We start from the raw sequence: 144179 nt of genomic DNA, 5'->3' as shown, positions 1-144179 counted from the left end.
GTTGAATTTATGAGTGTAAAGATGTTCATAGTGCTTCCCTTATTATCCTTTTATTGGTTATAGGCTCTGTATTTATATCCCATTTCATTCCTGATATTGATTACTTGTGTCTTCACTCTGTTAATTTTATTTTTAATCTGTCTTGCTACAGGTTTATCAATTCTATTAATTTTTTTCAAACAGCTTTTGCTGTTTCATTGATTTTCTCTACTGGTTTCCTGGTTTATTTGTTTTTCTGCTTTTATATTTATTATTTCCTTCCTACTGCTTACTTGACATTTATTTTGCTCTTCTTTTTCTATTTTCTTCAGGTAGGTACTTAAATTATTGATTTAAAACTGTTTCTCTTTTCTTAGGAAAGCATTTACATACAGTAAGCTATAAATTTTCCTCTCAGAATTGCCTTAGCTATATCCCACATATGTTAATATCTTATATTTCATTTCATTTTGTCTTTTATATTTATTTATTTGGACTTATCTTTTTTTTTTCAATATATGAAATTTATTGTGAAATTGGTTTCCATACAACACCCAGTGCTCATCCCAAAAGGTGCCCTCCTCAATACCCATCACCCACCCTCCCCTCCCTCCCACCCCCCATCAACCCTCAGTTTGTTCTCAGTTTTTAATAGTCTCTTATGCTTTGGCTCTCTCCCACTCTAACCTCTTTTTTGGACTTATCTTTTGACTCATGTTTTATTTTTTTATTTATTTTTTTTTCAACGTTTTTTATTTATTTTTGGGACAGAGAGAGACAGAGCATGAACGGGGGAGGGGCAGAGAGAGAGGGAGACACAGAATCGGAAACAGGCTCCAGGCTCTGAGCCATCAGCCCAGAGCCTGACGCGGGGCTCGAACTCACGGACTGCGAGATCGCGACCTGGCTGAAGTCGGACGCTCAACCGACTGCTCCACCCAGGCGCCCCGACTCATGTTTTATTTAGAAGAGTGGTTTTAATTTCCAAGTGTCTAAAATTTTTTCTGTGGTCTTTGTATTATTGATTTCTAGTGTGATTCCATTATGGTCAGAAAAAAAAAATTATGATTCCAACTCTTAAATTTTTGGAGATTGTTTTATAACCCAGGATATAATCTATCTTGATAAATAATCCATGGGTGCTCAAGGAAATGTTTATTTTGCTGTTGGGTGGAAAGTTCTATGCATATCTATTAGGTCTTGGCTTAATATTGTTCAAGTCTTCTATTTCCCCAAGTTTTCTGGTTCTGTCCTCTGCCATTCCCACTCCGCTACTGAGCCCATGCAGAGTTTTCTATTTTAGTTATTTTTATTGAGTCCTATAATTTCCATTTGATTCTTTTTTCTGTAACTTCTTTCTTCTTACTGATATTTTCTATTCTTTCATTTCCAGGGAAACCATGCTTGTTTGTTGAAGTATTTCACGATGGCTACCCTGAAATCCATGTCAGATGGACCCGACCTGATCCATCTCAGTGCTACCATCTGGTCATTATTTATTCTCATTCCTGTTGTGATTTTCTTGTTTTTTGGTATGATTTTCAATTGTGATCTGGGCATTTTTGAAGTTATAGTATGAGATTCTGGATCTTATTTAATCTTCCCTTTGTTAGGCAGACACTCTCCCTGTTGAAATATAGCCTAAGAGCCAGTGGTTGTGTATGCTCGGCTTCCCCCTGGGCTTGCTGACAGCACTTTTGGAAAAGCAGGACAGTGACTCACACTGCACCTTTGCAGGTGAGTAGGGTGGCAGTTTAATTCCCCCCTCAACCCCCACTAACACTTTCCTGGGACAATGGGGTGCTCCCAGTGCAGACTCCTTGCTTCCATGTGGGGATGTAAGATCAGCTCCCTGCTGGGCACCACAGCCACCAGAAAGGGGGAGAAGTGCTGACTCACGTGCTTTACTGCTGCAGGATGCCATCAGAAGGATCGCTGAGCCTGCTGACACCTGGGAAGAGCTGAGCACAGACGCGCCCCGTTGTTACCGTCTTGTTCCACTTTTTTGACACCAAGTGAGAGCAAAGGCTTGTCTTGCTCCCACTGCCTCATTAATTTTTGTAGGGAAGGAAAAAGCTCCTCTACTGTCTTAGGTTCAGTGACTGGGGTCCAAGAATCAAACTAATAAAAGACAAATTAATAAGAGAAAAAATGCAGTTTATTTATGTGTGTAGTGTGCATTCATGCAGGAGAACTAAGTGATGACTAATTCAAATAGGTAGTTAGAATTTGGGACTTATATACCATCTAAAAGGAGTAATAAATTTGTGAAGAAGTTCTAAGACAAAGGAAAAGGAATTTGAACTTCTAAAGGCAGTATTTTATAGAAAGGTGAGCATATGGGGAAAACTAATAGAAAATAAGTGTTATTTTATTAAGGTTTGTTTGTTCAGACCCAACCTGGAGTCAATGACAATTCTGAAGTAGGAAATCTGAAAAAACAAAGCAAACAAACAAACAAAATGAAAGAAATACACTCAAATACAGGGAACAATCTGGTGGCTTTGAGAGAGAAAGGGAGTTGTGGATGGGGCAAAGTAGTTGAGGAGGATTAAGAGGTACAAACTTCCGGTTATAAAATAAATAAATCACAGGGATGAAAAGTATGGCATAGAAAATATAGTCAGTATTACAGTAACGATGTTGTATGGTGACAGATCACAACTACACTTATCATGGTGAGGACTGCATCATGTATAAACTTGTCACATCACTATGTTGTATGCCTGAAACTAATATAACATTGTATGTCAACTATACTTCAATTAAAAAAAAAAGAACAAAGTGAAGAGACTACCAAATTTCAAGATGTATATAAAACCACAGTAAAGACTGTGTAGCACTGGCATGGGGTGAGGATATAAACCAATAGAACAGATTTTTTTTAATCCCAGAAAAAGACTCACACTTACATAGTCACTTTACTTATGGCACAGGCAGCTACCATTCAGTGGGGGAAAGAATGGTCTTTTCAATATATGATACTGGAACAATTTGATACTCATATGGGAAAAAATAAACTTCAACTCTTTTCCCTACAAAAAGGAATTTGTGAAAGATAATAGACCTAAATGTGAAAGGTAAAACACTAAGGATTCTAAAGAAAAATATAGGAGAATATCTTCACAAACTTAGGGTAGGCAAAGATTTCTTGAACAGAGCACGTTAAAAAATGAAAGTTAAAATTGATTAAAATTAAGAGCTTCTGTTCACTAGAAGACATCGTTAAAACAGTAGGAATATGAACCACGGATGAGAAGATATTTGCATTACATAAATTCAGCATAAGACTTGTATCCAGAATATGGAAAGAACTCTTACAAATGAACAGGGTTTTTTTAAGTTTATTTTTTTATTTTGAGAGAAAGTGAGGAAGAATGTGCACACTCACACGCATGAGCAAGGGAGGAGCAGAGAGCAAGAATCCCAAGCAGGCTCTGCACTGACGGGGGCTCAGACTCCAGAACAGTGAGATCATGACCTGACCTGAAATCAAGCATCGGACGCTTAACCACTAAGCCACCCAGGTGCCCCAAATGCATTATTTTTTAAGACAGTCAGCCTCATAGAAACATAAGTGAAAGACTTGTACTTTCTAAAAAAATATATCTGAATGACCAATAGGTATATGAAAAGGTGTCAACATCTTTACTCCTCAGAAGAACTATCACAAGATACACTATATTGCTAGAAAAGCTAAAATTCAATATACTGGCAAGGAGATGTGTTACTGAAACTCCCATACATTGCTGGTGGCAATACAATTAGACAACCACATATATGCTATCACTTGGCAATTCCACTCTTGAGTGTGTTCACTAATAAGAATATAATAGAATTTTTAATGGCATTTTATTTTTCGTTGTTAATGAATAACTTTTGAGTCTACTAGAAGAGTGTAATAGTTATAGCAGATAAAAAACTGTACATTATAGGATAAAAATATTAGGTTATACAAAGTTAACCTGTACAGTTGTCATTCTGTACAGAAGTTTGTATATATGATAGCTCTTAGAAGTTAAGTTTTAATTTTTTGGTCCTTCCATTTATTGTAGTAGGCACTTACAAATGATTCTCAACATATGTTCTTAATTTTTAACTGCTGGAAGTGTAGAAAAACACAAATTAAGTTTATTGATTGTTTTTTTCTAAGCTCCAAAGTCCTGAAAATGTTAATGGACAATGATTTAAAAAGATAGTAATAGAATCTTCTTTGTGGCTTTACGTACAAATGGAAGCCAACTCAATTATCCACCAGCAGTAGACTGGATATATAATTTATAGTGTGTTCATACAATGAAATACTTCTTGGCAATGAACAAAAATAAACTACAGCCACACACAAGGGAATTATTCACATATAATGATGAGTGAAAGCAAACACAAAAGAGTATATAAAGTATAATCCCATTTATATGAAATTCAAGAAGAGGCAAAGTAATCCTTTTACATATATCAAAGGCATTTGGGAGATAATTAGGGAAATATAAATAAGTACTGGATATCTGGCAGCATTAGATATTTATTTTTTCTCAAGAATGACGAAGGTATTGTTGCCTTTCATCTGAAATAATTTCAAGTGTCATGATATTTGCAACCTGCTCTTAAATAGCTCTTGTGAGTGTGTGTGTGAGTGTGCGCAAAGCGAATACTCGGGTCATCTATTATTTTCACTATCAGAAAAAAATAAAGCTATTTCATTTTGCAAAAAAAAAAAAGGGAAAGAACTACAATTTTCTCATAAAAATACAATATAAACACTTCATTTTAGAATAAATTTTTAATCAGGGCATAAAGGGAAAGATTGATATATTTGACTGTATTAGAGTTAAGAACTTCTTTCATCAAAAGACATTGCAAAGAAAGAGAAAGGATGAAAGAAAGCCACAAAATGGGAGAAGATATCCAAGAGTGCTTGTTTTGTAATAACTCATTTGCCTGCATATTTATATTTTTATGTACTTCTACATATGGTATTTGTATTCCACAAAAGCAAATAAGGTAAGAAAAGAAATTGGGCTGTAGAGGACCAGGTGGGTTTGACTCCTCAGTAGTGGCCCTAAGGGGGTTTTTATCATGATTGTTAAATGGGTCATTTAGCTGCAAGGAGGGGTAGCATTGTGGTCTGTGGAGGCGTTGAAAATAAACAAATAAATAATAAAACAAACAAGCAATCTTCTCCAAAGTGCTGGGGAAGAAAGAGCCCGAGGCTCCAGGCTCAGAAGAGGTGGGAGCCAAGCCTGGGGAGCCCCACCTGGAAAATTTGACACATCATGAAGCCAATTAATTTTCCCTGATTGGCATGAAAATTAATTTGCCTAGAATTATTCACGCTAGAGGGTTCTAATTATTCATCTCCATCAAGATGCAAATTGAGTTTTGTGCAAAAAGAGAACAAGAGGGAGGCCAGAGGGAAATGGTGGGGTGTGGTGGGCAGGCCTCCGTTGAGGGAAAAGCTGGGACCTGGTGGTGCTGGAGCCATAGGACTTCTGAGCTACAGCTTTGGTAGGGGAGACTCAGGGCCAGCTAGCTTGCATTCTACCAGAAATCTTCTCCCCTGGGAGGAGAAACAGACCCAAACCGCACATTGTACGCCAGCCCTATTACATCATGCTCCTTATGCTGGGAACAGAGAGATGCCTGGTGCTGGGGAGACCCTAGAGATGCTCCCTCAGATGGTGCTGGTGCTGGAGACAGTTACATAACAAAATAAAAGGGATGTGCTTTCTATGCACCGTGGCCTGATATGGTACCCAATAAGTGTTTGATTACTCACTGCTACATTATTAATCTTTTGGCAGACCGCTAAAAAAAGTCATGCTTTGTGTGAATAATAAAATGTATTAAATTATGCAAGAAATATTTGTTACACAGCTACTCCAGGCCAGCCTGTGTTAGGTGCCAGGGATGCAGAGGGGGGAAGTCAGCATCTACACCCTCAGGGAACCCACTGTCTCGTACTGAGACCTCAAAGGACATGTCAAGTGCCTGGGGATGCCCTTAGGGAGGAAAGGTGTGCAAGACCTCTTCTGGTGAAAAACAAAGCACTGTTGAGGAAAAATGAAGAAGGCCTACATTTATGGAAATTCAAAGGACCCAGATTAACCAGGGCATCCTTTAAAAGAAAATAATAAATAAAAGTTTACAACCGAACATGACTCAGACAAAGAAATGAGATGTTGCCATTTGTAGCAACATGGATGGGTCTAGAGGGTATTATGCTAAGTGAAATAAGTCAGAGGAAGACAAACACCATATAATTTCACTTACGGGTGGAATTTAAAAAACAAATGAACAAAGCAAAAAGAGACAAACAAAAAACAGACTCTTAAATACAGAGAACAAACTGGTGGTTGCCAGAGGACAGGTGGGTGGGGGGATGGATAAATAGGTAAAGGGGATTAAAGGGATTAAGAGTACACAATGGGGCGCCTGGGTGGCGCAGTCGGTTAAGCGTCCGACTTCAGCCAGGTCACGATCTCGCGGTCCGTGAGTTCGAGCCCTGCGTCAGGCTCTGGGCTGATGGCTCAGAGCCTGGAGCCTGTTTCCGATTCTGTGTCTCCCTCTCTCTCTGCCCCTCCCCCGTTCATGCTCTGTCTCTCTCTGTCCCAAAAATAAATAAACGTTGAAAAAAAAAAAATTAAAAAAAAAAAGAGTACACTTAATTTGGTGAGCTCTGAGAAATGTATAGAACTGTGGATTCATTAAATTTTACACCTGAAACTAATATAACACCATATGTTAATTACACTTCAATTAAAAAAAAAAAAGAATTTAAAAAGTGGGTCAACTTCCTCTACTGGTTATCAAAACATTATATGATGGTGTATTAGTCAGATTTCTTAAGACAGAATCAACAGGATGTGTACTTGTACAGACTTGTTTTAAGGAATTGCCCCACATGATTATGAATTTGGTAAGTCCTCAATCTACAGGGTAAACTGGCAGACTGGAGACCCAAAGAAGAGTTGCAGTTTGAATCCAAAGATGGTTTGTTGTCATGATGTATGAAAGTGTTGAATCACTATATTGTACACCTGAAACTAATATAACACTGTATTTTAATTATACTGGAGCTAAAGTTTTTTTAAAAAGTCTGACGGCAGAATTCCTTCTTGCTTAGAGAAGGCCAGTCTTTGTTCTATTAAAACCTTAACTTATTGGATAAGATTCACCCACATTATGGAGGGCAATCTGCTTTATTCAAAGTCCCTCAATTTAAATGTCAATCTCATCCCAAAAGCATCTTCATAGAAACACCCAGAATAATGTTTGAGCAAATATTTGGGCACCATGACTCAGCCAAGTTAAATCAGCCATCACATGGGAATTAAGAAAGCATAGTATGGCACAAGGACAGACTAATAGGCCAATGGAAAATATTAGAAATTCCAAGAAAAAATCCATAAATATATAAACACTTGATTTATCACAAATGTGATACTGCAGAGCATTAAAGACAGGTTGGCTTTGCATCAAATGGTGCTAGGACAATTGGAAATCCATATGAAAAAAATAAACTTGGATCTTTACATAGCCCACTCCCAAAAATCAGGTAGATCATAGATATAAAGTGAAAAGTGAAACAATATATATTTGAGAAGAAAATCCAGGACAATATCTTCCATGACTTCAAGGCAGAGAAAGACATCTTAAATAGGACACAGTAAGCCTTAGACAGTAGAAAGATTCATAAGTTTACATTAAAATTAAAAACATTCTTTTATAAAAAGACAGTATAATAGTGTCAAAAGCAAGCCACTGAGTGAAAGTGATGAATGACAAAAAGCCTGTTACTTAGCAAATGTAAAGAATTACCCCAAACCATATGGTATTGGTCTTTCTCTAACTGGCTTATTTCATTTAGCATTACGCTCCCTAGATCTACCCATGTCTTTGCAAAAACCAAGAAAGAGACCCTTAACCATAGAGAACAAATTGATGGTTACCAGAGGGGAGGGGAGAAGGAAATGGGTGAGGGATATTGTGGCTGCTGACTGCCAGAGCCTGGCAAAGCTCTTATTTTCTCCCTTGGTGCAATTACACAGGTGTTTGCCACAGTTAACTAAGCTGTTATGTTTGTGTTTTACAGACTTTTCTGTGTTTATTATTATTAAACAATATAAAATGTAAACACATTTAAACTTTTATATTGTGCCATAAAAAACAAAACACTCACTGGATGGGTTCAACAGCATATCATACACAACTGGAAAATTGATACACTAGAAGAAAAATTTGAAAAATAAATAAATAAATAAATAAATAAATTAGAACACAATTCTGAAAGCCCAAGTCAAGGTCAATCAGAGAACAGAGGTTAAGATTGATATTAGTGTGGAAGGGACTGGCTTACACGTAATCGCGTTTCCAGAGTGAGACAATAGAGAAAAAGTTTAAGAAAGGATATTCAAAAAGATAATGGCATAGAGTTTTTTTCCAGAATTGATGAAAGGCACACATCCTCAGATTCAGCAGTCAAATAAATCCCAAACAAAATAAATGTAACAAAATCCAAACCCAGGCATTTCATAGTAAAAGTGCAGGTAGCTGGAGACAAAGAAGACCTTAAAACGAATGAAGAAGAAAAGAGAGATTGGTTACAAAGGAACAACAGATCAACAATGAACTTCAAACAAAGGCAATCAGAAAGACTGGAATAACATTCTTCTTAGGTTCAGAACAAAATAGCTGTTGACATGGACTTGTATACTCAGCGCACTCATTTCCCAGGGCTGCTAGACAAATTAGTACAAACTGGGTTGTTGAATATAACAGAAACCCATTCTTCTCACAGTTCTGGAAGTCGAAAGTCAAGGTGTCAACAGGGCCATGTTCCCTCTAAGGCTCTAGGGAGGAATCCTTCTTTGCCTTGTCCTAGCTTCTAGCAGTTGCCAGCAGCCCTTGGCATTCCTTAGCGGAGCCTACTTGAGATTATCTCTCTCTCCCTCTCCCTCTGGCCTTCCCCCACTCACGTTCTCTCTCTAAAATAAATAAACTTTAAAAAAAAAAAAAAGGAATGAAGTACTGACACATGCTACAACATGGATAAACTTTGTAAACATTATGTTAAGTGAAACAAACCAGTCACAAAGATCGCACATGTGATTCTATTTACATGAAATGTCCCTAATAGGCAGTGAATTATTGCCAGGAACTAGGAGAACGGAAAACAAGGAGTGACAGCTAATGGGTATGGGGTTTCTTTGGGAGTTGATAGAAACATTGTAAAATTCGATTGCATTGATGGTTGCACAACTATAAATACATAAAGGCCGAGGAAATAGACATTTTAAATGAGCGAACTTTACAGAATGCAAATTTCATCCCGATACAGCTGTTTTTTAAAGGGCAAGAGAGATCAAGATACTACCAAGTAATGGCAGCTAGCAGCTAGAGCTTCAGCCATCACATATGTGTTCCCAAAAGCAACACAGAGCAAAGGGAAGAAAACAAGCATGGCCACACTTGTAGAGATTTCCTGAGAGGACCGCAAAATGTTCTTGTACGTCTCATCATCCAGAACTTTCCCCACACTTATAGAGAGATTTCCTGAGAGGACCACAAAACATCCTTGTACGTCTCATCATCCAGAACTTTCCCCACACTTATAGAGAGATTTCTTGAAAGGACCACAAAACGTCCTTGTATGTCTCATCATCCAGAACTTTCCCCATACTTATAGAAAGATTTCTTGAAAGGACCACAAAACATCCTCGTATGTCTCATCATCCAGAACTTTCCCAAGATGTCACACAGTGAGCAAGGAAAATTGAGAAATTTAGTTTATAACTGGGCACCTTACACCCCAAACTCCTCTGTTACAAAAGAGAAAGGGTAGAATGGATGTCAGGGAAGATGAACCGCAGCGCGTTCACATCCTCTTACCTTTGAAGCCACCCAACAGACAGCTCTCAGAGGGAGCTGCCTCTAATCTGCTTTGACTGAGTGCTCAGAATCTGAGCTGTGGGAGAAAGTCTGGGGCCCACGGTCCACGGTCTGCTAAGGCTGCCACTCACAGCCATGTCTGTTTGAAGCTCTCAACCTTGCAACGCTCCAACTCGCAAGACACTTAGCCAATTTACCCTTCAGGCTGCAAGCAGAGAACATTCTCTCAGTACAACACAGTCCCTCACATCTGCTTGCAGCCTGGCTCCCTCCAGTCTGTTTATCCTTTTTCCAGTCATTACTGAAAGCCTCATACGCCAACATTTCATAGGCGGTGCATGCGGCCTGCATGTGAAGGCTGTAACAGACAGTCTGCTCCCATGCTCCCACTGCTGCGGAAAGGGCAGTCCGCTCTCCCGCCCGCCACGTCTGTGCGCCCAGTGACAGAAGACAGACCTCCTCCACTCTTCGATTCTGTTTCTTACAGCCTTCACAGTCAGTGAAGAATAGATTTGGAAGGTCATTTCAAAATATTTCGCCCTAGGAGATAACAACTTTACTTAACAACATAGCTAAATCATACAAAGCAAAAGTTGGCAGAATTACGATAACAAAATGAAGAGTCACAGTCCTAATGGGAGGCTACCTACCTTGGGTAAGTCAAGCTAATGCGGAGAGAGAAAGGAAGGATATAGAATCATTAACAATATAATAATGATTTTGATTTAGTGAATATAGTCATATAAATCCTGTTACTCAAAAATTACAGAATACATATTCTTTTCAAAACCTGATCATTGAAGAGACCGAAAAAAAAAAAAAATAGAAAAATCCCTGACAAGAACGACTAAGGGAGAAAAAGAGCAAGTGCAGAATAAACAATACTGGGTTGGAAAGGGGGAAGGGACCTAATTACAAGTATGACAAAAACAATCTTTAAATCCTAAGAGATTACATGCAATTTTATATCAAAAATTTGAAATTTAGGTGTAGGGGGCAGTTCTCCAGAATAATATAAATCACCAAGCGTGGCTCAAGAAGAAAATTAAAACCTTGAACGTGGGAATAATGAAGATCTATTTTCTTAACAAGTTTGATGATTATAATACAATATTGTTGTCTATGTTCACTATACTATGCATTAGATCTCTCTCAGACTTAGCTCACTTAGTAGACTGTCCTCAAGGTTCATCCATGTTGCAAATGGTGGGACTTCCTTTTTCCTTGTGGTGTAGTAATATTCCAGTGTGTGTGTGTACCATATCTTCCTTATCTATTCATTCACAGCCACTAGGTTGTTTCCATATCTTGGCTATGGTGATTAATGCTGCAACGAATGTGGGTGTGCACTTATCTCTTTGATATCCTATTTTTGTGTCCTTTGGGTATATACCCAGAAGTATATTCATGCCCTTCACATATTCATGCTCTCTCTCTCAAAAAATAAATAAAGCATTTTTTAATAGACATTGAATTTGTATTTAAAATTTAATTCACAAACTAAACTAAGTCCAGAAAGTTTTTACTAGTGAGTTCTGTCCAATTCATTTTACAGACTAGTAAAATCTTCAATACAAGACAGGAAAATAACAGTATAAGGAAGGAAAATTATAGCCAATCTTACCTTTGAATATACAGAGAAAAATACAAAAAAAAAAAAACCGGATCCAGGAATAAATATTATATATATTCAAATTCAGACACACACGTGTGTGCACATACATGATAAAGGAGAAAAGCAGCAAAATAATATCAGTAAGTACAGAAGAATCATTTTATAAAATTTGACACTCTTGTGATTTAAGAAAAAAATGTGTAGGAAACTAGAAATAAAAACAAACTTCTTTGACGTGAAAAAGTGCGTTTCAAAAACCTACTGCAGCGAATGTTGTCAATAGTGCAGCAGGGGGGTCATCCCTTTGGAAACCTAGAACAAGACCAGGGTGGCTGGCTATCCTATCTGTGGGCTCAATGCCACCATCGCTTCCATTTACCCTCATCCTGGAGTTCCTGACTATCGAAATAACATAAGAAGGATAAATGTAAGGATTACAAAGGAAGTTTTTAAAAAATCACCATTTGCCAATGATGATTTGCAAACGTCTCCGAGATCGACAGAAAGAATATGTAACAAATGACAGCACTCAGCAGGTTGCCAGAGCAACCCTCCCCAACAGCATCGATGCATTACAACACCAAATCCTTAAAAGGACAGATTTCACCTTAGCAACACAGCAGTCAGGTACCTGGGAGTTCATCTAACAAAACATGTGCAAGGCCTTTACCGGTAAGAATTTCAAAAACTTTATTAAAAGGAAAAGATTTAAATGAATGGAGAGAGAAAGGACATTCATGTATGGCAAGACTCAAAATCAAAAAGATGGTAAATCTCTAAATTAGTCTATCACTTCCCTGCAGTCCCAGCTAAAATTCCAAATGATTATAGATGTGCAGTGTAATGTCATTTATTTAATTATCCTGTCCCTTCACGTTTCTTTTCCATTTTGCAAGTTGCGGGCCCCTGTCCTCTCTTTCCCTCCTCTGTGCTAAACAAAGAGTTCTAGTGCTTAGCCTTAGAATGATGGCATTTTATAAAATGCTGATAAAAAAAAATCTCAATGAGATAAGAAGCGAATTTTGCCTCTTTCCCAACAGGTGTAGAAAAGTGTCATTAAATACCCTTACTTTTTCTTCTTTTTCGCATAGTATAACTGGACTTCAGAAATTATCACTATAATCTATGAAACTAACTGTGCCTCCCAAATATGTGATTATGATCCCTTGTCTTTTTTAATAATTTATTTTCCCTGGTAATAATATTTAAATATTCAAAATCTTTATTTCTAAAAGATAAATATTTGGGTTTTTTTTAATTAAGGCAGAAAATGACCATTTCTACTTTCTCCTTCTTTTGCTTACATAATTTTTTTTAAATAAAATCTTTAAGTCCACAGAATTTCTTATCTATACATAAAAAATGTGAAAGTTTTGCCTCATTTAAACTAGTAGAGTGAGTCATGGAATCTGACACAAAAAGCCCTAAAATTCACACGGAAAAGTAAGGGAACAACATAGCCAAAACAAGTGTAAATAAGAAGAAAGGAGTGGTCTCTGCCTATCACCCATGAAGGCTTCCTAAGCCACACAAATTATGACGACAGGGTATTTGGATGGTATGACAGGCTAGAAACAGAGCAGGCTGTATCTGCCCAGATGCTTCCATACCTGAGAACACACCCTGAATTGATGCCTTCCTTTCCCTACCTCTCCATCTCCCTATTCTGCTTCAAGGTACAATCTCACCTCACTTATTAAATACTTACATGTTTATATAGGGTTTTTTTTATATCTTTCCGTTGGGTATAAGAATTACCAGAAATAAAGATTATTCATAATAATAAAAGAGACAACTTATCAAGAAAGCATAATAATCATAAACTTGTCTACACTTAGTAACAGAGCATCAAAATACAGGATGCAAAAATGGACAGAATAAATGGAGAAATAGACGAATCTACAATGGTAGTTGTAGATCTTAACACTTCTCACAATTGATAAAACTATTAGACAAAATAGCAAAAAAAGCATGTAGAGATTTAAACAGTACTTCAACAATGTAACCCAGAGTTTCTCAACCTCAGCACTATTAACATTGTGGACCAGGTAATTCTTTGTTGTGGGGGCTGTCCTGTACATGGTAGGACGTTTAGTAACATTCCTGGCTTCTACCCACTAAATACCAGCAGGACTCTTTCTCAGTTATGACACCAAAAATGTCTCCTGACATCACCAAATGTCCCCTGCTGAGAATGACTTTCTTACCTAGTTGGCATTTATAGAACACTACAACCAACACACTACATTGTCAAGTATACTTGGAACTTCTGCCAGAATAGACCATATGTCCCAAGAGATTTCAAAAAGATCGAAATCATACAAAGAATGTATGCTGACAGAAATTCTGTTCCTCTTTTCCAAGATTGTTTTGGCTATTCGTGGTACCTTGAGGTTCCATTTGAATTTTATTTTTTTTTTATTTTTTTTAATCAATAAAATATTTTCTGGAAAATCTCTAATTAAATAAGCCAATTAATAATAAAAATATGAAATATCAATATTTATGGAACACAGCTTATGACCTTATCCTAGAAAAGAAAAAATACTTAAAATCAATGAGCTAAGATTCCACTCTTAAAACTAAAAAGGAAGTATAAATTAAACTCAAGTGGACACAACAAAATAACAAATGTAAACATAAAACCAATAGGAACAGAAAAATGAACAACCAAAAGAGAAAATAAATACAACTATAAGTTGATTCTTTGAAAAGATTAAGAAAATCAGTAAGCCCTTGGCTAGGCTAATCAAGATGAAGAAAGGAAAGAAAACACAATATATGGACATCAGTAATAGAAGAGTAGATACCACTACTGATGCTACAGACACAGAAAGGATAGTAAAGAAATACTATAGTGGCACCTGGATGACTCAGGTTAAGTGTCCAACTATTGGTTTCAGCTCAGGTCACGATCTCACAGTTTGTGAGTCCAAGCTCTGCGTCAGGCTCTGCACTGACATCATGGAGTCTGCTTGGGATTCTCTGTCTCCCCCTCTTTCTCTCTCTGCCCCTCCCCTGCTCACTCTCTATCTCTCTCAAAAAATAAATAAATAAACTCTAACAAAATATTTTTTAAAAAGAAATACTAAAAAAACCTCCATGACAATAAATTTGACAACTTAGATTAAGTGTTGAATTCCTAGAAAGATACAAACCGTCATAACCAACTAAGAAAGAAAAAAAAAAAGAAAATCTGAATAGATTTATTTCTGTTTTTAACAATGTTTTGTCATTAAAAACCTTTCCAAAAAGAAAACTCCAGACCTAGATGGCTTCCCTGGTGAATTCTATCAAATCTTACAAAAGCTATTTCAGAAAAGAGAAGAAATACTTTCCAACCCATTTCACAAAGTCAGCATAATTCACAGACATATTTTAACAACCACAAACAAGTACAGTTTAGCACAGGAATACAAATTTGGGTTAGCATTAAAAAATAAATCACTTGGGGCGCCTGGGTGGCGCAGTCGGTTAAGCGTCCGACTTCAGCTCAGGTCACGATCTCACGGTTGGTGAGTTCGAGCCCCGCGTCGGGCTCTGGGCTGATGGCTCAGGGCCTGGAGCCTGCTTCCGATTCTGTGTCTCCTTCTCTCTCTGCCCCTCCCCCCTTCATGCTCTGTCTCTCGCTGTCTCAAAAATAAATAAAAACGTTAAAAAAAAAAAATTTTTTTTTAAATAAATAAATAAATAAATCACCATAGGGGTGCGTGGGTGGCTCAGTCGGTTAAGTTTCCAACTTCAGCTCAGGTCATGATCTCATGGTTTGTGAGTTTGAGCCCCGCATTGGGCTCTGTGCTGGCAGCTTGGAGACTGGAGTCTGCTTCAGATTCTGTCTCCCTCTCTCTCTGCCCCTCCCACGCTCATGCTCTGTCTCTCTCTCTCAATAATAAATAAACGTTAAAAATTTTTTTTAAAAATAAATCACCATATTAACACAACAAAGGAGGAAAAAACTGTCAAAAATCATTTGATCATATGCAAGGATTTATTTCTGGGCTCTCTATTCTATTCCATTGGTCTGTATATATCTGTCTTTTATGTCAGTACTGCACAGTTTTGATTATTGTAGTTTTGTAATAGGTTTTGAAATCAAAAAGTGTGAGTATTCCAAATTTGTTCCTCTTTTTCAAGATTGTTTTCGCTATTCATGGTATCTTGAGATGCCACTTGAATTTTTTTTTTAATTTTTTAGAAAGAGAGCCCATGAGCTGGGGAGAGGGGCAGAGGAGAGAGAGAGAGAGAGAGAGAGAGAGAGAGAGAGAGAGAATCTTAAGTGGACTCCATGCTCAGCATGGAACCAGTGTAGGGCTTGACCCCACAACCCTGAGATCATGACCTGAGCCAAAATCAAAGAGTCAGATGCTCACATGACTGAACCACCCAGATGCCCCCCATTTGAATTCTAAGATGCATTTTTTTATTTCCGCCAAAAACATCATTGAGAATTTAATAGAGATTACATTGAGTCTATATATCACTTTGGAAAGTATTGACACCTTAGCAATATTAAGTCTTCCAATCCATGAACATATGATGTTTTTCCATTTATTCAAGCCTTCTTTAATTTCTGTCAGCAATATTTTGTGATGTATATTGTACAAGTTTTTCACTTCCTTGAGTATTTTATTATTTGTGATGCTATTGTAAATGGAACTGACTTAATTTTCTTTTAAAATTGTTCATGTCAGTGTATAACAATGCCACTGATTTTTGCATGTTCATTTTGTACCTCTTACTTTGTTGGATTTGTGTGTTTGTTCTAATAGTTTTTTATAAGGTCTTTGGAGTTTTCCACTACCTAATTACATACTCTGGAGACAGAAATAATTTTATTTCTTCCTTTCCATGTGGATGTCCTTTAGTTCTTCTTCTTGCCTAATTTCTCTGGCTAGAACTTTCAGTACTATGTTGAATAAAAGTGGTAATAGTGGACTTCCTTGTCTTGACTCCTGATCTTAGAGGAAAAGCTTTCTGTCTTTCGCCATTGAATATGATGTTAGCAAAGGGGTTTTCATATATGGATTTTATTATGTTCAGATAGTTTCTTTCTATTCCTGGTTTTTTGAGTGTTTTATCATGAAAGAATGTTGGATTTTGTCAAGTGCTTTTTCTGATTCAATTGAGGTGGTCATGTGTTTCTCTTTGCTTCATTCTGTTAATGTGGCATATTATATTGATCAAGCTAATCCGCTAAAGCATACTTGCATAAATCCCATTTAATCATGGTGTGTATTCCTTTCAATATGCAACTAAATTCAATTTGCTAGTATTTTGTTGAGGATTTTTGCATCAGTGCTCATAGGGATATTGGTCTGTAGTTTTCTTTCTCGTGGTGTCTTTGTCAACTTTGTCATCAGCAAAATTCTGGCCTAGAATAAGTTAGGAAGTGTTTTCTCCTTTACAATTTGTTGAGAAATTGGAGAAGTGTTGCTACTATTTATTCTTTAAATGTTTGGTAGAATTTGCCAATAAAGCCATCAGATCCAAGACTTTTCTTTGCTAGGAGGCTTTTGATTACTAATATAATGTTCTTATGAGTTATAGGTTTATTCAGATATTCTGTTTCTTCATGATTCCATCTAGGTAGGTTCTGTGTTTCTAGGAATCTGTCCATTTCATCTAGGTGATCCAATATTTTGGCTTACCATTGTTCATAACACACTCTCACAATCCTTTTTATATCTATAGAATTGGCAATAGTAGTCCCATTTTCATTTCTGAGTTTAGTAATTTGAGTCCTCTATCTTTTTTCTTATTTAATAAGCTTATAAGCTTATTTTCAAAGTGTCAGTTTGCTTAAATTCAGCTCCGACAGTAGGGGAGCGAATGTATCACATAATTCCCCTCTTAATGTCCCAGTGCCCCCACACACCATGTATGGACATTGAAAAAAAGGAATGAGGCTCAGAAAAGAATAAGGTTCTGAATAAGTTTCTGAAAACCAGTTTTTCTTAGAGACTCATTCAGAAAATCCACACCAAGCTCTGGACCTAGACTGTTCTCAGCCTTATCATCTTCTTTCTAGCTCTTTGAAAAGTTGCTCACAATTCTGAGCCAGTTTCCCATGGGTAGGGAAAAGCAAGCACCACCAATTCAGCACAGACTGGACAGCTGACTTGAGAAGAAAGTAACTTGCCTCCACACCCCTGGGGCTCCTTCTTGCCTCGGCATGGCCAGGGTCCTTTTCTACCTGGTGCAGCCTCACACTGTAGTCTTCCCTTCTCTCCTCCAAGCATAAGTTTCTGTGTCCCAGGCTGGGGTACTGCTTCAGGGACTGACTAATCCAATGAAGTTATCCAGGCTAAGACTCTAATGAGCCATAACAGCTTAATGGACTCTGTCTTCCATAAAACACTTGAATTTTAATTCAGTCTGAGTGCATTAAACCAAAGGAGGAAATAATCGAGTTTCATGTGCCATGGCAGGTCAGAGGAAGGAGAGGCTTGGGATGTAGGAAACACCTTCTTAGTAATGGCCATGATATTGAGCAACAGCTAAGAAACTGGGAGCATTGGAAAATCTAGGGGACATCAGTGGCCAGCAAGGGGCAGGGCTGGAAAGTGGGAAGGCAGAGGGATGATGAAAGCAAACTTTGGGAGCAATCCAGACAAATCACAAAATATTTCCAAAACTGCTTCATCTATCTTTTCAGAAGAGCGTCTCCAAAGATTTCGGAAGAGGGTCTCAACACATATCATGCTGGGTACATTGCCCCCACCTGAGAGTCACTGAAATCAGTTCTGACTTATAGGATGACCAACCTTCCTGGTCTGCTTAGGACCTTTGTAATTTTAGCACTGAAAGTCTCATTTCCCAGAAAACCACTCAGTTCCAGGCAAATGGGGATGGGTGGTCACCCTAGATTTGAGAGATACCTTTAGAATGCCCATCAAGACACTCCTGTTTTCCAGAGGTCCACCTGTCTTCCTTGCCCCTTCCCATCCTCATAGGTGGCACCCCAGCACAGGCTTTTGCACAACCGATTGGACCAATTATACCAAATATACAGGCCAACATAAGTTGGGCCAGTCAAAGTCTGGTTCCCAGAAACTCTCACTGGAATTCAGAGAGAGCAACAATGGCAAGAAGTGGAAGAAGATTCATTAACACTACTCAAATACTTGCCATGTGCCAGGTTCTAAGTGTTCTGAATGGAGTAACTTGTTTACTCCTCACACTGACCCTGTGAGTGAATGCTACCATCTTCATCATTTTGTCAGAGAAGTGACATAACATGCTCAAGTGGTACAGCTAGTAAATGGTAGCCCTGAGTTTGAAATCCAAGTAAAGTGGTTCCAGAATTCTCTAACTCAAATATTTTATTTAGTACACAGCCTCACCTCTCTACTCGGTTTCCACAAGGAGCATTCCTAGGAGAAGAGTCAAATTTGGGCTCAGCAGCCATGTTTTTCTATGTCTGGAGGAGTAGAGAAGGCCGGGGTGGGGGGGGGGCACGAGGTGGGGGTAGAGGGAGGAAAGCCATGTGCTGCTCCAGGGTTGGCAGTGGGGCCCTGGTGCCTGACTACATCCAGACTCAGTTCCAGGTGTACTGAGGCTTGGGTACACTTCCTGCCCCATAGCTCTGTGGAGCATCCCTGAACCCTTACATTTGTGGGGAAGTTGGTTGGACTTGGTTTCTGGTTCTAAAAAACAACAGCCCCAATCCAATGAGACTAGGAGTTGGTGAGGCATGGTAATTAAGAGCAGGCTAAAAAAAAAAAACACTGTCTGTGCTCACATCCCAGCTTCCTACTGCCTAGCTGAATGTCCCTGGACAAGTATTGTGACTGCTTGAAACTTCACTTTACCCCTCTGTAAAGAGAAGCCCAATTCCACCCTCACACTGGTCCTTAAGAAGACTGAATGAGGGGCGCCTGGGTGGCGCAGTCGGTTAAGCGTCCGACTTCAGCCAGGTCACGATCCATGAGTTCAGCCAGGTCGCGGTCCATGAGTTCGAGCCCCGCGTCGGGCTCTGGGCTGATGGCTCAGAGCCTGGAGCCTGTTTCCGATTCTGTGTCTCCCTCTCTCTCTGCCCCTCCCCCGTTCATGCTCTGTCTCTCTCTGTCCCAAAAATAAATAAACGTTGAAAAAAAAAAAATTTAAAAAAAAAAAAAAAGAGAAAAAAAAAAAAAGAAGACTGAATGAGATAAAGTCTGCAGAAGAGATATTCGCCTCTTTATGAGCCCACTCCTTTCTCCCCTCAGGAGTGGGGAGTTGTCCCTCTCTATCCTGCATGGGGGACAGCGGGGAGAGCCCAAGCTTTTCCATGCAGCACTCTCTGAATAAGGGATTCATGTGGGGTTGGTCATCATCTCTGCCAGACATCTCTTAGGAAAGCAATTGCCCAGGGGCAGCACAGGACCAGAGTTCTCTAATTTGAAGCCTGCAGGACTGGAAAAGATGAATTCTTTGTCTCAGGTGGAAATGGAGAAAGGCTTATTCACACGAGACAAAGGAGAAAGGCTTATTCTCAGGAGACAAAGCTGGGGCAAAGACCATCCTGTGTCCTGCCCCTTGGTGCACCCCCAATGAGCATTTCCAGCCAGATCACAGGAACTTTCACTGGAAAGTTGTCTCTGGGATGCAGCAGTGGGGTACAGGACACACACACACACACACACACACACACACACACACACACACAAAACCTAGAGACCACGACCAAGGTACAAGCCTTTAAAGTTAGATCCAACTTGGTTCTCAAAGTATGTCCCTGGACCATCAGCATCAGCAGCTCTAAGAAATTCTCAGGTTCCTACTCCAGACCTACTGGATCTGAAACCTGTGTTCTAATAAGCCCTCCAGACAACTGTGATACAGGCTCAAGTCTAAAAAGCTCTGGTCCAAGGACAATGGCTTGTCATGAGGAGGCAGAAACTGCCAGACTCAAAGATTATAACCAGACAAGATCTCTGACTGTGAGAACAGCCCAAAGCAAATAGATGAGAGACTGCACCTGGCTGACCACAACCTGTGACCACTTATGCCCCATGTAATCTCCAAGCCAGCAGGAAGTGGGCAGCATTGCAGCCTGCTGATGGAGTCCCACAGAGCCTGGACCCCAGACTTCACAGAAGTTAGTGGCCACAGAGACCCTCAGGGGGCACTGAACAGGAGCCTTACCATCCCTCTCCAGTCCTGTGTGCACTGTGGACCCGTGACAGCTGTGAGCACATTCCTATGCTCCCTTCACCAACAGGTGGTTTTTGTTCTTAACAGACATCCTGTCCTTACTCTGCCATTGCACACCAGGTGTTCCAGGGCTGGAAGACATAGTGGCTGCACCAGAAGGCATTCCATTTAAACCCAGTGGATGAGTGTCCAGATACTTAAGTTTTGGCACAGGGTGCCGGAGGTGACATCTCAGCCTTGACTCCCTTTGGGGAGTCTCCCCTGGGTATGAATGTATTTGAAGGCAAAGGTGTGAGGGGTGTTGGTAGCAGGGAAACAGATCCCGGTGGACACTAACAGTTCCCTCCTCTGTATCCATCTTACCCTTCTTGACTGACTTTCATTCAGATATCCACCATCCAACCCCCACGATTCAAGGGAAGCTGACCTGCTCCTTGGTTCCAGGAGTGGAGCCTCAGGTGGTGTAAAGGTACCCCAACCACCCTCTTCAATAACTGGCTCAGGAATATGGTCCTAACCAAATATAGCCTCCACACCACAAGGCATAGACGTATGGCCCAACTGTAAGAGGCTACTAGAGCTTTCTGGGCTAGTTTTCTTATTCTTAAGAAAGAGCCACCATAATTCTTTCTCTCTTACACCAAAAATTTCTCTCTTCTGGATTAATCCCATCAGCTAAGAATCTCTCATCCCAGCTCTCTCTTTTCCCCTCCCTCTTACACCCATTCATTAGGGTTTCTGAGCCCACCACCCCACTCACGCTGCCTTTGTCAATGTCACAACACCTGATATGCTAAATCTGACCTCCATCCTCCTCCTCCCTGTCTGCTGGGCAGCACCAGACACGTCAGGTAATTCCTCCTTTGTATTTTCTCTTCACTGGCTTCCAGAACATCCCTCTTCCTTCTAAAAACTTCTCAATGAAGCCTAATTACCCTGCAGAGTCCCACACCCTGTCATCCCTTTCTCTTGTCTTCTTCTTATCACTTTCTGACACCCACATAATAGATTGACTTACCCCAGTTACTGCCATCTGCCCCACCCCCGCCAGCTAGAATAAGAGCTTCATGGGCAAGCTTTCCTTACCTGTTTTGTTCACTGATTTAACTCCAACACCTAGAATAGTATAGTTCATGCAGTAGGTACCCAATAAATATCTGTTGGAGGAAGGAAGGAAAGAAGGAAGGAAGGAAGGAAGGAAGGAAGGAAGGAAGGAAGGAAGGAAGGAAAATGGTCTCTCTTCCTCTAGACACTGTGAGCATAGACACAAAGGCTGAAATGTGCTCCCAGCCTGAGGGCGGTCCCCACACGAAGAAGTCAGAGCTGAGAGAATAGCACAGGATGGATGTGGGGCTGAGGATCTGAGCCTATGCCTGAGCCAATCAGCCCCCCATGCTAGGTAAGCTTCTTGACCAGACATTTTTGCTACTAGCAGCAAAACACCTTCCTCCACAGAGGGTTTAAGCAGTTGTTCATGAAGACCTCAAGAAGTCACTCCACACCAGTAGAATATTAAAGCTGGGATGGACAGCTTCTCCAGGGTTGGGGGATGGGCTCAGGGTTGGTGGGGCTCGGATTTGCCCACCACATCAGCCTGTGGATCCCCAAACTTTGTTACCCTTTCAGCTGATTCCTCCTCTGGGCCACACTGCAAGCCCCGTGTGGGATTTATTCTAATATCATCCCATGTAAACAGTGGCCTGTCTAGCATTCATCGCAGTTAACAACTAGGCAGGCAGCTGAAAGTAAACCCATGCTTGCAGTTCAGAAGTACCAGCTGTCAGAGGACTCAGCTCCCTCATGAGAAAGGGCACAGGCGGGCAGGCACTTGGGGACTAACTGGCATGTTTGCGGGACGCTATGAAAACATTAGGGTCTTTGTGAAAGCCCTCATTAGAGCCTCTCTCCTCTTCGTCCCACGTTCTGAGCAGTGCTTTCAGCATGCCTGTCTACCTTCAGCCTCTACAGTGCCTCTGCTCTGCCCTGATAGGCCTCCTGGGCTTCCTCCAGTTCTCTGGCTCTCTCCTGACCGTGCACCCTGCCACAAGGCGGGTCTTCCCACACTCACACAGGGACTGGGGAGGCAGCTCACATAGCAGTTAAGGCACAGCTCTGTGCCCAGAGATCTGACCCCCCGTTTGGGCTCCTTCATCTCCTCCTGGATGACCTGAGGTGAACCCAAGCATTTCTCTGAGCTTCAGTTTCTCCCCTGGGAAATGGGCATAAACCAAGACTTTTGTCTGCAATCTATAAGCCCCTTATCTGAGCAGGGCAGCCCCCAGGAATGGTTGGACTGTTCCGCTGTCCTGCTCTGCAGCTTTCTGTGGCCTTCTACAGCTCATGCTTCTGGTCTAAGCCCCTCCACCACCTTCAGGCCACCACTGACCTGGTCCTCCCTGGCACCCATGTGATTCTTTACTTACCCCAGGCTGGCCCTCTTCCAGAATGCTCATCCCCTACTCTCTTCCTATCCAAACACCAACCACCTTTCCCCTTCCAGGGTTCTCCTCATGTTCTGCTTCCTCCAGGAAGCCCTCTCTGATAACCAGCTCAGCCTGAGCTCTTCTTTCTCTTGGCCCCTGTAAGGCTTGGGTCTATCTCCTCATATTTTGAACACTGTGTATGACAGAGTAACCCTCCACTTATGCTCCTTAGACTGTTGACCAGTCTCATGCCTGTAGCTTGCAGAAGTTTGCCAGGAAGACCAATCAGTGATGTGACCAGAATATAGACTGCATAACCATGTGGCCTTAGGGAAGCTACTCAATGTCTCTCTGAGTCTCAGATTGGTTGTCAAGCGAAACAGAAAAAAAAAAAAAAAAAAAAAAACCAGTGCTTATGTGCAATGGAATATTACTCTCCCATGAAAAAGAATGAGATTGCGCCACTTGCAACAATGTGGATGGACCTACAGGTTATTATGCTAAGTGAAATAAGTCAGACAAAGACAAATACCATATGATTCCACTTTTATGTAGAATCTAAAAAACAAAACAAACAAAAGGCAGAAATAGACCCATAAATAGAACAAACTGATGGTTGCCAGAGGGGAAAGAGGTAGGGAGATGGACAAAATGGGTGAGGGGGAGTGGAAGGCACAGGCTTCCAGTTATGGAATGAATGTCACAGGAATAAAAGGCACAGCATTGGGAATACAGTCAATGTATTGTAATAGTGTTGTATGGTGACAGGTGATAGCTACACTTGTAGGGAGCACAGCATGACATATAGACTTGTCCAATCACTATATTGCACACCTGAAATGGATAAACATTGTGTGCCAACTATAATTTAATTTTAAAAAAAATATGTTTACAGGGACACTATGAGGATTAAATGAGAGAACATATATAAGGCACCTATCAGTTTCTGGAACCTAAAAGGCACTTAAAAGATGGAAACCAACATTGTTGTCACCATTGAAAAGGGCTTCTCTCCTCTCTGTTGCAAAACTCTACATCCAAGTGTTTCCTCCAGTCTGTATTAACCAACTATTTAGATAAATTATAAAGTATTCCAGTGTCTACAAAACTGCCTCTCTTTCTGAAAACGCTAACTATGCAGGGATGTCAAAGAGAGGATATAAGTGCTCCCACTGTCTTCATCCACCGTGACACTCTCCTCTACTGAACCTGAATCTAACCTCAGAATCTTTCTTAACACAATTCTCAGAGCAGTCACCACCAACAAATCAGAATTGGCATATGTTGAATAATAAAGAATTTGACTGGTCTTTGTCTTTGGTTCTTGGGAGGTAACCTCTAAATCCTTGGGATTTCCTGAGCACTAGTTGTATCTTGACTATTCGTGGTAGGCCCTGATAGTTTATGCTGACAAGTTAACTCCTGGTGGCCACAAGATAGTTTTGGGATGGGGGCTAGCCACCCCGAAAGACCAATCATGATCAGAGAGATGGATGCTTTGAGTCACATGATATCATGTCTTTGAAGGTATGGTACTAAGTGAAATAAGTCAGAAAGAAAGACAAAAACTATGATTTCACTCATATGTGGACTCTAACGACACAAATGAACAAACTAAACAATATGAAAACAAACTCATAGATACAGAGAACAGATGGACAGTTACCAGAAGGGAATAGATTGGAGATGAGCAGAATGAGTGAAGGGGGTGATGAAAATGAGTGAAGTATGGTGACAGACGGTAACTGGACTTTTGGTGGCAATCACTTAGTAATGTATACAGATGGATGTCAAATTATGTCGTATACTTGAAACATATAATTTTTATACCAGTTTTACTTCAATTAAAAGAGAAAAGAAAAAGTGAGCAGGAGCCACTCTGTGTCTGTCCACCTTTGCAAAAAATCCATTATTAATGCCCCTGGGGACCCCAACCAGTGGGGGACAGAAGTAGCAAATGTCCTTTGCAGCTCCTGATCTTCCAGTGGATAATCCTTAGAAGGGACCCAATTACATCCAATGGCAACCTCCAGATCCTACCTGATATTAGTTTTGTCTCTTTCCCTGTCTCACTCTGCCCTATCCCCTCTCTCCTGATTCCCTTTGGGACCTATTCCCAAATAAACATCCTGTACCTGCGTACCTCCTCAGAGTCTGTTTCCAGTGGAACAGGAGCTACAGCTGAAGGCTGGGCTCTGCAGTGTTGTGCTCTGTAGTATGGCTGGGGAGGTCCAGAGTTCTCTGCCGGCCTCCAGGTATGAGAGTCTGGAGGGAAAGACAATGGTGGGGTGGCCTTCCCAGGGACAACAAAGGAACTCTGAGGACCTGTGGGGACAGAGTCTTTGAGTGGGTCACAAGCACAGGGAAAGCTGCCTCAGTCCCTCCCAGCACAAAGCCAGGGCCAGACAAGAGGACCCCATAGAAGCAGACCCCACTTAGACTCAGGGCAGGCTGCTCTGTCCTGAGCCCATTGGACACCACTCCCGACTGTACCGACCTACTGACCTGGGGACCTTTGTCAACCCATCTGCAGGCAGTCTCCAACCCATGTCAGGGCCGTTTTCCTGTGTGTGCAGATCACACTCTGTCCAAAAGTGGTTTCCAAGGTGTGAGGGGTGGGTACCCGCCCTGCTTAACATCAGCACAGTGATAGGGGGCTCTCCCGAGCCCTCCACCTGAGGACTTCCTGTCGTAATTCACAGACCCACCCTGCACATGCCAGCAAAGGCTCTGACTATTTATCCGAGAGGGCTCCAGAGGGAAAGACCCCCAGAAGAGGCCTCCGGGAGCAAGCACGCCACCATAGACTTCATTCTCTGTGCCCTCTCCAGGGTTCGCTGCCAGTCTCAGACAGGAAGAAAATCCCAGCAGAGATTTTAGTGGTTGAGGGAGAATGTGGGAGAGGACAGCTCTTTAGCCTCCCAAAAGAGGGCTGTGGAGTGGATGCTTCCCCAGACCCTACCTCCCCAGCTACCTTGTGGGCTCCTGATAGACCAGAGGGTCCTGTCCTCTGGATGCAGGGCCCCCAGGGGGCTTGGCACAGAGCAGGTGCTCCCAAAACGATGACAGCCAGACACCTCGAGACATTCACTCTCCACTGTCACGAAGTGAAAGCCAAGTTTGTCCACACATGGTCTGCACCTCTCAGCCCTGAGCAAGTGCCGAGCACCACGCACCCCCCAACACACACACGGGGAGGATGCCCACCTTCAGCTCCCCTTCTCACCGCCCATCTTTAAAGGCCAGGCTTCTCTTGCCTCCACCACCCCAGCAGCCCTTGTGTCTTGACCTTGTTCTCCCTCTGCCCTTGTAGCGTGAAATGCATGGTTTATTCTGGGATCCAGCTCTTTTACCGAAACACATCCAATAGTAATGGGATGGGAGTCTTCATGGAATTTCAGCTCTAGCTCCTCCCTGTGGCAGATTTAATGCAAAAAAGAAAGAAAAAAAACACAAAAATCATGATAGACAAAATACCAAAATTTTCATTAGAAACAACAGATCAATAATACTGATTTTTTTTTTTTTTTTGCCTTAGAGGCCAATATGATTCGGCCCCAATCCTGTCTTTATTTAAAATTTATTGTTTAAAATTATTTAAAATGATATTTTGCTCATGATGGAAATTTTGCCCCTGTTTTCTTTTTTTAAATATTGCATTAAAATATTCTGTATCTTGATTCCTCGGGGGTTTTTTGGGGGCGCCCTTCTAAATTTTGCAGCCAAGGCAATGCCCTCACTCCCCTCACCCGAGTGCCAGATAAGCATTTCCTGCTGAGTTGTATTGTGCAAATCAACCGGAACCCAAAGAAATTAAGTCAGCCTTGGGAGAGCAGACAGGAAGGGAGAGAAAGGGAGAAAAGAGACAATGACTTAAAAGCTGAGAGAGAGAAGTAGAAAACACAAAGGATTAAAGATAAGAGAAAGGACCAGTCCAAGCCAGTGACTGTGGGATTTATGCAAATGACCCCACCCACTGGTGCAGGCTTCCTCCCAGCTCGAAGCTTTTCCCTTCAAAGAGCTAGTATTTGTAATCGGCCAGACACAGTAGCAGGACTAACGTGTGTAATTTAGTGGCTTCCTAAAACAAATCTAATTTCATTTTGAACTCTCTAAGGAGTGGATATAATTTCTAGAGGGAGCTAATACACGTATTAATTTACAAACCCACGTCTCCCTCCAGCCCCCACATGGCACAGCCCTGCCCACCTTGGCTCTTCCCTGCTGGGTTATCTGTAAGAGCAAAAGCCACAGTGTAGAGGAAGATGTCCCCCTACACGCAGAGAGGCCAGGCATCCCAGCTTGCTCCTGTTGTCCCTCTGTAATTATGAATGGCACACAAAAGGAGGCAACTTCGCAGCTAAAATGAGCCAGTTTGGTTTCTCAAAACCCACTGTTCCCACTAATGGCAGATGCCCTGTTTCCAAGCTGTAGATTTGAGATATTCAACAGGACAGATTCTCTTTTGAGGTCTATGCTCCACAAGGCTGGTACCAAACAACCCATTCTTGGCCAAGCCCATTTTCCTCAGTGGAACTAGAGTCAGAGCAGAGAGTGGGACAAGAGAAGGCAGGAGAGGTGGGTAAAGGTTAGACATGATTGGTCCTGAAGGCCCTATTACTGAATACGGTTTTTAATCCCAAGGGCAACGGACAGCTACTGCAGAATTGTAAGTGGAGGCATGCTATCAGGACATCCATGTCTTTGAAAGATTTCAGGGGACCGAAATTGTCACCTGCTAGACCCCAAGTCCCAAAATTTATGGCCCACCTGCTTGTACTCACCGATCTTTGTCTCACATTTTCCTTTTCCACCTTATCTCTTAACTCAGGCCACTGGAAAGTAAAACCAGCCTTCCAGTGATAGCAACTGCCCTGACAAGAACTCCCTCCAGCCCAGACCACCCAAACCAGTTCTAGTATAACCCCCCCGATTCACACCTGCGCAGATGGACTATAGAGTGACCTCTAGAATGACCCACAACTGCTTTACCACAACACCTGCTTTCTTTATCTCTGCCCAAGGAGGACATGAACCCCATTTACATAACATGCAATGTATATATAGGCGTGTTTCCTTAAGGGGCATGCATGACCTTGTGCCCCTCTTTACATACCATGACAAGGATCTCCTTTTCAAATATTCATCCTGATGGTACATAAAAGGAACCTATCCACCCTTGCCCAGGGAGTCGTGGCTTCGGAAATTATTCCCTGTGATCTCATTTGCTGCAAATAAAATTTCCTTTGTGCGCCCACTCACCTGGTATAGTTTCTATGACTCACCAAGGAGTGAGCTCATGTCAGCTCCCGTTACAAAATTGGGCGAGTGTATGCCATCTGGCAATAGAGGTGAAACTGATCAGGCTTGGTTAGGATCAGCTCTGAGAGGGAAAAAGAGGAGGAGGAAGGAGGTCCAAACAACTCCCAGCTTCTGGGTGGAAAAGGATGCTTCTCGTTGAAGGAGAAGCAGGTTTGGGGGGCGGAGGGGGGCCTCAAGCCAGGCATTTTGTCTTATGTGGTGGGTCAGATCCAGGGTGCCTTTGAGGAATCTGATAACAGCCAGGTAAGCAACTGGGTATTCCTAGTCAAAGCTGAGGAGGGTCAAGTTAGAGATTGAAAGAAATGTGAAATCTGCATATATACACGGTAACTACACCAAATAGCTCCCGGGCAGTGGGTTGACTGGAGCCTCCAGTGGAGGTTGGAGTGAGGCGACAATCGGTTCGTTTGCTTTGCCCAAAATACAGCTGGCCCAAGGCCTTGCAGCCAATAAATTGCTTGGAAGTTAAACTATTCACTCACCAAAACAGCCTCTTCAAACTCACATGCCATCCTCTTTGCTCAGACCATTTAGTCTTTCTGGGCTATGCTGACCACCGCTTTGGCCGCTCCCGGAGCCATCCAGAATCCTCCAGCCCCTTAATCTCTTGTGCATTCCTTCAGTGGGCTTCGTTTCCAAAGCGCTCCCAGCGAATCGGGGGGTGCAGGAAGCTTTGGAGACACCGCAGGCACACCCAGTATTTCTCCTGCTCCAGGGCCTCTCAAATACAGCCTCGCCTGCTTTGGGGTCCACAACTTCAGCTGTCTTACTCCTGACCACCTCCTGGGAGACCTGGGAGCCCCGTATGACAGACAGGAAGTCCCGGAACCCCGCGCACTGCACAGCGGTAGGGAGATCAGCCTGGAACCCGGCATCTCCAGAAGAGAGGGCACGTGTGAGGCCTAGAGGAAATGGCCTGGATCGGCCAGTTGGCAGTGACTAAGAAATGCCCAAATTTAGACCTTCAGCTCTGGCTTTGATTTCAAATGAAATTCTTCCACTTTCATTTTCAAAGGGACATTTTTTTTTTTTTTTTAGAATTCTTATAAAGGTTGTGAGCAACTTCATCCAGGTTACCAAAGATACTGGCAGCAAAAAAAAAAAAAAAAAAAAAAAAAAAAAAGTCCACTGAAGGTGAATCTGCTTAAAGCAGAAACTAAAATTCATAGGAAATAATAGGGAGAAAAGCTTATATTTAGAAGTTATTTTATCAACACTTATTTATTTTTGGGACAGAGAGAGACAGAGCATGAACGGGGGAGGGGCAGAGAGAGAGGGAGACACAGAATCGGAAACAGGCTCCAGGCTCTGAGCCATCAGCCCAGAGCCTGACGCGGGGCTCGAACTCACGGACCGCGAGATCGTGACCTGGCTGAAGTCGGACACCTAACCGACTGCGCCACCCAGGCGCCCCTATTTAGAAGTTATTTTAAAAAATAAACTAAAAATTATCAAAACAATACTATTTCACCATATCTTTAAAAAAAAAAAAAACCTGGTTTATAAGTATAATGGCCCCTTACTTCTGTGGATTATTTTTACTTTATATTATAAAAAATTTCAAGCAAAGCAGGAAAGAGAATGGTGTAACAAAACTCGATATATCCATTGCCTAGATTTAATAATTAACTCTCTCTCTCTATGTGTGTGTGTGTGTGTGTGTGTGTGTTGGCTAAAGTATTTTAACAGGTATTGTGACATTTCAACGTGAATCTTTTTTAAATGACATTAACCTATATAGACACAATGCTATTATCACACCTAAGAAAATCAACAAAAATTTCCTTATGTTATAAGAGACTCTTAAATACTGAGAACAAACTGAGGGTTGACAGGGGGTGGGGGAGAGGGGAAAGTGGGTGATGGTCATTGAGCAGGGCACCTGTTGGGATGAGCACTGGGTGTTGTATGGAAACCAATTTGACAATAAATTATATTTAATATAAAAATAAATAAACATTAAAAAATTTTCCTAATGTTATCTAATACCCAGAACACATTTAAATTTCCCCTCAAATATCCCCCCAAAACTGTTTTATGGTTGGTTTGTTCAAATAAATATCCAATCATATATCCAATCGTATATACAATTAGTCATAGAAAAAGAATGAGATTTTGTTATTTGTGACAATATGGACGGACCTGGAAGGCATTAGCTAAGTGAAATAAGTCAGTCAGAGAAAAACAAATATCGTGTAATTTCACTTATATGTGGAACCAAATCAAACAAAAACAAAAACAGAATCATAAATACAAAGAACAAAATGGCAGTTGCCAGGCCGGGGGCAGAGGGGACTGTGATGGGCAAAAGAGGTGAAAAGGATTAAGAGGCATAAACTTTCAGTTATAAAATAAATAAGTCACAGGGCGCCTGGGTGGCTCAGTCTGTTAAGGGCTCAGTCATGATCTCACAGTTCCTGAGTTTGAGCCCCAAATCAGGCTCTGCGGTCAGTGCAGAGTTTGCTTCGAATTTTCTACCCATCCCCTCTCCCTGCCCCTCCCCTGCTTGCATGTGCTCTCTCTCTCTCTCAAAAATAAATAAACATTAAAAAAAATAAAAAATAAAATAAGCCACAGAGATGAAAACTACAGCACAGGAAATATAGTCAATAATATTGTAATAACATTGGATGGTGACAGATGGTGACTACACTTATGGTGGTGAGCATTGCATGGTGCACAGAATTGTCAAGTCACTATGTTGTACACCTGAAACTAATATAACATTTATGTCAACTACACTTTAATAATAAAAAAAGAAAAGATCCAGGGTGCCTGGGTGGCTGGGTTGGTTAGGCATCCAACTTTGGCTCAGGTCATGATCTCACGGTTCATGGGTTCCAGCCTCATGTTGGGCTCTGTGCTGACAGCTCAGAGCCTGGAGTCTGCTTCACCCCTGCTTGAGCTCCGTATCTCTCTCTCTCTCTCTCTCACTCTCTCTCTCTCTCTCTCGAAAATTAATAAATGTTAAAAAAAATTTAAAAAAAATAAAAGATCCAATCAAGAAGCACTCCTTGCATGCAGCTGCTATGACTTCAAGGTATCTTTTACTCTGGATATTGCACTGTCCAAAATAGTGGACACTGGCCACGTGAAGCTATCTAGATTAATCAAAAATAAATAAGTAATAAAGATGAGGTAATATGAAAAACGCAGCTCCTCAGTCTCAGCAGCCAAACTTGTGGTGCCCAATGATCACACCTATGTGATAGAACATGTTCATCATCACAGAAAATTCTACTTCACAGGGCTAATTGAGAACATTCCCCTTGCTCTTGGTACCCTGACTGTGTCTTCTTTTTATCTACAACACTGACCTGTTGAGGAGATCCAGCCGGTTGTTATGTAGACCATCTCACCTTCTGGACTCATCTGATTGTTTCTTTGTGCTATCATTTCATTTGTTTCTTTACCCCTTATATTGCCTATAAACTCCAACTTAGAGCTAAAGACTTGATTAATTTTAATCATCAGAGCAGAGAAAGTAGCAAGTATTGTTTGGGGTGGAGGGGTGGTTTTTCCTTAAAAAAAAAAAAAAAAAAAAAAAAATGTGTCCTGGCAGTATTGTGGGATGGTCAGGAGCTCTGCCTTCACACTGAACTTGTCCAGTACAATCACACCCCATCCTGGCCTTATGGTTTTAACATTCAAGTTGCTTACTCTGTTGCACATAGCATTTTGCCAGTCACGTTTGACTGCTTCATAAAACTCTGTGCCTTCTACAAGTCCCTAATTTGGCTCAGCAGTATGTTTTCACTGTATCCATCCAGCAGTGGAAGGCAGGATAGTAAAAGACTCCACCACCAGGAGACAGGCTCCCCATAGCAGTGGGAGATGCTTGCATGAGGGCTAAGGTCACACGTGACAACCCCAGCAGGGGCATTCTCCTGTGATGGCAACAGGAAATGCCTCGTGCACCCTCAGAGTCTTTTAAATATTGCATTTAAGGAACTCTGACAAATGAAAATCAAAAATTTTAAGATACTCATTTGTTTTGTCTCTTAAATTCCACATAACAGTGAAGTCATATGGTGTTTGTCTTTCTCAGACTGACTTATTTCACTTAGCATAATACCCTCTAGCTCCATCCATGTTGTTGCAAATGGCAAGATTTCATTCTTTTTATGGCTGAATAATATTCCATTGTATGTGTGATATAATATACTATATATTATATATGTTATATAATATATATTATATACATACACACCACATCTTCTTTATCCTTTCATTAGTCAATGGACACTTGGGCTATTTCCATAATTTGGTGCTATAAACATCAGGGTACATGTATCCCTTTGAATTAGTATTTTTGTATTCTTTGGGTCAATACCTAGTAGCATAATTGCTGGATTGTAGAATAGTAAACAAACAAACGAATGTAGGGGGGAAAAAAAGAGAGAGAGACAAACCAAGAAACAGACTCTTGACTGTAGAGAATAAACCCGTGGTTATCAGAGGGGAGGTGGGTGGGGCATGGGTGAAATAGGTGATTCAGATTAAGGAACTCACTTGTGATGAGCACTGGGTGTTGTATGGAAATGTTGAATCACTATACTGTACACGGGAAACTAATATTACACTATATGTGAACTAACTGGAATTTAAATAAAATTTTTTTAAAAAAAGACTTTAAGGGGCGCCTGGGTGGCGCAGTCGGTTAAGCGTCCGACTTCAGCCAGGTCACGATCTCGCGGTCCGTGAGTTCAAGCCCCGCGTCGGGCTCTGGGCTGATGGCTCAGAGCCTGGAGCCTGTTTCCGAGTCTGTGTCTCCCTCTCTCTCTGCCTCCCCCGTTCATGCTCTGTCTCTCTCTGTCCCAAAAATAAATAAACGTTGAAAAAAAAATTAAAAAAAAAATTAAAAAAAAGACTTTAAGGTAAACCATGGGGGAATTTTTTTTATTTGAATTCTTCACTTCAAAAAAATTATTAAAACAGCTTGAAAGGTAGAAATTATAAGAGAACAATCACTGTAAGTCTTAAACCAGTGCAGGGATCTGGCTGAATAAACTGTTTCAGCCACACAATGGAGGACTGAGCCCCTAGAATTAGCAATGAGAAATCTATGTGCCAATATGGAGAAGAAATAAGGTGAAGGTAGTAAGCGAGAGGGTAACGGTTATAATACAATACCTTTTATGTAACAAAAGGGTGAAACTGGATAGAGAGACACATAGATCATTTATTTATAGTATCATAAGACACAATGGAAGGATAAGCCAAAAACCAATATTTTTAAATGGTTATTGAAAGAAAAAAGAAAGAGTGATCGCTATAAAAACCGGACTTCTGTGGATGTAACTTGTTAAATGCTTTTTATTTTGGACTGTAAATGTCTTACATAAATTTTTAAAGTTTAGTCACAAAAGAAAAACAAACAAGCCCTTAAAATGTGAAAGCACACCTAAATGAAGGAGCCTTAACTGCGTATAAAGCATGTGGCATAACCACATAAAGAAAACAATTACTTGAAGTGGCTTTAAAACACAGTGCTTTGACTCTATTTCCCAAGGAGGAGATATTCTATGGACAATAAAAAAGGAAAGAAATCATAAACTGCATTCAGTAGCTATGTTATTAGTATTGATATTTTTATTAAATGACTGTTGCCATCATTAGGTACCATAATTTTCAGCACAAAAATGATAACAGTATAAAATCAAGGAAGTTAAGTAAAAATCCTGCAATCTTGAAAATGAATCAGAAATAGCAGTTTGAACTCATGTGGTATTTTTCTCTTTAAAAATACATGGATCCTGGCTCTGTCCACTGAAAGGCCTAGAAGCAATGACCATCAAGCAACGAGTAACACTAAAAGTCAGGCTGTGCTCTCTAGATACCCTTTACTAGGGAAATGGGCTAATTCCAGGTCTAGGGCTAAAAATGTACAAAATGAGACTGGGTCATCTTGCACCGGAAAGCAAGGGAGCCATCAAAGACTGATGAGACCACATTAAGGTGATATAGGACAACACAGGGCACACACTCAGCAGCTGCTGCTCAGTGATGAGGGGGTCCGTTACTCCATGGTTGCAAGACTCATCAGAGAGAGGGGTGAGGACTGCAGGGCAGAGATGAGAGGAGGGTCCCAGCACCAGCAGGGATGGAGGGATTTAAACCCAGCCCTAATGGGCAGCTCCTCTGAGGGAGGAACAGAACAAGAATGAGGATACAAGAACCTGAGTATCTCAGGGGCCCCATCAACCCCAGGTCCTGGGCAAGGAAAAGCAGCAGGCACTGGAGACATTTTGAAAAAGAGAGCTCCCTTAGCCCAGGAGGAGCTGGGGTGGGGGTGGAGGGATCCTGGGCACCAGATCAACGAGCAGGAACACCAAGAGCAGGTTTCGCAGGACCAAATGCTCTTAAAAGCAGAGGCCGTCAGGACAGCCAGGCCAGTAGCCTGGAACCCAGGGGTGCACACACATTGTCTGAGTGCCTGCCTCTGCAGACCCCTATTCCCCAGGATCCTACGTGTCTGCGGGACCCCCCCCCCCCAACCACGACCTCGTCCCCTTCCTTTCCACTCCAGGGCCAGCACTTCCGGAATCTTCCCAGCAGCAGAACGCACTGCCTCCAGGCCCACCTTGGACTCAGAACCCCTCTTCCTGTACCCATGCCAGACTCACTGTCATTCCTTGACCTGGCGGGCTCCTCCAACCCAAGACCCCTTGGGCGGGGGGGGGGGCTCCTCCTTGTCCCCAGGTTATCTGGATACTTTGGGGAAGCTGGCTTGGTGGATGGAAGGATTCCCCCGCAGGAGGGTTACTAAATTTCTGGGGGAGTCTCCTTGCACCGCCCTGCAGCTGCCCAGGGGACCCGGGGCGCGCCCCCTGCGAGCTGTGCAGGGGCGGGGGGGGGGGGGGGGGGTTGAAACTGTGGCTGCTGGTCGTCCCTGTTCTCAGTCTTGTACAGGTGAAAGCACCTCCCTTTATCTGTTGGACCTGCGGGAGGGGAGCTTTGCTTGTGTGCACTAGGCAGCCTAAATGGGCGCTGCCGGACGCATCCCACCTAGTCACGTGGGGTTATGTGGGTCTCTCAGGAGCGTTCGCGTGGGCGCCCAGGACTACCGTTCTGGGGCGATCGATGGGAGCGTGCGGACATTTAGATGCCCGGAGTGGGGGGGGGGGGGGTGCTCTCCCCGCCGCGGGGTTTTCGGAGGGTGCCTGCCTCCACCCGCACCCGAGCTCCTCTAGGGTTGTGGGACTTTTCAGCGTTGGCTGATCTGCTGACCGGGGCCCTCCTGGTGATTTTAGCGTTCATGTCCCCGAAGACCCAGAGGCCGACCGGTTCTCACGTGTCGATGTGGCATGAGAAATCCTCACGTAAAGTGTTCACGGTTTTCTGCCCACCTTTGTAGATTTATTTGAATTGATTCCTATAGCCTCTTCGCACCTGATGTGTTGTAACCATTTTTTCCATCTACAAGTCCTTTCCCGTTAGTGGAATTTCTTGATTTCTTGATTTTCGTGTTACCTATTTCAGTGCTTTCAAATGGTCTGTGGTGATAGATCAGTTGCTGTTTCTTGTTTTTATTTTTAACAGCGGCAGACCAATAAAAAATAAAATAATACAGTTAATACAAATTTTAAAATGACATCCAGTCTAAGATAGAGAGGGAGGTCTAGCTACGAAGTCAATAAAATGAGACAAAATAGAATCGCCTAAAATATGAAAATATTTTAAGAGAAAATAGAAATAAATTTTTAATTATAGATTATGCAGATATAAAATACACTGTCAAAATAACATAAATGTTTCTAAAAGCAGACTTGCAATGTGTCAACTTACCCAGTCACAAACTAGAACCAGAATTTACAGATGCCAGCAGTATGAAGCTTTCCACCTATAACGTTGAAAATAGCACAGTTTATCTTATTTTTCCCCTCTAGCATTAATGCTTCTTTCTTATTTAAGAAATCTTTCACAATCTCAAGGTCATGAAGATTTTCTACTTGAGTTTCTAAAATTTTTATAGTTTTACCCTCCATCTAGAAGAGATTGTGTATTGTGCAAGATAGAGACTCCATTTTATTTTATTTTTTCCTCATGGATTTCCATTTGTTACTGTATTAAAAAGCTTGTAATTTATATTATCATAAATCAAAGGTCTATTAGTGTATAGGTCTGTACCTAAAGCCTATATTTTAGATCAACGGCCTATATGTCTCTCTTTGCACCAATAACATGCTGCCTCAATTACTATAGCTAATTACTATTATATTACTAATTAGATTAGGTCTTGGTATCGGGTAGCTGAAGTCCTTCTACCCTGTTCTTTTTAAATAGTGTCTTTGGCCATTGTATTTCCATATATATTTTTTAATTAATTTAACCAATTCTCCAAAGAAGCTTATTGGAATTTTAATTAAAATTGCATTAAATCTGTAAATGTATTTGAAGAAAATGACACATTTAACACTACTGAGTCTTCCAATCCATGAACATGGTTTATCTCTTCATTCATTTAGGTCTTTTGAATGTTTTGACATAAGATGTTATAATCTGAAAAAAAGCAGGGTGGTGGAGGGGGGAAGATACAGGATTCAATTTGAAAAGTCTACACTGGCTGAAGATGGGACCATTTGAGCCAGAAAAATGGAATGATTGAAATGAAATGAAACATGACAAATATATAAAAGTTCATGAATTCATTAAACAGTTTTTTTTAAATCTTCAGTCATAATGGGAATTTGTTAGGACATCAACTCATTACTCTGAGAATTGATAAATTGATAAAGGGACAAAATCAAGCATTCATTCCACCTTTCCCTTATAAACTATATTTCAGAGGAACCAAAGAATCTATTAGGTGAAATTTTGCTGGAGAGCTTTATAACAGAGGAAACAGGTTGACCCAACTTGAACCTATGATCAATCTTATCGTCATTAAAAGTCCAAGAGGTATGATGAGTCTCCCCCCAACACCACCACAGTGGGCTGCAATAGGAAGCCACTGCACCATCTATGAAGGGTTTTTGCCTTAAAAAGGAAACCTGAATTTAATCAAATCGCTGGGATCCAACCACCACTTTATAAGAAATATAGGAGACAGAGGAAGAAGTTAAAGAGGCCCTCTGTGCAACAATCAGCCAAATTTAGGGTACAGGACATTCTAGAAATCTGATGAGCTAGCTTCTGTGAGCAACCAATGGCATTTTCCATAGTAATAGTAATAGTAATAATAATGATAAAATAATAATAATAAGTGAAAAGAACAAAGGATATTTAAGATATATCCCAAAACGATGTGCCAGTCTTCTTTGCATCCTGATCCAGACAAATAAACTTTAAGAGACAATTTTGGGGAATTTGACCATGAACTATGTACTGCATGATATTAAGGAACTATGGTTTATTTAATTTGGTGGGTGAGATAATACGCGGTGTTTGTGTTTTTTAAATGTTCCTGTTAGTCCCAGATGCATAGTGCAATATTTATAGGTAAAATTACATGCTGTCTGGGATTTGCTTTAAAGGACTCCAGCTTTGAAAAAATAATGTGAGAGAAGTTGTAGCTCAAATAGAGATGGTAAAATACTGACAATTATTGAAATTGAGGAATGGATACATAAGAACACTTCATTACAACCTCTTTAACTTTTGTATATGTTTAAAATTTCCAAGTAAGCATCTGTGGTTTGTGTAAGTTAAAGACGGTCAATAAATTCAAAAGGCGCATAAGAAACCAGGGCAAATATTTGCAATTTATATGATAGTCAAAAGCTTAATATACATTCTAGGTAAACAGTTCTTATAACATGTTAGGATAAAAGTGAGCACTCTAACAAAAGGATAGGTTGAGGACAATGAAAAGGTAACTTACCTAATTACAAATGGCTAGTAAACTTACAAAAATTAAAGAAAGTCACTAATTACCAAAGGAATCAAATTAAAAGTGATTAAAATTATTTTTAAATATTTTTTAAAATTTTTAATGTTTATTTATTTTTGAGAGAGAGAGAGAAAGGCAGAATGTGAGCTGCGGGGGTGGGGGGCAGAGAGAGAGAGGGAGACACAAAATCTGAAGTAGGGTCTAGGCTCTGAGCTGTCAGCACAGAGACCAATGCAGGGATCGAACTCATGAGCTGTGAGATCACGACCTGAACCAAAGTCAGCCACCCAACCGACTGAGTCACCTAGACACCCTTGTTTTTAAGTATTTTTTTTTTAAATCATTGCAGTGTGATGAGAAATAGACACACATATACTGATGGCTAGATTATAAATTGTGTAAACTTTCTGGCAGGTAATTTAGCAACTTGTATTAAAGACCCTTAAAAACGAGTGCCCTGGGCATCTTGGAGAAATGGCTGCTTCTTGGACTGGGAAGGGAAAAATTCAAGATGAGCCTGGAGCATCTTGTAGTGCCAGAAAGTAATGAAGGAAAAAACAAAAGAACACACAATAATGGGGTTATGTCAAAGGGACCCAGGAGTCAATTGAAAGAGCTCCAAATGACCAAAACTGGAACCATTTGAGCAGACAAAATAAAGTAGCATTGGATAATAACCCAAGGTATAAAATCAATAGCCATGAGTCCATTCTGATATAAATGAACAATTGAATGAATAAGTAATTCAATAAATGAGGAGAACAGGCAAATCACCCATGCATTCCAAACAATTTGTGTAACACTCCTCCCTCAAGGAAGTAGAGCATAATTTCTCATCTCTTAAGTGTAGATTGTGCATAATGACTTCCTTCCAGGGACATGAAAAGAAGGGGGAAAAGAGAGCAACTTTACAGTGGAGAAACCTAACAAACACCACCTTACCTCGGCCAAGTGATCAAGGTCAATCCCTACAGTGAAGGTATATCAATAATATGTGCCCCTGATACAGCATAATGAAAATGGCACCTTACCTCTGTGGTCTTCAACCCCAAAACACATAACCCCAATCTAATCATGAGGAAAACATCAGACATACCCCAACTGAGGGACATTCTACAAAGCACTTGAACACTTCAACATTGTCATGGTCCTCAAAACCAAGGAACACCTGAGTACCTGTCACAGCCAAGAGGAGGCTAAGGAGACATGACAAATATAACGTGGGATCCTACATGGGATTCTGGAACAGAAAAGGGACATTAGGGAAAAATTGAGGAAATGTGAATAAAGTATGAATATCAGTTAATAATAATGGGCTCATGCATCATAACAAATGCATCACACTAAAGTAAGATGTTAATAAAGGGACACTGGGTGCAGGTTAGATAGGAAATCTATACTATCTTTACAACTTCTCTGTAAATCTATAACTGCTAAAATAAAGAGTGGTTTTTTTTTTTTAATTCATGACCTTTGACCCAGAAATTCCATTTGGGGAAATGTATCCTGAGGAAATAAATAAGGATGTAAACAGAGAACAAGTTATGGATGTGAAGTCTGTAATACTAACATTAGAAATAGCGTAAGAATTCAGCAGAAGACATTGGTCAACAGTATATCCACATGGCCTACAGACAGTTATCAGACTTACAAAGGGTGTTTCAGATATAGCCAATTTTCTCCATATTTCATTTTAATTGCAAAATAGCAGATAGTGTTAATCCATATTTGAAGGTAGAGATGTAGTGAAACACAGATAAATAGAAAACCTCAAAATATAGGCACAAAATATTAATTGAGGCTGTATTCCTTTAGAGCATTTTCCAATTTTTCTGGGATGAGCAAGCTGAAATTTCCAGGAAGGAACCAGATGACCAAAATGAACTAGTGCATCTGCAGCCCACATCCATTCTCATTGGTCAGTGTGGGGACTTAATTGTTACTGTCTGTACCATTTTGGTTGTTAAAAACTTTTTAAGTCACTTCTGTAATAAGAAAAATGTATTTATTTTTTAACTATTATACTGTTCACTTCTGTGTAAATTCCAGTGCATTCAAAATAAATGTTTGTGAAGAATGTGCAACTTTCCAGAGAAACTGGGGGAATAGGGAAACAACTCTAAGTTCCCACAGGAAGCCAGCAAACCCACGTCCTTAGCAGGTGTCTCCCTATTTGACCCTACCCTCAGGAGTTCTCTTTCTCTCCCCTATTTGACCCTACCCTCAGGAGTTCTTCTCTTTCCCAGGAAAACAGAAGTCAACTCAGAGAAGTCAGGGCACGAGCCAGGTCTGAACAATGCCCTGGAGCTATGGTTCCTTCCTGCCTGAAAAAATTGTTGACCACCTGATGACTGCTAGTCACTGGACTTGACCAAGCAGTTGCCATTTACCTGGGCTATCCTCTGTGATAGGTGAACTTGGGTAAAAAGATTACAGGGTATCCTTTCAGCAGAATTCTGGCTAGCAGACCTTCCAGGAACTATCTGATTTTATGAGGACGTGGGCCTTTGGTTGTTTTTAGTTGGGCTATTTGGCAAGCCTGGAGAGAGAGAAATTTTCAGAAGGCTGGTGGTGATAAAGATTTTTTTTTTTTTTTGTCCTTAGCAATGCAAATGGATTGTATCCAGTGGAGAATACAATCTCAGTAAGCCCAGTTGTCATCTGAACTGGCCCCCTTATTCACTAGTAGTTAAATACACTCTTCAAAGTATTTACATTTGTATGAGAGTCATAATTAAAATTAAACCTCTTTGAAAATGATTCTTTAGTAGTTTCCAAGGTCCCATGAGATACCCAGTAGACTCACTGGCCAGACCCGGGTAAATGAGCTGCCGGAGAGGGCACTTCCTGGGTTGCTGAGCTCAGACCTAGCCCTTCTAGGCCCCCAGAGTGAGTCCTAACCAGCAACAGAACTTTGCTTTTGCTCACCCTCTGTTTCTCTGGTTCTGTTTTTCTAATCTTTACTGAATTTGTGTTTGTGTTTTTCTTCTGGTTCTTGCATGACAGCTAATGTAGTCTCCATTCTTGGCAATAGTGGTTGGAAATTTGGTTTTCAGTCTGACCATTTGATGATTGCTGTAGACAGATGATAGTTATCTAGCCACTTTTGGGTGAGAAACAACAGAAAATCCAGCTTGTTAGTCTTTGTCTGTTTGGGGCTCAAGTCCATTAAGAATTTCATGCCCCCTGAGAAGAATATCTCTTTGAGATCTAGGATTGGTCAAATTTTGTGTTCATTTTTGGCCTGTGGCTGAAACTATGGAACAAAAGCCAAAATCTCTTGATGAGTCTGTCCATCCATGTGTCTAGGAGCCTACTGTGAAAAAGGCCTTGACCTCGTGGTGTATGAGTGTAAAATACATTAGGTTCTTATGTTTCTTAAGTCAAAGGAGCCTTATTCTGATTCATTTATAGGAAAAAAGTAAGCGCTTATTAAATCTTAATATTCCTGACTTAACAATACTTTTGAGTGTTAATCTTTGAAAAATATCCTTCATAAAGAAATTGCTAACTTAGAAATGTTTTGTAAATCCATATTCACATAAAGTAAATCACATTAGCTTAACAACTTTGGTTTTAAAGGAAAAGGCATGTCTTTTCTTCGATTTATTATTGTTAAGTATAATGCAAGTACCTGTTTGCTTTCCATTGCTTTGTCATGAAGAGAATAGTTCATCTGAACTTCCTAAATATTTACTGGTGAATGATCAAAAAGTTGGCCTTCTTTTACACGATACAATGATGAAAACCGTAAATTGATGATCCTCTAAATGGAATCATTCTTTACACAAATTTATCATATATTTTCTGGTATATCCGATTAAGTAAATTTCCAATATCTTCAGATAACTTAAAACCCTAAACTGATATTGAGTGGAGCTAATTAATGGATGATCATTAGCTACCTAGGTAATTTCTAAGATACGATACTAAAACATAATTATTAAGCATAATTTTGTTTATATTATTTTGCTTCTTATTTTCATATGCTACACAAAGACTATATATTTAGTTACATTGATAAATGTATTCATGTTTCCCACTTTAAGAAGTAAGATGGGGGCACCTGAGTGTCTCGGTCAGTTAAGCGTCTGACTTCGGCTCAGGTCATGGTCTCGCAATTCGTGAGTTCGAGCCCCACATTGGGCTCTGAGCTGACAGCTCAGAGCCTGGAGCCTCCTTCGAATTCTCTGTCTCCCTCTTTCTCTGCCCCTCCCCAGCTCAAACTCTGTCTCTCTGTCTCTCAAAAAGAATAGACATTAAAAAATTTAAAAAAAAAGAAGTAAAATGGATGCACGCGGCTGCAGAAATACGTGCATGTGTGTTCGCACACACTGCACATCTGCTCACAGACTGGCCAGAGGTAGTTCTCAATTTTCCCCCACCTCCAGGTTTTTTTCCGTAAAACTGAAGTTGGTTACTTTGGATAAAAGTCATCATTAGTGTGGATGGTTGATGCTATACACAAGCAATACCAACAAAGAAGTACAATTGTGTATGAGCTTTTGTTTTGTGAGGCCGTAGAGAGCGATTTCATTCAGGAATGTGGAAGAGAGCAGTGAAGGACAAAAGTGAAAAAGTACATTGTGTTTGCCTTTGTTTATAGCACATGAGTCTGAAATAAAACAATGAAGTACGTTTAAAAATTTGGCAAAACTCAGCCACTGTTGATGGGTTTGCTGCCTTGGTTTATTGGTAAGTGCCTTTGTCTACAATGCAGAAGGTGATTTTTTTACCTGTGTGTAATCTGCCCAAATAGCAGATAGCTTGAGTGCTACCATAAAAACAGATGTGCTTTATGTTGACTTTATTATGTCCCTGGTTATTAAAAAACGAAATACATACAAAACCTCACTTGTGAAATAGATGTAGGTCTTCAAAATGACATCACCTAGTTGTATGTTCACTTTACAATACATTCCTTCCTTCCTTTCTTCCTTTCTTTCTTTCTTTCTTTCTGTTTGTTTTTTTTTTTCAACGTTTATTTATTTTTGGGACAGAGAGAGACAGAGCATGAACGGGCGAGGGGCAGAGAGAGAGGGAGACACAGAATCGGAAACAGGCTCCAGGCTCTGAGCCATCAGCCCAGAGCCCGACGCGGGGCTCGAACTCACGGACCGCGAGATCTTGACCTGGCTGAAGTCGGACGCTTAACCGACTGCGCCACCCAGGCGCCCCATCTTTCTTTCTGTTTTTATTTAAATTTCAGTTAGTTGACATACAGTGTAATATTAGTTGCAGGTGTATAATATAGTGATTCAACACTACCATACATCACTCTGTGCTCATCACAGCAAGTGCACTCCTAAATCTCCATCACCTATTTCACCCATCCCCCCCCCCCACTCACCTCCCCTCTGATAACCATCAGTTTGTTCACTGTAGTTAAGAGTCTGTTTCTGGGGTGCCTGGGTGGCTCAGTCAGTTAAGTGCTTGACTTCATCTCAGGTTATGATCTCACAGCTTGTGGGTTCAAGCCCCACATCCAACTCTGTGCTGACAGCTCAGAGCCGAGAGCCTACTTCAGATTCTGTGTCTCCCTCTCTCTCTACCTGTACCCCCACTCACACTCTCTCTCTCTCTCTCTCTCAAAAATAAAAGTAAACATTAAAAAGAGTCTGTTTCTTGGTTTCCCTCTCTCTTTTTTTCCCCTTTGTTCATTTGTTTTCTTAAACTCTGCATATAAGTGAAATCATATGGTATTTGTCTTTTCCTGACTGACTTATTTCACTTAGTATTATTCTCTCTAGCTCCATCCATCCATTTTGTTGCAAATGACAAGACTTCATTCTTTTTTATGCCTGAATAATATTCCATTGTGTGTGTGTGTATATATATATATATATATATGTATATACCATATATACATGTATACCACATCTTCTTTATCCATTCATCAGTCAGTGGACACTTGGGCTGTTTCCATAATTTTGCTATTGTCAGTAATGCTGCTATAACTTTGGGGCATGTGTATCCCTTTGAATTAGTGCTCTTTTATTCTTTGGGTAAATATCCAGTAGTACAATTGCTAGATTGTAGAGTAGTTCTATTTTTAACTTTTTGAGGAGCCTTTATACTTACTTCCAGAGCGGCTGCACCAGTTTGCTTTCCCATCAACAGTGCACAAGAGTTCCTTTTTCTCCACATCCTTGCCAACACTCATTTCTTGTGTTGTTGATTTTGGCCACTCTGACAGGTGTGAGGTGGTATCTCATTGTTTTGATTTGCATTTCCCTGATGATGAGTGATGTTGAGCATCTCCTCATGTGTCTGTTGGCCATCTGCATACCTTCTTTGGATAAATGTCTGTTCATGTCTTCTGCCCATTTTTAACTGGATTATTTGGGTTTTGGGTGTTGAGTTTTATAAGTTCTTTATATATTTTGAATACTAACCCTTTATCAGATATGTCATTTGTAAATATCTCCTCCCATTCCATAGGTTGCCTTTTAGTTTTGTTGATTGTTTCCTTCACTGTGCAGAAGCTTTCTATTTTGATGCAATCCCAATAGTTAATTTTTGGTTTTATTTCTCTTGTCTCAGGAACATACCTAGAAAAGAAGTTGCTGTGGCTGATGTTAAAGAGGTTACTGCCTATGTCCTCCTCTAGGACTTTTACGGTTTCAGGTCTGACATTTAGGTCTTTCATCCATTTTGAGTTTGCTTTTGTGGATGGTGTAAGAAAATGGTCCAGTTTTATTCTTTTGCATTTTGCTGTCCAGTTTTCCCAACACGTTTTTTGAAAAGACTGTCTTTTTCCCATTGGATATTCTTTACTGCTTTGTCAAAGATTAATTGGCCATATAAATGTGGGTTTGTTTCTGGGTTTTCTATTCTGTTTTATGGATCTATGTGTCTATTCTTGTGCCAGTACCATACTGTTTTGATGACTACAGCTTTGTAACATAACTTGAAGTCCAGAATTTTGATGCCTCCGGCTTTGCTTTGCTTTTTCTTTTTGCCTACCGCTTTGCCTTGGCAGGGCACCTGGGTGGCTCAGTCAGTTAAGCATCTGACTCTTGATCTCAGCTCAGATATTGATCTCAGGTTGTGACTTCAAGTCCCTCATTGGATTCTGTGCTGAGTGTGGAGCCTTCCTAAAAAAAAAAAAAAAAAAATATATATATATATATATATATATATATATATATATATATATATATATTGCTTTGTCTTTGGTGGCTGCATACAAATTTTAGGATTGTTTTATCTAGCTCTGTGAAAAATGCTGTTTGTGTTTTGATAGGGATTGCATTGAATGTGTAGATTGCTTTGGGTAGTGTTGACATTTTAACAATCTTTGTTCTTCTAGTCCATGAGAATGGAATGTCTTTCCATTTGTTTGTGTCATCTTCGGTTTCTTTCATCAGTGTTTTATAGTTTTCAGAGTATAAGTCTTTTACTCTTTGATTAGGTTTATTCCTAGGTATCTTATTATTTTTGGCGAATTTGTAAATGGGATTGTTTTCTTAATTTCTCTTTCTGTTACTTCATTATTACTGTATAGAAATGCAACAGATTTCTCTACATTGATTTTGTATCCTGCAACTTTACTGAATTTATCAGTTCAGGCAGTTTTTCGGTGGATTCTTTCAGGTTTCCTACAGACAATAATGTGTAATCTGCAAATAGTGAAAGTTTCACTTCTACCTTACCAATTTGGATGCCTTTTTTTTCTTTTTGTTGTCTGATTACTGTGGCTAAGCCTTCCAGTACTATGTTAAATATAAGTGGTAAGAATGAACATCCTCGTCTTGTTCCTGACCTTCAGGGAAAAGCTCTCAGTTTTTCCCCATTGAGAATGATGTTTTCTGTGTGTTTGTCATATATGGGTTTCATTATGTGGAGGTATGTTCCCTCTTGACCTACCCTGTTGAGGGCTTTTATCATGAATGGATGTTGTACTTGGTCAAATGATTTTTCTGCATCTACTGAGAGAATCATACGGTTCTTATCCTTTCTTTTATTAATGTAATGTATCACATTGATTGATTTGTAAATATTGAACGACCCTGGCACGCCACAGTTTTCTATTAATACTAAACAGATGAGCAGTATTCTTTCTGGGTGCCCATGGTACTCTTTTAATCAAGCACCTAAATATTCCCTGACAACTCTTTTGGTTCCTCCTTCTTAAGACCAAATCCTAAATACAGAAACAGTAAAACAAAACTTTCAGATATCTTCAGTGAAAACGTTCTTTGAAACATCCCAGAAATCCCCTGGAAACTCACAAAGATTTGTTCCTTCATCTTATGAGATGAGGACAAGAGATGCTAAGTAATTATGTTTGTTTAATGGGTTCCATATTCCCGTATCAAAGCTGCATTGGAAGGGTTATCACATCGGAAGAGACCCTCAGCCTTCCCTAGGTTAAGTTTGTCTCCGTAAATGTCATCAGTATGAATATTCCAGATGTCGCCTGCTTTACAGGAAGGCCCTGAAGCCTTGCCAGTGCTCTTGCTGTCCATCATTCTTTTATTCTCAGGGAAACACTCATCAGAACTCTTGTGAGATAGTTACTTCCAATATAGTATTTTACTCTCTTCTGTCTTTGTGTTACTGGCTACTGTACAAAATTAACCACAGTTTTTCCACCAGTCGCTCTTAGTTTACTCTGCTGTTTGTCTAGGAGCTCTGCTATCCTCCGCAGGCTGTGTCCAGCACAGAAGGCAGCCTGAGGTCGTCATGAAGGGACTGTACCAGTGGCTCCGACTGCCGACACCTGATGAGTCACCTCTGGGGACAGGCTGCTCAGCTGACCTTGCCTGCACAAACTTCAGCCCACACCAACAGATGGATCAGGAGTTCTAGGACTCGGTTCAGAGCAGAAGCTTTCAGCAGGGCGCCTGGGTGGCTCAGCTGGTTAAGCGTCCAACTTCAGCTCAGGTCATGATCTTGCCTCAAGTCGTGATCTCACAGTTGGTGAGTTCGAGCCCCCACACTGGGCTCTCTGCTGTCGGCTCAGAGCCCCAGCTTTGGGTCCTCTATCCCCACCCTCTCTCGGCCCCTCCCACTCTCTCTCTCTCAAAAGTAAAAAATAAACATTTGAAAAAAAAAAGGAGCTCTCTGAAAGCCAACAGCAAACAAGAATTATTTTTTATTGAATGAAGCTATTTTACTGTGATTATTTTTTGGAGCATTGTTGATGTTGCTTTAGTTATCTTCATTTACAGATCTGTCAGGAAGCCCTTTCTCTTCCTTCTTAACCTACAATTTAATAGACTTTGCTTTTGTAAATTGAAAAGAAACATTTTTTTTCCGCTAGAAATGGCCAAAGTCCCTGGGTGCCTTTTCTCCCATGTACCTCCCTCCTCAGAAGCTGCTATTCATCTGAATTGAATATATATTCTCCCCATGTATTTTTAAACACTTTGTTATGTATAGATATCCATCAGTGATATATAGCGCAGTTTTCAAGCTTTTAATCTTCATAAAATCGGGAGCAGATTGTACTCTCCATCTGCAGCTTTCTCTTTTGGGGAAAAGGTGATGAACACTGATTTTTGAGATGTGTCCATGTTGATATATACACTTCCTGCTCATTCATTTCCCCCTCGCATGACCATACTTTATCCATTTCCTGTTGGTGGACATTTAGGCCCCTGCCATTGTTGGTCAGTGCCAGTGGTGCTCACTAGACATTTTGTACAGGTCTCATGACCTGCTTACTGAGTAGAAGCACCTCCCATGGAAAACGGATACTGTGTTTAGCTGTTAAAACAGCTCACAGCTGAGCATGAAAAGAAACATTTTCCTCTGATTCCCACTGACAGCCCCCTTCCCCCCAGAATTCAGAAGCTCTTACTTCATTCTTTCAACTTTTCATGGAAGTGTAGTTAATGTCATACGTTCAATGAGAAACTGTTCTCCTTTTTACCAAAGTATAATTGGATTGTGCATTTGGGATGCCATACCTCGGGATAACTCTCATTTATCCAGGTACAATGAGCCATTTTACGTACAGAATCAATGCCACAAGGCCCTCCCGGGAGAGCGTAGCAGGGCCAGCCTCACAGGTGGGAAATAAGGTGGTTTCCTGCAGGCCAGGAGCATTCCCCAGTCTCAGGAACTTTGAACAGAGAGGAAATCATCCAATTATGTGATGTCGACGGTTCCTTGGGCTCCATTTCCTGGGAAATAATAGAAGCTTCTAGATATCAAGGCTGAGAATGAAAACTTCTAGACACACAGGAATTCCAGGGCCTTTGCCGTCACACGATGTTGTGCGGCTCCCTGGATTTGAAAGCCCAGTCAAGGAGGGCTGTAACTTAATGAACATTTTTACTGCACCTGTGTAAATAATCAGGCCAAGCCTGATGAGACCCATTGTTTTAGGATCAAGAATAATTTTCTGAGATTATTATGACCCTGGGGGAGAAGGAGGAAGACTTTTTTAAAAATATGAAACACTTTAAATAGGCAAAAGAATTACTGTGTGTCTCTTCCCTGGAAATCTGGGCATGACCTAGCAGGCCTTGGGGTTGTCTGACTCTATGGGGTGCACAGCGTTGAGTGTCTGGGGCTGGGCTGTTTTGCAGCTCTGTAGAGATAGAGTTTTTTGCAGCTCTGTAGAGATAGAGTTTGTTAATGCAGGCTGACTGAGATGCACATAAGTGCATTTATGCGGGAGAAACTATAAATCTCTGTAAATCCAGTTCTCATGTAAACTGCCTATAGCAGGTCACTGGCTCCTCATTAGTTAAATAAAATGTGTTGCATTTCTATTTGCTTAAGACATGTATATATAAATGCATGGTTTTACTTTTTTAAATTATTCTGTAATGCTTCTTTATTTTAAGTTTATTTATTTATTTTGAGAAAGAGAGAGAGAACATGAGCAGGGGAGGGGCAGAGAGAGAGAAAGAATTCCAAGCAGGCTCCATGCCACCAGCACAGAGTCCAATGCAGGGCTAGAACTCATGAACTGCGAGATCATGTCCTGAGTCGAAATCAAGAGTCAGACACTCAACCGACTGAGCCACCCAGGCACCCCTGCAAAGCTTCTTAATTCCCACTACCTCTATGTGAATTAAGTGTTGTCACCACTATTTGATAGGAAACAGAGACCCAAGGTGGGGTCACACCATCAAGCCTACATGCCTCCAGTGCCAGAACCCAGTTCTCAAGCACCCTTACACCTGCTTGCAGGGGCCTGGATATAACCCACACATCAGCCTTTTTAGTGCCTTGAGCCCTGTTCCCTCTGGAATCACCCTTCCCTGTGTTCCTGAGTCAAACAGCTCACTGTCCTTTCCCTTTATACTTTGAAAATTTCAGTTCCTGCCCCACCATCTCCTAGGGCTTCCTCCTCAAGGCAGAGGGCTGGGGGGATGTGGCTTTTTTCCCAAGCACTGCTCTGTCCCCCCTCTGCTCCCAGCACGACCTCCGTCCCCGGCAGCTCCCCTCTCTGCCATGGGTCAGCTTCTGCATGCAACTGGGTCCTGCTCCTTGGTTTCCTCAAAGCAACATTGACACACTAAAGGTGTAGGATCAAAAGGTGGGGTTTTCAACCCAGCACAGAATTAGAAGCAAGTTAAATTGAATGTTAGTCTCCACTGTCTCACGAACACCAGGTGTTTGCCACCGAAGATATTTCTTGCCCTTGGTCCTTCCTCAGGCCTGGCTCAGTGCCACTTCCTCAGGCTCCTGTCTTCTTCCAGACTCTTCCTTTCCCTCCACCCTTCCCCTTGTGGGGTCCTCACCTCCCTCATCCCCCACGGGCACAAGTAAAATCACTTTATCATGAAGAACAACTCACCTTTTGGCTTCTGCTACTCAGGCCATGTGGGAGAGTGTAGAGGAATCATGTTTCAGAACTAAATACAATCTTAAGCTTCCCCCCCGCCCAACAAATGACCTTTTGACTCTGTTAGAGGAATTTTTTTGTCTCTTGCTGGCCCAATCCATTTCAACTTCAAACTCTAGGCAACTTTTCTAATAGAAATTGTTTTCTTCCTATGACACAAAAAAACGAATTCCCCAGCAGAAGGTGATAATCTGTCAGCATGGAATGCATCCAAACAGCGTTGCCGCTAGCCTGAAGACTCTTCCCAGAGAGGAAATTCTAGAATGTGCTGAGCAACTGCAGTCTTTTGTTCAAAAAAGGACACATACACACAGCATACTATTTTGGAAGATCATGTTCATTTGCATGAATTGATGGCTCAAGAAATTACCGACACTCATCTTGCCTGTGGTCTCTCGGAAAATTTTTTGAGCAAAAAAGAGAAAGATTCACGGCTCACAGGACAGTGGGCAGTGGGGGCGGGTGTCAAACTGGGGAAACCAACATTTCAAAAGAGAATATCTGAGCAAGTGTGAGTCTGTAGTGGTGTGCCTCAGGGCTCTGCAGGGGGTGGCTCTGTGGAGTTCAGCGATTTTGTTACACCTGATCTTGTCATCAACCTCCTTACTTACATACGGAGAAGCTGGGTTCAAGGCCTCTAACCAGACTGCCGGAGGTCCCGCAGAGGGCTCTGAGCAGAGTCAGGACTGGTTTTCTTGTCCATCCTGGGTGCCCGGCTTCACCCACATTAGGACACAGGCTGAGCCAGAAGTCGGCTGTGGCAGACTCAGAGCCCACAGAGGGCTGATAAGACTATCATTGGGTCAAATGAACCAGGTGAAAGGCAGCCAGAAGAAGCACCAGTCTGCCCTCGAGTATTTAAAAACCCCACTCCAGGGCACCTGGGTGGCTCAGGCAGTTAAACGTCAGACTTCAGCCCAAGTCATGATCTCATGATTCCATGGTTCATGAGTTTGAGTCCCACGTCAGGCTATCAGCACAGAGTCTGCTTCAGATCCTCTGTCCCCCTCTCTCTGGGCCCCTTCCTTGCTTTTTCTCTCTCTAAATAAATAAATAAACTTAAAAAAAACTAACGATTAAAAATTTTTTAAATAAAAACTACACTCCAAAACAGGCAAAAATGAAATAAGTCACTGGATTGGGGTGATGGGATTGGCACTCACCTGTTCTCGTTTTTAGTAGATGATGCCCTGTGGCTTCTGCAATACTCTGGTGGCCATGGGGCAGGGTCTGAGCAGAGAGCATGGTGGAGCACCACACTCTGAGCACCTGGAGCCAAGGGCCACAGAGAGCTCCTGCAGGTAGGGGGAGGGAGTAGCAGCTAAGCTCAGCCCACTACATGCAGCATGACAAATGCCGGGACAGACAGACTCATGGGGTGATCCCGGAGGAAATGGCTGACCCCCGGGGCTGGACACCCAGGTCTAAAGGGGAGTGGGTTTCAGAAGGAGAGGAGAAGGCCTGTCTCTGAGGGCACTGGGCCACAGCATGGCAGCCAAAAGTGGGACGGTGGGAAGAGGCCATGTGGTTCAGCCATGTCAAGGCAGGGAATAGAGGAAGACAGAGTTGAGAGATGGTCAGGGGCCAGATCCTGAAGGGTCTGGGTGAGGGACCTGGACTTGTGTGGGAAAACACAGAGCCATGTGGTCAGGAATGAGTCTCTGAAAAATTGTCCCGGCAGCCATGGTGTGCTCCTGGGATGGGCCAGAGGGAGAGGCTGAGGTGGCAGTGAGACCACCAGAACAGTGTCACATTAGTGCAGGAGGAGGTGACAAGCCTTGACCAGGAGGAAAGGGAGATGGACAGAGAGAAACTGGTTTCAAAACTCTTTAAGAGACCAGTCAGAGGACCCGGTGACAGACACAGGAGCATGGCACTGTCAGGAACACTTCAAGTAACAAAAACCCCCACAAATGTGAGGGGCTTGTTTGTTTCACACTCAAAGTCAGAAGATGGAAGGTGGGTTGGAATGAGCACAGCCCTGGGATGCCATCCCTCCACCTGGAAATCCTCACTGAGTGGTTCTTTGTCCTCAGGCGTGTGGCCTCTGGGTCACAAGATGGCTGCTGTACCTCCAGCCTTCATTCTAGGCAGGGAAGGAAGCAAGGACCTTTGTCTTGAAGCTTTGGCTTTTTATTTGGGAAGGGATGTCCTCCTTTATCTTATTGGCCAGGACTGTATCATAAGGCCCCCACATAGCTGCAAGGAAGGCCCAGTGACCTTAGTGGAGTTCTTCAGTAACCTGAAAACAAATCTGTTTGGTTAGAGAAGAGAAACAGTTGAGTATTGGCTGAGTACCCAGCAGTGTCTGCCCCTGGGGGATGTGGGACACAGGAGATGTCTAGGGGATACCCCAGGTTTGACAAGCCCGGCTTAGAGGCACATACACAGGTACCCATGCACATCCAGAGAAGATGGGCAATAGATGCACCCACCCAAAGCTTGAGTGAGCACACTCATCTGAAGCCATAGATTTGGAGTCGCCGGCTCCTAATGAGGATGACCATACAGAAGTTCCAGGCCATTCCTGACTCCACCCTACAGAAGCTACCCACCCTCCAGAACTGCCAAAGTAAGAATGGCAGTGTTGCACGAGGCTTCCAGAGGAAAGAATCCCTTTTTCCTTAGCTCTGGGTGGTTCTGTGTATGAGCCCTGGCTTACCCTCAGCTTCTCATCTCCCTGGGAAGGGAGCTGTGCCTCCTTCCTGGTGGCCACCTGCAGTTCACACAGAGCAAGCTACCTCGGAGATGTGAGATGAACACTGGGGGTTGACAGGCTGTGGGGCCAGGGATGGGCCGCCCTGGGACTCCAACAAAGCCTTTCCTTTAGCAAGACTCGATGTCCCTCTTTGCCACTGTGCGTTGACCTTGGCTGACTGGGAGAGAGCATAGTCTCCCCATCTCCCGCCTCAGCCGGGGTCCTCATCTGTAATCAGGGGCTGTCAGGAAGGCATTCCTTGCTTGTTAATTATCCTTTTTAATTACGCTGAGAAACACCTTTCCTCAGCGATTTGCTCTTCCGCAGCCAGAGCGGGGCCTGGGATGCCACTGGTGGTAGTTTGCCGTGTCCACCAGACCCACAGCAGCCCCTCCTGGGAGCCCCGGCCAGGCAGGTTGTCTTGACTGCCTTCCCCTGCCCAGCCTCACAGACCATTAGTGGCTGCTGAAAAAGGAGCTTCTCTTTAAAATTTTTTAAATGTTTTTATTTATTTTTGAGACAGAGAGAGACAGAGCGCAAGCAAGGGAGGGGCAGAGAGAGAGAGGGAGACACAGAATCCGAAGCAGCCTCCAGGCTCTGAGCTGTCAGCACAGAGCCCAAAGAGGGGCTCAAACCCACAAACTGTGAGATCATGACCTGAGCTGAAGTCAGAAGCCCAACCGACTGAGTCACCCAGGCACCCCAGGAGCTTTTCTTACAGGAGAGCATTTCTCAGCTCCTCAGCAGTCCCGCCTGGAAACCTCTTCCTCCCTCCTGACATTGGTGATCAGCCCCCCACCCCAGCCCCGCCCCTGCCGGGGCCCTCTACCTGCCTCCTCTACACACGTTTCCCCCCCGCCTACACCCTAGTGCTCTCATCTCGTCCCTGGCCCCAGTCTCCACCTCAGTGCCCCTCAGTCTTGACCTCTCTCCTGAGCTCCGGGCCCTCCAGTGAGAGCCTGAACCCCCACACGCCTCTGCAACCACCCCCCTCCTCTTGCCCAGACTTGCCTCCTCTTCTACTTGCTTCTCCCTGCCTGAGAAGAGCCTCCCTCGCATCAGCTCCTGGGGACACCCATCACCTTGACAGGCTCAGGGGAGACTCCTCCTCCCATGTGCCTCCAGGCGCTAGCTCCTTTTTGTCTCCAGAGCCTTGAACTCACAACCATGACAGCCCCTGCTGTGGTCCTACCTGTTCTTGCCTGCTTCCCCCCCCCACCCCGCCCCCACTCCCCAACTGCTGCGAACTGTGAGGGCATCAGGGTGGGAATAACACCTGAATCTTCTCTGTAATCTCAGTGACTGTGTGGGAATTGGCTGAGTGAATGAATGAATGAATGAATGAGCAAGTGAATGAATGTTCAGGAGACTGGATCTGTACACCTCTCTCCCGTATAGATACAACCACATATGCTGAAGAATGTTGCACACTGTCTACACCATCTCCCATGGCAGGACAAGTTCTGGGCTGGGGGTGAGATGACTTCCTCCTGGAACATGGAAGAACATCCCCACATGGGTTATGTTCCCTGGTCACACCTGACCCTTTTGAGGTCAGCCCTAGTTAGGCTGCATGGAGTGAGTAAAGTAAGGGTCTCCCAAGTCTCACACACACACACACACACACACACACACACACTCACACTCACAAACACAAACATGTAACCTCTATCCAGTCACATTCCCTGATCTCGTGGCCTTTTCTGGAAGACACCATGCAGTGCACATTCACTGGTTTGGGCTCTTACAACTCATCCCCCTTCTCCTTGGAAGCCACGCCCCAAATTTGCGTTCAGGTGTCCACCCTCCTCCACTCAACCCAGTCCCACCTCCCACCTGTAATTTTGAGGCCAATTAGAGGCCTGTCCCCAGCCACAGAAACTGGCTCAGCACTGGGGACCCAAGCCAATGAGACAAAGGAGATTTGCTGAGGGGCTCCTGGGAAGGAAGACTCGTGCCTCTCTATGGAAGTCTCTTCTGCACACTGCAGTGCACAGATATCACACCCGGAACTGTTGGGGAACCTGTCCAAAGATAAGCCAGCGCCCAGGGAACAGGGTACCCCAAAGCTTCGTGGAGGGCTGAGCTGTAGCCTGGGCACCCACCTACTTTGGATGCTAAGAACACCCGGCCGAGGCTTTCTGAGCAAATGAACCCAATGTTCTGTCACAGTGTCCCAGTTCAGACCTGGTGTTTGGGACTGAGTGACACTAGGGGAGCGAATACTTAAATTCCCAGAGGCAGAACCAAGGGTGTCAGGGCGAGTGGACCAAGAAAAGCAATGCCAGTGTGGTTACCAAACCCAACCAAGAATGAGAAGCAAGAGACCAGCCAGAGCTGGCCAGTGTCTGAGTCACTGGGAAGGGCTTGGGAGCTGGCAGAAGGGAGAGGAATCCAGGAGGGTTTCCCTGAGATGGGCCAGGGCCTTCCGAGACAGCCTGGTGACTGTGTGCGCACAGTCTGTGGCCTTGGGCATAGAAAGGGAGGGACCATTAGCATCGACAAGGTGTGCGCTGCTCGGCTCTGAATTTCCAATTTCTCTCAGGTGGACATAAACCTGGTAGCGTCCCAGCTCCCACTTAGCCCCGCTCAGTCTTCAGGCCAACTGCCCACCCACTTGGACAGGGGCACTGCACCCAGGCTCCCGGCCTCTGGGAGCTCTCTCTGCAGGTTCAGCTTCCTCCCACTGCCCGCAGGGAGCTCCCTGCAGACCCCACCCCTGTAATACAGAGGAGGGCTTTTCCTGACAAATTTAGCCCAGGTGCAGGGGGCAGGACCCCCTTGAGGGTCAGGGGGTGTTGCTTAAAGCCACCATTTGAGACATCCATGAATCTCATGTTGTGATAAACCTAAGACAAACGCTTTCTCCTGCATAATGTTTCAGTGTTTCATCATGAAATAAAAATGAAGACTCTCGTGGCACACCCCCAGGCCCCAGGGCGCACACCCCAGGTTCTCAAGCACAGTGGAGCTGACCAAGTCTGGGCTTCAGGCCCGGCTCCACCAGCAATTGCTGTCAATGTGGAAGGGACGAACAAATGAAAAGCTAAAGCTTTTGAAGCGGGGGTAACTGACAGGAAATGAGCCTCCCTGTGCTCATAGAAACTATGGTTGGCAGGGCCCACACTGTGAACCACAGACGGGGCAGGGCCACAGCAGCGACGATGCCACCACCTGAAGCACAGCTCAAGGGTGTTACCCCAAAATAAATCTAAGACTCTGACGTTTGTCTCCTTCACTGGCTTTTTACCACCATACAGATTTCTGCAGAGACAAGTCCCTTGCACCTGGAGGTCCAGCTGGTCCCTAGGCCCATGAGCACAGCTCCGGTGGCTGCTGGGAGGGACCCAGGCCACCACAGGCATGTGTCACAGGCTTCTCAGGGCAGCCCAAGTCTACCGAGGAGCTGAAGAACAGGGCTGCATGCAATGGGGACCTTCCTATTGGAAAGGGAGGCAGGTGGCACGAAGGAGCAGTTGGGTGGGCTGACTTGTCTTTACCGCCACCAGGCTCAGACCTTCCCACGCACCCGGGGCCAAATGTTCGGGTTCAGAACCTAGTCCCACTGCTGATCAGCAAGCAACTGAACCTCCCTGGGCCTCAGTTTCCTCATCTGGGAAATGGAGTCTGTGGCACCTGACCTCCGAGTTCTCACATGTATTAAATTAATAAATAAGGCGGCAGGCAACTGAGTCTTCAAGCCCCCGATCTCCTCTATCCCAACCAACCACCACTAAAAACGCTAGGGGGCAGGGGCTGAAGCGCTCTGCAGGGTCCAGACCCAGAAGAGCTCTAAAGGAAGTGTTGTCAGGCACACCGTAGCTGCTGGGGCCACAGCCAGAATGCAGCCTCCGGCCCAGCAGCACCTGCCCTGGCAGCAGGTTAAGGGGGGTGGACTGTCCCAGTAGAAAAAGCCACCGATAATCACGGTTCCATTGCACTGCAGACAGAAACAGAGGGAGAACAAATACAACGAACACACATTTTCTGAGGGTTTTTGTTCAGTTTGTTTCATTTCGTTTTGAACACTAAGGTTTATTTTCAAACAGCACACAGACGGTCTGCGGGGCAGGGCCAGGCCAGCCTGATGTCTGGGCCCCCAGGTCTCTGGAGAGACCCGACCCCACCCACAGCAGCTGCCAGGAGAAAGAGGACACTTGCCCAGACTGCTTGGCCCGAAGCTTCAGGCAAGCGAGGCGGCTCAGCGGCCCCCAGGCCCCGGCCCTACGGCCAGGCACACATGCGGGCGCGGTGGGAGATGGGGGCGGCCAGGAACTCAACTAAGGGACACGGCAGCTTCAAGAACACTGGTGATGCCACTGGACTCGCCGAAACCAGACTCTTTGGAACACAACCTAATCCCTGGGAGAACACCTCTTGGCTTAGGTCTCTCTCTCGATTTCCCTTCGCTTTTCAAAAGTTCAAAAACAAAATCAGGAAAAAAAAAAGAGAGAGAGAAGAAAGAAAGAAAGAAAGAAAGAAAGAAAGAAAGAAAGGGAAAGGAAGAAAGAAAGGAAGAAAGAAAGAAAGAAAGAAAGAAAGAAAGAAAGAAAGAAAGAAAGACACACACATTTTTTGGGAAAAGGTGTTCTCCACACGCCCAGACAGCTGCAGCAGCTGCTGCCCTCACTGAACCCGCTCGGTGAAGTTCTCGGGGAAGACGCCCCGACATTTCTCCAGCTCTAGGTGCTGGTTCCAGTCACTCTCCTTCACGCCCATGAGCCAGCCTTCATCCTGAGAGCAAAACAGGGCACCCAGGTCACACAGGGATGGGGACGGAGGGCACTCAAACCCTACAGGACATGGGGCTCACTTAGGATCTGCTGGGAGGATGTCCCCTCCTCTGCCTGATCGTTTCCTCTAGCCTGTCACACCCAACCTGAAAGAATGCCTCCTCCAGGCAGCATTCCTTGCCATCCCAGACCCAAACCTGCCCAAGCCAGGAGACATCCGCCCTTCAGCATGTGGATTTAACTGTCATTGGGGTGAGTTCTCCTCTCTCTACAAAGGCAACCTAACTGCTGTGCTGGTCTGAATGTGTCTAAAATCCCTCAATCCCAGGCCAAGGAGTTTCTCACTGTCTGGTGCTCACAGAGCACATTGGGTGTCCTTCCAGACTTCTACAAACAATACCAGAAGTTTCTGGTGAGCACTGACCAGTTAAACGCACCTCAAGTGACCCAAGGCCACCCCATCAAGTCCTCAGACTCAAACCTGGCCTTTGCTTTCATACTGACCCCTCACAGGGACCATCTACCCAAGTCCTGGCAGTGTTCCCAGCCCCAGACCCCGATCCCTAGGTCCACAGGGGCCATACACCTCTAGCCATGGCAGATGCCATCACTGACCTTGCTCTGCCTGGGACCTCCCTAGGCCTTTGTTACGTCATTACCTGCCTGTCACAGAGCCTATGTATGCCCTTTTTGAGCCTCATCTACCCACCCACATGACCCCCACTGTGGGCTGGGGGCCAGGACTCCACTTAAAATCCCGCCTAGCCCAGGGCTGGCCCCCAGAAGACCAGTGGAGACCCAAGGGTTGAAGGAAGCTGTTAGATTTAGCACTGGGCCCAGGAAACCCTCGGCACTCAAACCTCCTGGCCCGAACCCGAGCAGTCTGTCAGAATGTAGAGAGCAGTCCCCGCTCTGTGCCAGCCCCAGTCTCGGCTGGAGCTCACTGTGACATTAACTAACCAGGAGAAGCCACAGCAGAGGGAGGGTCTGGGAGGTATCTGGCCTGGGAAACAGCTGGGGACACAGTTGAGGGTGTTCAGGGGGGCCTGCTGGAACCCACACACTGTGCCTGTGGGCAGAGGGCAAGGCCAGCCTGGAGGAGGCGGCCCAATGTGACGCTGCAGAGTGGGCACCTCGCCAGCTCACTGCCGGGCAGGAGGGCTCACAGAGGGGTGGCCAGGGATCCTGTCCCAGGAGAGAGGAGGCCATAGAGGACAGGGGCAGGGGAGGGAGGAGGGGAGAAAGAAAGCCACTTGGATGCAAAAAACTGAGAGAAAGGCAGAGCCCAGGAAGAAGGAGAGCTGACCGAGGAAACAGAGAGAGAAGACCGGGGTAGGGGATGTGATGGCCCAGGAAAGGGGCCAAAGGGAAGGGAGAGAGAGTGGGGGAGGTGAAGGGAGGGGAAAACGAGTCAGGGGAGAAGGGCACAGAGACAGAGAGAAGGAGCTAGCAGGAGGAGGGAAGAGCAGCCGGCGCTGTGCCTGCAGGTCTGTAGCTGGCATGTCTCTGCTGCCCCCTGCTGGCCACTCCTGCCTCAGCCAGCCAGGGCCCTCACCTGCTCCTCAGGGTTCTGGAAGGGGATCACCAGTACCACATCACCAGCCTTGAGCTGCAGCTCATCCGTGTCGGTGGCCACGTAGTCGTGCTGGGCCTGTACCTGCAGAGGTTGGGGAACAGCTCAACACCCCTTCCCGCAGATGCCTTTGGTTCCCCCCTGCAACCTAGCACAGTGCACCAGGCCTTGTGGGGGCTTCAGCGTGCTGACAGGAGATCCTGAAAGCTCAAGACGCCACCCCGCCCACTGGGTAGCAGGGGGAGTGGGGGCAGGGGAACTCTGGGCAAACCCACATAGCCTCCCAGCTCAGGGTCTTCATCTGTAAAAGGGGGTGACCACACCGCCAGGGCACCGTCGGCTCAGATGGCAGCAGAGGCTGTGGGGTCAAACTGGCCCGGGCGTACCTTGAACATGAACCCCGGGGGCAGATCCAAGCGTCCTGCCCCACCGCTGCCCTCCACGGTGCCATTCACGGTCGCTGAGAAGGTCTCTACCACCACGGCAGGGAGAGAGCTCTGAGGGGAGGAAGCACAGTCAGCGTGGTAGGGGAGTGGGTCCCAGAGGGCAGGGGCCACAGGGGCAAGGGAAGGGGAGGGTCTCTGTGACTGATGCCAGATTGGTCTGCCTCCGGGTTCCTCGACGGGAACTATGACCTGGACCAGCACAGAGCAAGGAGCACAGGGAACACACAGGGCTAGGGAGCCACAAGCGGAAGGGCGGGCAGACAGCAGGAAAGAAAAGACAGGGTCTTGGTCCCTGTCGTCTTACGGAGGCTGCTTCACTTGCTGCTGTCTCCCCGGGCTCCTGGGCTCCAGCCGCAGGTCGGGTCCCACCCGCCACCTCGGAGGCCTCTGCTGGCTGCAACACAAATGCCGGCATGGGGTCAGACACGGGACGGATGCTGTGACCAGGACAAGGAAAGGGCCATGGACAGCAGCAGTGTCTAGAGCTGGGTAGTACAGGGAGCTCCTGGAGGAGAGGCTGGGTGCCTGTCACGGGAAGCTGCTGGAGAAGGTGCTGGCAGCACAGAGATGCCAAGTGACGTGCCACACGGGCCCCTGGATGCCGCCCCGACCTTCCCTCACAGGCCCTGTCCTCTAAGGCCAAGGCCTGGCCAGGCCTCAGCTTCTTCCCACCTGCCTGGCCTGCTGGCTGAGCCACGAGACCCCCACGATCGGGGACAGCAACAAGTGCCTGTCCCTGGCCAAACAACTCAGGGCAGGCTGGAGCAGCCTTTGCCCAGCCCTGGACACCTGCTCCCCAAGGAGGGGGCAGCACAGTGTTGGGCACCATGGCGGGGAGGGGCCTGGCCAAGGCAGAGTGGACACTGTCCAGCCTCAGTCAGGCTGACCTGGGCCAACACTCACACTCGGCCACTTCCGAGCTCTGGGCACAATCAATCACTCAAGCTTTCTAGCCCCCACTTCCTCATCTGTAAAAGGAGGAAATGTCTAGGTTAGGGTGAAAGTTAAATGAGAAAATTCTGGAAAGTACCTGCCACAAACAGAGAGATGCTCTGAACGCTCCTCCCTCCCACTGCAGGAGGCCTAAGCTGGGAGGCTGGGGTGGGGCTGGCAAGGGGGAGAGGGGCCAATCTGGCCTAAATCACAGCGAGCAGGAGTGGTAAGCCATCCTAGGGGCCTCCTGGTTCACCGCCCTGACCTCACCCTCAGGCTCACAGTGGCCTTGTCCATCCTGTGCCTCCTCCTCCAGGCTCTTCCTCACTGCTACACCCCCAGGGACTGGGGACAACTGGGAGCTAGCAGATGGGCACTTACTTGGGCAGGCCCCGGCTCGGCCGTGTGGCTGGGCCAGGCCACAGCAAAGGTGCCCTCGGCAGCACTGGGCTCCCCGGAAGGCAGGCTGCCAGCTGGACTCTCTGTGGGCTAGTGATGGGCCACCAGGGAGAGCAGGGCGGGAGGGGTGGAAGACCAGGGAGGAGGGGGTGTTGGGCAAGGGCACAAGACAAGAAAAGAGAGTCATGAGCGGCCCAGCGTTGGCAGAGGGGAGACTGGGTGCCTGTGGAGGGCAGCCTGGCCCATCAAGGGACACACGTGGACCCTCTGAAGGGAAAACCACTCCCACCTCCTTGCTCCTACTCCTGACAAAGGGATGAGCAGGCGCAAACGAGCCACACGCAGCTCAGCACCCACCAAAGACCCCTCGCTAAAACGGCTGCCCGTGCCAGGCTTTCCTCTGGCCTCCTCCACAGCAAGGCTATTCGGAGCCTTCAAGCTCCTGGGAGAAGTGCTCCCAGCACTCGCACACAGCAGCGCCTGCTCCTTCAGAAGCTGCATAGTGGTAGTGCGGCCCCACGCCCTCCCTGAGCCTCGTGCCCGAGCCCGCAGGTGATGAGGACACCTGCCCAGCAGGCCTGCTCGCATAAGGGCACCTGGCCTCACCCTGCTTCTCCTGTCCCTCGAGCCACCCTCCTCCTGTCCTCTATCCCAACGTCTCCCCGACGCCGCTGCCCTGTAGGATCCCCACAAACACAAACCTTGTCAAGGACAAAGACCCTCCACCCCAAGGCTGCCCTGCCTCGCAGGCCCAGCCCAGCAGGAGGACACCACATCCATCCTACGGGGCCACTCACAGACCCCACGACTGAGCCAAACCACAGAGGACCTTCTCTGGCTAAACCGAAGAGCCCCTTCCCCGCAGGGCCTGGCAGAGGGGAAGCAGTGGGACACCTGGAGACAGGCAGTGACGGCCAGCTCCTGCGCACATGAGCACCAGCCCGGGCGTGCGTGTGTGTGCACCTGTGAGCAGGCCAGGTGCAGGACCAGGCAAGGTGGGCCGGGGAGGAGCAGCTCCCCCTGGGGGTGGGCACAGAGCAAACACAGCTTACCTCCCAGAGGTCCCATGGAATTGACTAGGCGCAGCAGAAGGGGAGAAGGACAGAGTTAGTGCAAAGGTTAGTGACAGGGGGCAGACGAGCAGTCCCCAGGGACCCCCACCCCAAGGCCCTGGAGCCCAACGGGCTCAGGGCAGCACGGAGCCAGGCTCCAGGGTCTCCAGGGGGCCAAGTCCTGGACACCTGCCAGGGAGTGCCCAGACACAGAGCCGCTGCCAGGAGAGGGGCAGGAAGCTGACCGAGGCCGCAAGTTACCAAGTGAGTGTTTGGCTGACCTTCCTCCCGAGGGCCCTCTCCCTGACACGTGTCTGCTCTTCCCCTCCTCTTGCGCAGGGCCAGGGGGCGATAGGGGGCCAGGGCACCAGGGGAAGGGCAGTGAGTGGGAGGAAAGCCTGTTGACCCCAGGACCCTAAAGGCCTGGTGTCTTAGATGGGCACCCATGGCCAGACATGAGCCCACGGCCCGGCGCCCCAGAGACCCGCAGGTCCGCAGGTGGTGGTGGTGGCGGGCTCAGACCAACCTGACCAGAGGGTGTGGGCGCCTTCACGGGGCTCGCCACAGGCGGGAGGGGGTCAAAGTCCAGGTCCAGCAGACTGGCCTGCTCCGAGAAAGGCCCCGGGGCCTCAAACTTGGCAGCAGTGGCAGAGGAGGAAGGCAGTTAGTGACAGGCTGGGAGCACTCCACGGGGAGCTCACGGCAGGCACACACGCTCACGTCCGCCTCACATGTGGGAGCACTGCCCCCACCACGACTCTGGCACGAGCTCCACGCACACAGGACCGCACCCACCACCCCCCTCAGACATCAGCAGCAGGCCTACTGGGGTAGCCACCCACCAGCCCAGCCCAGACAGAGGTCTGTCTTGTCCTGCAGACCGCGTGGGCTCCCGGTGCATGCTCCTCTCTGCTCCCCGCACCCACAGGCTCTCCCAGCCTCACCCTTGCCCCCCCAGAAGCAGCACAGTCCACCGCCCTCCCTAGGACAGGCCCCCCTCGCTGCCCCACACAGCTCACCTGTGGTGACACCCACCCACCCGCCAGCTCCACAGAGTGAGGACAGGGCTGAGCCAACACACACCGCCTGGGAGCCAAATCTTAGGTGTGGGTTCCCCGACACTGGGGGCACCTGTACTCCAACCGCAGGTCCCACCCCCAGAGACTCCCATTCAGCAGGCCTGAGTGCAGCCCAGGAATGTGCTGGTAACAGGCATGGCCCCAGGAGACTGCCCACGTCCACCTAAAGCCTTGCATCTAGAAGGACCCAAGACCTGGGTCCTGGGGAAACGGGCTCCCCGGACGGGACTTCACAGCGGAGCTGCGGCCTGTCAGCAGAGACCTGAGACTCTCAGTTCTGAGAACACTAGGTGCCAGCTGTCCCACAGCTCAGGGGACAAGGCACAGACCTCGGAGAGCCCGGGCTGAGTGGTCTCACTTCCTGGACACAGGGCCCCAAGTCCCAAGCCCCTGCCCCAAGCCCACCCCCAGCTAGTGACTTTCCCTAGGTTGATCCCTGTCTAATGAGGCTGGGGTTGGGGCCACTGCTCTGTCCCCATGACCCTGCCCTCTCTAAGTGAGTGAGTGCTCAAGACACCGTGGGTGCATGGCCTGTAGGTGCCCCACCACCCCTGCCAGCTGGTAGCAGTGTTTCTCTCCCCCAAGTAGCCCTGCCACCAGCTTCTTCTCAGAGGTCACTCAAGCCCAGACAGCTGCCCTCTTGTGCTCCAAAGGGACAGAGGCACCAAAGGGCAGACCACATCCTCCCTCCCTGCCTCCCAGCGAGCCAGCTACCCACCATGCAGGACCACAACTGTCCTCCGGTGCAGGGATGCAGGCTATTCACCTCAGCCCTGCCCAGGGCTGTGAGCACAGCATCACAGACAGCCTGCCCCAGCCCCCAGCAACAGCACCCATGGTGTAGGCTTCCCACCTCCGGGCAGAGACCTGGCTCCCTGGAGTGGGCAGAGGGGGTAGCAAGGAGGCATGCGGTGAGCACAGAGAGGCCAACATGCTCAGTGAGGGCGGTGTGGCTGCCGGGCAGGCCTACAGGGTCCTCGCCTGCTGAACGGGGGCAACAACCCCCTCCTAAGAGCTCAGGTGAAAACCCAACAAGGTCGTGTCAATAAGGGGCTGGCACCATCCCCTACTGAGCGTTTCCTAGCGCTCTGCGTGACCCCGTGTCCCTCATGTGCACCTCTAGGGTGGAGGCCTACTCAGGCTGCTGAGCGCTCCAGCAGCGAGCTGTCCCAGAGGTCATGCCACCTGGTGTCCTCTCCTCTCAGGAGCCCCTGAACCGGCCTTGGTCACCTTCTAGACAGGGGCTCCCAGGCCTGCCAAGCCCGAGCCAGCAAATCACCCACCTGCCCACCCAGCCACCCCATACTGGAAGTTCCTATTTCTAACTCAGAGAACTCTGTCCCAGCTTGAAGCCCACTCAGCCTTAGGCCACTCTTAGCAGAGATCACCATCCTCGGTTCCCAACCGCCTCTCCTTCCACACTCACCCTCTGCCCTGCACTGCCTCCCCCGCCCCCCAACCCCAGGCCTCTGAGCTTGTGCAAAGGAGCGGGCAGGAGGCAGCAACCAGAGGCCCTGGGCAGAGTAGTTCTAGGGCAGCCCTCCAGCACGGGCCAGCCACAGCCTGGGATCAGCAAGCCTGCACCACAGGCGAGGCCGTAGGTAGTGGGAAGGGCCATGGCTTCGAGGCCTGGAGGGCAGGCTTGGAGAGCTGAGCACACGGTGGCCTCTGTGAGCCCATCTGACCTTGTACAGCCCACGTCTGTGCCCCCGCAGTAACCTTCCTGCTCAGCCCTCCTTCTGTCCACCTATGGATGAGCATTACATGCCTTCTCAGGACACTTCCGAGCAGCAGCCCTGCTCCGTGGCCCAAGCACTGTCCCACTCCTAAGGCCAGTCGGCATGTCTGGGAGCTACAGTCTATGTGCCTTGGCCAGACTTTCCAGGGCCTTCCCAACTGTGTTCCCCCCTGCTTCCTCTCACTGCCCCACTGCTGCACTCTGCACGCACTGAACTCTGACCTCCTGAGCCCATGTCCTACCCCTCCTGACGTACACACACACTGTTGACTCTGGCTAAAGCAATGTGTCTACTTGCAGCCACCTGGCAAATGCCACCTGCTCCAGGAGGCCTTTCCTGGACTGGCCGGGATCCTCCCTGCTGATGCCTCTTCAGCCATCGCACCAGTGGAAGCATGAGGCCACTACCAAGCTGACCGGCTGCCCGAGGACCACCCGCCTGTGTCCCTGCATCTAGCCACAGTCCATGCTCAGAAATGGATGGGGGAGGATGAACGGAGGGGTGGATGAATGAGCAAGGGGGAGGCTCTGGGCCAACCTCTCAGGCCAGATTCTGGCTCTTGAGGCAGAGGCGCAGGGCGTGGGATGAAGGAAGAAGGCCATGCATGTCCCGAGAGAGTAAGAGAGAGCTGGGCCGCGGTGGCCGCGGCTGACCTGGGAGGGGGTGGTCACGCTGATCTCAGGGACAAACGTGTCATCAAACAGGCTGAGGATCTGCTCCTGCTTGACCTCCTTGGACGGGGTATGTTTGGGAGGTGGAGGGACTGGTGGCCCTTTCCGGAGCTGTGGGTCGGCAGCAGGTGAGGGGCCGCACAGCGAGGCACAGCAGAGCGTGGGGGTGGGGGAGGGGGGACAGACAGAGACAAAGCCATGGTTAGTCACACCCCAGGCCCTGGCCCCACCCAGGCAACTGAGGAAGACAAGAAGAGTCACAGCTGCCTGAGGCGCAGGACCACAGGGCCACCCCTAGAGGGAGACTGAGGCAGGAGGTCCAGAAATGCTGTGCAGAGACAGAGTGGATGACAGAGAAGGGGACAGGAGGGGGAAGAAGTGAAAGGAGAGAGACAGGGAGGGAACAGAAAAGAAGAGGAGAAAGAAGGGAGAGCCCGGGGGCAGGGCGGGGAGGGGGCTGCAGGTCTGGGCTGTCACCCACCTGGGTGAGACACTGAGGAGAGAAGCTGTCGCTGAGAAATAGCTATGACCTGGGCTCTCTGTCCTTTCAGGACCCTCTCTGCATCTCCTGCAGGAGGGGCCCATGCTCTCTTGTCTGTCACCTGTGGAGGTCAGCACGGAGCAGGAGCCAGGGCCCAGCAGAGGGCCAGGCAGGATGGCCACACACCTGCCCATGGAGGGCCTCCAGCAAGTCAGGAACCATGCCCCGCCCCCCAGCCTTGGTTTCCTCACTTGTTGAGGTGGGGTGGGCATCTGCCTCACAGGGTGGCTGTGACGGTTTAATGAATGAAAATGTGGGAAGTGGTGGCATAGTGCTGGGCCCAGAGCAAGTGCTATTCAAGTGTGGGCTCTTGTCACACTCTTCACGTCTAATCAGCTGTGGGGCAGGTCATGGCCAACCACCAAGAAGGCTGCTGCCAGGAGCTGACAGCTGGGAAAGCCTATCAGTTCAGACGGGGCCACAGGCCAGCTCCTGGGGACATGGCAGAAAGCTGGAAGAACCTGGTGAGGGTAGGAGTGGGGGCCAAGCTTCTTGGGGGAGGCTTCTGGAAGCCCAGGGCCTTTGCCCCTTGGCTACCTCATGCTCCCCTCCCCGAGCCCTTTCCCTCGCTGACCCTGTGAAGGTCCTGCATGGCCTCATGCCAAGAGAGAAGGTGAGGAGGACAGAAAGCAATGGCCTCTGCAGATCTGGATGCCCTGGGGCTGAGGGCCCCAAGCCCCTTATGGGGGGGGAAGGAAGATGAGGAGGTCAGCAGCCCCAAGGGTCAGGGAAAGAGGGAAGGAGAGGGTGCTGTGGGGGAGCAGAGGGAGACACATGGTCACAGGCGTTCCCAGGAGAAGGCAGGGCCGCTGAGGGGAGCCCAGGCCGGTGTTGGGGAGAGGACTGGGAAGGAGAGAGAAGCAGGAAGAAGAGGGAGCAGGGGAGGGGGCACGGTGCCTACCTGAGACGGGGACTTGGGGAGGGCGGCCCCTGCTGCTGCTGAGCTAGGCGGCTCAGGCTCATGGTTGACTCTGATCTCCGGGGCGGCCGGGGAGCCATCTGGAGGAGGCGAAGGGCTCTTGTCCCCTTTTGCAGGGGCGTTGTCACTGTGGAGGCGAGACGGGGAGAAAGCTCAATGGAGGGAAGTCACTGCGTACAAAGGGGAATGTGCAAATGCACAGGTGTGCCTGTGATGGGATGTGTGCACGGATCCGTGTGGAAATGCATGTGCATGCGTGTATGAGCATGTGTCTGTTAACAGGTGAATTGGAGAGCGTGTATGTGTGTGTGTTCACATAGATTCACCATGAAAATGCGATGTCCACGTGTGTGTCCCCGTGCTTACAGGTGAGAAGTTCATGTACGCGTGATTCAGAATGGGTGGAAACGAAGGGGTGTGGGCACAGGGCCTGCCTTGGAGACAGTGACGGCCCGGGGAGGAACTCCAAGCTGGAGGTCTTCGGTCCTCAGGGAAGCCACCCACAGGCCACCGCTGGGCTCCACCAGGGAGCCGAGCTCCACAGCACGAGAAAGCCAAACATCCTAGAGGCGAATGAGTCTCATCCCACACGTCCTGCAGCAGCCCCTGTGCCCAGCTGGGCCCCCCTCCTCAGCCAGCCCCCAAAGGCCCCGGCCGGCCTCCCCGCCAGTCCACCCACTCACACCAGGACACCGACCACTGCCCGACTCACAGGGCCCATGCTCCCACCCACACCGCGGTCACCATCCACACCTTTGCGCCTACAGGCCCTTTAGGGCAGAGGGCCACAGAGTGGCATCCAAGGGTGAGAGGCTGCGGTCTCTCACATGAGCACCACTTGGGGGCAAGGGGGCAGAAAATGAAAATGTACGTTTGTTCTTGCATAAGGAAACCATGGGACGGTACCGATAAAGACTAGCCACCGGCCGCAGATGGCTGTTGAAGGTTATATTTACATTAAGTGAAACTAAAAGTTCAACTGCTCAGTCACACTGGCCACATTTCAAGTGCTCACCAGCCTCCCAGGGCAAGTGTTGGACAAGGCAGTTCTAGAAGGATCCAAAGAAGCTACTGACCACATCGCCTGGGGGGTGGGGTGGGGCTGGAGGATGGTGTTGAGATGATGGGACAGACATCGTGGTCCCTTCTCATCTCTACTGAATTTGTGTTTCGTGGGAATGTATTTGCCTCCTTAAAGCATACATATAAACATAGTATACACACACACACACACACACACACACACACACAGATTTTAAAACCCACCACTGTGCTACAAGACCCCCTTCCCCTTCCCCTCTCGCCGAGGCTCCTTTCTGGCTACATTCCTCCCGTTAACCTCCTGGTCTGGGCCACAGCCAGGTGGACGTGCTGTGGCACACAGAGGAACCCACTCAACCGAGTTCAGGCTGTCTGCCCTCCTCATTCCCACCGGATAGCCCCTGAGCCCTCTGACCCCACGACACACACACACAGGCCACAGCACAGCCCTGCTGCCCCGCCGGCTCCCTCCCACAGCAGACCTGCCCGCAGCACCAAACAGGGGACACAGGTTAGGGGTTAGTGGCACCCTCGGAGCAGGATGCTAGGCGCATGCACAGGGGTCGGCCGGCCAGGTGCCAGCCCCAGACACCCTCACAATGCAGCACTCGGTGCCGGTACCTGTTCTTCTTTCTGAGCAGCCGGGAGAGCAGTTTAGTTTTCTTTCTGTGGGAACGGACGGGACGCAGAGGCCTTCATTTTGGGGAAACGCCCAATTTGAGGCTGGCCTGCTCCCTTTCTTCATCAGCAACCCCTCTGCTCAGAGGGGTGCCAAGGGGCAAAGCCTCCCCTAAAGCTCAAAGGCCATGAAGAGGGCCTGACCCTGCCCTAACCCTAACCCCCATCGCCCAGTCCCGGGAACCCCACTGACCTGGGCATGCGGCCAGGCGCCTTGGAACAGCTGACAAAGTGAGAGGGTGCAGCCCCGAACCAGGGCTGACCAGCTGAGGGAGACTGCTGGCCACCCACCCTGCCTGTGGTTCAGCACACGGGGGCTCTGGGGGCCCACAGTGCCTGGAGGGGGGTGCAGCTGGCCGCTGGGAGGCCTCTGAGAGGAGGCAACCAGGCTGCAAAATGGCCCACCTTGCAGTGAAGGAGGTTCACAGAGCTCCACTCCCCCCATCCCCTCCATTCCCCTCCCCATCCGCTCACACCAGCCTTCTCCCACAGGAAGACTGGGTCCAGCCGCTGCACTGCCCAGGTGGCCTCCATTCACCACCCTCCTATCTTACCTGTAGGCCCAGCACAGGGAGAGACCCTTCCTCCCTGCAGGGACCTGGCCTTGATTCCCCACCCCTACCCTGCCCCCTGCTCACCCCTTGGCCTCAGGGCCTCCTGTGGGCTCCTTTCTCTCAGTCACACACATTCTGGTTCATTTTCAGAGAGAAGAGGAAGAGCAACATTCCCTGAATAACTCCTTAGTCCTCCATGGCCCCCCAGTTGCCCCAAGACGCAGATAAATGTTCCCCGTTTCACAGAGAGGAAGCTGAGGTCCATCCATACCCTGTGGGCTGTGCTGTCACAGGTGCAAGCCAAAACGGAAGGGAAATCCCAGATGGGCTATCATTTCCCTTGACCCGCAGCCAGAGGGCAAGGCACTTCCCTCCTCCCTCACGGTTTCCCCTCAGGAAGCAGGAATCTCCTCGCAGCTGGAGGGGACCCTGAGAGGCCAGACCAGGACGAGGACAGGAACAAGGATGATTTTGTGTGTGCCCAGGATGCCACCATCCAGGGACTTGGGCTTTCCCAGGAGCAAGGAAAGGAAAAGGTGGCACTACGCCCCTGCTGGGGGAGGAAGGCTCCCCTTCCAGGTGGCTCCGCACCAGCACGGAAGCTTCGAGTCCCGGGCCCCACCTCCAAGGCTTCGCAGGCACCCTGGCTGCTGGGCTCCACAGGAAGGGAAGTCAGGCCCAGGCCCAGGCCCAGGCTCAGGTGTCAGGTGACGCTCAGACTGTCCAGGAGTGCTCCTTCTCTGATGCCACACACCAGAGGAATGTGGGGTGCCCTAACCTGTCCCCCTGAGCACAGAGAGGCCAAACCCCCAGGGCGGGGCAGACACAGCCCTGCCCTGGTCTTCCAGGAATGAGCAAGCTCTGCCCCAGGACCCTGCCCCAGACCACACCTCCCTCCACCCCACCCTCAGCCAGACGGCCAGACAGTGCTGGGCTACACGCACCTGGGCTGGGCCTTGACTGTGAACGTGTTGCTCCCGTGCTGCTTCTCCAGGCTAACCAGCACATCGTTGAGGTTCTGGTTGAGCTGCAGGGGGACAGCAAGCAGGTGGGGAGAGCCTCTGGGGCCACCAAACACCTCTGTCTCTCCAGTAACATCCCTGCTCCTCCCCATACCTAACCCCTTCTTGCACCCCGTCCCTTACCAGGAGTAGGGAGCTGGGAATTGCACACCAAACCCAGAAAAACGAAGGGGAAGAATGGAGGGAGTGGGCTACATTACTAATCGTTACTGCTTCTGAGGACCATCCTCTCTCTTCTTTCTACTTGTAGAAATTTCCTAAAATGCCTCATGCAGCTTGTACGGTTTTTAAATGTTTTTATTTTTTTTTTTAATTTTTTTTTTCAACATTTATTTATTTTTTGGGACAGAGAGAGACAGAGCATGAACGGGGGAGGGGCAGAGAGAGAGGGAGACACAGAATCGGAAACAGGCTCCAGGCTCTGAGCCATCAGCCCAGAGCCTGACGCGGGGCTCGAACTCACGGACCGCGAGATCGTGACCTGGCTGAAGTCGGACGCTTAACCGACTGCGCCACCCAGGCGCCCTGAATGTTTTTAAATTGTTTTTGCAAACTAATTGTTGATTCTAATTGTTAAGGTCATTGTGCCAAGATGTTTTCAGGCCACCCTACAACTGCCAAAGATTTCACTAAAAGCACAGACAGGATAGAAGAGGTTTATCCCGTGTACACAGTGATTCTCACTCCTGAAAAAAATTTCCCTCTTTCGCTTTGACCACTAGGAAGCTCAGAACTGAATTTTCCTCCTACTTTACATAAATGTTTTCTTCCTCCAAACACCTCTTCCCTTTTTAAACTTTTCATAAGTTGTCTCAGATGTTTAAAGGCAGGAAGGAAAAGAATGGGAAGACCTAAAAGGCAGAAATCATAGTCAGGGTGGTGGCTCAGGAAGAGGCCCCAAGCTGCTGCTTCTCCTCCTGCCCTGGGCCTGGACTCCACCGCCATCACTTGGTTCCTTTGGGCCCAAGAGACAGAGTCAGTGACCCCTCGAGTGCATGGAGGGAGGGGCTGCCAACACTGGGTCTCTCCAACTCTGCTTTGTAGTTTAACTGCCAGTTAAAATGAAAATAATACAACATAGGAATTCAAGCTAATCAGACCCCTTCTTACCCTGGATTCTGGCAGATAAAACAGATGCGTTTCAATGTCTTAAGAAACATGAGAAAAAAATTGAGGAATTCTAGGAACTTATTGACTATTTGCCTACGAACGGGGAAAGGGCCAGCATTCTCAGAGCTCCCTGAGCCAGTGTCGCCTGAGAACACACTGAAACCTCAGGAGGGGCTGGTTCCATCCAGGCAGGGAGGATAGGACGGGGCGAGGAGGGGGCAAGGGCCAGGCATGTGGGCCCTGCTCACAGCCTCCCCAGCACTCCCACTGGGCCTGGACGCTCTAGAGCAGCGAGCTCCTGGAGGCCAGGACCAGGCGGCTCTCCCCAAGGCCCAGAGGCAGCACTGTGGTTACTAGTGTGCACCAAGCCCCAACAGGAAAAGAGGGAGCTTGGCCGGCCCCGTCCTTGCCTCTGACCCTGGCCCTTGGCAGCAGAGCGTGGCCCAAAGGGGTCACCGGGACCTACCTTACTCATCTCCTTGTGGAAGTTCTCCTCCAGGCCCGCAATGCTCTGGAACGTGTTGACATAGAAGCCTACACGGCTGCGGGAGAGAGGGAGGGAGGGGCAAAGAGAACACACAGGTCAGCGGGCGGCCCAGGAGACACACACACACCGACACACCTCCACCTTCACCAGAGACACCAACCGTGGGAGCGCACAGGGCACAGAGGACAGACATCCTCAGGAAGGAGGCAAAGGCTCAGCGCCACCACCTCTGGGGACTCACCCCTGGGGACTCACCTGTTCCACAGGGACGGCAGCTCTTCCTGTAGGTCCACATTCATCTCCTCAAACACCTTCTGGGCTTTGATGAGCTCCTCCTCTGCCTGAGGGGCAGGACCCATCACTCCCCGCCCCTCTGCCAGGCCTCTGTCCCAGCCAGCTGGGACCGGGCCAGGCCCACCCGCCCCCCAAGACCTGCTTGTCCCAACCTCCCATCCCCGAGATCTGCTCCCCCAACCTCCTACCCACTCGCTCAGATCTGTTCCCCCAACCTCCCACCTCCCGAGACCTGCTCCCCCTAACCTCCCAGCCCCAAGATCTGCTCCCCCTAACCTCCCACCCCCATGGTAAAAGGGACACCCCCGCCCCACCCACCCCCACCCCCACCCCCGTCAGGCCAAGGTGGGCCAGGAGGGAGAGGAGGAATGAGCAGGGCACAACAAGAAGGCTCCAGACAAGGGGCCCAGAGGCTGGGGCACAGGAAGGTCACAGACCCAGCCCAGCAGGGACCCTGACCACTTACACGTGAACCCTTCTCAGACTAAGTGTCAGCCTGCTGCCCAGCTCCCTTGGCCTTGTCCTTGCTGTCCCTGCCTGAGTACCCCTTTCTCAGGGAAGGCTCCTACTCAGCCCCAGCCCCCAGCCTGCATTTCACCTCCCTGTAGGAGGTGGTAGCAGCATTTCCTCTGTGACCTGTCCCCACCACACAGAGTCCAGAGGCAGCTGCTCAGGCATCCAAGAAGGACAGGGGAAAGATAGGGGTGAGGGCAGGGCCAGGGGAGGAGGGAGCTAGGTTGCCGGGCAGGGTGCCAGGGCTCACCCCCAAAGCCCTCACCCTGGCAGGGCCAGCCCAGCGCCCTCCAGACCCGCTCACACCCACCAGGTGGCGCTAAGGCCCCATCCCAGAGCCGAAGGCGGAGACTGGTGAGAGTGGCAGTGAGTCACAGACCCCAGGCAGAGAAGGGGCTCTGCTAGCTCATTGGGAGGACACTGCTGGAAACAGTGACTCAGGGGGGTGACTTGGATTCAGAGTCTGAGTCACATCCCAGGAATGCAGCAGGCCCCTCCCCGGGGAACACTCCCCACCAGCAGCCTTACATTCTCAGGCCTCTGGCAAAGGCAGCCACCTGACCAGAGCGACAGACCAGAGCCACAAAGCACACGATTTCCGCAGCCCACCCAGCTGTCCCATCCAGCTCCGGGCCCACTATCCCTGCTGTTCCCTGCCAGCCCAGCCTCGGGGATGGGCGTGAGGCTGGAGGAGTGAGGGACCACCCTGCTCCTGATGACAATTATCTTCAGGTTGCTGGAGCTTGCTAGAATAAGCTCCTTGCCTAACTGTTTAAAATCTAACTTAAAAATTAAAGGTGGAATAAGGAAAGAGAGAAAGAAAGAAAGAAAGAAAGAAAGAAAGAAAGAAAGAAAGACAAAAGAAAGACAGACAGAAAGAGACAGAAAGACAAAAGAAAGAAAGAAAGAAAGAAAGAAAGAAAGAAAGAAAGAAAGACAAAAGAAAGACAGACAGAAAGACAGAAACACGAAAGAAAGAAAGAAAGAAAGAGAAAGAAAGAAAGATGAAAGAAAGACAGAAAGACAAAAGAAAGACAGACCGAAAGAGACAGAAAGACAGAAAAACAAAAGACAGAAAAGAAAGAAAGAAAGAAAGAAAGAAAGAAAGATGAAAGAAAGACAGAAAGAAAGACAAAACAAAGACAGAAAGACAAAAAAAAGAAAGACAAAAGAAAGAAAGAAAAACAGAAAGAAAGAAAGAAAGAGAGAGAGGGAGGGAGGGAGAGAGAGAGAGAGAGAGAGAAAGAAAGAAAGAAAGAAAGAAGAAAAGAAAAGAAACAGAAAGAAAGACAAAAGACAGAAAGATGAAAGAAAGAAAGAGACAGAAAGAAAGAAAGACAAAAGACAAAAAGATGAAAGAAAAGACAGAAAGAGACAGAAAAACAAAAGACAGAAAAAGAAAGAAAGAAAGAAAGAAAGAAAGAAAGAAAGAAAGAAAGAAAAAGAAAGAAAAGAAAGAGAAAGAGAAAGAGAGAAAGAAAGGAAGTAAAGAAATGTCTGTCTGAGCATGCACGTGGAGCTCGTGGAGAGGACCAGACCCAGCAGGCCCACCCTGCCATACTCCACTGTCAGCCACTCAGGTAGGTACTGTGGGTCTGTAGAACCCACAGAATGAGTTCTGGCACTGTCACACACCCCTCCCACCCAACTGCCACGGGTCTGGCTGAAGACCCACGTTCCGCAGGAGCTCTGGCACAGCTCCCGTACCCCCAGAGACCACCTCTCCATGGCGATTCGGCCACTACCCCACGACACTGGTCCTGACTCCCCAGACGAACAGCGGTGACAATGACACTGAGGATGGCCTAGCAGCTCATTGCTGTAGGCCAAACTCTGTTCGCACGCCCAGCAATCCTGTGAAGAACAGGGTGGCTCCGTTTTAGCGTTCCTGGAAGTCAGGGCCTGTGTCTGTCATTCCCTTTGGGTCACATTCTTCATATTCTGGCTGTTTCTGAAGCACTGGAGGGGGCCGGGGGCCGGGGGCCGGGGGCCGGGGGAGAGCTTTCCGTTGCTGGAGAGATCTTGAAGCCCCGGTGGCTTGGCTACACGCCAACGGACACGTGGAACAGATGGAAACAGGCCCGCTCACCATGCCACGGGGCACTGGGGTCCCGCAGGCAGGTTTTAGGGGACTGTGGCCAGTGCGGAGAGCAGCTCAGAACTGGCCCAGGGAATATGTGGCACTGGTCAGCTTGAGAGAACACAGCCTCACCAGGTCACACTATCTCCCCAAAGTCAAGTCAGCCAGCAGGGCAGCCCCGGGACCACAGTACCCCAGCTCACAGCCAGACAGCTGCCCGTGGGAACTCAGAAGACTCCCCAGCTTCCAGCCAGGCGTGAGGCAGGGTGGGGGCAGAAAGAGGATCTGCTCAAATAAAAATTGGGTCCAAATGGGAAAGCCAATTGGGCTGAAAGGCCAAACATCTGCAGTCCAACATCCAAAGATGAGATCATATGCCTTAGCCTCCCTAGTGGCTCCCCTGAGGCGGGGGGATGGGGCCCTCCCAGCAGGATCCCCTACCCACACCCCACCCGGGAGCTCAAAAGCAGCCACAGGCACCACCCCAAGCTCCACAGTCTCCCAGAGGCAACAAAAATCTTCACCTGGTCTCCTGCCAAACCCATCTCAGGGAAAATTATGCAGAAAGCCTGGGTCTGGGTCAGTGGCCCCAACCCCCTCCAGCCAGAAGTCCTGAACTCTACAGGCAGGGATGGTGCCCCAGCCTCTAGCTCCTCCTTCACCTCCTGAGGGCCATCTCCCCCAGACTTTGGAGATCCAGGGTCAAGCTACCCTCAGGGTAGGGCTGTCAACAACTCAGTGCCTCCAAAGTCACCCCATAACTCTAGTCTAAAAGAAATCAGGCAGCAGGTCAGATAAGAAATTGGGCCGCGAGCCCATGCTGAGCCCAGAGCCCTCCACATCACAAGCGTTCAACACGTGCAGGTTGAAGATGATGAAATCAGGAGGTGGCCCAGAAAAAATGGGGCCACTGCCCAAAGAGAAACCCAACCTGCTGGGTCAGGGCTCTGTTGCCCACCCCCACCTCAGGACCACGAAGGGGTGCATGGAGTCCTGCCAGTTTCCCTGGAGAGAAACCATGAGGCCACCTCTCCCAGGGTGTATCTAGCCATCCCTGGCCACACTGCGCTCACCAGGCACCCAGTCCATCCCAAGGGCAGAGGTCTGCAAAGAGCGAAGTGTTACCAGGGTATTAAGATCAGTCAGGAGTTCTGTACAAAGGCCTCCTCCGAGAAGCCTTCCAGAACCACTGTGGTGCACAGTTTGCCCTTCGAGAAACTCCCAAAGAGCCAACCCTCCAGGCCCCTGGTCTCAGATCCCAAACACACTTGCAGAGCCTTCCCAAGGTTTCCCCTCTAGGGGCACCATGAGGGCCCACAGTTCCCAAGGGTCCCTTCAAGCTGGAGATTTCGCCTCTCTGGGCAGGTGTGTCTCCTCAGTAAATTCTGGACAACCTCACAACTTTTACTAGGCTTGAAGGACAACACATGTCCGGACAGGAGCCCTCAGAGAGGGCAAATGGCTCGGAGGCTTTCCTGCATTCCCAGAGGCTAGGATTTCATAGGCTCTCAGGACTACCAGAGACCCAGGCATGAAGCAACAGACTGGGGTCCACCCCAGGTTAACCGGAGCCCCAGGCCCCTCTGAGTCGCCCACATTTGACCTCAGGTCTCCTCTGAAGCAGGAGCTCTCCCAGCAGAGGCATTTGAAAACAGTCCTGCCCCTCACCAACCCAGGAAAGAGACTGAGCCCTCCCCCCGCGCCGGGCAGTGCAAGACGGGCGCCCAGCGCCAAGGACAGGACAACAGACCAGAAGGCGCCAGCACGTGCAAGGTTAGAAGCCAGTGTCACCTGATTTCGGAGCAGGTTAGTTTGAGCTACGAGATGAGCCTGCAGTTTGCCTTGGCACCACTGGGGGGCGGCTTTCTCAAGCAGCGAGACAGGCTGGGGGTGGGGAAGGGAGGTCAAGGCGAAGGAGAGTGGAGAAACAGGAGGGAGATGGGGAGAGAGAAACAGAGACACAGATATTAAACACCAGTCCAAACGTCCCAAACACAGTGACAGACAAGCTGGCCGCCCCTCCAGGGGGCCAGCCCCCCAGCAGGTAAAGGCCCCTCTAGGTCAAGAGAATTAAGGGGAGCCCCAAGCAAGGGGCAGACAAGGGGGTGCAAAGCAAACTGTGCAAGCAAACTTGCACTCCAACTGCAAAGCAAAATGTGAGAATCGTTAGCAGGGGCAGAGGGGCTCAGCAAGCTTGGTCCTGCTCCAGGGTGGGGGTGGGCTGGGGAGGGGAGGGGGACCCACCCTCGGCCCCTCACTTGTGGACAGTGTGGCCAGCCCAAGCCCTGTGCCCCCAGGCTTGTTCCAGCTGAGATAGGGTCACATCGGATCCCATGACAGAATTCCACTCAGAGCACGCCAGGTCGGGCAGGGCCGTTCCAGTGAAACCCAAGCCAGGCCTGTTCTCATCCTGGAAAGTGGCCTCGGAGTGGGGTGGAGGAACCAAGGGCCAGAGCAAGCACCAGAGGATGGGCAGGAAGTGGGCCCTCACCCAAGTGCCCACAAGGGCCTTTCACTCGCCGCCGTGGGTCCAGCACCATCCTCCACCCGCCTCTGCTACCTGGGACTAGTCACCTGCTATAAAGCCATCTGCAAGCGGGGTTGATAGTTCCTGCCCCTGGGGAGCAGAGACAGTCAACAGTGCAAAGGGGTGCAGGGAGGGCAGCACAGAGGAAGGCCCCTCCAAGGGACGTGGGTACCCAGCCTAAAAACTCTCCCCCGCAGCCCTGCCCTCCAGCCCTTACCTTGGCAATTTTGGTTTCATCCTTCTTTTTGGCGGTTTGGAGGGACTCGTAATGGTGCCGGGCGCTGTCATAGTCCACCAATTTCCGCCCTCGTTTGGCAATGCGTGACTGGAGGACAGACGGGGTGGGGGAGCGGTGCTGAACAGGGCCTCACCCATGCTGAGATGCTGACCAGGCTGGGCCCAAAGAAACTGGGGGAAGACGAAGGGCCCAGGGCAGTCGACCCCGGGCTCAAGAAGGGCATCTCATACATGCTTGAAACACGTACTCCAACATTTCTGGTGGCAAAGAGCTCACACCTTCGAGGCAGTCCCTGCCCTCTGGGGTCCTTTCTCATACAGAGGCCAAACCATGTCCTTCAATATCCACCCGTTGTTGTCAGTACCCTCCAGCCAGTACTGTGGGACAAGCCTCCACCCTGGCCTGGCCCTCAGCTCCTTAAAGACGCCTCCTGGACCCCAGGCTTCTCTTCTCCCAGGCCACCACCATTAGCCTCCCTTCCATACTCTTCATAAGGCCTCTTCAGGAGCCTGAGCCATCTGCACTGGGCGGCCATGGGGGCCAGCATGGAGCCTGACCCCCCGGGTATCAGGTCTAGCACAGCAGTCAGCATCTGGGCTCAACATCTCTGCTTCCACGTCTGAAGCATCTGGGGCCCACTGGCCTCAGTGGGGACCCTGGCACACTGACAGTTCCCAGTACCTGGGGGCCGGCTCTCGGAACACACACAATAACACATATACACCCAGATAAGAGGGAATACACACAACAATACATACATTCCCTTCTAAGCACACATAGGCTAATGCAGGACACCTATAGGCACACAGGCCCAGGCCTTACATGCCCTCAATACACCTTATACAACCCTATAGTCGTTCCACAGTGACATAGCCACACACGCATACATGCACCATGGGGTCTCTTCCCCTAGTCCGGAGACCCAAAGGTTCAGGGCCCAAAAGCTGTCAGCTCTGAAAGGCCCAGGGCTGGGGGCTGGTGGGCTGGCCTCAGAGGGAGCAGCCCTGGAGGGATGAATTGCTGGGTGAGGGAGATGCCTGCCTTCGGGGCATGGCCACCTCAGTGCCTGAGCGGGGCCAGAGGCTGACCCTTCCCCCCACCCCTCTGTCTCCTCTCCCGCTCCCCTGCACAGGCCACCAGGCCAGAGCAGGACCGATCTATAGAGAGTGCCTCTCACCTTGATGTCAGGGAACTGGCCCAGGTATGTGTCCATGGTCAGCAGTGCCTGGTCCACCAGCTTCTGGTGATAATCCAGCCAGAGGAGGTCATTGTTCTGAAGGACGTAAGAGTCCCTGAGTATAGGGCTGGGCGAGCTGGGCCACACCCAGTCCCCCACCCTCTCCTCCCAGCGACCTGGGGTCAGCTTCAACCCCATCACTTCACAGCTCAGAGGCTTCTCAGAAGCTTGGGTTCCTTGGGTGTGGAATGGGTGTACTATAAAATCACTCCTGCCCTGTGGCCTCTCATGGGGCAACTCTAAGGGAACGGATAAGCCCGGGGTCAGGGAGTCGAGGCGATTTGCCCAAGGGCACACAGCATGTGGATGCCTGAAAACCAGAAGGGCTTGTCCCCGTGGGTGAGAAACGGGCCGGGAGCTGAGATGAGGAGGGCCTTCCAGGAAGGACTGAGGCCACCTGCCTCACGCGCTCACCTCAGCTATCTTGTTTGCTTCATCCCTGCCAGGCCAGTCGGGCTCGTACACCTCCTGCAGACATTCGTTCAGTTTCTTGGAGGCCTCGTGCATGGCTGTGGGGCAGAAGGGCCATGCTGCAGCCAGGGCCACGGTCACCCTTGCCCCCACCTCCAAAGGCCCTGGAGGTGTGTGGGTCCCCACTACCAGCCCTTACCCCTCCACCACAAACCCTGCTCCCCTTCCCAGCTCTGCACCCATCAGCAGCACGTGGCAAAGGTCCTTCAGTGTCCCATGAAGCCCCCCTCCCCAGGCCGGGTGTGCACCTGCCCCTTACCTTTGACGGAGGCCAGGTAGGTCCGGAGATCCTTCTGCAGCCGAGTGCCCTCGGTCTGCAAAGAGAATGACAAGGACAGCATGAGGGCCCAGGGCACACCCCATACCTGTCCCCATCCTTCCTGCACCCTAGCGTGGACAAATGCAGGCTGCTCCTGACAGCTGCCACAGATCAGCTGTCCTCATCAGGGCACCAGCGGGATGAGAGGAGACGAAACATGCGGAACAGCCCCCGAGCACAACCCAGCCTGGAGCACCACTCAGAGCACAGCAGCTATTGCCTCTCTGGCGATAGAATGTACTGGGCCTCCAGCGTTCCTCAGCACCACCCTTGCCTCAGGGGCCCTGACCCCAAAGGATATCTGTCCTGAGCCCGTCAGCACCTGCCTCTTGCAGGGACTCTTCAGAGCCCTGTAAGGAAGGCAGGAAAATGGAGACCCCTCCACCCTGAATAAGACATGGGGGCACAGGCTGAATGGCACACACATACAATGGGGTCGGCGGCCCCCAGGCATGCTCTCACACGACCGGGGACCAGGTGACCAATGAGCACAGAACACAGGAGTGGAACATCCAGCACCTTGTCCTGAAAGCTCAGGCCAGCAGGCTCCCACTGCATCGTGCCAGAGACAGAGGATGGCACTGGAAGGGGTGGGCAGGTGGGCTGCGGAGGTGAAAGGGAATGGCTTAGCGAGGCTTCAGAGAAGTGCGGGGGCGTGCCCGGGACTCTCAGGACACTGGCCCAGACAAGAGGGAGGAGGCAGGAGGTAGGAAAAGGCTGGCCAGGGGACTGGGCCAGGCAGGGAAGACCCTGAGCTGGGGAGGCAGCCCCAGCAGCTTCCTGAGGCAGCAGGACCAGCACAGAGGATGGCCCCCTGGGCAAAGCCTCCAGTCCCTCTGGATTATCAATACCACACAAGGCAGGAGCAGGAAAGCGGAGTCCCAGGGGAGAGAGGGGGCCAACAGGCTGAGGCAACAGGTGACGTATGAGACCACCAACAGTGAGATGCTGAAGTGTCCAGAGGCCATGTGTAAAGTGGGAGAGCGCACACACAGGCTTTAGAGTTATGAAGGCCCAAGTCAGGCCCTTACTAGACATGTAGCCTCAAGCAAGTTACCGAACCTCTCTGAGCCTCGGTCTCCTCATCTGCCAGCTGGGGTGACCGAGCCCCGCCTGGCAGACCACAAGCTCACATGTGCTCAGGGAACAGCGTAAGTGAGCCAGGCCAGGCCCCTAGCTTCAGGAGATGGGCTTTATGCGGACGATGGTGATGCGGGGCAGGGGGGAAGCTTGAGGAGGGCAGGGCCTCTGGAGAGCCAAAGGTGGCAGTGCCAGAAGCTGACTTCTGCAGGGGAGGAGCACCGTCCTGGCGCCTCCCTGCCCTCCCTGCTCACGTGTCAGCAACACCCCTGGATCCCCCTGCCCTGGTGGAGAGCGAGATAGACACGGACCCGGCAAGCAGCCACAGCCCTACTCCTGGCCTGCCTGGCGCTTCTGCAGATGACAGGTGGTCTCTACTCCAGCTGAGGGCAAGCAGGGACACAACCAACCTCCTAGGCTCACCCAGGCACCCTCAAACCTCATCTGTCCCCGCCCCCCAAACAGGCCCTCCCTCCTCACAGCCAGGGCATCCTCTTCCTCCCGCAGTGTCCCCAGAGCATCACGCACCAGCTGGTTCTTTCCCTGCACCGTCTTCATGGTATCATTTGCCCCCACCTGACCGACGAGGAAGCTGAGTGGTTCAGTGGCTTGCCCGGTGTTCACGGACTGGAAGACCCAGTGAGGACCCCCACAGCCTGGACACTCGGGCCCCACCCGCAGCTGCCTACTTATTACAATTAATGCTTCCAGAAAACAGCAGAGGCGTCATGCAGGAAGGGTTTCAGGGCAGTGCATAAGATGTACAGTTAGGGAAGAAAAAAAAAACCCTCTCCAAAATTCCTTCAGTCCCCCCAGAGTAGCCTATAGAACCGTGGCCACACCTAATTCTGAGAACTTTAGAGTTTGAGGCTTGTTAATTAGAGATCAAAGGAAGAAATTAGAGATCAAAGGAGGCCAGGCCACAGCATCCAAAGCTCTCTGGAATTCTATCTCGGGCCAGATGTGAACCGTGAGGGACCGGGAATGAAGAAGGGCCATTCCCACTCTTGACGCTTTCGTGGCTGAGGTGAGGATTCAAGTATGTTCATGATGTGATGCCATTGCATTCATCTGAGCTGGCAGAATCTTCCAGACTCAGCTTTTCTTCCTGCCAAGCTTCGTCATCCCACTCCCCTCCCCAGCATCATACACATCACCCCGAGGAAGGGGTCTCCGTGGGGTGGCTTGCCGTGCTTGGCCGGGCCTCAGGCCGTACCAGGGCTCCTTGTGTTTCCCAAACAAGGCCTCGCTGTAAGCAGGCACACTGGGCACAGATGTGCGAGGGGCCGCCCAGAGCTCTGCCTCACATGTGCCAGCCGCAGCTGGGCCCCTAAGCCACACTCCTCAGTCAGTCCCCGGGACCAGACACAGCCCTCCCCCATGCAGGCCAGCGCTCAGGCCAACACAGAACCTGTGTGTTTGCTCCCAAACTGGTTCCCTAACCCCCCCCACCCCCCAATAGAGCATCCAAGAAACAACTCTCTGGAGGTTCCCAGGGCTCTAACACCCTTTGCGGAGCAGCTGGGGGAAGAATAAAGCTCAAAAGCACAGTCCCTCCAGCCTGGCTCTGTGGGCTCTGGACTCAGAGGATTCTGGAAGGACACAACTACCCAGTACCAAAACCCAGGGCAGTTGCATGGGGGGTGGCTTGGCCAGCACCCCATATCCCTGCCTTCAAAGGGTGCTCCCGGCCTTCCCTGACATCAGCCCCGACCGGTAGTCTGAAGACCTAAGCTCCTATCTTCCCAGGGAGTGCTGGGGGGCTCCCACATGGACCCTCTCTGGCTCTGGCTGACTCTTGCTGCTTGCAGTCAGTTTCAGAGGATCATAACTCAATAGCCAGAGATGCCCTCTCTGAGCTGAGCAGGCCCTAAGAACGAGAAGGAATCAGGCCTGTGCCCCCTCGGCGAGAAAAGCAAACAGCAGCAATGAGCCCTGGGGTGCAAGCTACAGGTGGCCCCAGGACAAAGAGCATGGCCCACCCGGAGGACCCAGGATGGCTTCCAGAAAGGCCTGAGCTGGACCTGAGCTGCGGGGCGGTAGTGGAGGAGGTGAATGGGCCCTTTGGGGTTCCCCAGTTCCTAAGTGGGGCCAGGAAGGGCTCTGATGTGCCCCTGTGAGAGCCGGCGACAGCCAGGTGACCTACACCCTCACCTAGGGCACCCAGAGGGAGAGGTAGGAGATTTGCTGCCTTGAAACCCATATTCCCAGCCATCCTAGTCCCTGACTAGCACTGGGCCTATTCTGCTTGGTATTCCCAGATAAAGAGCAGGAGAACACTCAGCTTCCAGACTTTCCACACTCAGACTCCACCCCGCCTTTCCTGGGGTCACCCAAGCCCAGGGCCCCAGTTACCCCCACACACCAATCAAATCCAGAACTGCATGGCTGCCTTAAACCCCAAGAGAGGGTCACCCCAAGCTTCAAATGAGACCTCAAATCTACCCCCTCCTGCTCGGCCCCTGAAAAGCCAGCCACCCTCCCCAATCTGAGGACAGACAGAGCCCCAGCTCAAGTGACCACTCCATGCCTGCCACCCGCACTGGCTATCTTTAACTCTGGCCTCACTGCCTGGTCCCTGAGCCCAAGGATCACTGAGTGACTCCCTGTCCAGAGCTGGGGCCCAGAGAGGGTGACTGTGAGGGACGAAAGTGGAAAGCAACGCTGTGGTCATAACACTGGGGCCAGACCACAGGGAACCTCAGATCCCAAACCTGTGCTTTTTCTCCTTCCACCAGACAGCCCAGCCTGCTCTGAGGCAGCCCCATCACCCCCTGCCCAGCTCAGGAGCCCTAACCCTTCTCTCCAGCCCAGCTAGCTGTCCTCAGGCCTGGGACTCAGCTCCAGAAGGGGTGCCTGAGAGTGGACAGATCTGGACACCACACCACTGTGTGCCCTTGGAAGAGTCGCTTAACCCCTCTGAGCTTCAAGTACCCATCTGTAAAATGGAGGGTATCAGCATCCGCCTCAAGAATGCAAGGTTAGTGTCTGTAAAATACAAGCAGTACCTAGTCTATAGTCAAGAATGCAAGGTTAATGTCTAGTGCCTAGTCTATAGTAGGTACTCTAGCAACACTGATTCCCCCAAGGGCTTTCAGAGCATCCCACAACCTGAGGAAGCCAGCTGAGTAGGGGACGGACCCCTGGAGCTTTCAGGTGACAGAATCAGAAGCAAAGACTTCAGGGTTCTTAGCCAAGCCTCCATTTTGCAGGTGAGAGAACTGAGGCCCAAGGAGCAGGGGCTCACCCAGGGTCACACGGCTCTGTCATGGCACCTACTGGGGCCTTGAAACACTTCCCATTAGCGGCCTGGGGGACAATCAGCCATGAGGGCTTCTATCCCTGCCCTAAGGAACCTTTCAACAGAGCTCCTCTGGCAGGCAAGGATAAACTTGGTCCTGGGGACTTTTCAAGCTGCTCTCTGCATCCCCCTCTCCCACCATGCCCCCAGCCCTCTCCCAGTATCCTCCCTGGGACTCTCCCAACATGTCCCCAGCCCTCTCCCAGCATGCCCCCGGCCCTCTCCCAGCATGCTCCCTGGGACTCTCTTAGCATGCCCCCAACTCTGACCCAGCATGCCTCCAGACCCTCTCCCAACATGTTCCCCAACCTCTCCCAGCTGCTTTCTGACCTTCTCCTTAGCTGCTCTTTAACTCTCCCAATATGCTCCCTGACCCTCCCCTGTCACCCCAGCCATCTCCCAGCATGGTCCCCAGCCCCCAGCCAGTGAATTGTCAAAGTTCTCCAAAGAGGACCCCCTCCCCCAGGTTGCATTCCAGCTGCAGAAGCATTGGTGGGCACCTTCAGTGCTTTCAGTGGCCTCAGACATGAACAAGGAGGAGGAAGAAGACTGGTTTGGGCCTATTTGGCCCCTTTCCCAGGACAGCTTAGGCCCTAACCCCACCCCCATGCCGATTCTCACTCCTTGTGGCCTCTCCTGGCCTCCACCCCCATCTGTCACTCACTGAGCCTGGCCTGCAGAAGCCATGGGGCCACGGCCCAGTTCTCCCTCACTTCCTACTACCTCAGCCCTTCCTCAGGAGGGGAGAGTCACCAAGGTCATCTCATTCCCCACTTCTATGTCCTCAGACACAGCCACAGAAGTGGCTTATTCTAGACTCAGCAGATTCATGTGAGGAAAAAGTTTCAGGGACGTCCCAGTTGAGGCATTCAGGGTCCTTCAGTCAAGAAGATACAAGAAGTCCTCTCTTGTATCGAACCACTGCCCCCAGGCTGCCAATGTGATTAAGCCCCTTCTGTCACTGGTCTCTGACCTATGCAAAGGGACCTGATAACAGTGCCACTGTAGTCTTTGGGACCAAACAAGTATGGATCTAAATCCACTCCCAAAACAAGATGGCCTTGGACAAATTACCCAGCTTCTCTGAGCCTTTCTGCTTCATCTATAAAAAGGGAACGATGACACCGGATACCTTACAGGGATGTTGGGAAGCACACCGGGCCATGCTTAGCAGCTGCTCACACCAGATCCTGTCTGCCCTGCTCCCACAGTACACTCTGCAAATGCCACTCTCCTCCCAAGAAGCTTCTTCAGCTCCCACTTGCCTCGACGTTCAAGGTTTTCTAGAGTGTGGCCAAAACCCCTTGCCTGCTCCCACCTGAACGCCACCCCCCTCCCCCAGGCCTCCTTCTTCTTTCCCATGGACTACGTCCAGAACCACTGCTCCCTCCTCCAGGAAGTCCTCTGTAACCTCATCAGCCCGCACGGGCCCCTGCTCCACGCTCTCTTACTCCATAAATTCAGCTCTTGACATTTTCTACCTGGAAGCCACAATTCCATTTTGCACAAGCTCCCTAAGGCCAAAGGCTACCCACACTTACCAGCTGTTTGTTGAAATTCTGGACACACTGTTCAAACTGCTCATCCTTTGTCTCGTCCGCCTTCCCTAGTTTCTGGAGGACCTGCCAAGGCAGACAGAGAAGGGAGTGTTACCATGAGAAAGTGAGTGCGAAACCAAGAGTGCCTGATCGCCAATACCACAGACAGCCCCCCCACCCCGACCAGGGTCTTGGAGGCCCGCCGCCAGTATCACCCAGCCCAGGGCGCTAGGACCATCAGAAGGTCTCGTGGCTGCTAGGATCCCCAAAGGCAACCCTGAGTCCATCAAGTCTTGAGACCTCCCCATCCTCTATCCAGGGCTCTCCCATTGGCCAAGAGGATGAACTTAGGTCAGGTTTGCTGTAGTGACTGAAACCAGGAGGAGGGGAGCTCCAAAGGCAGCTTGTGGGGTCAGGGCCCCCTCCTTGCTGATCTCACACTGCGACCCTGGGGGCTCCGCCCCAACCCTGGCAGCTAAAATGTGAGCTGAGCACAAGAGGGGCCAGGTGAGGGCAGCCCCACTTCCCCCACATGACTCCATTTCCTGGGCTGGGAGTTTGAGAATACCAGAGGGAGGAGCAGAACAGCCCCAGGACAAGGAAGGCAGCAAAGGGTGGCTGGGGGTCAGGCTCTTTGTGTCCCAATCTGACTAGACTTTCAGAGGTGACCTGCCCCAGCCACCCTGCTCCCTTCTCTAGAGCCCAGCAGGCCGTGCCAGGCCCACTGCTGGCACCCACACTCACACTCACACACATGCATTCACACACACACACACACACACACACACACACACACACACACAGGCTTGCAGCCACCCGCTCTACTCCCAGCTAGACATCTCAGAGGTGGACTCTCCCCGTGGTGAGTCACACTGTGCTTTCTCAGCTGTGTGGGGGGAGCCGAGATGGATGGGTTAGGGCAGAGAGACCCAAGGCCAGAAGGGGGGGAAAGACCTAAAGAGGGAGGAGCAGGAGCCAGAGAGGAAGTATGATGAGAGAGATAGGGAGGTGGAAGCTAGGAGTGGTGACGGCAACAGGGGAGGAGAGGGCCGGGAAAGAGACGGATGAAAGATGGGTGCCGAAAGGGGAAGCTATGGCAGAGACAAGGTGGGTTTATGGGAAGACAGGAAAGGCAGAGAACCCCCCCCCCCCGCCACTTACAGCACCCCCACAGGAAACAGGAGGACCCCGCTGAGACATTCAGCAGAGGCAGTGGCCACAACCCCACAAGAATGAGAAGGAAAGGTAGCAGTGGGTGGGGGTGGCAGGTAGAGGGAGAAAAGGTGGCCTGAACCAAGGGAGGCCCTGTCCCAGAACAGAGTCCGGGCCTTCCCAGCCCTGACTGGACCTGGGATGGTCCGTGCTGTCCTGCTGCACCCTGTCCAGCTGGCTCGGGGACCACGGCAAGGTCTGTCAGCTCTCAGACCCACTCTCCGCGTGGAGAACGTTTAGCCATCTTGTCAAGTGCCTGCTGTGTACAACAGCCATGGGCATCTCTGCTGGGGCAGCAGACATCAATCAGACATGGATCCAGCCAGACACAGGGAAGCACATGGGACTGTGGGAGCCCGGGGTAGGGATCCCACGCAGCCTCAGCAATCAGGGAAGACTTCCTGGGGGAAGTGGCAGCTCAGACGGCCGGGGAGAGCGTGCAGCAAAGCGAGGAGACCAGAGAGATGAGGAACATTACCAGGAAATTCAGAATAGCTCAACGTGACCAGAAGTCACAGAGGATGCTGGGGGAGGACGTGGGCAGTGGGAGGAGCAGGGTGGGCATGGGAGGGCGGCCCACCAACAACTTTGTGCTATAATGGTCACAACACGGTTTATCAGGCCAGGGCAGCTGCAGGCTGATATTGAGGTGAGAGGAAAAGAGCAAAACTAAACCCCCGTGAGCAAGAAACTCGGCACTTCCCGCCGTCCACGGGCTCCCCCACTCCTCCCTTGGCAGCAATACCCAGCTGGTCCTGGGGAAACAGGGCAGAGCTGTGGAGGCAGCTAGCCTGCTCTGCACTGAGCCTGAGTAGGTGACTCACCCCCTATCAGACACCGGCCCCTTGGCCCCACCACCTCCAAAGACAGAAATGGAACACCAGGTGGGAAAGAACTTCCAGAAGTCAAGAGAGGCCACAAGAGACAGTAAGAGGCTCCCAGGGAACAGGGTCCAGACCTGGTTGGCCCTCGAGACAGGAAGACTGGGAAGGTGGCCCTGTCTACCCCCCTGTCTCCCTTCTCCCCAAGGAGATGTACTCTGTCAGCAAAAGGTCCCCAGTGCCCATCCTGCCACCAGAGCTCCTGAGGGCTCCAAGCCCCCAGATCTGCACAGACACGCACACGCGGCCCCACTTCCCCAACTGGCAATGCACTCCACCCAGACGGCTCCCCACCAGGGACACCTGCAGGCCTGAGGACGGCCAGCCACAGTGAGCAATGCCAGGCAGTGAGAAGACTGTTTAGAAAAGGCACTTCCTCTCTGAACTTCAAGTGCGTTGTCTGATTAATAAACAGAACACCAGCACCCACCTTAAGGCTCATATCTATAAAACATGTGTCTGTACCTGGCATATTCGAGTAACAACAATCTCCTAAAAGGCCTTCAGAGCAACCTTCACACAATTGGGGGCCAAGCCTAACACCTAACAACCCCCACACTGGGCCCAGACTGATAGCATCCCAAGACACGAGACATAATTCAGGCGCACATACACTGAACATACATGCATGCGCACACAGTAAACTCCTATTCACCCTTCAAAACTTTGCTCGTATGATACCTCTGCAAAGCTGCCCCTGCCCTCTCTCTCCCCAACAACACTCTGTACCACTGAAGGCCTGGGACTCACCCTCCTCACTGCTGTGGGATGTGCCCAAGTGTCTGCCTCTGGCTCTCTGCCCCAGCCATGCAAACAGTCTGAGGTCAGAGACAGTGTCCGGCCTTTTACATGTTCCCAGTTCCTGCAAAGGGCTGGGCACAGGGCAGACGCACAACTTGTTCTTGGTGCCTGCTGGCTAATCTAAGCCATGACCTTCAACAGAACATCCCATCTCTAAGGCTAAGTATCCTCTTATGCAAAATGGGAGGGTTGCATACAGAAAGTACTCAGCCAGACACACAGACAGAAAGCTGACCGTGAAAGGTCAACATTAGGATGAGGGTTAGGATTGGCACTCACATGACCTGAGAACCGGTCTTGGATAACCCAGGTCCACTCCAGCAGGTCCCAAGCCTGAAGGAGCCGTGTGCAGGGGAGTGACCAGCTCAGGAAGGTGGGGTAGGCTCCTGGCTCCACGTGACCTCAGGCTAACTGCTTAACCTGTCCACACCATGAACGGTAAACACGGCATGGCTGCAGGGCTGTGTTTCAGGAAAATGCCCAGTGAGTGAATGTTGGCCTTGGCCTCGTTAATCCCCCCCTGCACCTACCCCATTTTATAGGTGACAGAAGGTCACACAGCGTGGGTTCCCGCTCTCAAGGTGCTGCTGGTGTGGCTACTAGAGGGAAAAGCAAGCCGAGCACTCCCTGCCTCGGAGTAAGGACAAAGACAAAATTCAGTCCGGTAAAAATCCCACAGCTTCCCACTACCAGCTTCCTTTTTTCCAACCTCTGTAACTGGAACTCCTGCCATGGCCCAGCCGCTGGCTAACAGACCTTTATGACCGACCGCTGGGGAGCCCAGACCACGACCCACCCCCTCCCTGCCACCTGAAGCTGTTCTGCCATGCTGAGATCTGTCCCCGTCCCCAGGGGAGGCCTCAGGGCTGCTCTCTCCAGCCCCCTTCATTAGGGCCTTCATTAGGACACACATGCACACACTCAGCCCCCTTCATCCAATGCCTTCATTAGGACACACCTGCACACACTCAGCCCTCTGCTCACCAGGAGGCAAGCGTGGCCAAGGCCACAGGCCTTAGGGACACAGGTGCTCCGCCCATTCAATACGCAGTTAGTGGGGCCTCCCTGTGCCTAGCTCACACACAGACTACTGAGAGTGGCTGGGGGACTCTGGGCATCCAGAGAGGCCTGGCCCCCAGGGGCCCAGAGAATGCAGGACAATGAAGATGGCCTTATAGGATGAGCAGGAGGTGGGGACAGAGGCAGGATTCCCATGGTCTGTCCAGGGTTATGTAGGGGGAGAGCCCCAGACACACCAGTGTCACACTTACGCTCTTGTCACGTGTGTCTCCCTTTGTAATAAACACAGAGAGCCTTTCTCACGATGGGGCAGAGGAGAGGTGCACAGACCCTGCCATACCTTGGTGTTAGCCCGGGGGAGGGAGGGAGGGCAGTTCAGCAGCCCGGAAAGCCTCATCAGTGCCCCTGTTTCTTCTCAACACATCCTCAGCCCAGCCCGAGAGCAGTGGAGCTGACGTCCTCAGAAGGGACAGTCCAGGGCAGGGTGGAGAGGAGCAGCTGGTGGCAGAAACAAACCTCCTTGCGACAACATCCACACACAGTTCGGCCTCAGTGAGCCTGCGCTGTGAACCGGGGCCAGCAGCCCCTCCCTGTGCAGGGCAGGAGGCTCACCAGGGCTCAGGGGGAGCTTCGAAGGAGGGAGGGGCCCCTTCCCAGCCTCTCTGCTGTGGCCTTTCTCACAGCCCAGAGCACCCCACTCCCACTGCCCGGTATGGGGAGTCCTGCCAAACCTTCACCTCTCCTCTTGGGGCCTCCTGGGGACAGGCACATGTGCCTCTACACAGCCATGCTTGTGTGACCACCAAACCCAGAGGAACAGGAAGGTCCCCCCAGGGCCAGTCTTGTTTGAACTAGGAGCAGTTCATCACTGACTGTTCACCAGGCACTGAGCAAAGCACTTTACAGACACCAAATGCTCCCTCCTGTAGGTAAGAGTCTTCACTGCCATGTGACAAGGTGGCAGGTGAGCGTGGATAAATCAGGCCCTGTGGCCTAAGGTCTGACAGCCAGGAGCAAGCTCTGAGCTGCTCTGCTGCTCCTAACCTCCGAAACTGGAGGAGGGGAACCCAGTAGACCCCACCCAGCACACCACACTCCAGCCCACAGATACAGTGTGGATAAGAGGTCTGCAGGCACTCACCCACTGGGCTACAGCGGGTGGCCCTGCTTGGAGCCCTGAATCCGAGACAACACCCTATGGGGGGGGGACCCTAACGTCTCCTTCCTCCAGAGAGGGGCTGGCTTCCCCTGCACTGTGGGGACACATGCTCACATCTGAATGGCATGGCAGATGGCAGGAGTAAGTGCTTTCTAGAACCCAAGGCTGGGGAGAAGAGCCAAGTCCAGGGCCCCAGGAGGGAAGCCCAAAGGGAGGCAAGGTCCATGTTCCCAATCAGCCCTGGTCCCCAGGCTCTGGGCCAAGCAGGAAAGCCGGGGGCTCCTCCAGCAGCTACGGCACCCCTTGTCATGGCTACTGCAAAGGCGTCTCACACAGCCAGCTGAGATGGGGACCCACCCACACTTCACCCAGTGCGTCCCCCAAACCCCAACCCCCCCACACACACTCACAACACGAGAGGTAGTGGGGAGACTCATCCAGCTCCCCTGCAAGAACCCACCACCCAGCTGAGACCCTGTCAAGCCTTCACCTTCCTCATCATCTCCTCCCGGCACCTGCCCGGTTGCTGCCTCTGTCAGGGTCGGCAGAGAAGTGAGCTGCACCAGGGGGGCTGAGCACTGCCACCTCACAGCTTCCTCCCAGGAGAGCTTGCGGTCAGGGGACCACAGCGACAGGATGCGTGTCTTTGCACCTCACACACAGGTTCCCAAACAGGCAGAACAGGCAGACAGACAGACAGATGGGCAGGCAGAAAGAAGGCCAGGTTTTCCCACAGGTCGCTCAGCACACACAACTGGGCTCTGTTCTGAGGGAGACACCTCAAGGGGGGAAAGGCCAGAGCTGCCCCCTCCCCCAGGGTAGACATGCCAATCTGGCATATTCTGCCCACTCTGCCCATGGGCTTCCGGGTTTCTGGCTCACCGCCCCCCCACCCCCAACACCTTGGGGCTTTCTTTCTGTGATGGGGCCTGGAGGCCTCCTTCTCCACACTCTCTCCCACACACAGCTGGGGTGAGCCAGGCTAAGGAGCTGCACAGCTGGCCTTCCGGTCCCCCGCACTGATGCTGCGAGCCCTTAGACCCGTTTGATGGGCTCTGACACTAGTGGCCTGAACCTGTCCCCATGCTTGTCTCAGACCCTCCACAACCCAGGAGCTGGGTGGGACCCCAGCAGCACCCACAAGAGAGCAAGGAAGGAGAGGACAGAGGTAGGCCCCCAAGCCCAGCACTCACTGCCACCTGCATATGCCCCTAAAGCCCACCATTTCTCCAAGGAGCCTGGCTGTCTTCAGGGGGAGGTGTGTTCATTGCTATTGAGTATCCTTCCTCCTGAGTATCTCACTTAATCTTTAGGCCATGTCCTGAGCTGCACACTCGTACCCCCAATTTAGAGATAAGAAAAGTAAGCCTGAGACATTAAGTAATTTGGCTGGCCACCCAGGACTCTGTGGCTTTGCTGTGGCTGTAAACAAGCGTGGCTCAGATCTCATCTGCTGTGGCAAATGAACTATACCTCTGGGCTCATCACTGCGCTCCAGCCAAGGCCACACCACCCATGGGCCTACTCTAGCCAGTGACTGAGTGTGCTGGGGTTGCAGAGACAATGGGCCCCTCCAACAGTTGAGTCTGGCCCAGGGATGCCCCACCAGCCTTGCTGAACCCTTCCCAGCGCTGTGCTGCAGGCTGAGCTCCTTCTTTGGCCTCTTCTTCTAACGTGGCCATAAGGCACTCCCACTTAATGAGAAAGAAGACAGAAGGACAGAGTGCTGAGGTGGCCTGTGGCCTGGCCAAGGCTAGACCCAAGGGCTCCTGACTCCTGGGTCCTTTCCATGGGGTGCCACCCCTGAAGTGTGGCTCTTGACCCTGGGCACAAGGAAATAGCTCCATCTTCTCATGTAGCATCCAGCCCCAGCAAAGTCTGCCCCTCCCTCCAGGGAGCCTCACGAGCTCCCTGAAGAGCAGTCAGGTGGCTCTGCCTTCACAGCAAGCAGCAACACTTCCCCCAGAGGCTGGTGGTCTCCCAGTAACTAGTCTGACATGGTTAGCAGCCTCAGAGCTCCTGCTGTGCCTTAGGGTTAGGCAGGGACCAAGAGGAAAGGGATAGAAGGAGGGGCCTGACCTCTCTTGGAAGGAGTTGGGCCCCACTCCAGCCCAGCTGTGGCCAGCAGGAGGGAGAAGCCACTCAGGCCCCTGCCTGGGAGCAGAGCCCAGGGTCCCACAAAGCAAGTCCGGAACACGCGGCAGAGTTGCCCTGGCCAGTGAAACTCCTAGGCCCTCCTGCAGAGCCAGGCTGGCCGCACATCAGGCTTTCCCTTACAACTTCCTGGAGGCTCCAAGACTTTTTAAGAAAGATAAATGTGGAAACACTGGCCTTGGGCAAGAGCCAAGAACAGCATTCCATCCCCAGGAGGCAAGAATGCTCCCTGGCACTCAGGCCCCCCACGCAGCACCCGTGTGCACACTCACAGGCTCCCATGCACAGGCGGCAGGCACACCCAGCACCCACACGTTCACCTGCTGATGCTCACCCCCATGTCTGTGCATACACACTCGCACACACTTCCTGATGGGGCTCCCTCCCACGGCCCTTTGGTCGCCCCCCAGCATGGTGGGAAGGCAGCGGGAACCACAAGGAGGCCACAGAGCCAGGCAAGAAGCAGAGCTGAGGCCAGGAGACACTGTGCAAGGAGAACCCAGAATGAGGAAGGGGAAATGGAGAGAAAACCAGAGAAAGGGAAACCGACAGTAGCTGAGGGTGGCAACATGGGCTCCAGGCCAGGAACGGGCCCGGCAGCCCCAGGCAGGTGGGTCTCAGGGACGAGAGGGAGCCTCTAGACTCCAGCTCCCTCTCTCTACCCCCAAACGCACACACACACACACACACACACACACACACACACACACGCATGCACGCACACACGCGCACACACACACGTACACGTTGCAGCCCCCAAAAGACAAGCCCGGCCAGGGGCCTGCATCCCTTCTCTTGGTCTCTCTACACCGCTGTCCTAGGACCTCCATTTCCCCAGGCTGGCTGCAAGGTGGTAGCAGGAGAGACTGGCTCTGGGGACAGGCGTCTCACATCCTGCCTTCCTCCCAGGGGGAAAAATGCTGTCGGCTCACCTCACATTCTGAAGGGCTCCCCTCCCCAGCCAGGCTCCTGGCAGGCTCCAGCCGAGGGCACCACAACCACCCCTCCTTCTAAGCTCCACAAAGATCACATTGCAAAGCATGACCCCAGGGTGCAAGGTCCAAGGACCCCCCCTTGAGAGAAGCCCACCACCCTAACCCCCGCTTTCAGCTGGGCTCAGATCAGCAGGACATCCTGAGGTGGGGGCTATTGTCCCATTTTATAGATGAAGAAACTGAGGTTCAGAGAGATCCCCCAAACCTGATGGTTTTCCAAAGCCCAGACTGCACTTGTCATTCTCAAGTGGGAGGCACCCAGATGCCCGGCAGTAACAGGCAGCACGTGCAGGGTTTATTGCAAAAGATTCATCCTGCTGCTGCATCCTTGCCGCCTTCCGGAGATGTAACTGGTAACGGAAGCACTTTTGTGACATAACCAACATAGACAGATTGCGTAGCAGAATGCAAAGCTGTCGAGACTTTTGCAAGGAAATACAACACTAGAAAAACGTTTCCAGGTTCCTCCCGGCCAACCTGAAAGAGGCTGGGCTGCACCCGCCCACCCCTCCCCCATCCCAGAAAGCTCCTTGCCTCACGCCCACAGGTCCTGGTGTTTTGGAAGTCACTGGCCCCTGACACCAGGCCACAAAGACTCATCATCCTTTTCTGTGGGCCCCTGGCTGAGGAAGTCAACTGGCCTTGCTTGGGAGACGGTCAGTCTAAAATCATCTCCTTCCTCTTTCAGCAATTTTCCCTTTCCCTTACAAAACACTGGTGAGAGTAAAGAGTGATGTTTGGTTTTCTTTTTTACGTCCTTAACTGGATACATAAAAAAACTCGGCCTGCTAACTCTATCAGCCCCACCACACTGCCTTGAGATCTGATTGGTCAAAAGCCAGAATGCACAGAGTCCTGAGGACGTGGTCCATCCTGGGGCTGGAGGCCTAACCCCTGAGACGGCAGGGAGCCTGGAGGGGGTGTCTCCTACTCCTCCACACCCATCTGTCCAGGTGGACCGGAAGGCCCTCACCCCAGGCAACTGTGGACCAGAATGCCCCTCCCCCTCTCCCTTCTCCCCTCCCCTCCCAGGGGACCTGAAATTCCAGCCTGTTCAGCAGATAAGCCTGTGGCCAGCGGCCAGGGTAGGGCCACCCAGAGCCCAGAGGAAGCTAGGGTGGGCTGGGGTAGGGAGATGGGAACAGCCCAGAACAGAGCACAGGGGAGCAGAGGCAGCAGGAGCCCACGTCCGGAGGGGGAAGAGGTCGGGTAGAGCCCGGAAGGGCCCAGCTGAGCTTGCCAGAGTGGAGGTGGAAACCACAAATCAGCAGCAGTCACTCAGCCAAAGGCATCCAAGAGGCTTACAAGTGTTCTCCGAATCCTGTGAGAAGAGGGAGGTGTTCCACTGGGGAGGAAACTGAGGCTCAAAGCCCGTGATCTCAGGGCTAAGATAGAAAAGTCAGCCAAGAGGAGGTCTAGGCCAAAAGAAGCACTACAGCCCCAAGGGGGCCAGAGGGGCCCAGGCTTGGGACGACTCCCCTCCCCTCAGGGGTCACCCACCAGGCGGAGCCCATCCCTAGTCAACAGCAGAAGGAGGCTTCCACAGTGGGTCGGAGGGCTTCTGGAAGGGCTAGAAGCACCCAGACCAAGGCTGGCCACCCCCTTCCACAATCAGAAGGCACCCACTATCCAGACCTCCCCACACAGCACCCCACCTCACCCAGGCCACATTCCCATGGGAGAAAGGAACTTTTCACCAACTTTTCCAGGACAGCCCAAGCTGCTCCCTCCTCAAGGGCTCTCACTTGATTTTGACCCTCCCAGACTTTCCACAGTGAGGAGTCCCTACCCCATGGACTCTGGGACTTGGCCCCCTGGGTTGGGGCTCATCTTGGACACCCTCCCCCAGCCTGCCTGGCTCTGTTCTGCAGGGGGCAAAGCGAAGTCCCTGAGCCAACACTCCAAAGAGGAGGCATGTCTGGTGGTAATACAAGAGTCTCTGAGCAAAAACACAGCAATGCACAGAAAGAGTGAGGCCAGAGAAGTGCTGTTCTTAGGAAGCAGCTCAGGGAAGTGACACCTGAGACCTGATGAAGGGGAGAGAACTTGCCAAGCAGAGGTCAAGCAAGGGCAAAGGCCCTGAGGTGGGAAGAGCAAGGCCAGAGCAAGAAACCAAGGCACTGCTTTAAAATCTCTCCGGGGTCACACAGCCAGCCAGCAGGGTGGCTGGGATCCAAACCCCAAGCCTGCCTCCAGAGGCCATTGCTCTAACCACTGCACACACGGCCTTAGCAGCCAGGGCCAGACCACAGGGCCTTAGCTGCAGGCTCCTGGAAGATTCTGGCTTTGACGCTCTCCACGGAATAGGAAGCCCGGGGAGCTGTGATCTGACTCACAGAGCAGGAAGCCCATTTCAAAGGTGTCTGCAGTGACCCAGGTAGAGCCAAAGCTGGTTTGGCAAGAGCAGGAAATGGTGAGAAGTGGCCGAATGTGGGGTGACTAAGAGAAGTGAAGAAGACTCCAGGGCTTGAGTGAGAAGAGGGAAGGAGCTGTCATCACTGGAGATGGTGAGTCTGAGATGCCCAGAGATGTCAAGGAGGGAGGTGGGGACACAACAGCCAAGAAGCCCAGGGCAGCCAGGGCAGACCCTGCATCAGGCTTCTGCATTCATTCCCTGCCCACCTCCCTGCTCCGTCACTCCTACTCCGGAGGGCCAGCTCAGAGTGTCTGTCTGGTCTGGAGAGCTGCCAAGGGGAGGGAGAGAGGGAGGAGCATCTCCGGCTAAGGACCTCTTCCATGGGGAGAGGACTCAGGGCAGAAGGTTCAGGGAGCAGGCCCAGGCTGTGAAACCCTACGTAGGGAGTACACCTTTCTAAGCCCTGAGCCCCATCAGTAAAATGGAGCCAAGACCTCTCCCTCATGGGAGGATTAAGGATGCGGTGTGCTTGAGTAGGTGACTTCCTTTCTGTCCCCTTCCCCTCATCTTAACCTGGGACTCCTCACACCCAGGCCAGAAAGTTCAGGCGGCCTCTCCCACCTCGGCCCTGCCCCGCCCCGCCCTCCCACCCTCAGCCCACACATGACTTTCCCGGTGCCTGCCGCCCAGCGCACCTGTTCCCCATGACTCACGCAGGCTTACGCACGACGCTCCTGGTGGACAGCAAATACCAATCCACCCCACTTCCCCCCAGCAGCACCCTCCGCCCCCCAGCTCTGCTAGGATCCTGCAAGCCACCCCCTAACCCTGGCCCCCTCTGGTGGTAAGAGGGTAAAATGGTAAAGGTAAAGGCCCCAAGGAAACCGAACAGCAGCTAAGAGTACTGGCCTCTTGTGACCAGCGGCAGCCCCCATGAGCAGCCCTGATGCACCTTGACTTTGCTGGCCCCGAGCCTGGGATGCAGCCCACCCCAGGAAGAGGTCCAGAGAAGGCTCACAGCCAGGGCATGTGAGTGACACAGGGCCGCCTGCTGGCCTCCTGTCATTCTGGGTGGGGCCTGCAGAGGACAGGAACGACCCCACCCTTGGCCCAGCACCCCACACCACCTGTTCAGAGATGTCAGCACAACCACCCCCAGAGCCACCACCCCGCCCCACCTGTCCCCTCCATGCAAGTGTGGGTGCTATTCTCAGCCCCAGGCTCTAGGACACTGGCCACCAACAGAGGGGGTGGAATCTGTCCCTCCAGTGCACGGCCTCCCACAAACCCCTCATCGGCTGCTTGCTTAGCTCGGTGGGGGAACAGCCTGTGCAAAAAAAGCCCGCAGCTCAGCACAGCATGACCCCAGGGCCGGAGGAAGGGAGGATGAAGTCCCTGCCAGCACCCACCTGCATCAGGGCCAAGCAAAGGCCAGCCCTGGGGCCCCCAAATCTCCATCAGGAAACCCTACTTCCTTACTGATACCAGCTCATGCTGCTATTTCACATCACCTCCTCCAGGCAGCCTTCCCTGACTCCACCTCCGCCACAGAGGCTCACTTGCCCCACTGGATGTCCTTAGTCCTTTACTTACATCTATTCCTATCAGAGAAGTTCAACCTAAGTACGCAAACAGGTCATTCATTTATTTCACCTGTTGGAATGCTCTGTGTCCACATCTGTGAAACTGTAACTATTAAATAGTACCTACCGGCGCCTGGGGGGCTCAGTTGGTTGAGTGTCCGACTTCAGCTCAGGTCATGATCTCATGGTTCATGAGTTCAAGCCCCCTATCAGTCTCTCTGCTGTGAGCACAGAGCCTGCTTTGGATCCTCTGCCCCTTCTCTCCCTGCACCTCCCCCGCTCATCCCCTCTCTCTCTCTCTCTCTCTCACTCAAAAATAAATACTTAAAAAATAAATAAATAGCACCTAAAGGAGACAAGATAGTGGTATTTTTTTCAAACACATTATTGCTACTATTTTGGCTACTGTTGTTATTTTTGTTATTCAAGGGAGTGGATGCCTGGAATCACCTTTAAATAGCTCCCACCCAGTCCAGCCACCAAAGTGCTGACAAGCACCCCTGGCCCAGTAGTCAAGGGAAGGGGGGCCCTCACCCCAGCCCCTGTGCTTACTCCCAGGCCCTCATCTGCCTGGAAGCTCCCCTGCCACAGCCCTGAACCGTCCACAAGTCCCCGGTACCCATGAGGGCACCATACAGACCCCCAACTTCACAGTTGGGAATCAAGGGGTGGGGACTGGCTGTTCATGGTTCCCCAGAGGAGCAAGTCTAGTTCGGCTGCATTCCACCAGTGGAGGCAGGAGAAGTGGGAAAGGACTAGAGGGGAGGGAGGGGCCGACCACCAGGTAATCCGGTCAAGGGTGAAGCCTGGGGTGGGGGAAGAAAGTGGGACCGCCGACAGACCAGGGGGTGCCACATGGCCGCCCCTGCCCCTGGCAGGCGGAATGAATGTTCAGGGGCCAGGGCAGGCTTTTCTAGGCTTCCTTCTCTGTTCTTTTTTTTTTTAAGTTTATTTACTTATTTTGAGAGTGAGAGTGTGTGTGTGCACATAGGGGAGGGGCAGAGAGAGGGGGAGAGAGAGAATCCCAAGCGAGCTCCATGCACGAACAGCAGAATCATGACCTGGGCCAAAATCAAGAGTCAGACACTCACCCGACTGAGCCATCCAGGCGCCCCTTCAGACTTCCTTCTGACAACCTTGCACCTGCTTTTCAGTGCTTCTGTGGGGTAGGGGAGGCTAGAGAGATAGGGTGGGCAAGGGGCGTACCGAAGGGGAAGGTGCTATCTTCCCCAGCCCCAGCCCCAGCAGATGCAGTGGGCAGGAACAGGGGCCTAGAGGCCTCACTGGCTCAGTGGGCAGCTCAGGGGGATCATTCAGGGGCCGCCAGAGGCCTGGACAGGTCGTCACGCTCCAGGTCTCGGTGTCCCACCTCTATAGTCAAAGGAGGGAGGTGAGGACCAGGTGACCGTGAGAGGCCCATCCATTTCGGCTTCCCAGGGCTTGTTCAGACCATCAGCACAGGAGTCCCTGTCTCACCGAGTACGGACGGACCCTAGGCATCTGACCCACATCCCTTCACTCAACACATCCGGGCTCCCAGTCAAGTGTCCAAGAAGGCTGATGCAGTGAGGACAGGGAGGGGTGGCAGAGACCCCCAGAAATCATAGCAAACACCAGCACACCCTGTATGCCTGCTGGGTTCATGCCTACTGCCCCTTCCTCCCTTGGGGCCCTCTTTGCCAGGAGAAACACAATTCAACACCAAGGGGAAGTTGAACAGTGAGGCAGAGTTACCAATTCTCAAAAAAAAAAAAAAAAAAAAAAAAAAATCACAGGAATGTGCCAAAGGAGGCAGCTTTGCGTACTGAAGGGGAAGGCTGTCCAGAGACGGGCAAGTTGGACGGACGCCCAACCCCAGATTCTGAAGGTCGGTCCCTGACCATCCCTTGCTACAGCTCTGGACACTTGTAGATCTTCTAAAAGCTGGAAGGGATTCTGTTGCCTACAAGGAGAAGGAGTCAGGGTGGGAGGGATGAAAGTCACCTGGCCCCCATGAGGCCCTCTCCAAGCAATGCCTCCTTCCATCCTCCCCGGAGCCCTCAGGCCCACCATCCGGATTCCAAGCTGGGCTTGGACTCCTGCACTACTGGTGGGCCAAGCATGCCCTGGACTCAGCCAGGATAGCCCAACAGGACACACACAGAGTGCCAAGGCACAGTCGAACACCCCACACACACCTAAGGTGCCTCAGCCACCCCCGCCCCAGTGTAGAGCTGAGCCCGTAAGCTGGCACGCCAACTTCCAGTACCCTTGGTGTGAAATGGAGACACTATTCTCCATTTAATCCTCACAAATAGGAAAACTGAGGCTCTCAGGGGTAAGTAACTTGCCCAAAGTCTAGGGCTTGAGAGGAGGACAGCTAGAATTTGAACCCAAGCCTGCCACCTTGCCACACTAGAGAAGGTGCTTTGCAAAACCTTTCCCGTTGCTTCTGCACTGCAGCCTTACACTCCAACTCACTTAGCATTAAGTGTCTACTAGGTGCAGATGCCAGGATCACACACTCACCACGGGACCAGCCTTCACCCCCCAAGACTCTGGGTGAAACAGGGAAGATGGTTACCACATTCTATGAAGGAGCAAACCATAGCGGAAGGGGTTAAGTGCCTGGACCAAGGCCCAGGTAAGGGGAAGGAGAGGCACCTGGGTGGCTCAGTGGGTTGAGCTTTCGGCTCAGGTCATGATCTCACGGTTCGTGAGTTCAAGCCCCATGTCAGGCTCTGTGCAGTGAGGAGCCTGCCTGGGATTCTCTCTCTTTCTCTCTGTCCCTCCCTGGCTTGTGCTACATAAGTAGATAAATTCTTTTTCTTAAAAAAGCGGGGGAGAGAGAGCACAAGCTAGAATCCCAGGTCTCAGGATGTGCTGAGAGCACGTGGCTGTGCAGAGGCCTCTCTCCCCACCGCGTGGCTCGGGGGTAGCACTGCACCAGCTGGAGAACATGGTGGCAGCCTCCCCAGGTGTCCTGGGGTGCATAGCGGACAGGGTGACCTGTGAGTGCAGTGGCACCAGTGGGGGTGCAGCCGCCGGGTCCCGTCCTGCTGCTGCCTGTGGGTTTCCCACAGTGCTGACTCAGCCCTCCCGCCCTGCCCTCCAGGTAGTTTCTGCAGTGTGCTAGGCCAGCAGTGCCAGGACCAGACACGAGGAGGAAGCCCCCACTGGTCCACCAGATCCAGAGCAGGCCCCCCTCAAATCCACAGCCTGGGCCCCGGGCCCCCCCTTGGTTGTGGCCTCCTCCAGACCCACAGTCCACCCAGCCAGGAGGGGGAGGCAGTCAACTTGGGGAGGGCAGTGACATTCTAGCTGAGCCAAGCCCACTGCCAGGACAGACTGTTAGACTGAATCCTTGAGGGGTGGAGAGAGGATACAAATAAATAAACCCCTGGCTTGGTTTACTATTTCAGAAAAACAACAGTACTTGGGTCCTGTCCCAGGTTCAGCAAATGCATCCAATGAATTGTGGATTTTGTCTCTCATTTTAGATCACGACTCACTCAGCTCACACTTGCAGCAATTAGCTCATCCTCAAGTCTCCCCTGCCCCAGGGCCCCCCAGCTCTTTCTTCATGGGAGGTGGGAGCGATGGTGCCTGTGCTCAGCTCCCCCTCTACCTTTGGGCTCCCCAGGGAGTGCGGATCAGACCCGCTCTCTCCAAACCTGACCCTCTGAGGTCCCTTGGTTCCTGGGGACAGCCACACTCAAACCTCTTGTAAAGTTGGTTGGCGAATGCCAGGCAATGAGGAAACCCCCCAACTCAGGGAAGGGCCAGTTCTGCAGCTTTACCTTCTCCTCTGGTGTGCCAGCCTCCTGGGGCGACCAGGGGCCGCCTTCCCCACCACACGCACACACACACACGCACGCGCGCGCACCCCATGCCTAGACATGCACCTGTGCACTTCAGCAGTCTCTCCCTAGCCCTGGATTTAGGGAGGGGGGTGGCAGCACCTGGGAAAGACCAACCTGGGGCCAAGTCTGATGAACAGAAGGGAGGAAATCCCAGGGTTTCCCTAAGCATCAGTGTTCTCACCTGCCAAATGGAACCATAATCCAGTCCTGCCTACCTCACGGGTCAGCAAGACAATGCATAAAATGAAAAATGGCGGGTATAAGTGTTCTTCATAAATCACAAAATTCCACAGAGACAGGAAGACTGTGCTCCCTCCTAAACTCTCCAGAGCCAGCTGGAGCCAGCAGGGACACAGCTCTGCCACTAGCACTTACAGGAGTCCCCGGGTTCACCTTGTCTCATGGAGAGGAGAGTCTCATGCTTCCCAAATCCCAGATGGGCACACTGAGGCTTGGAGGCCGAGCTAGGGTTCAGCCCAAGTCTCTCAATCCTGGAGTCTTCCGTTGCACATCAGGCTCCTCGAATGAACGAATGATGGGCGACCCCTCACCTCTGACCCCAGCTTTGTGCCCCTCGCCCGGTCCCTGAAAGCACAGCCCACCTGAACCAGTTGCCTCCCCCGACCACCACCTCCTTCAATCGGGCTCTGGCTCGGGGGCTCTGACTTCCCTCCTCCAGGAGGTGATACCACCACCTCCCAAATTAGCTTTTTCAGCCAATACAGGAAAAAAAAGAAGGGGAAAAAAGTACACCACAGTTCAATGTCAAGAATCCTGTCATAAGCAAAACAGCTCAAAACACCAAAGCCAGAATGGTCCATACGTGTGGGTTCTCAGGTGCTTCCCCAAGATGCTCCCTGGGAAAAAACCCATGTGTCAGCTCCCACCAGGGACCAGGCATTGATTGCATTCACTTCCTCCTGGACCCTCTACACAAGCCTGTGGGGCAGGAACTCTTGTTCCCATTTACAGAGGAGGAAACGGGGCTGCAGAGAGGCCCAGGCCTGCAGAGTAGGTGAGCGGTCACTGGGGCCACACTCCATCCTCTCTTTTAGGGTCTGTCTTCCTCCCCGCACACACCTCTTAACCCCAGTTCAATCTCTGCCCTTGCTCCACTGCCAGTGCCCGGGGCCCGAGGTTAGCACCTGCATCACCCCCACCTGTATCTGACCCCCAAGATAGTTATCATGTCCTGGCAGAGTGATGATGCCCCCTCAGAGCAGAGAAATAGGGGCTCTATAGTGGATGGGGGTAGGGAGCAGGGGGCCCCTTGCGGGGTTTCTTCCAGCCCAGATTGCCTGCGCCAGGTCTGTCCCTGGTGCCCAATGGTGGGCCCAGGCTCGTCCAGGGCTCAGGCATGTTGGCCACAGTCCTGGGGAGAGGCTGAGCTGAGCAGAGGGTCCAAAGAAAGTAGCAGCAGCTGTTGGAAAAGCAGCCAGTCTGACAAAGGCTCTCCCGTTACCCAATCTGCCTTCCGGCCTCACAGCCTCTGAGAGCCCCTCAAGCCACAGGCGGGAGCAGAAGGCCAACCGCCTCGCCAGCCAGAGCCGCCCCTGGGCCTCCATCCATACAACAGTACTGTTCCTTTGTCCACTCCTCTCCCTGCAGTCTGCGCTGACAGCCAGAGACCCCACCCGCTGGCACGACCCCTCCTCCCTTGAGGACCCCCCTGCTCCAACCCAGGAACTAGGGGACCCCCATGTGGCCATCTGACCAGTGGCCTGGCCATGAAGGGCGGAGCCCACAGGGCTGCCTGGAGAGGGTGAATTGATGCCATGATGGCCCCTCCGGGCTGTTAAGCTCTCCAAACCTAGAGGTGCCACTCACCCTCAGTGTCACCTTGGGGACCCAAAACCCAGAAGCAGGGACACATGTGAGGCAGGGAGTATAAGACGTTGTGCGGTTTCCGGCAAGCTTGGGGAGCAGACATCACCTGACAGGGTGGACTCCAGGATGGCAGCCCTACCCCAGGCCCCCTTCCCGGGCACACCTGGATCCCAGCCTGGCCAAGCCAGAGGCCATTCCCTCAGGGGATGCAGGACTTACCCTGGGGCTCCTTTTCCTCAAAGCCGGGGGGCTCCCTGGGCCCTGGCCAGTGAGACACTGGGTCCTCAGCTAAGCCCAGACTGGACGACAGACCCATGGCTCAGGCAACACGTGAGGAAGAAAGATAAGCAGGTTGAGGTGCATAGGGGTCTGGGGTCCCTCCCAGCCCTCCGGGGCCTGCTCCCCCCCACCCCCCACCACCTATCATTTCAGTCTCGGGCTCCACCCCCCACCACCACCCTTACTCACACACATTCCAGCCACCCTCAACAGGCTGCCAGAAACATCCTTGCGCACCCCACAACCCACCTTCTCTGCCTTTCAAACCCAGCTCAAGTGCCACCTCCTCTGAGGAGACTTCCTTGATTGCCCCAGGTGGATGAGAGGCTCTCATGTCCAGGGCACCAGTGCCCTTGCCCTCAGTCTCCCCCGAGTGCCATGATGGGCACTGGGAGCCCCTTGAGGGCAGGGCAGGTTCTCTCTCAGCACCCGCCGCACCTCAGCATACTGGCCCGCAGTGGGCAAGCCACAGACAGGGGAAGGACAGCCAGAAAAATAAGCTGAGGGAGCTAGTTCAGTGTGGGTAGAGGCATCTAAAACACGGAGCCAGCAGGGACGTCCCTACGAAGGTGCCCTGGGAGCCAGGAACAGGGAGCCTTCAGGGGCCCAGAAGACCTCGGAGCGCTGGCCCAGCACCAGCCGCAAGGAGTCCCTCCCTACGGCCCTGTGGCTCTGTGGCTGGCAGCCGCCCACTCACTCCCAGCCTGTGGGGCACAACCCAGAGACACTGCGGCCCTGGTGCTGCAGAGGTGGAGGCGGCCGTGGCTCACTGCCCTTGGGGGGGACGGGGGGGGGGGGCAGCGCATCGCCTCAGGCTTGGACACAGCATGAGGGGGGCACAAATGCCCACCCGCAGGGCACCAAGAGGCTCTCAGTGCCCTGAGGCCATCCCCGCAGCCAGGCTCCAACCCCCCCCCCTCCACCCATGCTGGGCCCCCAATCCCACCCCATCCGCACTGCAGTGTGGTTGAAGGTGAGTCCAGGAAGCAGAGGGAGGAGGTCCAGCAAAGAGTGCAGCGGGGCTGGGGCTGAGGACAGCAGTTCGCCGGCCCTAACAGCGAGGTCGCGGGTTCAGCAAACCACACAGACCCCCAGGTCAGCGATCCCCAGCGCCTGTGTCACCTAAAAGCTTTCTCAGGTTGGAAGAAGACTCTGGCAGGAGGCCCAGGCCACGTCCTCTCTGGCATCTGGCCTAAAGCCAGGCAGGGCTCCCGAGCAGGGCGCCAGCCCACTCCCGGTTTCTGGGCCCAAGCTCTGCAGCCTCTGGCTCAGGTTCACCCCGCCATGGTCCTGGGCCATTTTACTGGGGGAGACGGCACTGTGATGCCTGGGTCCCTCGGAATGGCCTGCATGGCGCAGGAGGTGCCCCTCCATCTGACTCCAAGCCCTGAGCTCTAACTCTGGCCTTTTCTGCTCTCTGAAGGCCTGAAATCCTGCAGTCCTGGCTTTCCTACGCCACCCACCCTGCACCCTGAACACTCAGGGCATCTCCCAGGCCTTGGCCAGCCCTGCCTGAGAAATCCACGCACCCGTGCAGAAGTTATGCACTGAGCACGTGCCATGTGCTGAGCTGGAGGTGCCACAGCTACCATAGGAGGCGGGACCCACCCTCGTGGAGCAGATATTCTAGGGAGCTTGCCTCAGGCTGCCCTGGGCCAGCCTCAAGCCTGCACCCAGGAGACCTGCCTCCCACCAGAGCAATTGCGTGGGGCTGGGCAGCAAGGTCCCCCTCCCCCCTCCCACCCCCAGGGGTGGGTAGTAGGTCCCAGACTTTCAGATTCCACTCCAGGAAAAGACCAGCATGTGTGTATGGTCAATTGTATGACTATATCCTCCTCTATAACATTAAAAAACAACTCTATTAACATCATTTCATAAAAGAAACACTGTTACAATAATACAAACAAAAGTAGACAGAATCTCAGAATAGAGAGTGTTTCTTTACACTGAATGAACTGGATACAGCTTTTATATTTGGGAAAACACACACGCTCACATAAACACACACCACATTGCCTCGTTAGTCCTTATTTGCATGCAGAAACCCTTGCTTTGGGCTACATCAGGAAACCTCCGGCAGTTTCCACACCCCAGAGCCCACCACACGTCCCATAAGAGTGAAGGTCACACCCCAAGTGTACAGCTAGACAGAGGGGACAAGAGCCCCCAAAACTCATTTAATGGGGGAGGAAGAAGGTCTTGGGGATCCAAATCTGTCAGATGATCCACCTGATAGACAAGGCCTTCCTGGTCAGGAGGGGTCAGCAGGGGTCACTAGAGATTCACATCTCATTTCACATCTCTGCCAGAGACCTGGTAACCCAGATAGTTGACCAGGAGAGCCCGTGGGCAAGTCATACAACTGCTGGGCCTCAGTGTTTTGATCTGCTGAATGGGAATCATAATGACCTCACCTGGTTGCAGTGGAGATGAGAGTTTTCACCAAGCACCTGGCACTCAGCAGGTACACAGTAAACCATGGCTGTTATTATCAAGTTAATATTTGACCAACTCTTCCCTCGGAACAAGAAGAGGCCTGCCTTTCCCTTTTCAACTGCCCAGCCCTGACCCCTGTCAGCCCTTAGCATGGAGTCTGTTCTGCCTGAAGTGAGTGACCTCTTTGGGAGGTGACAGCCCCTTTGGGGAGGCACCAGCACCCCCAGGTGCCAGCCAGTTCCTACGAGGGTGTCCCATCCACAGCACAAGACCAGCTCCTTTGGGAAATGGTGAGCCCCGTGCATTTAATCTGCACAGCACCCCGCAAGGCACACACCCCGATACCAAGGGACGGAACAGACTCCGAGAGGTCAAGGAGTCTTGCCCACGGGCAGTAATGCTAGGGAGAGATTCAGACTCAGCTTCCTAAAAAGTCTTACAAACATCCACCCCCAAGTCTGGGTCATCTTTGGTGCCTACCTCCTCCTCTTTCAGTGGCCCCTCTGACCCCCTCATTCTACATTCCAAACCCAGAGCCCCTGCCCCGCTTCCAAGCTGCCCGGGCCTGTCCTCCGTCAGTGCCCTGCTGAGCAGTTTTAGCATGGGCATCCTTTCCTTTACACTTTTAGTCCCAAAAAGAAACTCTTCCCAAAGAGTCTTTAGAGAAACACAACATCCAAGGGTGACATCTAACGGAAAGCCTTCCTCCTCCAGGTGCCCTCTTACCTGGAGCCCAGAAGCTTCCAGTCAGCCTCTCCCTGGCCAATCCCTTGCACTGTGTGAGAGCCCGTGTTCACATCCACACCTGAGTCCTCAGCAGTGGTAACTAAGGGATGCTCGGGAAACGCTGAGCCCAGTTCTCAGAACCCACTCCACCTGCCAGCACATGTTTGTTTCTTTACCGTCTCCCCAAGCTAGAATGTCAGCTCCCTGAGGGTGGGGCTTGGTTTTGCTCAGCCCTCTACCCCCTGTCCCTAGAACAGTGCCCAACACATAGTGGGTGCTCAATGTTCCTTCCATGAATTAAAGAACGGATGAGCAACCCCCCTCACTTTACTGATGGCCAAAGTGAAGAAGCCCAGAGAGGGGGAATAACTTACCCAGGGCCACCGAGTTTATCTGTAGGAAAGTTGATATTCACTCCAGAGCTGTCTGATTCCCTCCCCTGCCGCCGGCTGCCCCTCTAAACACACACACACACACACACACACACACACACACACACACACACAGGCATGCACACACACGCACACCATCATAAGCCCTGATCAGCTAAGGGCTCAGCAGGGATTAGCTGTCTGTAGAGGCCTGTAATGGACACTCACAGGGAGAAGGTTGGGAAGCAGGCCGAGGCAGGGACGGCAGGCTCCAGGGTGGCCTCACTGTACTGCCCTGCCCCACAGAGCTGGCATTTAGTGAGCACTTGCTATGTGCCGGGCACCGTCCAAGGCTTTACTCTCCAACACAAATAAGCACAGAGGAACCATTATTACCACACTTTATAGATGAAGGTCCTGCCGCTTGCCCAAGGTCCTATAGGGAAACCAAGGACTACCTGCCTGCCAAGCCCATGCAGGCTGCCTTTTTGACGTGCTCCTGTAGTCTCTTCTCCTGTAGTAAGAAAGAGGCCTAACACTGAGGGGAGGACCCAAGGATTCTAGAAACTCATGGAAAAAGAACAATGCAAGGCCTGGCCTTAGGTTCCAGCAGGAAGGAGGGACAGAAACATTCTCTTCACATCGTGAAAGTCACACAGCTTGTAAGGGAAAAGCTGAATCCAAACTGCCTGGTCCAGGGAGAGGGACGTGGTCAGCGAGCTGCTGGCCTCCTGTGCTCACTCTCGCCCCATACCTCAGCCCACAAGGACCCTCCCAGAACACCCTCCGTGCCCCACGTAGCCCAGTGAGCACATCCTGGTCTGCAGGCCCCTGGGCAAAACGGCCTTTGCCTCATTCTGAGTCCTGCCATGAGCCAGCAGGGCTCTGCTGAGTGGGGACCCAGCTCACCCCCAGGCCCCAGCCCAGCCGGGACCCCCAGAGCTCAGGGAAGTCTGGAGGCCATGCTTGCAATCTTTCCATGCCCACGTTCCCTAGCCAAATGTCCTGAGCCCCTATAGACATGCTCCCAGAGATGATGCCTGGTTCAGGAGCCTTCTGTCCAGTGGGTGAACCATCTCCATCAATAATTCAGGTTCAGGGACAAGCTGCTCCAAGGGTAGGCGGGTACAAAAGCCTTGTGCAAACTCAGAGGAAAGAGACACAGAGCAGGCAGATAGGGAGAGGCCAAGGAACAGGCGACATGGGGCAGGGTGTGGGCACAGACAAAAGAGAGGGGAGGAAGAGTCCTCAGACACCCAGGGACAGAGAGATGGACACCAAGATGAGGAAACAGAAATGCAGAATGTGGGGGGAGGGGAGCAATGGGTGGCTGGGGCCTGGGGAAGGGGGGAGGTGAGAGGAAGCTGGGAGGCACCCGGGTGGGCCCCACTCCCAGGGCACCTGCTCCTCCCTTGCACTGTGTGAGAGCTCTTCTTACGGCTCTTCTTACGGCTGCCGTGAGGATAAAGACTGGTCATACAGGCCTGGCTCCAGCTGAGGCTAACACAGCCACTTTGTTGGGAGACCTTGACCACAAGGCAAATGTGGTGCCATCGGGGCCATGTGTCAGGGTCCTATAAATAACTGCCGCACCTTCCACTCTGACTTGCCAGCCCTGGGCCCTGCCCTCTCCCAGCTGGGCCTCCCCATTCCCAGCAGGCTCTAGGTGGCCTAGGGGGACAGAGTGCATACTCCCACCCCCTGCCGGAGCCTCCTTCCTTGTGCTCATCAGCAGCCCCAGCTCTGCCAGCACACAGCCTCCCTCAAGCACACTGCTCTGCTCTGTGAGGACGCCTGAGCAGTGGGCCTCAGGGGCAAGCAGGCCAGGTTCCACCCCCACCCCAGCTGTCCCTTCTCCCCCACCATCCCCTCCCCCAAGGGGCCCAGCCCGCCAACCTCTAATCCTCTGTCATCTGACCCGGGCTCCACCCTACCTTTGGCTCTGTCCAGCCACCCTACTGAGGCCCAAAAATGGACGCAATGGGAAGGTGACCTCATGACGCCCCCGGGCCGAGCTCCAGGCACACGCTCTGCACCCCAGCACTCTGGGGGCAGCCGGTGGCTGGGAGGTGAGCAGTGTCACTGCCAAGCTCAGACCCTGCTGGCCCCTCTGATATACGCTTACGCCGTCCTCATGACCAGAGGCCACAGGACCTTACAACAGTAAGCTCCACGGCAGTCAAAGCCAGCACAGCCCGCTCCCCACGGCACCCTCGGCGGGGCCCGGGGCCAGGCACACAGCACATGCCCAAGGCAGAATTTGCTGAACGAGGAGCACACAGCACAAGTCAGCCCACCCACAAGCCTGCATCAGGACTCCCAGGCCAAGCCCTCAAATGCCCTTGTTTGTTCATACATAGTCACTGTACCTCCGCCAGGGCCAGGTGAACATTTGGGTGCACACGCAGGTCTGCTCTCCCCTCAGGGACAGCACCCAGACCAGCAACACAGGGATGGGGGAGGGTGAGATGGGTAATGCCAAGCCAAGACCCATGCAGAAACCCACTAGGCTGGGGGCACAGGAGAGCTGGCTCCGTAGGCACCAGAGGGCAAGCAAGGAAACTTGAGCACACTGTCACCCTTGGAGTCCTGCTGGATGTTTGGGCTGGGAGTGGATGTGGGGAAATCGGGAAAGAAGAAAAGGAGAGGTGGGGCCCTTGAACCTATGCGGATACTATCTAGGCCCTCCACCCCAGCTACTGCTTGTCCCTGACCAGGAGATGCCCTCCTAGGGCAACCAGACCGCTGAAACTGTCCCCATCATTCACTGATCTGGCAGAGGCCAGGTGGGGGAAGGGCGGGGGGGGGGGTGCCTGTGAGACCACTGACACTGTGAATTAGACATGGTCCTGAAGACCACCAGCAGATGACACACTCTGAACCACAGGAGGGCAAAGGGGAGATGCATCAGGCTTCTGGGAAGGGGGTACCACGGCAGGGCCCACAACCGAGGAGACTGAAGGAAGGCTACTCTCTGGCTTCCGATGGGGGGAGGGTCTCCTCACCAGTGCCTGAGGGCCAGAACACAGGCAGCACTCAACAACTCCGGTCACTTAGAGCCCAGGCTTGGGCAGTGCCAGCCCTTGGCCAAGGCCAGCACCCATGGCTGACCAGCTGTCAGCCAACTGCCCATGCCACAGAACAGGAGCTGAAGAGGGAGGGGTGGCAGCTCAGTGGGGTCAGTAATGACATACTGCCACTTACAAGGAGGGGACACAGGTCATGCCTGCTGTCCCTGAAGTTACTGAGAGAGTTGCTGCAGAGACAAGGCAAACCAGGACAATGGGGACACCAAAAGAGCCAAGGGGAGCTAGGGAGGAATAGGACGTCAGTGGAGTGGGGGCGGGGACCTGGTCTCAGCTAACCTTCTGCTTCCCATTCATCTTTCCCAGCCCCTCAGCAGCAGGAAGTAGGCTTAGCCCAGAGCTGCCCGCTCCAGGCACCTAGATGGATTACCCAGTCCAGGGCTAGGGAAGGGGGAGGGGGAGGAAGCAAGGGCAGAAGCATCTGCCCCTCCACCCCCACCGACGCTCATAGAAGCCTTCCCAGCCTCCCCCCCCCCACCCCCCGCCCCACACACACACCAGCTATCTGCGGTGCTCTAATCCCTCCCCCCCGCCCGGGGCCCGGAGGGGGGGTGGTACAGCTGCTGGGGCCAGGCCAGATCTGGAGACTGTCTGAGGGCCCTAACCTCCACACACACCCACCTATCTCCTTAGCCTGGGACCTTAAGGATGAGCGACGGGACTTAGGGAGGCGCCCGGGAAGCTCTAGCCGCCGTCCCCCCCCCCCCCCGCCCCAATCACGTGACCGCATCCTTAGGGAGCCCCGCAGGTCTTAGCTGCAAAAGTCATTGTTTATAAACAGCCACAGCCAGGCAGGGGAAGGCCGACCGGTCCCCAGATTCCTCCTCTCGGCTGAGCGTCGGGCGGGAGAGAGGGCTGACTCCGCTGGGGGGCCCTGGGGGACCACCCCGGCTGGAGCACGGATTCTACAATCCTAGATTTCAGAGTCCGAGGCGGCAGGGGAAGTGGCGTCAGCAGCTGGCGTGATCCAATTCAATGAACCAGAGGTGGCTTGGGAGGGAAAAGTGAGCGCGCGCGGACCCCCGCCCCCGGGTCCCGCACGTCCGGCACCATCAGGGAGCCGCTGGAAGCCCCAGCTGCGTCCCCCCTCGCCTGCTGCCCGCTGCCCTGAGCGCCGAGGGGTCGGGTTTCCTGAGGCGCCCCTCCACGCCCCCCGGCTTAGCCCCAGCTCCTTCAAGCCAGCTCCCCACCCAGGTGGTGGGCTCCCAAAACCGGAGCCACCACCCCCTCCCCAGCCGCCGGAAACGCCAAGCCGGGGCTGGAGCGGGAGCACCTCCCCGAGGGGCGCGCAGCGTCGTGCTCCCTGAGGGCCGGGCGGGAGCGGCCAGGCCGCGGGCACCTCTCGGCAAAGGAAACTCGATCCCTCCTGCGGCCGGCGGGGACAGAAGGTGGAGAGGCGGGCGGGGAGGAGGGAACGGAGGGCGTAGGAAGCGCCCCGAGGCCTGGAGAGCGAGTGCTCCAGCACCCGCGGGCCTCTGGGCAGCCTCGGGATTCCCGGAGCACGGCGGCCCTGGGGGACGGGTAACAGGCTCCCTCTTTCCCCCTGGAGCCGGCCCCGCCCGCGTGGCTCGCGTGGGGCTGAGGGGCTAGGGGCGCCACCCAGCCTCCCAGCCTCCCGGCCCTCGGTCTCCAACGTTGGGTTTACTGGACCTCGCGCCCCGAGAAGAGCGTGGGCCGCCTTTTCTCTGCAGGCAGGCGGAGGAGATACAAAGCGGGTTGGGGGGGAGGGGGAGGGAAACGAGGGCGGGGGGGGTGGTTGAGGGGACAGCTGCGCCCTCTCCTGCCCCTGCCGGGGGTGGGGAGACAAGACGCGGACCGGAGGGGGCGCCCAGAACGCTGGGGGCTGCAGCCTGTGGACCCCCGAAGGCTCCCAGCAGCGGTCGTCCGGAGGTGACAGGGCCTGATCCCGGGTGAGGACCAGCCCCTGGGGGTGAGGGGTTAGGGGAGGGAGGGGACAGGTGGCCCGGACCGCGCGGAGGCCGGGGATCTGGCTCCCTCACCTTCTCCTGCGCGCGCGTGAGCTTCTTCTGCACGTTGCTGGCGATCTTCCCTGCGGTCACCCCCTTGCTGCCCATCTCGGCCATCGTGGCTCAGGCCTCGCCAGGCGGCGGGCGCTGATCTCCCAGCCCCCAGCCCCCGGCCGCGCGTCCGGCCCCGGCTCCGGCTCCACGCCGCTCTCTAGACAGCCGAGCCGACTGACGGAGGCGGAGCGTTCGCCCGGCGAGCGAGCGAGCTAGCGAGCGACGCGGGGACCCGGGGAGGGACGGACCGAGGGAGGGGCGGGGAGGAGGGGCCGGGCCTCGGGCGGCGGTCAGCGCCCCCCGCCCGCCCCCTGCGGACCAGACTCTGCCTTTTAAAGGGCCTCCGCGGGCGCCGGAGCCCTCCGCGGACCCGGAGCGAGGGGAGGTGCGCGAGGGCGCCCGGTGCTGCGGCAAGCGGGTCTCCCGGGGCGCTCCGAAGACACCGCCCCGGGGCGGAGACGAAGACGCGGTCCTCCCGGGACAAGAGACCAGCCTGAGAAAGGGTGCGTTCCAAAACCAGAGGTTAAGGGCGGCGATCGGGGCGCGTCGCCGGGATCGGGGAGCCCCGGCCTGGAGCGCGCGGCGGGAACCCGCTCTCCAGCCCTGGGTTTGGTTCTGGCCTCACGCGGGACGCTCGGCCTCGTCCTGGCCTGTAGACTCACCAGTTTTCACCTGGGTTCGGGGGAGGGGGGGGGGCCTCTAGGACATCTTCACATCTCTGTCCTTGGCACCTAGTCCCATGCCTACAAAGCGCTCTGTCTTCCCATTTGCCGATAATTATTACGGTAATAACAACTGACCATTAACTGAGCACTTACTGTGTGCCTGGCACTCTGCTGTCTCCTGAACAGGCGGTATAGCTTCCAGTCTCCACAACAGCCCTATGAGGTAGGTGCTGTTATCATTCCCATTTGACAAATGGGCGCAGAGAGGCCTGGAACCAAATCTCTGATTCTGCCTTCCAGGCTCTCTACCACTATATACTGGGCTGCCTTCTCTTCTGCGAGGCGGGGAGGGGGATGATTAATGATCGTTATTCAAAGAGAAGATAAGGTTATTGCTAACTAGCTTTGCCAACAAATCAATGACACTTGTTCGAGATTTATAAATATGTGTTGAATCTACAGATCCCACTCACACCCCTTCCCCAAATTATGTCAGAGGCTATAAAGGATGCCACAGCCCTATGCTGCCCTGGAGGCCAGGGCACCACCCTGCAAGGTTTCTCAGGCACCGAAGGCTGAGCTGAGTGGAGAGAGGAGTCCTGGACGCCCTGTTGAGGTGGGTGGACAGGTGCCAGGGCAAGGGTCCCTGGGAGGCTCCCAGAAGCAGGAAAGGCTTTGGAGACCATACACCAAGCCCCGCCCCCATATAAATGGAGAAACTGAGGCCCAGGAATAAAAGGTTTTCACTTCCCTCTGCGTGGAAGGCCTCCTGTACTCTGGCCACTCCTCCTCCTTCTTCTTCCCATTACTGCTCAGTGCCCATAAGGGATGATCTTAACCAGTCCTCCCTCCTGGCTTATTACCACTCGTATTTTGCAGAAAGACAGACTGGGGGTTGCAGCAGCTGAAGATCACAAGAGAGAAGCAGATATCCAAACCCTGGTCTTCCTGCACTAAAGCCCTCAGCTGATACACCGAACTGCGTCCCAGAAAAAGCACCAAGCACTGCACAAATGGAAAGCATTTTGTCAAAATTATGATTATAAACTCATGCCCGATTCGTGAGTTACAAAAACAAAACGTAAACAGCACAGCCTGAGTTGTTAAAGCGACTTTTTTCTAAAAGCTCAACGTGCTTTCACTTCATGGTCTCTCTTCTCCTAATTTTATGATTGTCGTTTTTCTAACCGTTCTCTAAGAGCGCTGTCTCCCAACACTCCTTGGAGGAAAGGAGGAAATAAGCAGAAGTCAAACCGTATTAATCAGTTCCCAGGGAACAGTGGGAGACTGTGCTTCACTGGGCTTTGGTGTTGCAAAATATCACTTGACAAAAAAATTGGAAGCACTTAGATGGTTATCAGCAGGATGGAGTCAGCTAGGGGATCATTCTAAACAACCATCCAGAGATGTAGCAACATGAAAATAATGCTTACAGTATAGTTGTGAGCAAAAAGGAGAAGACAAAAAACACTGTGCATGCACTCTGTCCTTGCAACCACTAAAAATAAATATAAGTGCTCGTGATCCAAGACTTAAAAGGACCATGCACAAAGGAAACAGGCTTTGTTTAAGGTCGAGAGATTATGGCTGATTTTTTCATCTAAATTTCCTAAATATTCTACAATATACTATATGGCCTTAATAACTAAACACACGCATAGCTCTATCTTTAAACGTGGTAATTCTTTTTTTTTAATGTCTATTTATTTTTGAGAGACAGAGACAGAGTGTGAGTGGGAGAGGGGCAGAGACAAAGGAAGACACAGAATCGGAAGCAGGCTCCAGGCTCTGAGCTGTCAGCCCAGAGCCCCACGTGGGGCTAGAACTCACCAACTGTGAGATTGTGACCTGAGCCGAAGTTGGAAGCTTAACGGATAGTGCCACGGAGGCACTGAGACACCCCTAAACATGGCAACTCTTAATGTGATATCTACGTTGGAAAAACTTTTTTAAACACAAAAGCATTGGAAGATCTATTGAAATAAACAATGCTAGTTTGAGAGTACATAGAAATTTAAATGTTTTAAACTTCAAAAACTACTATTAACACATAAGGTTAAAAGTTTGGAAGGACATACTCCAAAAATGTTAGTCACAAGTCCAAGGGGTAGGAATGTAGGAGATTTTTACTTTCTTCTTTATGATTTGCTATAATGTCTGATTTTCTTTACCATGATAGCCCATTGTTTTCACGATCGCAAACAAAACACTAAGATCCAGTATAACTGGGCAAATGGCACAGATGGACAATTCACAAAATCGGAATTTCAAATGATCAATTAACAGGTTTAAAAAAAAAAGCATTTATTAAATCAACGAATTATATCATTCCTGCCTCTACTTTCATCAAATCGGCGAATCATTTTTTAAACTACATTACCTACAGCCAGAGAGACAGGCACTCACACATACTGCTTCTGAGATTATGACAGATACTGGAATTTCCAGAAAGCAGTCTTGTAATATGTATTAAGAACCATCAAAATGTCTATATTCTTTAGGGTGTCTGGGTGGCTCAGTCAGTTCAGCATCAGACTTTTTTTTTTTAACTTTTTTTAATGTTTATTTATTTTTGAGACAGAGAGAAACAGAACATGAACAGGGGAGGGGGAGAGAGAGGGAGACACAGAGTCCAAAGCAGGCTCCAGGCTCTGAGCTGTCAGCACAGAGCCCGATGTGGGGCTCAAACTCACGGAGTGTGAGATCATGACCTGAGCTTAAGTCGGACGCTTAACCGACTGAGCCACCCAGGCACCCCAAGCATCAGACTCCTGATCTCTGCTCAGGTCACGATCTCATGGTTAGGTGCCTGAGATCAAGACTCACAGTTTGTGAGGTCAAGGCCCACAAGTCGGGCTCTGCACTGGCTCCAGGCGCCCCAGAGACTGCTTGGGATTCTCTCTGCCTGTATGTCTGCCCCTCCCCCACTTGCTCTCACTGTCGCTCTCAAAATAAATAAATAAACTTTAAAAAGTGCCTGCATCCTTCAATCTTCGAATTTCAAGTCTAGGAAATAACTTGAAATTTTAGCAAAGCTTTAATCATGCAGATGTTCATCACCTTAATTGTAATAATGCAAAATTACTATTTTGGCATGTTCACTGTTTATTGTTTGCTCCCTCTCTCACTCTCCAAACGTTGTCAGCACCTACTAAATGCCAGTGCTGGGCTGGGCTCTGCAGAAACAGTGGTGGGTGCAATGGAGCCCCTCTTCCAGGAGTGCGCCACACCAGGGACAGGAGGGGTTCTGGGAACGGCCTGGGAGGCTCTTTGAGGGAGGGATGTTACAGACCTGAAGTGGGCATTGGCCGAGAAGGAGGAGGGCACCTGATGCCTAGCGGAGCCCTCAAACATCCAGGCAGGAACAAATCAACAGACAAGCAAATATGCAACATATTATGGGCTGCCTTTCCCTCTGCCCCTTCAGGGCCCAGGTCTCCCGCCCCCTGTGTCTCCCCAGCTCTGTGCAGAAGACCCTGGGGGCCCAGCTGTCCAGCTCACTCCCAGACCTCTGCACAAAGGCCTATTACCAGCTGCAATGAACTAAACTCTGGTGTAGCCATGCATGCAATGTCTGTGGAAACAGTGATTCCCAAGTTTTTTTGTGATGGGGAAATGCTGCTAATGTGTTGTTAACAGAGTAAGGAGGGATATTACATTGTATAACAGCAACGGCTAACTGCTGGGTGTTGATATCTCTGGTTGGAGCGTTTTCGGGGTGAGGATTTTTTTCTCCCTTTTTTATTTTCCCAATTTTGTGCACGTACTATTTTTGTCATCAGAAAGAAAAGCTATGGAAAATACAAATTGAAACGAGGAAGCTGTCCCTGGGGCGCTGGTTGGGAAACCACAATATGGCAGAGTAGAAAGACTAAACACAAACGCAGACCGTGTGTCCTGTGCCTGCACCTCTGAACCGTAAGTTCTGGGGAAGTGATTTTGCGAATTAGGAAGGACGCAGGCAAGCAAAGTACCTTCTCTCCCTTCCCTTGGAGAGAAAATAACACCGCCCTCATGTTTTCCTTCTGTTCTTCAAGAATTGAATAGGGGGCCCTGCTCTAGCACCATGACAACTATCATCATCCATCATCATTATCATTCTATCTTACGAAGCAAGATTTTTTGCTTATATTCTTATGACTGTCAGAAGAATCCTGTGTTCTACAGCAGTAGGACATTTTTGCCCTTGTTATATAACAATCAGGACTCAGAGAAGACAGGATGCATTTACCCAAAGGCCCGGGGCACAGTGTAGGTCCTATGCTGAGATCAGTCAGCACCTGGCCATCCCCAGTGACTGGAATGGACCAGCTTCCTACCTCTCTCCTGGGACAGCAGGCTTCATCTCCTAGAGAGACAGGGAGAATCCAGAAGAATCTACAGGCAGAACCAGAAGAGGATTTGTCTGTCCAGAAACATTATTTCAGGCAGCACATGTGTGATGCACATCCAAGAAAGGCTCCTTGACAGATTATCCTCACTCCCTCTCACATGTAAAACGCCACCAGGACATTGTGGGAGGGGCAGATAGTTCTGGAGTCAGAGGTCAGGTTCTCCATTGACCACTTTTCCATCCTTGGCTATAGTATTTAAACTATTCAAGCCACCTGTGTAATACAGGGATGAATTATACTCTTTAAGTAATTGTGAAAATGATGAACATTATCCATAAAGCCCCTGGGACATCAGAAGTGACAACATAGACAGTGGCTGTATACAGTGGATGGCAGATGCAGTCAATGTGGTCTGCTCAGATAATTGACCTACTTCTTTAGGGATTCCGTCCTTGTTTGGTGTGAACTGATGCAACCTTGCCCCTTGCGCCATGATGTGTACATAGCCCAGGTGAGTTACCTATTCACCCCAAACCATAGCAATTGGCTCAAGGATGTGCACATGACCCAAGCAGAGCCACTCAGACTTCCCTGGGCATGAAGGGATATATGCCCATAGGAAAGGAAAGTTCCTCTTTCCGGGAGAGTTGTTAAGATGGGGGAGTGTGAGTCTAGAGTCTCCAGGGGCTAGCTTGCCCATCAGATGGACGATCCTGCCTACAAGGTGAAATCAACAGGAGTTGAGAGTTGGAGAGATGGGGACAGAGGAACAGAGACAGAGGGACAGAAGTAACAAAATTGTTTGAGAACTTGGTTCCAGTCAGGCTTGAGCCCTCCAGCCCTCTAGCTATGCCAACCAATACATCTTTTTCTTATTAAAGTCAATTTGAGGTCATTTACAATCAAGAGTCATGGCTAGTGTATGTTATCATAATAATGCCCTTCTAGTAGGCAACTCTAATGACTCCCTGATGTGTATTCAAGTAAGAGTTTCTCTGAAGTGCCTCTAACTGGTCTGTCTGAATTAATATAGACCAAAGGGGGTTGGAGAGGCAGATTACATTGACAGTAGACATAAACCAGGGCTGTCCTGGGCAAATCGGGACATATGAGTACTAGTGACGGGATAGGAATCAAGAATAAAGGTGGAAAAGGAGATTAAACACATATAGTTCACAATCTGTGCTCAAGCTGGTGCTGAACACTGACACCTATCCACTGTCCAGGCCTATGAGCCATAATTGAAAAGATCCTTGCAGAAATGGGAGAGTGATATTCCAGAGGACCTTCTGAGAGAAGACCTGTCCCAGGCTTTGCCTCCTGGCCCCCAAACCTACCACCCTAGATGTTGAGCTCCATTCTTGATCGTATTTAATCAGGCCCTGCAGGAAGGAGTCCGGAGAGTAGGCCTGTCACTGGGCCACCAACTGGCTGCAGGATATTGCCAAGGCTTCTGGAAACAAGAAAGAACGAGCAAGAACCAGCTACTCCCTTTTGCCACCAGCAAATGAAGTCTCCAAAAGCAAAACAAAACTTTTAAGATAATCAACTTGCTTGGGGCACCTGGGTAGCTCAGTCGGTTAAGCTTCCAACTCTTGATTTCAGCTCAGGTCATGATCTCTAGGTTCATGGGTTCAAGCCCTGAGTAGGGCTCTACACTGACAGTGGGGAGCCTGCCTGGGATCTATGCCCCTCCCGCACATGTGTGCATGCGCTCTCTCTCTCTCTCTCTCTTTCTCAAAAATAAATAAACACATATTTAAACAACAAAAAGATAATCGCCTGTGTTTCGCCTCCATATCTTTTTTTTTTTTTTAATTTTTTTTTTCAACGTTTATTTATTTTTGGGACAGAGAGAGACAGAGCATGAACGGGGGAGGGGCAGAGAGAGAGGGAGACACAGAATCGGAAACAGGCTCCAGGCTCTGAGCCATCAGCCCAGAGCCCGACGCGGGGCTCGAACTCACGGACCGCGAGATCGTGACCTGGCTGAAGTCGGACGCCTAACCGACTGCGCCACCCAGGCGCCCCTCGCCTCCATATCTTTAAACCTTTTTTTGTCCTGTGTGCTGTCTATGGTGTGGCCCAAATGCAGTAGAGCAAGAAAATGACACCATCGTAGGCTCAGAGCCAGAAGGCCAGGCTCTGCCACCATTAGTCATGTGACCTTGAGCCAGTCACTGCCTGCAACTTCTAAGTGGGGCGATAATACGCGCCAAGCAAGGCTGTTGTTGAGAATTACAGGTAACAGGCCCCCGGCCCAGGGCTCAGTGTCCTCGATAAATGGCAGTTACTATTATGACATGTCGGCTCACAGGCTAGGGACAGTGCCTCTCAGTTCATCTGGTCTGTGGCCCTCCCCGTGGTGAGAAGCAGCAGGCTGACCTTTGCCAGCTTTACAGCCGGGCAAATAGAGGCGCCAAAAAGCAAACAGCCCTTTGCCCAGCCTTCCTTCAATAAATCACTGCTGACTTCCTTTAGGAATAAGATTCCAGCCTTTGGAAATGCTCACTGGAAATTTACTAGCATTGCCTTTGTATTATTTGTGGAAAAAATGGTTTCCCCCACAAAGTGCAGGGACGAAATGGCATATGTATGTTTCCAGGCATATCTATGATATAGCAAACTAACAAGCTAGGGGACTCTTAGGAGGACTGGACGGTCCCTTGAAACCAGGCTTCCCATACACATCACCAGGTGACCTTTGAGACAAGCCTTTTCACGGCATGTACAAAAGCCTTGCAAGTGTTGGCATCCTGAAATGCTTGAAACTATCCTCAGAACACGGTTTTCAGTACAGTGATGTTCCTCAAGATAGGGGAAACAGTGAAAAGTGGGCAGCCACCTGAATGTCCAAGCATGGCTTGGTTAAATAAGTACCTATCTAAATTTTGGCACCTCAATATTTTGAATATTAAACTCCCATTAAACATTGATAAATGGGACTTCTCACAATTAAAAAAATCCGCTTTTCCAAAGATACTATTATGAAAGTGAAGAAGTCACCCACTCGGATAAAAACTCCTCGTGACACATACGAGCAAAGGACTCGTACTGCAAATATATAAACAACTGCTGTAGCTCAGTGACAAGAGGGTGAACAGCCCATCTTAACAAATAACAAGAAAGAGCCAGGCAAATGATTTGAAAAGACTCTTCACCAAAGATGGCAAAACACACATGAGAAAATGCTACACTTCATTGGTTTTTAGGGAAATGCAAATTAGAAAACCACATACACGCACACACTCACATATACACACACACACAAATGGCTAAAATGGAAATGACTGACAATGCCAAACGTTGGTGAAGAAGCAGAGCAACTAGAACGCCATCGGCCACTTCGCCCCGTATGCCAGATTCCTCCTTTCTTGACGACGAATTTTCCCCTATCATCTTTTGCTCCTGCCCACTCTACTCAAGTTCATCATGTGTACCTGAAACCTAACTGTGCCCTGCTGAGTGTTTTGCCCCCTGAGCATCCCTGTGGCTGTGAGCAGACACCTGGGTGGGGCAGAGCTGCCTAACTGGTGTCACCCTTGTCCAGACAGGCCGTCATGTGTGCCGGGGCCTTGAATGTACTCTTCGTAAGACACACATGCACATGCCACCAGACCAGCTCTTCTCCCCTGTGTCTTCACCTGATCACCTGGCTGCCCCTCATTGCTCTTCAAACCCAGCTCGCAGGTCATCTCCTCCAGAGAGGCATCCTTGACTCATCTGACTCAGGCAGGGATCAGTGACACTCCTCTGTGCCTCCCTGCACCTGCCTTTCTCCACACCCGGCACCTCCCAAACATCATTCTGTTATTGTGGGGGGAAGCCACATTAGGACCCAATTCTTGACTCTGACAGTGAGTAGGGATGCACCCACTGTGTCCCTCTTGGCCTGGTGGTGGAGGAGGTTATGCTTGTTTGTGGGGAAGAATCATTTTTTTCTCAGACTGTAAGTCAAGAAATGACAACCTCCTGCACAGAACTGGGGTTGCCTTTGAATGGAGGCTATGCTCTGTTTGAGAACCACAACCCTCAACAGGTGCCCTGCGGGGGGGGGGGGGGGGGAAGGACCAGGTCTAGGTAACTCTGACCTCTGCTACTCTCGGTGAAGCACAGATAAGACGCTCAGCACATAGCTGCTAGAATGTTGCCACTGCTCCTGGCTCTGGACATGGTCCACCCAAGGCATGGTCAGCAAAGGCATTTGGCACCAATGGGTGGAGACCTACCTGCAGCTGGTGTCTTGTAAGTGGGCAAGCGGCATTCAATCAAAGTCACCGCCTTTCTGCCTTCACATATGTCCCACCCATGTCACTTCCTCTCTCTCTTTTACTGACATTTGCTGCATTAAGTATGCTGCATTTGCCTATGGTTTTATAAGTCACTGGTCATGCTTAATTCACTTATTGCCTGCTGACCTGCATTGCTTCTAAAGCCAGCTTCTACCAGCCCAGCCTAGTTCCTGGCCCCAGGAGCTGGTAGCAGAACCAAGGGCATGGCCAAGCCCTGATTGGTGGCCCTGCGGGTGACGGGTGCCGCAGGGCAGACAGTGATGCACATTCACAGAGTGCAGGTGGCCAACATCACTCCTGCCATGAAATCATGTTTCTTGCATTTTATATTTTACGGAGTGGAACACAGAACATAATAATAGTTTTTTGTTCATTCTAAGTAAACATCTGACAATGTCCAATTCAATGGCTCCTGCTCCCAAAACACAATGCTTTTTTAAATCAAAAATGACTGAGGGGAGTCTGGGTGGCTCAGTTGTTAAGCATCTCACTTGATTTCGACTCATCATGATCTCCCAGTTTGTGCGATCGAGCCCCACATGGGGCTCCGTGCTCAGCATGGATTCTCTCTCTCTCTCTCTCTCTCTCTCTCTTCTCTCTCTCTCTCTCCCTGTCCCCTGCTCATGCTCGCTCATGCTCTCTCACTCTCTCTCTCTCAATAAATAAACTTTTAAAAAATGGCTAAATGGGGCGCCTGGGTGGCGCAGTCAGTTAAGCGTCCGACTTCAGCCAGGTCATGATCTCGCGGTCCGTGAGTTCGAGCCCCGCGTCAGGCTCTGGGCTGATGGCTCGGAGCCTGGAGCCTGTTTCCGATTCTGTGTCTCCCTCTCTCTCTGCCCCTCCCCCGTTCATGCTCTGTCTCTCTCTGTCCCAAAGGTAAATAAAAAACGTTGAAAAAAAAATTAAAAAAAAAAATGGCTAAATGTATGGGCATTCATAGGCAGTAGGGACAGAGCTCAATCCACAGTCCTGACTGTACCTGAACTAATTGACTTCCTTTACTCTTCTCTCTCAAAGCCTTATTTCGCCAGAAGGTCATTCCTACCCCTTTTCCATTTCTCCAGACTTAGAAAGCTCCAGTCCTCACACCTACCTTCTGACCACTTCTACACCATAGTGTGCCTTTCCCTTCTTTCTCCAGCCTGGGGTCCTCCATATCAGCCACACAGCTGCATCCCAGGTCTGGGCCAGGTCTTGGGAGGAACATCCCACATCCCTCACAACTGCAGGTTTAGGATACCTAACATCGTGGGGACCTCTCAGACAGGGGGACAAATGTAAGAAATCTCTTTTGCTTCTCCCTGCATGTTGAGGCCGTGGGTAACCTTCTGAGGCTTCCTTAGTCCACCGCCCAGACAAGACAGCAGAGTTTCTCCTACCTTGTGCATGGCTGCTCAGGGAACTCTGGGAAAAATATACTCTGCTCTCAGATTCTTCCAGACCGGGCTAGGGTTTCTGTCTCCACCCCCACCCCCTGACCTTGTCCCCAAAGATTGGTCTGGAGAGCAAAGCCAGGGCCTCTATGAGAACCTAGCACATCCAAGCTGTGTTCACTTCCTCTCTGACTCTCCACAATCCCACCCTAAGGGTAGCTTTCTGATCTGAAAGAAGGAAGACTTAATCTAGGCTAACTTGCAAGGCACTGCCCCTAGTCTGCTGGCTTATGAATAGGTCTCTGCTTTCCAAAGTCAGAAGCCAAGAATTTGACCCATTCCCTGAAGCAATGAAAGCAGAGAGCTCATGTGTTTGAACAAGGGAAGTTTGTGGGCAACAGAAATGCCGAGGGACAAAGCAGTCCCTCGCAAAGCAGTGGTTAGCATTCCCAATACTATCCTGTGTGTGTCATATATAGTTCATGTACATATATAGTTTATGCAAACTATGTATATAGTATATATAGTTTATGTAAACCCCACCATCCACATGAAGCAAGGAGGTGTTTTTTTACAGTCTAATTAGACCCATATCACATCTGCCTGTAAATACAGAAATAAGACTGGTCCCCCGAGGAGGCAGTGAAATCTCCAGATCAGTGATCAGTGAGCACTGAGCTGGCTGGCCCGGACACTGCGGACACACACAGAGGAGAATAAAGCAGGTCCCTGCCCACAAGGAGTCCTCAGTCTGGAAGCATACGGACAATACTCTATAAACCACCCTTGGTAGATAATAACCCATAACATACTAAATTATTGCCTGTTGCCTGTTGCCCAAAATTCCATGAGTGGGGAAAAAACCTGAACAAGGTAGATATTTTGAACTGATTCACTTTTACAGACACCCAAACATATACACCATTGGAGGAAACCTTTGGCTTCGTGTGGGACCCATGCCTAAAGTCTTCACCAACCGCAGCTGCAGCTCCCTGGCGAGCAGGAGGCCCCTGCAATGAACACCTTGACATAGTCATTCTAAAATTCTGACACTGGTGCAAGCCATCTACAGAAACGAAGACATTCCCAAGCCATGACCAGGCTCCTGGCTCAGCATCTCAGAGAATGCTATGAGGTAGCCTGGAGCTGGACCCACCCTACCCCTGGGTCCAGGCGGGGACAGTTTGGCCACCACAAGGAAGCTGTGTTCCAGGGATTCTTGGAGGGGGCCTGGCCTGGGCTCTGAAACCCTTATAGCTTCATTATGTCCACACAGCCCTGGTTAACTGCCCCCACCCCCAGACTGCTTCCTCTGTGCCCGTAGCCTGTCCCCCTTAAGATCTCCCACCTCTCATCTGCCTTGCCCTCCCACTTGCCCTCTCCACGGCCCAGGGAGACTTTTCTAAAATGTTATTATGGGGGCCCCTGGGGGACTCAGTCAGTTAAGTATCCATTGATCTTGACTCAGGGCTTGATCTTGAGGTTCATGAGTTCGAGCCCTGTGACAGGCTCTGGGCTGACAGTGCGGAGCCTGCTTAGGATTCTGTCTCTCTCTCTCTCTGCCCCACCCCCTGCATAAAAAATAAATAAGTAAACATTTAAAATAAAATAAAACTGGGACACCTGGGGGGCTCAGCTGCTTAAGCATCTGGCTCTTGATTTCAGCTCAAATCGTGATCTCATGGTTTGTGAGTTGGAGCCCTGCATCGGGCTCTGTGCTGACAGTGTGGAGCCTGCTTGGGATTGTGTCTCCCTCTCTCTCTCTGCCCCTCCCCTGCTTGCTCTCTATCTCTCTCTCAAAATAAATTTAAAAATAAACGTATAAAAAATAAAATAAAATAAAATATTATTCTGACCATGCCACTCTCCTGCCCTTCACTGCCTCCTGAGATTCTAGAGTAAATTCCAAATGCAATAAAACCTTGGTTAGCAAGCATAATTTGCTCCAGAAACATACTTGTAATCCTAAGCACTTGTATATCAAAGCAAATTTCCCTTAATAATGGAAACTCAGATGATTCGTTACACAACTTAAAAATATTCATATAAAAATGATAACAATACTGGAATATAATACAAAATAATAAAGAAAATACAAAATATAAGAAAAATAAGCAAATTAACCTGCACTTACCTTTGTGGCTGGTGTGAGGGAGACAAGAGAGGAGGGTGATTGTGTAGGACGAGTTTCACTATCCTTAACATAATCACTGCTACCTATTGGCTCAGTGGAATCTTTTTATTTTCGTGCAACTTTAACAAGGAACCTGTCCAATGACACCTGCTTTTGCCTCCTTTTGAGGATTGTGGAAATGTGACATTGCATTGTCGTTAAACAGATTCACACTCGCACTGCTACAGCCTTTTTCGGTAGTGCTTCTCTACAAAATTCTGCTCTGTTTCCCACATTTTACACATCTCCCTTATCTCATATGAAGTGAGGGATTCCACCGCCTTTTTCTCCTCCTCCTCTGCAGACGAGATGAGGACATAGACTTCTCACAGAATCTCGGAATTCTAACCACTCCCATACCTTGTTTGTACTTCTCGATGATTTCCTTCCTAACTTCCACTGTAATCATCTCCTTCTTACCACCTTTCTTTTCAACCTTTTTCTGCATGGGGGCCATTGTATACGCTCGCACGGATGTTGACTATAGTACAGTATTAATAAACTCTTGTCATATATGTATTTAATGTAACTGGCAATACGGCAACAGAGGAAAGGGTCTATATCTGCAGGCTGCCAGACCTAGAATGAAGCAAAGCGTTCCTAAGCTTAGTCTTGGATGGAAGAGCAAAGGACTGTCCGTAGGTGCTTTGAAGTGACAAAAAATACAGTAGTGTCAGTTGTGGGCACCTTCCAATGTTCTGAAAAATCACTGATTTCTGCCAAACACCACAGCCTGAGACCAAGCATCCAAGTATGGGAGATGATCACCCACAATCCTGCAGTGAGAGAGAGAGAGAGAGGAGAGAGAGAGAAGAACCATGGGCTCAGTTGGGATCATGGGACATTTGACATCATGTACTACTCGTATTGCAAGACATCACTCATTTATCAAGTTAAAATTTACTCGAAATGTTTGCCCATCTTGCAGAACACTTGCAGAACAGGTTACTTGCAATCCAGGGTTTTACTGTACTTTATATCAATGTGCAGGTTCCTGGTGGCTCTGGGCGCTCCCACCTGCCTCCATACCTTCCTCTCCCCGAATTCCTAGGCTCAAGCCCAGCCCAGGCCCTCCTGCCAGCTTCCCTCCAAGCTTGGCAGAAGCTGTTCTACATCTCACCAGCCTCTTCTGCTTTGCCTCACTGTTTCCAGCTCACCTCTAGACCCAATTCAAGAATCCCCCCCCATCCAGAAAGCTTCCCCAGGTCTGCCAGGCAGCCCCAGTGCCTTTGTTTTGAGATCTCACAGCATTAGGGAAACATTTGGTCTTTCACCATTAAATATGATGTTGGTTTTAGGTTTGTTTTTTTTTTTTAAGATGTTCTTTATCAAATTGAGAAAGCTCTCTCTATTCCTAGTTACCTGAGTCTGTCATAATGGGTATTGAATTTTGTTAAATGATTTTTCTTCATCATATAATTTTTATTCTTTAGATTCTGATAGATTACATTGATTTTTTTGTTTATTTATTTATTTTTGAGAGAGAGAGAGAGTAGGGGAGGGGCAGAGAGAGAAGGAGAGAGAGAATCCCAAGGAGACTCTGTGCTGATAGCGCAGGGCTCAACCAGGGGCTCAACGTGGGACTCAGTCTCATGAACCATCATATCATGACCTGAGCCAAATCAAGAGTCAGATGTTTAACCTACTAAGCCACTCAGGCTAAGCCACCTACTAAGCCACCAAACCTACATTGATTGGTTTTTGAATATGGAGCCAGCGTTGCATCCCTGGAATAAATCCCACTTGGTCATGGTGTTTAATTCTTTTTATATATTGCTAAATTCTATTTGCTAATATTTTGTTAAGAATTTTTGCATCTAGGGGCACCTGGGTGGCTCAGGCAGTTAAGCGTTCAACTTCAGCTCAGGTCACGATCCCGCAGTTTGTGGGTTCAGGCCCTGCATCAGGCTCTGTGCTGACAGCTCGGAGCCTGGAGCATGCTTCCGATTCTGTGACTCCCTCTCCTCTGTTACTTTCTGTCTCTCTGTCACTCTCTCTCTCTCTCTCTCTCTCTCTCAGGCGCGTGCACACTCTGCCCCTCCCCCACTCGCTCATGCTCTCTCTCTTTAATAAAGAGCACGGATTTAATAAATGTTTAATAAATAAACATTTTTTAAAAACCACAGTGTTTGACAATAAATTTCATATTAAAAAAAAACAACTTGAATTCAAATAAATAAAATTTTAAGAGTTAAAAAAAAAAAACCCACCGTGAGATATCACCTCACACCTGTCAGAATGGCTAGTATCAAAAAGACAAGAAATAACAAGTGTTGGTGAGGATGTGCAGAAACGGAACCCTCATGTAGTGTTGATGGGAATGTAACTTGGTGCAACCTCTATGGAAAACAGGATGGAGATTCCTCAAAAAATTACAACTAGTAATTCCACTGCTGGGTACTTACCCAAAGAAAAGGAAAACACTAATTTGAAAAGATGTATGCACTCCTATGTTTACAGCAGTGTTTATAAAAGCCAAGATATGAAAGGAACCTAAATGTCCATTGATGATGATGAATGGATAAAGATGTCGCATACATACACAATGGGATATTACTTAGGCATAAAAAATAATGGACTCTTGTCATTCAAAACAACATGGACAGACCTTGAGGGTATTATGCTAAGTGAAATAAATCAGCCAGGGAAAGACAGATACCATATGATTCCACTTACAGGTGGAATCTAAAAAATACATCAAACACACACACACACACACACACACACACACACACACACACACACACAGAAACAGTCCCGTAAATACAGAAAACAAACTGGTGATTGCCAGAGGGAGGGAGTAGGGGGAAGGGCAAAATAGATACAGGGGACTAAGAGGTACAAACTTCCAGTTGTAAAATAAATAAGTCACAGGGGAAAAAATACAGCATAGAGAATATTGTAATAACTTTTACAGTGCCAGATGGTGATTACACTTATCATGGTGAGTACTGCATAATGTATACAGTTGTCAATCACTATGTTGTACACCTGAAATTAATACAACTTATCTCAATTATACTTCAATCTTAAATGTGTTTCATTAGCATTAATCTCACATTTTTAAAATATTTTTAATATTTATTTATTTTTGAGAGAGAGACAGCGTGTGAGCAGGGGAGGGGCAGGGAGAGAGGGAGACACAGAATCTGAAGCAGGCTCCAGGCTCCCAGCTGTCAGCACAAAGCCCGACTCGGGGCTCTAACACAAAAGCTGTGAGATCATGACCTGAGCCGAAGTCTGACACTTAACCAGCTGAGCCACCCAGGCAACCCTGCATTAATCTTACATTTATCAATAAATACTAGAATTTCTTTTGGAAAAAATATCACAACAAACAGTCATATAGCCATCACCTCAATGCAACAGTTGTGAAACTTGGCCATATATTATACATGTGGTAAAACATTACATATACAAGATATACATATAATATATTATATATAAAATTTATATGCAATATATGTAACATACACATAATTTGTATATTATATATAATGTATATACAATTTATATATTATGTATTTTTAAATATGTATATATAATATATATGACCCATTTGAAATTTAGCTGCAGGTACCATGACACTTCTTTACTCATGGAGACATCAGTGCGCATCTCATAAATTACACTGTCATTATCACACCTAAGAAATTTAACAATAATGTATCTATACCATCTAATATCCATTCCATATGAAATTAAATTTTACCAGTTTTACCAGTTTAATTTTACCCTTATAGGGTTTTCTTTTCTTTTCTTTCCTTTTTTGAAACAGGTTAAGGTTCACATGTTTCATTTGTTGCTGGGACATTTTAGTCCACCTTGAACAGCCCTCCACCTTTTGGTTGGTGAGGCAGGGGTATGATATCCATTTGAAGAATCCAGGTCAGTTGTCCTATAGAATGTCCCATATTCTGAATTGTGTTTCCTTGAAGTTTGGTTTGACTTGTTCCCCTGGACTTACTACCATCTGGAAGCTGAGTCTAACCACCAGTCAGCCGGCTTACTTGACCCCTAAGGCCCTGTACCTCACACTGCATCACAACAGAGAGATGACCTGAGATGAAATCATGATCTGAGCTGAAGTCAGACGCTTAACTGACTGAGCCACCAGGGCACCGCTTGTTTAAGACTTTTTTCAATTTTTTGAATTGAAGTATAGATGTACTGAATGAAGAAAAAAACAAAAAAGCAAAAAAGAAGTAAAGCATTATGCCTTCCAGACATACATTAAGTCATTCATTTTCAGTAAAACATGAACATCCCTCATGTTAAATTAATATTATTTGGAAGCTTAGTGGTCTTGTCATGTTGGTTATATACGGTTACTAAATTTGCTTTGGTTTAACAGTAATGTAAGAGCCATCAGCATAAGAAGTTTATGCTTAATTTTCTATTTGTATATGTATGAGAAATGTCATAGTTTCAAGTAAAGATCTCACAAGGAAGCCAGCATACGCCCTTCTTTCTTGAGCAGCAAAAAATATGTACAAAGTTAGTAAACAAGAAAAAAACAACAAAAATATACAAATTGAGTTTTTGTATTTTTCTGTGGTGAGTGACTTCTTTATAATAAGCCTAGATCATTCTCACAAACTAAAAAATAATGATTAAAAAAACAAAACTACTTTTAAAATGGAATTTAAACCCACAGACGCAGACACTAGCTTTTAGAAAAAGTTGGGGGGGGGGGTGCGGGCAGGGCGCCTAGTGGCTCAGTCCATTAAGCGTCTGACTCTTGGTTTCAGCTCAGGTCATGGTCTTGCAGTTTGTGAGTTGGAGTCCCACTGGGGATTCCATGCTGGTAGTGTGGAGCCTGCTTGGGATGCTCTCTCTCCCTCTCTCTCTGCCCCTTCTCGGCTCACGCACTCTAAGTAAATAAATAAACTTTAGAAAAAGTGGAAAACACAGACAAGCTCAAGGAAGAGTAGACACCCTGACTGCTGTTGGAGCTGGTGGCAATAAATAGGCACCTGCTAGGAAGAGGAGGCAGGAGAAAGGAGTCCAAGATTTGACTCATTCTTTTATGACGAGGGCCCATGCTGCCCTCTGTTCCTCACCCACCTGGGTCTGGGTGGCTGGAACTGTCTCGGAGGCCTGGAGCTGCACACGGGGTTGATGCTGTCACACGCAGTTGCATGTGACAGCTTTCTCACTCTTGCCTCAGTTGACAGGGTGTGGGGGATGCTTTAATCTAGCATTTTGGTACTATCGCCTACAAATGTATCTATAGCCATGTGCACATAATCATATATGTTGCTTTTAACTCTTTGCCTTCTGTCCTACCCTTTCCTCTTTTCTGGCCTTCACATAGTGGTTCCATGAAGCTAGCACGACAGCTGTTTTGTCCAGTTAGGCTCATTCAGGAGCCTAGAAGCCAAAGTACAGAGGCAGGGATGGACTAGCTGATGGACACACATCTAGTGATACAAACCTCTGCCCCTCTCCCAGTCCCAAATCCTACACTTGACTTTCTCTCTCATGTACTCTAAGCACAATCCCGATAAGCTCACAAAAGCCGTATCCCACAATTCCCTCAGAAAGGGGTGGGTACAGGCACCTCGATCTGGGGCAGACTGCAGTTGGCTAAACGGATGGGATTTCTCCCTTGTCCCTTGCCACTTCCCTTAAAGAGCTTGGGGAAGTTAAATACTTTGCCAGCCTCCCCTGAAACTGGGTGGACATTTGACATAGCTCTGGGAAATGAAACTTGAGTGAACATTTTCTAGGATTGGAGGAGGTTTCTGCTTTTCTTGATTAAAAGGAAATTGCAGTCCTCCCTCCTTCATGCTGCCTTGAACACAAATAAACTGTCTGGAGCCTCAGCAGCTATTTTGTGATCACAAGGCAACAAACAAAAAATTCGCACATAAGCTTGCACTGATGCCATGAGTTTCTGAACCAATGCGAGCAACATGACTTGGAGAATCTTGTTGTATGACTAGGCCTCTGTAAAGAAGAGTTTCTGTTTCTTGTAGCAAAAACATTCTTGTGTGTGTGTGTGTGTGTGTGTGTGTGTGTGTGTGTGTGTTTGAATATTTTATGCAGAAATCCCAAGTTACAGTGATACTTATGTGAATCAAAATTGGTAAATACATTTAAATATTATTATTTCAATCAATACCTTTTTATGTTTTATTTTTATTTACTTTTTAAATTTTATTGAAGTGTACTGACATACAATCTTATATTAGTTTCAGGTGTGCAACATAATGATTCAACATTTATATACATTGTGAAGTGATTACCATGATAAATCTAGCCACCATCTGTCACCATACAAAGTCTTTACATGTTATTAATTATATTCCCTATGCTATACTTTGAATCCCCAAGTCTTATTTCTATTATAACCAAGGGGCACCTGGGTGGCTCAGTCAGTTAAGCGTCTGACTTCAGCTCAGGTCATGATCTCACAGTTCATGAGTTCGAGCCCCACATCAGGCTCTGTGCTGACAGCTCAGAGCCTGGAGCCTGCTTCGGATTCTCTGTCTCCCTCTCACTCTGCCCCTCCTCCACTCACGCTCTGTCTCTTTCTGTCTCTCAAAAATAAATAAATGTTAAAAAAAACAACTTTATTTCTATTATAACTGAAAGTTTGTATCTTTTAATCCCCTTCTCCTATTTTGCCCATTCCCCAACCCACCAAGTATTCTTAACTGATACATACATACACCATTTAGAAACAAGTTGACTCAATAGACATGTATTGAGCACTTACCATGAACCTGAATCTAAGGATCCATACATAAATAATACATTGTCCCTTACCTCAAGGAATTCCTGGCACTTGGATTATATTTGTGTTCTTCACACAATTCTGTAAGATGAATATTATTGCCCATTTGCAGATGGGGTAAATGGAAGCTCAGAGAAGTGAAGGAATTTGCTTAATGTCACACAGTACTTAGAATTGACACTTGACTTATGTAGCACAATCAATCCGTGAGCAGGCCAGCAACAAAAGACAGGAACCTACTCAACCAGAAACTTCCTCAGACCCCACCCTCCCAAGGTGTCTTTTTCTTTAAATTGGGAACATGGGGAAGATCATGTTGGGCTGGTCAGTGAGGGGTGCCAAAGAGAGGGAAGAGAAGAGGAAGGAGGAAGGAAGGTGGGGAGAGGAGGGAGGTGGGGAGAGGGAAAGAAAGGAGAGGGCAAGGGAGAGAGGGAGGGGGAGAGGGGAGCATACTAACAGGAGCAAGATCAGTGCCAAGGACCCAGGCATGCCCAGGTTCCACCCCTGCCCACTGGCCCCAGCGAGAGGGAGTTGGAACTCAACCTGCAGCTGTCTCAGGAGAGGCAGAAGCTGAAGCAACACCACAGGAAGCAAGAAGAGCCCCTGGGGTGCCTAGCCCCACCCCCAGGAGAGCTGCTGGGGACCTACAGTGAGCCCCTCCTCAGTCTATAAGAATGGTGACCAACCACTGCTCCCTGGAACCAAAACCTCTCTGTCTGGGATTCAAATAGCAGAAACTGAGCTCAACTCAAGCAACCAGGAAGATGGTTGACGTGGACACGGATGGAAATCAAGGACCTTCTGCCTCTGTGCTCACTATGCATCGGGGGACAGCCCTTGCCTCCTCACCGCAGCCCCTCTTCCCCACAACACTTGCTGAGCAGATGCCTGGAGGAGGAAAGGCTTCCCGGCACCCCGGGCTCTGACCTCCATGAGGATTACCTCTTTCTATTTCCTGCACTTACCCCGTGACCTATGCTGACTTTTCTGGGAACCGGGATTTCAAATAAGCTTAAAAAGCAAGCAAACAAACAACAACAACGACAAAAACCTCTTCTGCTTTTCAAAAATGCCTTTTTCCCCTTTTCATTTTCAGCAGAAGTGACCAAAGAAACCTGGGGGCAGATGCCAAGGGAAGGTGGAAGGAGAGAAGGGGAAGTCTAGGTACTGACTGGGAGGCCCCCCCATCCTTGTCCTCATCCTTGGGGCTTGCTGGGGGCCAGCCCCACTGAAGTCAGCACCTCCAGGCCTGCGAGGGTCCTCACTGCCCATGCCTGCCACCGTGCCAGGCCCAGAGCAGACAATGCTATTGATAACAACAGCTCCCATGTGAGCATGTGTTCTAAGTAGGCACTGTGTGCAGAGCGTTTCATGCGTTATCCACTTTAGCCCTCACATCAACCCTGTGAGGTGGGTAGATGTTACCCCATCTTACAGAAGAGGAAACTGAGGTCCACAGTGGTTGAGTTACTTGCCCCACATCTCTCAGCTGCTCTAGATCTAACTGCAAAGGCTGTGTTTTGGATCCCATGCCAGAGGGGGTCCCAGCGCTGACTCCAGCCCATACACATATTTTGCTTGACTTGCACAACTGGAGCCTGCCCGGTGTTTTAGATTTGATTAGTTGTTGACATTTAACAATTGAGAGAGTTTACATAAAAGCTCACATTTCAGGATATCAGGCCCCATTAGGCCCAAATTTCCTCTTGGCAATAATTGACTGAGCTGGCCCTTTGTATGAGACCCTTCTCCCTACTTTCTTCCCAGACCTCACTGTTCCCTGTTGCACTTCCAGCATCAAAAGCCAGTGTAAAAGGCTCTGATCATCTTCCTCCTTGTCTGCTCCACTCAGTCATGGTACCCACATGGCCTTGTACACAACAGAGTTTGAAAACCTGCACTAAGTTACAACACTTTATGGATGGATGGATGGATGGATGGATGGACGGACGGATGGACAGACAGGTGGATGGATGGATGGATGGATGGATGGATGGATGAATGAATGGATGGTGGATGGTTGGATGGACGGGTGGACAGATGGGTGGATGGATGGATGGATGGATGGACGGATGGGTGGATGAATGGAAGGATAGGAAGGGCTCAGAAGATATCAACTGCCTGTCCAGGAAGTATCTGTGGAAAATGGCCCAGCATCCTGTCAGCCAACTTACAAACTCCAGGGTATCTATCCTAACATGTCAGCCTGGCTATGCATCCCCTTTGGCCCTCAGGCCCAAGCCCTGAGTCCCTAGTACCAGGAGATGACTCAGCCCTACTGTCAGAGCATCACTCTGTGAAAGCCTGGGGCAGGCAGGCCCTGGAGAAGCCCTCACCTATAAGAAGAACAGACATTCACGTGCTCACCCCCACTGTGCAGGCCCACAGTGGTGCTTCATCATGGGTCAGCTTTGAGAAGGCAGTAAGGTGAGGGGGGCAAGGCCTGGCCCCTGCCAGTGCCCACTACTAATCAGCCATAATAAGAGGTGGGAAGTCAGGGAATGGTGGGGCTGTTTAGAGGGGCCATGGGAGCATGTGCCCCATCGGCCCCAATGCTGGCAGGAGTTGAAATGGGAGGGACAGGACATCAGTGAAAGGATGGGAGTTTACACAAAGTTTATGGTGTAGATACATCTTAGGACAGGAACCCCAGGTGGTGGGAGGGAGAAGGAACGGGATGGGCAGACTGGTCCTTCGCAGGGCTGCACATTGCTCAGGCAGTACGGATGGGGGGGTGGGGGGGTGGGAGGCAGAGGGTTGAGAGATCTCTCCAGCAGGTACTGGCCACAACTAACTTCGAGGATGAGCCTGGAAGGGTCCTGGTCCGACAGCCATGACAGTGTTTGTGGTGTCTGAAAGCCTCAGTCCTGTGTCTTCCAAATGCCACATCTCCCACAGGTCTAATTTGGAGTGGAAGTCGGTCATGAGAGTCGTGGCAATTTTCCCTTCAGTCTTTGAAGTCACTGACACGCTAATAATCTCTTCCTGGGGAATCCGACTGAAGCTGCTCTCCATCTAGAAAGACAGGAGGCAGTTTAGGGAGGGACGTGCTTCTCCATTCAATGGCCAAAGCATCCTATTTTCTCAGAGCCCCTGCAGAACTAAGGCCTGAGCCTGCAGTGATGGTGCCCAGTAGAGCTGGAAGAGACCAAGTGGCCTCTGGGAACTGGTGGACGCTGTGCTGAGGTGGTCCCAGCCAGGCAGGCTCAGAGGCCATGTGATATCGCCCAGTCCCAGGGACTAGAGGAGGAAGATCTTCTAAAACAGTTAATATTGACCCCTGACCCAAATAGCCTTAAACCATAAGGGTATTTATCATCACCTGTAACAAGATGCCTGGAAGTACAACAGACCCCAGGACACATGGATTCAGCAGCCCAGCCCTGTCATCTGTGACCAGATTTGCCCTGTTTTTCTGCTCCATGTTTCTTGCGATTGGCTTCTTCCTCTGGCTGCTCTTCTCACCCTGACACAAAGGAGACATGTATTTAGTAACATATACATAATGGAATTTACCATTAATGGCATGTAGTACATTCACAATGTTGGGCAACCATCACCACTGTCTAGTTCCAGAGCATTTTCATCACCCCAGAAGGAGCCCTCACAGCCAGTAAGCAGTAACTCCCCATCTCATGCATTCATGTTGTAGTATGTATCAGTATTTCATTCCTTTTCAAGACTGAATAATCTCCCAGAACTGCTAGATTTTCAAAAGCCTCCCCCACAAGACTTCTCTTCAAGTCTCCTAGGGCAGAATCAGGCCACATGCCCATTTCTGAACCCCTCCCTCTCAACGCCAATGGGATCACCCATAAGTAATGGCTGTCTCGGCTGCATATTAGATCACTCAGGGGCCTTCAAAAAACCATGACCTTGGGGGCCTAACCCAAGAGATTTTTATTTAATTGGTCTGGGGCACTGGCGTGGATATTGGGATTTTTTTTAATTGGTTATTCCCATCATTAATGGTGGAGATGAAGAGAAGGTCATGAAAAAATGAACTAAGTCAGGAGACAGGTGGAGAGAGCAGGTGATGGGGCCCCAGGACTGAGATGTCAAGGAGAGGACAAACCACACGCTTCCTAGTCTCCAACTCAAGCAGCTGGACCTGCCTGTGGGTGGATGTAGCAGGAGAGGTCCCAAACCCTGCTGGTGCCTGAGTTTGGCGACTGGGCCTCTCCACTTTGCTGCGTACTGAGCCCCTTCAGGACTCCCAGATGTCAGCTTCTGAGAGTGGGATACCATGGCACCTGCCTTCTGCTGTGCCTCCCTGTCCAGTGGTTTGGGGGGTACCAAAGGTTGAGAAGCACTGGCTTAAGCATTAACCCTTCTGTTGGAACACATCTTCCATTTCTTGGACTTTGCCTCATTCTCCGAGGCCCCTGATGAGCTCCTGCCAGGGAAGAGAGGGGGGCCCTTTCCCACTGGAGATCTGGTCCAGTGAGGCCTGTGACCACAGCTGCAGTCCCATCGGTCATTATTTAACCTCTTCCCTCTCCCTCCTCTGACACCTTCCAGCGCTCTCACCACTGGCCAAGTGCTCCTCTGTGATGCCAGCTTCGTCCTGCCTGAACCAGCAACCCTTCCAGGGTGAGGAGGATTCAAGGGAGCTGCCTGTATCCTTTGTCCCCACCTGTCCTCCCTGCTTGCACCCTGGGTGGACCTCTCCTCAGCTGCTCCCTCTACTCCTGAGAAGACCCATCTCATCTGGGATGTTAGGGGATTAAAGATGGCTTTTCTGGAAATTTAACTTTAAAAGGGCAGTCTGGAAGAAAACAAACCACTGATGGTGGACTGTTGCTGTTGTGGCATTTTTCAACCTGATTGTCGCTGGGGCCTAAGAAAGGGCTGCGTGCACCTGATGATACTATAACCTGACCAGCATGCTAAATTGTCATTCACTTTAACCATTGCCAAATAACGCTATTCATTAGCCATGCAGAATGTTGTACCAACCGCCAACAAGAACACTTTTGTTCTTCCTTTCCAGGACTTTCACGTTGCATTTCCTTTTTGGGTCACAGGAATGTGTATCACAAGAGATACCTAAGTGGAAGAAGGACATTCTCTCTCCTTCCCATCCCTAATCACCCAGGTCTCCTCCCTGGGAAGTAGCCAGTGTGGCCAATTTTGTGGGAGCCCTTCTAGACATAGTTCATCGGTGTGCAAACAATGCCATGCATTCCTGCCTTCCTCCCTACAAAAGCAGTCTTCCAGGTATTTTATTTCTGGGTAATGAAACACTCCAAACTTAGCAGCACAAAATAAACACCATTGTGTTAAGCCACAGATTCTGGGTGAGGAGTTTTTCAGGGTTCTAGGGGAATGGTTTTCCTCTGCTCTGACCACGTCTAGGATCTCAACTGGAAAGACCCAAAAGGTTGGGAGTTGGAATTGCTTGGAGGTTTCTTCCCTCGCTAGCCCCTGTGCTCACTCGGGACTCTTGACCAGGTGTTCCATGTGTGGTCTCTCCTCACAGCATGGAGGCCTCAGGTCTCCAAAAGCAGATTGAGGAAAGCAGAAGAAATTGCATGACTCTTTATGACAGAAATCACCTAAAATCACTATGGTCAGGATGGTCAAAAACTGCTGCCCTGTTTCACAAAGTGGGGCATAGATTTCACCTTTTAATGGGAGGAATGTCCAAAAATCTGTAGCTATGGGTTTAAACCACCAAAGGTATAATACTATCTCATTATTATTCACTTCATTTTTTAAATTTTTTTAATGTTTATTTATTTTTGAGAGACAGAGCATGAGTGGGGGAGGGACAGAGAGAGAGGGAGACACAGAATCTGAAGCTCCAGGCTCTGAGCTGTCAACACAGAGCCCAACCTGGGGCTCAAATCCATGAACTGTGAGATCATGACCTGAGCCGAAGTCAGACACTTAACTGACTGAGCCACTCAGACACCCCTGGGTTCTTGTTCTTACCAATATGGTAGATGAAAAAGTTCTTCATTCTCATTTATTTTTTTTATTTTTACTTGTAAGAAAATGCACATGACATACCATTTACCATCTTAACCATTTTTAATTGCACAGTTCAGTAAGTGGTAAGTACATTCATGCTGTTGTATAACAGATCTCCAGAACTCTTTTTGTTTTGCAAAATTGAAACTCTGTACCCATTAAAGAATTATTCCCCATTCACTCCTCCTCCAGCCCCTGGCAACCACCCTTCTACTTTCTGTCCCTATGAATTTGTCACTCATATGAGTGAAATCATACACTATTTGTCTTTTTGTAACTGGCTTATTTCACACAGAATAATGTACTCAATGTACAACATCCATGTTGTAGATTTTATCAGAATTTCCATTCTTTTTAATGTTGAATAATATTCCACTGTGTGTAGATGCCACATTTTGTTTATACATTCATCCATGGACAACTGAGTTGCTTCCAACTTTTGGCTATTGTGAATAATGCTACTCTAAACATGAGTGTACAAATAACTCTTTGAGACTCTCCATTCAGTTCTTTTGGGTATATATCCAGATGTGGAATTGCTGGATGAAATGGTAAGTCTATTTTTCAAAGTTTAGGAGAAACCACTGTAGCATGGTTTCAGCTGCTGCATCGTTTCACATTCTCACCAACACTTGTTATTTTCTGTTTGCTTTTTTATATAGTAGCCATCTAATAGGTATGAGAAGGTACCTCATTGTGGTTTTGACCTGCCTTCTCTCAACATTTAGTGACATGGAGCATCTTTACATGCGCTTATTGGCCATTTGTATATCTTCTTTGGAAAAATGTCTATGCAAGCCTTTGCCCATTTTTAAAAAATATTTATTTGTTGTAGGGAGAGTGCAAGCAGGGCATGGGAAAAGAGGGGGTGGGCAGAAGATTCAAGCAGACTCTGCACTGGCAGTCTAACAGCAGCAAGCCTGATGTGGGGCTGGAAATCACAAATCACGAGATCATGACCTGAGCCAAAGTCAGATGCTCAACTGACTGAGCCACCCAGGTGCCCTGCCCATTTTTAAAATCAGGTTGTTTGTTTTGTTTTTGTTGAGTTGTATGAGGTCTATATATATATTCTGGATGTTAACCTCTTATCAGATATATAATTTGCAAATATTTTCTCCTGTTCTGTAGGTCACCTTTCCACTCTGTTGATTGTGAACTTTGATTCACAAAAGTTTTATTTTTAAGGTTCATGTAATCCAACTTAATCTGTTTTTGCATTTTTTGCCTGTGCTCTTGGTGTCATATTAAGAAATCATTGCCAAATCTGATGTCAAGAGGCCTTTTTCCCTAAGCTTTCTTCTAAAATATGTTATAGTTTTAGCACTTAACATTTAGGTTTTTACTCATTTTGAGTTAATTTTGGTGTGTAGTATAAGTAAGGTAAGGGTCCACCATCAATTGTTTGCATGTGGATATCCAGTTTTTGCAGCACTTTTGTTAAAAAGACTGTCTTTTGCCCTATACAATAGTCTTGGCACCTTTGTCCAAATCAATTGGCCATAATGCAAGGGTTTATTTCTAAGCTTTCTATTCTATTCTATTGAGCTATATGTCTGTCTTTGTACCAGTACCACACTGTTTTGATTACTGTAGTTTTGTAGTAAGTTTTGAAATCCAAATGTATGAGTCATCCAACTTTGTTCATTTTCAACATTGTTTTGGCTACTCAGGGTCCCTTGAGATTCCATATGAATTTTAGCATGGAATTTTCTGTTTTTGCAGAAGCCATTGTTAGGATTTTGATAGGGACTGCATTAAATCTGTAGATTCCTTTGGGTAACAGTCATTATCTTAATATTAAGTCTTCCAATCCATGACTCAGGGGTAATTTATGTGTTTGCTTGTTTGTTTGCTTATCTGTGTCTTCTTTAATTCTTTCAGCAATGTTTTGTAACTTTCAGGGTACAAGTGTTTTGTTTTATTTTTTTTGGTTCTATTTTAAATGGAATTGTTTTCTTAATTTCCTCTTTGGATTACTCATTAGTGTATAGAAACACAACTGGGTTTTGTGTGTTTACTTTGTATCCTGCAACTTTGTTGAAGTTATTAGTTCCAACCAGAGTTTTAATGGAATATTTTGTTTTCCACCCTAAAAACAAAACAAAACAAAAACTTACTTCTCTTGTATGTCTGCTCTACCCTTAATCTGCTACAACTACACTACCTCACTTCAGACACAAGATGTGTGAGTTTTCCACACACCAATCAGTCCTGTAACACCAGCTGTGTGTCCAAATTTAACTCAATTCCGACACTATCTACCTTAGCATTTCATCTCTTTTATTGCTCTTGTATGTAAAATAGTTTCTTCCATTATAACTTTTAACTGTTATAATGTTTGTTATAATGTTATAATTGTTTGTATATTTGTAGTTTATTGGGCTCCACATATTAATTTTGTACAGACCCAAACTTACTGAATTCTCTATCATGTGTTATAACTTTCCAATAAATTATCTTGAGTTTCCCCAGTAATCAACCATAATATTTACAAGTAAGAATAATATTACTTTTTTCCCATTTTTAGAGCTCTTGTTTCATTCTCCAGTTCAATTATGTTGACTGATATATCTAGAACAATGTTAAACAATACTGGTGATAAGGACCAGCCTCTCTTCTTCTTGATCTTAGCAGAACATATCTAGTGCTTTCTCTTCTTGGTGGTGATATTATGTATTTATATATATTATATATATAAATATATATATATAAGATAAAATAATATATATTTTATATTAAGTAGGAATCCATCAACTCTTATTTCATTACATTATTCTATTAATAACACTGAATTTTGTCAAATACCTTTCCAAGAATCTACCAAAAATGTCTTATAATCTTCTGAACTTTTGATCTATTAACATATATTTATTAAATAAACCCTATTTGGATATGGCTTCTGTTTTTTTTTTTTTTTTAATGTGTACTTTCTATATTTTAATGTTAGGTTGTTAGGTGAATAAAAGTTCACAATTGTTATATCGTTATGAGTTTTTTTCTTTATTCCTTATAACATTTGTTTTGCCCCATCTTCTACTTTTTTTCTGATGTCAAATTCATTAGCCATTCTTTCTTTTTTATTAAATATTTTAATGTTTATTTATTTTAGAGAGAGAAAGACAGAGCACAAGTGGGGGAGGGGTAAGAGAGAGGGAGACACAGAATCTGAAGCGGGCTCCAGGTCTGAGCTGTCAGCACAGGGCCAGATGCAGGGCTCAAATCCATGAACTGTGAGATCATGACTTGAGCCGAAGTCAGACACTCAACTGACTGACCCACCCAGGAACCCCAACATTCTTCTTTTTTTATCAGCATATATTCACCATAATTTTTTCTGCTCCTTTATTTTCAATGTTTCTGTCATTGTTTTAGCTATGTCTCTTAGAAATAGCATGTAGCTACATGTTCGAGATTTCTTTTCCTCCTGATTTGTTGTTTTTTTCACAAATCAATTTAAGCTACTCACATTTATTGTGATTACTGATATGTGAAGGCTTGTTACTGCCATCTTATCTTGTGTTTGTATTTACTAGGCTTTCTTTTTTTTCCCCACTTTTTTTCCTTTTTGTGGATAGATTGGATCTTCTTGATTTAATTTCCTTTTTTTTTAAATTTTTTAAATATTTATTTTTTTTTTCAACGTTTATTTATTTTTGGGACAGAGAGAGACAGAGCATGAATGGGGGAGGGGCAGAGAGAGAGGGAGACACAGAATCGGAAACAGGCTCCAGGCTCTGAGCCATCAGCCCAGAGCCTGACGCGGGGCTCGAACTCACAGACCGCGAGATCGTGACCTGGCTGAAGTCGGACGCTCAACCGACTGCGCCACCCAGGCGCCCCAATATTTATTTATTTTTGAGAGAGAGAGAGACAGATTGTGAGCAGGGGTGGGGGGGTGGAGGTGGTAGCAGAGAGAGAGGGGGAGACACAGAATCTGAAGCAGGCTCCAGACTCTGAGCTGTCAGCACAGAGCCCAATGTGGGGCTCGAACCCACTGACTGTGAGATCATGACCTGAGCCAAAGTCAGACATTTAACCAACTGAGCCACCCAGGCGCCCCTTCTTAATTTAATTTATGATGTTCAAGTGCTTACTTTTAAATTTTAACTCCAATATATGATCATTATTGTTTTTCCTTTCATGGTCCATATAAGTGTAGTGCCTGTCATGATCAGCCACTGGACACCACGTAGACCTTGTTCCACTCATGCTTCCTTCCTCTCCCTCTCTCCTCACCTACAATGGTTCTTTTTAGGCTTTCAGTTTCAGATGGCAAGGTTGTTGTTCTGTTCTGTTTTGTTTTGTTTTTTCAGTTAACACTTATTTAGACATCAGCAATTTCTTTTTAAAATTTTTTTTTTCAACGTTTATTTATTTTTGGGACAGACAGAGACAGAGCATGAACGGGGGAGGGGCAGAGACAGAGGGAGACACAGAATCGGAAACAGGCTCCAGGCTCTGAGCCATCAGCCCAGAGCCCGACGCGGGGCTCGAACTCACGGACCGCGAGATCGTGACCTGGCTGAAGTCGGACGCTTAACCGACTGCGCCACCCAGGCGCCCCAGACATCAGCAATTTCTACTGATTTCTTTATTTGTCCCTGCTTCTCTTGGGTTCTTTTCATCGTATTGGAGTACCTCTTACAGGTAAAACTGAAGGTGATTTATTTTATCATCCTTGGAAGTCTGAAATTGTCTTTATATATTTTAGCCCTTATACTTGAATGATAGCTAGGCTGGTTCAAATCCTTTTTTCCTGGATCTCTGACGATATTCCAGCATGCAGTGTTGTAACTGAATCTGACATTTATCTGCTTTCCTTTATGAGTAATCTGTTTTCCTTTTCTCTATCCTTCATGGTCCAAATTTCACCATCGCATGTCTATTTGTCATGTTGATTTCTGTTCTGCTTGTCATGTGGTGGACCCCTTCAGTATGAGAACTTTGCCTTTCATCAACTTGAGAAATTTCCTTTTGTGCTTAATTTAGTCTTCCTCACTTCCCTTCTCCATTTCTCTTTCTGGAACCTCTATTTGATGGTTATTGAAACTTCTGAATCTACACTTCACATATTCTAACTTTTATTTTATGCTTTTTTTTTGCAATGTATTGTAAAAGAATTCCTCAATTTGATCTCCCAGCTCACTTATATGCTATTGTTCATCTCTGTCCAACCTGTTTGTAGCCCATTTACTGAGGATGCCTTTGAGAATCTTATTTTTTATTTCTGAGATCTCAGACTATTTTCTCTAATAACTTTCTGAGGATGTTTATGCTCATTCTAATTGTTTAATATGTCTTCTCTGCTGGTTCTATTTCTTTGGGTGTCAGGGTTTCTGTTTATTGTACTCTGTGCCTATTTCATCATAGTGGTCTTTCTCAGTGTCCAATGGCTCTTGGTTGTGTGCTTATCTTGAATTTGAGAGTCTTTGTTACCCAATCTATGGATGATGTCTCCAGTCATTGTATGGGAGGGATGATAGAGGGTAAGACACAAACTGATGGAAAAGGTGTGCCAGTCTCTAATGCCCTTTCTTCCTGGGTATTGCCTTGCCTCTCCAGCCTGAGTGTCCATATGTGCATGACGAAGGCAGATATCTCTGCTGCTGCTGCTGCTGCTGCTGCTGCTGCTGCTGCTGCTGCTGTTGGCTAAGCAGGGAAGGTGGAGTGGGAGGAGTAAGTAGCTGGTTGTCTTGAATTGTTCCTACTGCAACATCCCAGCCCATTACCCCGTCAGTTACTACCACCCCCACATCCACTGTCTTCAAGCTCGAAGCACCTCCAAAGCCACTCCCACTTTTCATAGAGTTATCTCCTGCACATGTTTTAGACAGTTCTTTCATTCTTCCAACTCCACCATCTTTTTTGCTTTCATCAATTCCTCACAATTTCAAATCCACTGAGGTTGCCTCCTCTTGTTTGCCAGGACATTTATGGATTATATATATTTATCTTTTCTGGTGTTTCCAAGGATTGGGGATAGGAAAAATGGCTGAGATTCAGTCTACCATTTTGAACTAATTTCTAAACACACTGTTTAAATGCTCAGACCAACCCTATGAGCTAAGTGTTAATTATCACTCTCATTTTACAGATGAGAAAACAAGCTCAGGAAAAGATATATAATTTCCTCAAGATTTCACAGCTGGCAAAGAGCAGTATTGACACTGGAACCCAAGTTCGTTCAACACTAAGCCAAGAGCTCTGAACCAACTTCCCACGCTGGTGAATTGAATGTAACAGGGGCCAGTCTCACTATTATTCATGGTGTGCACAAAAAGTCCCACAACCTCCAGGACTTCTGCCTCTGGACTGCATTTGAGGACTCTATGTCATGTCTCTGAAACTCTTCCAGCCACCACAGCCCCTTAGTCTTGAATCTCATATCATTCATTCATCTATTCATTAATTCCCTATTTACTGAATACAGCCTCTGTTACAAACACTTCTGGGACAAAATAGACATGGTTCCTACTCTTTCTGTCTACTAAGCAATCACTCATGTTACAGGTGAAGCTGCCAAAACCCAGAAGGAAAAGGACTTCCTTAAAATAAGTCAGAGGCAAAAAAAAAATAAATAAATAAGTCAGAGGCAG

General features: G+C 49.2%; 1 protein-coding gene and 1 long non-coding RNA gene across 16 annotated transcripts; one reads left to right on the top strand and one right to left on the bottom strand.

Annotated features, from left to right (window-relative positions):
* Positions 1-56684: 56684 nt before the first annotated feature.
* On the bottom strand, positions 56685-112302 carry BIN1 (bridging integrator 1). Of its 15 annotated transcripts, XM_086718332.1 has the most exons (20): positions 112005-112302; positions 85280-85360; positions 79298-79352; positions 78982-79076; positions 78508-78603; positions 77310-77417; positions 76357-76449; positions 71934-72019; positions 71658-71733; positions 70004-70086; positions 68449-68493; positions 66769-66913; positions 65309-65437; positions 62364-62471; positions 61838-61861; positions 60768-60875; positions 59758-59847; positions 59394-59504; positions 58990-59091; positions 56685-57435 (listed from the first exon to the last, which is right to left on the bottom strand). In XM_086718332.1, the coding sequence occupies exons 1-20, from the start codon at positions 112086-112088 to the stop codon at positions 57328-57330; spliced, it is 1827 nt and encodes a 608-aa protein (XP_086574458.1). In that variant the 5' UTR covers positions 112089-112302; the 3' UTR covers positions 56685-57327. The 15 variants fall into 15 exon arrangements, with proteins under 15 accessions (XP_086574458.1, XP_086574461.1, XP_086574459.1 ...); XM_086718335.1 differs by lacking the exon at positions 65309-65437; XM_086718333.1 differs by lacking the exon at positions 68449-68493.
* A 67-nt stretch (positions 112303-112369) lies between these two features.
* LOC147578393 (uncharacterized) lies at positions 112370-115018 on the top strand. The gene is made up of 3 exons (XR_015255151.1): positions 112370-112528; positions 113153-113306; positions 113570-115018. It is a non-coding gene; the product is annotated as an uncharacterized LOC147578393 (long non-coding RNA).
* Positions 115019-144179: the final 29161 nt, after the last annotated feature.

The sequence above is a fragment of the Puma concolor genome, chromosome C1, assembly GCF_028749965.1.
Source record: "Puma concolor isolate L17-30 chromosome C1, mPumCon1.1.hap2, whole genome shotgun sequence".
Lineage (NCBI taxonomy): Eukaryota > Metazoa > Chordata > Mammalia > Carnivora > Felidae > Puma > Puma concolor.
Note: the sequence above shows the minus strand (reverse complement) of the source record. Positions and strands in the feature narration are given on the sequence as shown.

Excerpts from the sequence above, each read along its gene's own strand:
- BIN1 (XM_086718332.1), bottom strand. The coding sequence starts at position 112,088 with ATGGCCGAGATGGGCAGCAAGGGGGTGACCGCAGGGAAGATCGCCAGC. Across the intron at positions 70,087-71,657 it reads TCCACAAGGAGATGAGTAAG|CTCAACCAGAACCTCAACGA; the intron begins GTAGGTCCCGGT and ends GTCCCCCTGCAG. Across the intron at positions 60,876-61,837 it reads TTCCATGGGACCTCTGGGAG|CCCACAGAGAGTCCAGCTGG; the intron begins GTAAGCTGTGTT and ends GCCCATCACTAG.